This window comes from Rhinolophus ferrumequinum, chromosome 20 (genome assembly GCF_004115265.2).
Source record: "Rhinolophus ferrumequinum isolate MPI-CBG mRhiFer1 chromosome 20, mRhiFer1_v1.p, whole genome shotgun sequence".
In the NCBI taxonomy this organism is placed as follows: Eukaryota; Metazoa; Chordata; class Mammalia; order Chiroptera; family Rhinolophidae; genus Rhinolophus; species Rhinolophus ferrumequinum.
This window is the reverse complement of record NC_046303.1, coordinates 53,305,397-53,430,000: the sequence shown is the minus strand read 5'-3', so window position 1 is coordinate 53,430,000 and position 124,604 is coordinate 53,305,397. Positions and strand designations below refer to the sequence as shown.

Below are 124,604 nucleotides of genomic sequence, written 5' to 3'. Positions count from 1 at the left end.
GAGACTGGTTAGCAGGGGAGGGGCCTCCTGAACATAATTTCGAAGGGAGATAATCCAGATTTGCCAGGGGTGCAGCGCGCCCGAAGGACGGCTAGCGGCAGGAGGTCCACCCATCCTAGGGAGGTCTCCTGGTGGAGTTTAGCCAATGTCTCCTTGAGTGTACGGTTCATGCATTCAACTTTCCCTGAGCTTTGTGGTCGGTATGCTGCATGGAGTCTCCAGTTGATGCCCGTGGCCCTGGTTACCGTCTGGAGGAGTTCTGCTATGAAAGCTGGCCCGTTGTCACTGTGGATAGAAAGTGGAAGCCCATAGCAGGGGATAATCTCCCTAAGGAGGACCTTGGCTACTTCGCGGCTCTTTTCAGTCCAAGTGGGGAAGGCTTCGACCCACCCAGAGTAGGTACAGACCAGGACCAGCATATACTTAGTACCGCGGCAGTTTGTCATGTCAGTGAAGTTGACTTCGAGGTCCTCAAAAGGTGTGGTACCGCTTCTCTGAATCCCGGCGATGGGGCTAGGGCTGGACTTTGGATTGCTCTTTGCACAAGTGAGGCAGTGTTCTCCGATGGACTTGCAAAGACCTGACAGCCGGCTAATGTAGAAGTTTTTGGCTAGGAGGCCTTCAAGAGCAGTTTTCCTAAGTGGGTTAACTTGTGGTATTCAGTGGTTACTTGAGGACCCAGCAGGGCCGGGATGAAGAGTCTTCCGTTGAGCAGTTGCCATCACCCTTGTGGCAACCTGGTGGCCCCTTCTGACCTTGCCCATCTGAGTTTTTTTTCTGTGTACCTTGGGAGGGATGTGGTGGTAGTGTCAGTGACCAAGAGTAGCTCACTAAGGCTTCTCATCGCCGCTAATTTGGCTGTGGTGTCGGCGAGCCTGTCCCCGACTGCTGAGGGCTCGTTGCCCCTCTGGTGGCCCCGACAATGGATAACTGCAACCTGCTGGGGAAGCCAAATAGCTTGCAGGAGCTTAAGGACTTTTTGTTTATTTTTAATAGTTTTTTTCCTCCGCGGTAGATGGCTTCTTTCTTTGTATATAGCCCCATGGGTATACTGAGAGTTGGTGTAGATGTTGACTTTTCGGCCCTCGGATAGAGTGAGGGCTCTTATTAGTGCCCATAGTTCTGCCCGTTGGGACGACCATTCCAATGGAAGTGCCCCTGCCTCGAGTACCTCATCTGTGGTAGTTACCGCATACCCCGCGTGACGTTTTCTGTCCGTCAGGAAGCTGCTGCCGTCAGTATACAGAGTAAGGTCCAGGTTAGGGTGTGGGCTGTCCCGGAGGTCAGGTCTGGTGGCGTAGACCTCGTTGATAACTTCTATACAGTCATGTTCTGGATCCCCTTCCTCAGTTGGCAAGAAAGTGGCTGGGTTCAGGGCACGCACAGTTTTTAACTAGATCCGATGGTTTTCCAGGAGTAGCCCCTGATACTGAATCAGCCGTGCATTTGACAGCCATCGGGGTCCTTGACTGTTCATTAAGGTGGTGACCGAGTGGGGTACTTTAACTATGAGTCTCTGGCCTAAGGTGAGCTTATCTGCCTCTTTGATGAGAATCACAGTGGCTGCTAGGGCCTGCAGGCATGGTGGCCAACCCGCTGCTACCGGGTGTAGTTTCTTTGAGAGGTAGGCGACGGCACGGAGCCACAGTCCAACTGTTTGGGCCAGCAGTCCTAAGGTTACTTTGTCTCTTTCATGGGCGAATAAGTGGAATGGCCTCTCAGCATCAGGTAACCCGAGGGCTGGGGCCTGTCCAAGTGAGCTCTTGAGCTGCTGGAAGACATGTTCTTGATCTTCTGTCCATATAATGGGGGCCTTTTCTTGACCAGCTAGAGCCTCATATAAGGGCCGGGCTATTGCCGAAAAGCCAGGAATCCATATCCGGCAGAAGCCGGCGGCCCCAAGGAACTCACAGAGCGCCCTCCGGTTTGTGGGCCAAGGGAGAGAGGTGATGATTTTCTTCCGCTCGGTGCTGAGGGCTCGCTGTCCTTTGGAGATGACAAAGCCCAAGTATTGTACCTGTTTTCTGCAGAGCTGGGCATTCTTCCAGGAGACTCTATACCCCATCTCAGCTAAGTGGGACAGGAGTGCCTGCGTCGCAGTTTGGCACTCGGTTTCAGTGGCACAGGCTAAGAGCAGATCATCTGCATATTGCAATAGCGTGCAGCGGTATTCTTCTTGAGGGAAGGTGGCTAAATCTGAGGCTAGTGCTTCCCAAAGAGGGCTGGGGAGTTTCTGAAGCCCTGTGGGAGCTGAGTCCATGTCAGCTGGAGCTGCCAGCCGGTATCAGATTCAGTCCATTCAAAGGCAAACAGTGATTGGCTCTGGGGCACCAACCGAATGCAGAAGAATGCATCTTGCAGGTCCAGGCAGGTGAACCATCAGCCTCCGGGGACAGCTGACTGAGGAGAGTATACGGATTTGGGACTACGGGGTATAGAGAAACTGTAGCTTGGTTCACTGCTCTTAAATCTTGTATTGGCCGGTATTCCCCATTAGGCTTCCTTACCGGCAGGAGGGGCGTATTCCATGGTGACTGGCACTCTACGAGTATCCCTACTACTATGAGATGGGCGAGGTGTTTTTGAATTCCTGAGCGAGCTTCCCTGGAGATGGGGTATTGGCGTAGCCGTTGGGGTTGAGCTTCAGGTCTCAGTTCCACCAAAACTGGGGACTTATGTTTTGCTAGCCCAGGCGGGTTATCTTCAGCCCAAACCTCCGGGAAATTGGCCCTGTATGCTTCCGGGTTTTGTTCTACACTGCCAGTTCCATAAAGCCTCCATTCTTTCCTCAGGGTGGTGATAGACAGAATAAGTCCCTCTGACGGGGGCTGCAGTGACATGGTGGCCTGAACTGATGGTTCGAAGGAGATCTGCACCCCTAACTTGGTAAGGAGTTCGCGTCCCAGGAGCGGGATTGGGCAGTCTGGTAAGTAGAGGAACTCATGCGACACGGTGTGTCCTCCCAATTTACAAGTCCGAGCCTGGCAGAACTGTCGGCTCTTAGCTTGATCCCCACTGGCTCCCATTATGGTGACTCTGCGGTCCCCGAGCGGTGCCACCGGCATGGTGACTACCGAGTGTTCTGCTCCAGTATCTACCATAAAAGTCACTGTTTGGCCCCCTACATCTAAGTCAACCATGGGCTGTGGGGGCTGAGTTCAAACGAGCTCGGTCCTCTTTAGTCTGACTAAATTCCTGCCAATCCTATGAAGTCAGGCTCTGGGCTGATTGGGTTGGGACCAGGGGGAGGCTGAGGCTGGAAGCAGAGTGTCTGGAAGCGGCAGGGCCGCGCCAGCCGTTGGCCGTGTTGCGTAGGGACGTGATGGCGGCTCTTCATCGGGGTCCCCCTGGTAAATGGCCTTAGCCATGTCTTTCTGGGTACAGCCTCGTGGGTTCCGTGCAATGTAGATCCTGGACTGTCCCTTACTATTGGAGCAGAACCGTACCCAAGGAGGAAGGGTTCGGGCTATTTCCAACCACGAGTCAACTTAAGGAACTGGTCTGGATGTCCTGGGGTCCCGGTGACAACTACGTAGAGTTGGTGAATCGTGGGGAGGTCAAGAGTGCCTTCTGGGGGCCATCCCACGTCAAAACCTGGCCACTCCAGCTCACATAAAGCGTGGAGACGTCCGGGGGTCATTTTGACCCCGTAGTCACCTCTGAAACCTTTCCTGAAATTCTTTAACTTGCAATTTAGAACCATGGGCTTCCCGTGTTTCCCTCCCATGATGTTCAGTGTCGCACGGACAAGGGAAGGATTTCAATCAGGCGCCCACCTGGCTGTTTCCCTCGCGGGAACTCAGGGTGCGTCTTGGCTAAGGTGTGCCCATATAAACCCCGGGCCAGGTCGCACCCCGAGAGTGCAAATCACCATTATGCCTTACGATGCGACCACGGAAACGCAGGTTGAGGCTCACTCGGGTTCCGTAGCTGACAGGCCGTGGATCCACACAGAATCCTGTTCGGGACCAAGCACACACATATTCATTCAGGGAGGAGACATGCCCTCCCCTGGAATGGCCCTAACTGGAGTCCGAAGTGGGACTCAGCGGGAGGTGATCAGGCTCCCCTTCTGCCCTTAGGCAGGCCTAACTGGGTCTGGGCCCCGGGGTCTGACAGTGTCCGATGTCCTGGTTGGCTCTCCGTCCTTTCTCCCTACTGGAGTCTGGCAGGGAGCCATGGACCGGAGCCGGTGGGAGGTCGCCGGTCCTGGGCCTGCTGAAATCAGCAGGGTGCGCCTAGCCCTGTCTCGGCTCTCCCGCCACCCTGCGACCCGCGTCTGCCCAAACTGGTGGCTCAAGGAACCAGCGCGGTTGGGTTCCTGGTCAGGGAACCAAATGTTGCAGAATCCAAGACCAGAAAGAACCCAAGCGGCACTCAGAAAGTTAGGAGAGTCAGCTTTATTACGCCGGCGGGCTCAGCAGGATCCTTCCCAAAAGACTGAGCCCCTAGCAAGGTTTTGAGCAGGTTTTTATGGGTTGGGGACTTCCTTGAGTTTGGGAAGGGGTAGGTGTCCTCTGGTGATTAGCTCAAGGTATGGCTTGGAGGGGGCTATGCGGAAGTGGGCTGGGGCTTAGGCTGGGGACCTCTCTCTCTGCTCGGGCCACCATTTTAGCTCAGTTCCACGTGGCAGGGAACCATTTTAAGGTCAGTTTCCCCATCAATTCTACCTATATGACATTCTGGGAAAGGCAAAACTATTGAGACAAGTAAAAAGTCAGTTGTTGCCAGGGGTTGGAGGAGGGTGGGATGAATAGGTAAAGCCCAGAGCATTTTTAGGGCAGTGAAACTGCTCTGCATGATACTATAATGATGGATACATGTCATCATAAATTTGTCCAGACCCACAGAATGTACAACACCAATTGTGAGCCCTAATGTGAACTATGGACTGAGGTGCATATAAAGCCTTGATGTCTATCAATGTAAACAAACCAAAACCTAAGTCAGAGTCAATGCACTCAAATCTCATAAAACAAAATGTAAGAACAGACAGCCAACTAGGCTTTCCCAAGTAAGGAAATGCTCAAGCTATATATAGCCATTCATATAATTGCTTTGCTTCTGCATGGTCTTCATAAAAATCTTTCTCCTTGCTCCTGTAGATGGAGGGCTCTTAACTATTTGGGTTTGGTACTAGGTACTACCTGATTTAAATTGATGTTTGCTCAAATAAACTCTTCAAAATTTTAATGTGCCTTGGTTGATCTTTTAATCATCGCCTTTTGCTGGGTGTGCACATTACAGTTGGGAAAAACTCTAATACATCCGTCCTCCAGCTTCAGGACAGCATGATGCAGTGACCAGACAATTCAACAGGAGGCTCCGAACAAGTCTCAGGGTGTTGGGTAAGTATGCTGAATCCACAAGCATGTTCCCTGCCAGCTACAGAGATGTGGCTCTTCTTTTTTTGTTGTTGTTTTTTGTTTTTTGCACTTTGGTTTCTTTCACTTTACGATTTACTTTAGAGGTATTTCCATATCAGCACATTCCTAATGACTGCATTACACTCTTAGAGCAGTCCAATTAGTTTTGCTACGAGAAAACACAAATTTGTTTCAGTGCTATTGATACATGAGGGAACTATCTGAGCATAATGGGAATTTCACACTTGCATATGCATGATTTCTTCTGCAAGAAATGCTGGGTGAACACAGAAAGATGCACCCTGCTGAACTAAGCCACAGAAAGAATCCATGAGCTGGATACAGGTCCACACCTCAAACATCCTCCAGGGACCGCAGACAACTGCTGTGTTATGAGACACACCCCTCCAGATGTGCACATTCAAAGAAATGATTCCACTCTCGGGAGAAGAGACGCACCCAATCTGCAGTTCACTTATGAAAACTAAATGCTTGAATGTCTGTTTCTGGATAGCTCATTCCAAAACACTGGAACAGTAAAATTGCAAATAATTGAGATATTTAAAGAGACTTTAAACTTCTCAAATGCAAGAGACTCACAATTCCTTCTGACTTTAAAAAGGTTCTGAACACTTACGTAGGAGGCTCTGATTAACACAATCGGAGAAAAGGGGTGACAAAACTGAGTTGCCAGGAGGTGGCACCTGGTACGCAGCTGGGAACCTGGCAACCCAGAAACAGCCTTCTGGAAAAGTGAAGCTGGTGGGACGTGGCCTTAGGGGGACAGAGGGTCCCCCAGTGATGTTGGCAGCAAGGAGGCTGCGGGTGAGGTGGGAGGGGGAAGGTCTTAGTGGCCCAACCGCACACCAGAAACCTGGAGAATGACTTGTTCCCATCTCCCACTCAGTCCTCAACATAAGTTAGTGGCTCTCAGACTCTTTGGGGTGCCCAAGAATCACCCACGATGTGTTGAAAACATAAAGGTAATGATGGACCCCAACCTAAGGTTCAGATCTCCAAAGCCTGCATTATAAGGAGCATCCCAGGGGATCCTGATGTAGTTGTGGTTTTTAGGTCAAAGCCACACTTATTTCAGGAGCAGCAAGCACGTTTCATAGCTCTAGGTTTGAGTACCACAATAACTGACATTGAATCTTACCTCAGTTTACAAAGGGCTTTCACATCTAAGGTCTTATTTGAGACTCAGATTTATCCGTTTATTTGAGACTCAGCATTAACCTGAGGAGTCAAGCCAGTGCATGCCCAGGGCCTTCTGTTGGCAAGTCCCATGCCCACTCCTCAGCCCCAGGCAGCCTCTCCAGGGTCGAAGTCAAAACAAGGTTACTTTAGTGGTTCTCAAAACAGGAGAATCACATCACTGGGAACTTGCTAAAAGTGCGATTCGGGGTACTCAGAGATTCTGGAGTGGGGCCATAATCTGTGTTTTAACAGCCCTCCCTCCCCAGTTGATGCTGAAGGTTGAGAACCACTGGGTTACCTCAAGAAGATCCTGAAACCTACCAGCGTTTGGATCACAGTACTGAGCACAGCCTGTGGTTGGAGAAATCAGGGAGAAATCGGGGAGGGTGGAGGGGATTGCAGGGGTGAGCTAGACCTGTTTCTAAACCTTTCCCTCTAGTCATGTGTCAGCCAGCGCCTTGGAGCCTGCTTGCTTTTTCTGCTTCTCTGCATGGCCACACTCTGTCCATATTTCCACCCCTCTCCCCAGAAAGTTTATCTGACATCAGATAAACGTCATCAGAGCCTGCCTGATTGTCAGACCCACCCTTCCCTCCTGCAGGCCACCTGGAGGCCACTGACCTTCAGAACCAGCCTCAGTTCAGGTCATGTCGCAAGCTGTTCCTAAAAGAAGAGTCTCGAAGGAACACAAGCCCCACCCTCCAGGACTATATCATCCTTTTCTTTATCTGCCCGCCTGGGTCCTGCCGCTGGCTCATACACACTTCCAACTGTGGCTCTTTGGCTCTTGAAAACAGAATTCCCTGCTTCCCACATGGAGATATCCCATACCTCCTCTTTCCTGCAGAGCCAGGCTCCAACAGCGCTTTTCCAGGAAGAGTGAGCCAGTTCTTCCTCTGGGCTCTTGGGGCACTCAGAGCTCACCTCACAGCACTTACTTCACTGTTTTATAAGTAGTTACTCTTTGAAGTCCTTTTTGGATTCCCAGGATCTATGTCTGTTCCTGGCCCTAAGGAGAGCACCAGTAAATGCTCATTAGATGGAATGAATGTTTGATTTCTCCTGATCACAGGCAATGGTCTGTGTACCGTGCTTCATGCATCTGGATTCCTAGTGCGTGGAGCAGCAGTGCAGATGCTCAACAAACCCGGTGCCCGGTGCCCCTGACGTGGAGGTGAGCCAGAGCACGTACAAGTATCTTGGCCTCCTGGGTCTGTCCTGCATTGGGCTGAACAATTTCAACACTCCTCCACGCCTACCCCCTCGCCCCCCGCGGCCCCCCGTCCCCCGCCTCGCACTCTCCATTCCGTTTACCTTGTGGGAACCAGCGCAGTGTCCGTGGACGCTAGTCCTCCAATCTGAGGCTGCGAAGTCTTGCCGTTTAGGTAAGAGACTGCAGTCCGGTTCTCAATAAGGAGAACATATAATTCATCACCTATCTTTGGGAGTGAAAGGGGCAGTATTAGTAATGACACCAGGACAACAGGCATCAAAGGGGAGTGGCACAGGCAACCTGGAAGGACACGAGGTCACCCATGTCTGAGATACAGGGCCACTTGGGCCACTCCCATTCTGGAGCTGGGTTTGGCCAGGCTGGGCCCAGGTAGGAGCTGGACGGGGCCAGCGAAAGAGGTTTCATGCCTGAGGCAGACGGCATTTTCCCATGGATACTACAGATGTCCTACACTTATAATGGTTCGACTTACTATTTTTTACTTCATTATGGTGCGAAAGTGATACGCATTTGTAGAAACTGTACGTGGATTTCTGCATTGTGATCTTTTCCCGGGCTAGTGATATTAGGTCCACTGCTGTCCTCTGTGCTGGGCAGTGGCAGCCGCCGTTCCCAGTCAGCCACACGGTCACAAGGGTAGACAACACATATCCATCAGTGTGTTCATGATGTTAGGTGGTTTTGCCCAACTGTAGGCTGATGTAAGTGTTCTGAGCACGTTTAAGGCGCTCAGCTCTGATTTTTGGTGGTGTGAGGGAGGAACGGACTTTCCTTTACCCTCAAGGGTCCTTTGGCTGGTCTAATAATCAAATAGACATGAGACAGATTAGCAAGAGAAAATAACCAAATTTAATACATACATATGTATGGGAACCGCACATACATGAGAGAGTCAGAGACAGAAAGGGGGATTGAGGAATATAAGACCTGCTGAGCTAGGGATGAGGCACGGTGCCTTGGGGGCTTCAAAGGGTCATTGCAGGATGATAAGAACAGACATTTAGTAAATGGAAGCTTGCTGTGCCCTATAGCTCAAAAGAAGGTATCTCTGATAACCTCTTACGGGCAAGGCCCCTGATTCAAGTTCTTCTTGGTAGTTAAAGGGAGGAGAAGTTTCTCTGGAGCCTGAAGCTAAAATTGCCTTTAGCTCAAAGTAATCTCTATACCACTGAGGCATATCTTGGGGGGCCTGTTCTGAACCCCCACAGTAGATTATGTGTATTAAATATATTTTTTATTTACAGTATTTTCAACTTAGAATGGGTTTATCAGGACACAATCCCACTGTAAGCTTAGGAGCATCTATAGTATCAAATTTTGAACTGTTGGCAGGCCAGTTTAGGAAAAAAAAAATCAAATTTCAAAGGTCTGATCTGCCCTCCAGCTGCCTCAGTTACCTCCTCATTTTTGGCACTTCCTCTACATTCTCAAGGGGCTACCCCTTAGCACCTCTTGTCTCCTGTTTCCCCAGATGTACAGGGACCCCAGGAAGTCACCCAACCTAATTATAACCCCCAGCCTGTCTAGTGCTTGGGTTAAAAAGCATTTTCACATGCATTTCTCTTTGGGGCCACACAATGGCTTTTCGGGAGGGGAGTGCTTGGAATGACTGGGTGTCTGTCACAGAAACACAGCACACAGAAGAGTGTGAAGAGAAGGACTCTGTGTGTATAAATGTAGCCTCTACCGCACTGGGCAGTCTTTGGCATGATTAAACAGAATGCTTACCATTTCTTGTCTTACTGTGTCAAATTAGAGGGTGAAATTATTGCTGCAACAAAAAGATTTCCCATATTACAAAAAGGTCCCTCTAAGAAGCAGTTTCTCATGTGTGTACTTACAGATCAGATCCTTAAATCTTAACAGAGGCAGAAACCAAAAGTTGAAGTGTTCCGAGTTGGTGCTTATTAAATGTCATTAAAAATGAAAATAAAGTTAATCTGAAATTATAATGCTAAAGAAATTATTTTTCCTATATTTATCTTTAAGTGGTCATTTCACCAGTAATGTTTTTTACTTTCCTAGGCAGGAAGCTAAAATGACAGATGTCCAGCTCAATATTAGAGCCAGGGAGAAGTAGGTGACTGGTCCTCATTTACACAGCTAGATAGAGGCAGACCTGGGCCTCTGACTCAGTCTCCCAGGCCCACACGACCTCTCAGCCAGGCCTGCCCACTGCCCACTTCCACCCATTAGCCCAACACACCCATGGCCACTTGCCTGGTCTCCCCTAGTCAGGAGCAATGCTTCCCAAAAGGGTGTTACGATGTTATCTGATCATGACTCTCCAGTGCTCAGTTTACAGGATCCCGAATGTGGCTTCTCCATAGTCAAGTCGGAGCTGGAAGAGCAGCAGGTAATCCTGTCTCAGCAGGTAATCCTGCGTGCACTTCACCTCATCTCAGGACACACCCCTCACTTAGTACATCCTGGCCACACGCATCTTTTCTCAGAATGTGCTAAGCTCCTTCCCACCTCAGGACCTTTCCCCATTTGGTTCCCCTGCCTGGGAACCTTACTGAATTATTGGCTGAACGCCTGTCTGTAGGAGACTGAAAGATCTATACAGTAGTACCTTGGTTTTTGAACGTCTCCATTGACAAACATTTCGGTTTACGGATGCTATAAACCTGGAAGTAAATGCTTAGGTTTTCGAACACGCCTCAGAAGTTGAACATGTCACGCGGCTTCCATTGAGTGCAAGATCCTGAGGCCTGTCAGCTGTTTTTGAACGTTTCAGAACTCGAACGGTCTTCCAGAATGGATTACATTTGAAAGCTGAGGTACCACTGTCTATGCTTTTAAAGATCATCTGTCTGGTTACAATTCTCTCCGGAGCACTTAGCAGTACCTGACACATAATAAGTACCCGTGAACACCTAAAGGGTGTTCCCTGCCAGCCCACATAGAAACGTCTGCAGCAATGCCAGAACTGGGAAAGCTTCCAACACCACCATACCATGTCAGATTTCTCCAGAATTCTAGGTTATCTTTGTTCCACCATGACATTGAAAGCCAAGGGGACATGCTACTAAGTAACTGTGAACATTCTAAATAATTGCTTAGAAACAAAAAAGACAAATAAAATTTCTATAAGATACTGAATTTCTAAACCATATTTATTTGTTTGTTTGTTTGTTTATTGTACAGCCTCATTTAAAGCCCTTCCTGGAAGAAGATCCTATTCACAAAAGCAACCAAAGATATAAACCACTGAGGAATAAACAAAAATAAATGTATAAAAATTGTAAAAATGATATAAAAAAGCTATAAAACTTTGCTAAGAGACATAGGATTTTACTAAACACTGAATGAGAATTCTCTAAGTTAAGATATTAAATTAACCTATGTGTTTTGCAGTATCCAAATCAAAATGCCAACAATAAGCTTCCTGAGATTTTTACCAAATGATACTAAAGTCCATCTATATACAAAGATAGCTCAAAAATTTTGAAAAAGAAAATAATGGGGGGGACTTGCCCCCCTTCAAACACTCAAAGACATGCACAAGAATGTATAAAGTAGCATTATTAATAGTAGCCCAAAATTAGATAAAACCCAAACGCCCATCAACAGAAGAATGTATAAATAAGTTGTTTTATATTCAAAGAATGATGCAGCAACAAGGAATGAACTCCTACTGCACCCAACCGTGTGGGTGAATCTGCTACAACAATGAATGAAGCCAGTCATCAAAGAGTACATTAATATACTATTAATATATAAGCTATTAGTTTGGTGCAATAGTTATTGTGGTTTTTGCAATTATTTTTAACTTTTTACACCACAATTACTTTTGCACCAACCAAATATTTATATATAAAGTTTAAAAATCAAGCGTGATAGAAACTGGAAGAGGAGTTACCTTTCGGGGAAGTAATGACAAGTAGAGGTATAAAAAATGATATAAACCGAGCCACTTCAAAATGGAGTCAGAGCTGCTATCCCAAAGGAACTGCCTTGCCCCTATTACTCCTCAAACCTTTGGAATGTTAAAACTGGGCAAAATAACCTTTGTACTGGGCCTAAAGCAGCACTGTATCCCAAATAACCGTTTGTTATGACTAGGACTGAAAATTAAAGACTTTGGAGTTAGCATCACTATGTTACCTTAATTGCACCTATAGAAATTCCTTCCTTAGCTTATTAATACCCATAGAAATTCCTTCCATCTATTCATGTAATTATTCCCCTTCCCTTTCTCATAAACCCCCTTGCCTTTATCTCCTATTTGAAATGCTAGTTATGTTTCTGCCTGAATCAATGCTTCCCGAGTAGCTATTCTTTTGGATCTCAAGTTCAATGCTTATTGCCTCTCATTTTGGCCTTTGATTTTTCTGTTAGGAGGGGGTATAAGAGAGGATTCTGGAGTGATGGTTACACTTGAATATTCACTTTTTAAAAGCTCAGTATTAGAATTTACGAGAAGGGTGGCCAGATGGCTCAGTTGGTTAGAGTGTGAGCTCAACAACAAGGTAGCCGGTTCGATTCCCACATGGGCCAGTGAACTGCACGCTCCACAACTAGATTGAAGCTTAGAGCAGAGCCGCCGGTGGACGGCTGGTTGGCTCAGTGGTTGGAGCACAGTGCTCATAACACCAAGGTCACCTGTTCGAGTCCCACATGGGCCAATGAGCAGCACCCTCCATAACTGGATTGAAAAAAACAACCACTTGACGTCCTAGAAAAACACACTGTTCTCCAGTATTCCCCAACAATAATAATAATACAATTTACCAGAAAATACAGCAAAGAAAATAAATGAGCTACCGCTATGCTCAACGAAAAGAATTAAGTTCACAAAGATAATATTGAGTGAAAGCAATCAGACACAAATGAGTACACACTGTATGATTCCATTTATATAAAGCTAAATGACAGTCAAAATCAACCGATGATGTTAAACATCAAAAGAGTGTTATGTCTGGAAAGGTGAGAGCAGTAAAAGTTGGGAGGAGGCATGAGAGAGGTTGGGTGTTCATATTTTTCTATTTCTTGATCCCGGTGGTATTCCACAGGTGTGTTCCCTTTGTGATAACTGATCAAACTGTCCACTTTCTATATACATGGTACATTTGAATCTAAAAATTTGTTTTTTAAAAAAGTATGTGCATTCCATTTGTCTTTGCAGTTTCACTTTTAGGATTTTTTTCCTAAAGAAACAATAATAAAAGCATCCAAAGACGTACAAACATATGTACTGAAGTACTGTTTATAATAAATAAAAATTAAAAACAACCTAAATGTCTAATGATAGGGAAACCAGATGAATAATTTAAAAGACATGCGTACACTGAGATGCTATCCAGCCAACTGTCAAGGATATAGATCTACATTTACTGACCTAGAAAAAGGCTCACTAAAAAGGCTCAGAGAATAATGCTGGGGAAACTGACCTTAAAATGGTTCCCTGCCACGTAGAACCGACCTAAAACGGTGGCCCGAGTGGAGAGAGAGGTCCCCAGCCTAAGCCCCAGCCCACTTCAGCATAACCCCCTCCAAGCCACACCTTGAGCCAATCACCAGATGACACCTACCCCTTCCCCGACTCAAGAAAGCCCCCAACCCATAAAAACCTGCTCAGCACCTTGCTAGGGGCTCAGGATCCCACTGAGCCCACCAGCGTGAGAAAGCTGACTCTCCTAACTCTCTGAGTGCTGCTTGGGTTCTTTCCGGTCTTGGATTCTGCAACAATAAAAGCAGGTAAATGTATTGATGTTTTCAAATATAACACCAAAATGTTTTCTGCAGTAACTCTGGATGGGGGATTATATATGATACTTTTCCATTTACTTGTATCTATTTTCTAACTTTTCTGCAAAACCTATATTTTTAAAGACACTTAGTCATTTTATTCACATTAAGACAGTCCAGCTATTGGTAAACAGATGAGTTGCCTCCCTGAAGAATTTAGACTCTGGGAACAGATCCAGAATTGTGTTCCAGCCCGAACCAGGCTACTTTGAAGGTGTTGCTTCAATTTAAGAGCTTCCTTTTCCAGACCAATAAAAATGAAGATAGTTGTTAAGAGTAGTTTAAACTTACATAAAGCATTTATCATTAGCTGACACACAAAAGACCCCAATCAATGTCACTGTCCTGCTTTTGATAGGTTCAAGGAGCTTAAGTCCGAATTTGGATTTCAGATACAACAAATCATTTCTAAAGATGCCCAGTTTTCCAGGGGATCAGATAATATTCTCTCTTGTTTAATCCTGTCTGTCACCAGGTGGAGTTACTGCACTTGTGCTCAAGTTTGATAACTGAAGGGCCAACACCCCAAAGGCCCAGGTGGCTCTCTGGTGACACAACTGATCTGACCCAGCAGAAGTCTGGAGAACAGCAGGTGCTCCAATACTACATCTCTATTCGGGGTGGATAACCCAGTGACTTCGTACAGTCAAGGTATGACACACCCAACTGTCCCTGGCCCTAGAGTTTCAGTCTCGTAAGCATCTCTTTTTCTACTCAGCTAAACCAGGAGGTCAGGCCACAGGTATATGCACAGCATTTGGTTAGTAGAGAGACCTGGGTTCCCTCCCAAATGTACTGTATGGCGCACCATCTTAAGAGATACCTTCCCCAACATGACAAGTCCTGGTATCAACCCCAAAGCCTTGCTGATGTTCCAAAGGAAGAAAATACAACGAAGCTTGCCAGAACATGAAGCATGTTAATACATGAAAATGACATGACTTATGAAACAGAAGTTCATTTACATTGAGACTGTATAAACACCGCAATTGTTTTCATTAGGATAGGAACCGAAAACAAAGTAAACTGTGAACACCTTCATGTAAAGAAACCACACTGGCAGGGAAGAGGTGTGTGTGAAGCCTTCCTATTTTATACACCGAGACAGCTGCCTGGCTCCTCACCTCTCCGAGCAATGACAATGATAGCTAAGACTTACATACCACTTAGTAGCGCTCCATATACGTTGACTCATATTCCCTGTAACTACTTATGAGGCATGTAGTATCTTTATCTCCCACTTACAGATGAGGAAACTGAGGTTGCCATCGGTCAGCCCTAGGCAGCACCATCCTTGCTGCTCCACTGTCATCATCAGCTCGTTCAGCAGCTTTTGTGTTCTGGCTAGAGACCAGTCTCCAGTCCAGGCCTCTTGGTGATGAGATCAGAGCTTCCAGACCTCGATCCACCCCAGAGATGGCTTCCTGCCATCGGTCCAGATTGGTGATGTTGTGTTGTCTGCAGTTGTCTAGAGCTGCCATTGCCAAGATTGCTGGCATCGCTGTCAGTCAGATTGCCAGTCCCACTGATGTGCCACCAAGTAGAGACTCATTCCTTTGTCCCACCGATGCTGCCTGCCAGGAAGAACACTGATGCTGCTCCACTTCAGATGTAACGGTGATTCTCAACATTGGAATCACTCGGAGAACTTTACAAATCTGTTGTCCAGGCCACGCCCTGGACCAATTAGATCAGAATCTTGGGGAGGGGTGGGGCCCAAGTATCAGTATTTTTTTTAACTCCCAGGTAAGCTAATGTTAAAAACCACTCTTAGCTGTCTGTCATTGGAAAAGGGGAGGTTTCAACGTGACCTGTTTAGCAAACCCAACACAGGGCTATGACCTAGTCTTCCTTCTTTTCAATTTGTTTATTAAAATATAAAACTTCTAAATGGGCTGTGTTCCATTTTCCTGTTACACAGAACAGAAAGATAAGCATTTTGTAAGAAACATATGACATACATTATTCCTTCAAACTGGGAGGGCCTAAATAAAAAATAATGCTGTCTGCTAGATTGTCATTACGAGAAAGAAGAGTCACAGACTGACCGTTTTTTTAAATTTAACAAATACGTATTGAGCATCTACTTTATGCCAGGTATTGTGCTTGATATGGGGAAAGGCAGACAGACAGACAGATAGGCAATTACAGTTCAGCATGGTATCTATGATGGACAGGAATTCTGTGGAAACCATAGAAGGGACTCATGTCAAGGACAAAATTCAAAAAAGTAAGTAGACTGATTTTATTCTGTCTGTTGTATTCAGGAGAGCTCCTAGATCCGAAGATCAGAGTGTCTAGGCAGGGTGGTTTTACTGTAGACATTTGTAGGGAGGAGTAGACAGGACACAGGTATGGGGATTTACAGTCGGGATTGTTTTGCAGTCAGGGAAAGTCTCAGTCAGCTAAACAGGAAATGTTATTCTCTGTGTCTAGCTGGTTTCAAGGAGACAAACGGTTCTAATTTTAGCTAATCACCAAAAAGACAAAGAACAGGACATTGGCCAGAGGCAAAAGTGGAAGTGTCTGGGTCTGGCCTTGTCGCTCCTACCCAAGATTTTGTGTATGTGTATGTATGCTTTGCCTCTTTTTTTAAAAGAGTGGTAAAATTTCAAATATATACAAAGGTAGAATAGTATAATGAATCTTCTTATAATGATCTTCTAATTTCAATAAGTATCAAATTTGGCCACCCTTGATAATTATTCCTCTCTCTTTCTCACTCTCTCTACCTCCCTCCTTCCCTCCCTTTTTTTTTAAAAAATAAGTGTCTTTTTAAAGCCGTGGTATTTTGGAGTAAGTGTATTTTTTTTAAAACTTTCATTTATTTAAGTATGGCTTTCCAGGACCCATCAGCTCTAAGTCAAGTGGTTGTTTCAATCTAGTTGTGGAGGGCGCAGCTCACAGTGGCCCATGAGGAGATTGAACTGGCAACACCGGTGTTACAAGCATTGCGCTCTAACCAACTGAGCTAACCAGCTGCCTCCCTTCCTTCCTTTTAAAACTAATCCTAGACATTGTGTCACTTCATTCCTACATCCTTTGATATGCATCTGTAAATAAAATTTAATGAATTTTTGAGGTTCAGGAAGGCTTCCTAGAGGAAGTGACACCTACACTGAGATCAGAAGGATAGGTAGCAAATAGCCTGGTGAAAATGTAGCTGGTAGGGCTGGAAAAAGGAGCAGGTTATGTTCTAGACAGAGGAAGACCCTGTGCAAAAACTTCGAGGTACATTTTGAGGAGAAAGGAAACCATGAGAGATGATTGTGAAGAGGTAAGCTGTGGCCCTTTCATAAAAAGTTTCGTGAGCCTCGGGTTCCAGAAGGCCTAAAGTAACTAGAGGACTGAGAAAGGAGAAAGCAGCGTATCACAAGATTTCTCTAGCCCACCCACATGGACTCCTCTTGGGCAAAGGCCTCACTGCTCTGGGGTCCACTTTCAATTCCTCCCTGAAGTGGGAAATATAGTCTAGTGGTTCTCAAAGCTTCATCAGAACAAGTAAAATGTGTATTTTAGGGGGCTCGGTTCTCTCACACAGCATCTCCCATTCCTGCTGAAAGAGGTAGGCAGGCTCCTGCTGAGTCCACCCAGGCAGATACATTAGAAGTGGGGCTTGTCTTTCACTGGCTTATGCCTTCTGAGACCCACTCAGAGAAGAGGAGAGACCCATTTTCTTGCACAAAAGAATGAGGGCGTTATACAATTCAGTTGAGTCCACAGGTCAGGAGAGATTTGAGTTGGCAACAGAAATTTGGGAACGATCTGCAGAGATGGCACTTGAGGTGAGAAGTGAGCTTAGGCCAGTACCCAGAAGGATGCCAATATCTAAGAGCCTGGCAGAGGAGTCACATTAGATCTTGGTATCATTTCCTTAAGCTTCATAATTGTCCCTGGTTCTTTATTTTTCTTGCACTCAACTGTCTTCCTGTAGTAAAAATGATAAAAAATGATAAAAATTATGGCAAAGTTCTGTGGCCTTGTCTTTGGGGATAGTGAGGACAGGAGGAACATAGGAGATATGGTCCCATTCTACGGCAGGTTTGGGTACAGACCTCAAGGCTGGGATAGTGAAGCAACCAGGATGAGAAAGAAGAAAGCTGAGTCCCTGGGAATTACAGAAGTGGAGGAGGGGAGGAAAAGGGGAAGGGCAAGGGAAGCCAGACTAGCTAGAGGGGGAAACAGTTAATAGAATAAGCATGGGACCCAACACAAAATCCCCATTTAATAAGATTCAGTTTATTTATTAAAAATTAATTAGACATTAGAACGACCATTTATTAAAGACAGTGTGCTTAGCACCTGTCTATGTGATTTCACATATTCTAGGGGCACTCCACTGAAGAGGGGTCCTCAGGCCTCAGTCTGCAAATAAGGAAACTGAGGCTCTGAAGGATTACTCAGTGTCTTGCTGATTAGACTCGCTGGAAATGACCTAAGTTCTGGCCCAGCACCTACCTGACTGGGGAACCTGGAACAAGTCCTTTCATCTTGAACCCCTCAAGGGTTGGAACCACAGACCTAGAGGCGCTCTAATGCCCCTGCACTCCCGCTCCTCCGTTCCAAGTCTCATCACTGTTTAGCAGATGAAACAGGCCAGAGGCAATGCCAGGGCTAGAATCCAGGCTTCTGGTTAATTAAGAACCTCACATTTTGAAGCAGAAGCTACTTGCCGATCATTGCGGACAGTAGCTTCTCTCTGGCGCTACACAAGAAAAACATGCCCAGAAAAGGACTTAGTCCTAGGTCATGATGCGAACACAAGGTCGCATCACAAGGTCATCGGATTCCTGATGGCGGATCCGGGCCAGCCTCCCTTCGGAGCTGGTGCTGCCGGGCAAGGCTTGAGCAGGGAGGATCCGGTTTCAGGTTTCCAGGCACGACGGAAGTAGCCCCCTCTGCGCTGGGGATCCCAGTCTCCTAGACAGGGCGGGGAAGGCCCACGTGGGCCCCTCGAATCATCCAGCTTGTAGTCGCCACGGAAACCGCCTCCCGGGTCTCTCACTCCTCCCCACGCAAGTGAGGAAATATCGACCAATGAGAGCGCGGGAGTTCCGTGACGTCAACAGTAGCTGGGTGGGTGTGAGCCGAATGCTATGCCAGACGCCGGAGCCTCTGACCCGGGGTTGAGAAAAATGGTGCCTGATGGATCAGAAAGACACGGCTTCCTCTCCTGGGGGTCTCACAGACATCTCTCGTGTCCTCTCCCCTACACCACTCCTCCTCTTGAATTCAGTTTCAGTGCTGGCACAGTGGTCAACTCCAGGAGTGATAGCCATGGGCGCGGGGATTGGGGGTGTACAAGGAGTATTAGCAGAGAAGGCCTCGCTGAGGAATACGGTCGCTGACTTTTGATTCTGCCTAGGAAGTCCGAGTGGGGTTCAGGCAGCAATGGAGGTAAGGGTGGGGAGGGCTTCTTCTGACTGGAGAGAAATGCCACCCTGGAAAACAGAGTAGTCTACTCAACTAACCTGGGGAAGGGGAGGATTGGCTAGAGAAGTTGTAGAGAGCCTGAATGCCAGCCCGGCTCCCCTTCGTCCTGCTGGAGATGGCCAGCAGACAGTGACAACTGCGGGTTTGTAGCCACAGGAGCCAGGCTGGACGTTCCTATATGGCAGACATCTACACACTGGGGGAGAGAGGGCAGCGGGGCGTGGGGGGGGGGGCGGGCAGAGTGTGTTTATCAAGGATTCTTGGGGCCCAGAAGGCCTAGATGCTATTCCTCTGATGGCTATATAGCCCGGTTCAGCCCAGCTTGGGGAAGGGCCTTCCCTTCTTTTCTCAGTGTGTATTAAGGGCCACCTATGAGCCAGGCCTTGTTCCAAGGACTGGGAATACAGTACTGAAGGAGACCACAAGGTTCCAGCCCTCAAGGAGACTGCATTCTGGGATGCATTAGAACCTGAACTCCAGAGTATACTGCAGCCTCTGCTCTGAAAAGGATCATCTGTACTGAATGCAGTGAACAAATCAGGCCAGATGTGGCCCTAAAAGAAGGCATCTTTTATTTTTAAATTTTAGCTTTACTGAGGTATAATTGACATATAAAATTGTAAGATAAAGTGTGTATCATGGTGATTTGACATAGGTATGCATTGTGAAAGGATGCCCCCCAAATTAAAACATTTATCACCTCACATATTTGTGTTTTTTCTAACTCACGTAGCAAATTTCAATTGTATAATACAGTGTTTTCAACTATAGTCACCATGTTTTGCTTCACGTTGTGTGGCCGCAACATCAGAGTCCAAGTTCTGGGCAGCAGGATGGAGGAAGAGACAGAGAGAGATCAAGGGGAGTTCACATTATTCACCTGATAGCTGAAGTTTATACCCTTTTACCAAACTCTCCCTAGATACCCCACCCTCCAGCTCTTGGTACCCATGCTGCTACTCTGTTTCTATGAGGTTGACTTGTTTTATCTTACTTTTTTTTTTTTAAGATTCCACATATAAGTGATACCATACAGTATTTGTCTTTCTCTTTCTGGCTTATTTCACTAAGAGGGTATTCTTTCTTGGTGGCACCCTGACCATTTCCCAAAAGCTGCCCCTCCCCAGTGCCAGGAGCCAAGGGCTTAGGGCTGCCTTCTGGTATCCATTCCAACCTCCCTTCTCAGCATGTTCCTTCCCCTTCTGCTGTCTCCGATGGATCAAAAGATTCCCCCAGGAGAACAGGTCTGGGTTTGAAGAGGCTGCTCAGCTCTGTCCTGAGCTGTAGCCCCAGGAAGGAGTAAATGGGGCATGGACAGGGACATGGTGCGAGGTCAAGGGATTTGGGACCTGGTCAAGGCAAAAGATATGACCATGAGAGGCAGTAACACACAAGCTTTCACAAGGTTGTGCTTAAACAAGGGTGCGTGGGAGTGGAAGTTCCTCTAGCATGGCCATTAGAGCACTGGCCACCATGCAGAAGGGGAGATTCCCAGGGGATATGGGACTTGGAGAGGGCTTACATGTCTGGGAGGTGTTGCTCAGCAGCACAGAGGGGGGTGTCTGGATTAAAAGGGAGCTTGACGTCTTATAACTACAAATCTCTATCTTATTTATGGCTGCAGACATGACGTAAGCCACTCTTCGCAGAGTACATGCAAGGCCAGAAGGCTCTAATGGCTAAAAATCTGTTTGAGGGCTATTTTAAAAGTAACTGGATGTGTAAAAATTTGAGTTTCAACCTGGCGGGCTATTGAGCTAATGGGTCTCAGCCCACAGTGAAGAAATAACCTAGGGAAGCCATCTTTGACTCATTTATATAATAGAAGGACTGAAGAGGGATAGAAAGGTCTGCTGATGGCCTTCCCTTTAGCATTGACCTTGACTCAGGATCCTCTCAAATAGCAAATGAGGGCATCTCATTACAGGCAACTTTCACCCTCAGAGGACTCCTAAGACTGCCATTTAAAGTCCTTCACGATCTGGTTCCTGCTGGCCCCTATACTGCTGCTAGATGTTGTCATGGCATCCTGGGTCTTTTCAGAGTACAACTTTCCTAATGTCATTATCCCACTTGAAAACCTGAATGGCTCCGTACTGTCTACTTTGTCCCACAAACTGGGTGGCTTAAAACAACAGAAATGTATTGTCTTACAGTTGTGGAGGCTAGAAGTCTGAAATCAAACCAAGGTGTCGCAGGACCATTCTCTCTCTGAAGGCGCTCGGGGAGGAATCCTTTCTTGCTCTTCTAGCTTCTGAAGTTTGCTAACGATCCTTGAGTTCCTTGGCTTGTAAAGTTATCACTCCAATCTCTGCCTCTCTTGTCACATGGCTGTCCTCTTCTGTGTGTCTCTCAATGTCTGTGCCTCTTCTTCTCTTCTTACAAGGATACCAGTCATATTGAATTAGGTGCCATCCTAATGACCTCATCTTAACCTGATTACATCTTCAAAGATCTTATTTCCAAATGAGGTCACCTTCACAGGTACAGGGGTTAGGACTTCAACATATCTTTTTGAGGGACACAATACCAGGTGACTTGACTAACTTTTGGTTAAATGAATATGATAGAAATATGCAGGAGCTTCCATAGACATTTCTTAGGAATCAGCTGGTGCACTCCCCTTGATCTCTCTCTGTCTCTTCCTCCATCCTGCTGCCCAGAACTTGGACTCTGATGTTGAGGCCATGCTAGGTGAAGCAACAATGTGGAGGAGCCTGGGTTTGACGCAGTGTGGAATGTATTTCCAGCTCTGGACGACCAACCTGGACTTTTACTTTAGAGAGAAATAAATTTCCAAGTGTATAATTCCCTTGTTGTGGGGTCTCTTTCCCTTGTAGCAGAACCAATTTCTATCCTGGCGCTGTCCTGGATTTGGGGCTTCTCTGTAAGTTTTGGTTTCTCCTTGGAGTTATCAAGAGGAAGTTAACACGGGTCCTTTTGCTTTTAGATCTTCAAGCTAACTTGAGGATTCTATCATGCACACCCTTTCTCAGGGATGGTCACCAGTGCCTAATCTCTCTCTTCACTTCTGACTTTTCTCTCCCTTTCTTCAATTCAGAGGGTCTTAATCCCTCCTAGGCCAGGAAAATAATTTTTCTCTTCCATTAAAGAGAAAATAATTTTTCTCTTTATCCAAATCTATTATTTCTGCCATAAACCGCCTGCCTGGAGTCCACTGGGGCTTTGACTTTTGAGATTAAAAATGTTTATTTCTTATCTCAAAGATGTAGTTTGAAAGTCACAAGTCCAAAAAGGATATTTTTGTGTTGCTGTAACCCCTTTCTCTGAGGCTGTGAGCTCAGACTGCTGTAGCTGATACACAAATAGGGCAAAGGTTACAAGGGACCAGAAATGACCAGGAATGAAGACACACTGGCAAATTTTTCAGATATGACCCTGCCACATGAGCATTCATGCAAAGTACTGACAGAAAATGCCAATACTACAAAAAGTCTTTAAGAATTTTCCCCAGAAGAAGAGTTCTGTGTTCAAATAAGTTTGAGAAACACTCAGAACATTTAATATGCTGATATGCACTGTGAGATACATAGACTGCAATATATCCTAAATTTATCTTCCTCCCCAGAACCATTTACCAACACATCAAAGCACGGAAGAGTTCTGTATTCCAAAATCCATCTCTACATACATACATATGTATGTGTTGTTGCAGAGACTCAGTGTGTCCAGCAGGAAACATAAGCTGGTACAAATGGTGGCCTCTGGGGAGCCAGGGTGGGAATTAGATATTTTTTTCACTGTACAGCTTTTGGTGTTTTGGACTTATGTTTACTATGTACATGTATTAAAATAGATATAATAAATTTATGAAAGCTTCAATGAGCCCAAAGCTGGATATCCAGTTGACATGTTTAATTGAATCCTCCTTAAGAATGATAGCTGATGCCCTCCTCTGAGGTCATAATCAGAAAGAGCCTAGCGATCTGATCAAGGTGGCTGAGTAGGTAAACACTGTGCTCACCTCCTCTCATGACCACAGCAAAAGTACAACTAAACTACAGAACAACCATTATTGAAAATCGCATGAAGTCTAGCTGAACCGAAGCCCTACAATTACAAACATACAGAAGAAGCCACCTTGAGACTGGTAGGAGGGGTGGAAACAGAACAGGCTGGTCCCACACCCATGTGTGACCATTAAAAATTGGGAAAGAGGGGTGGCTGGTTAGTTCAGTTGGTTAGAGCATGGGTGCTAATAACAACAAGGCTGCTGGTTTGATCCCCGCATAGGCTATTCTGAGCTGCACCTTTCTTAAAAAAAAAAAAAATTCAGGAAGGATATCTTGGCTGTGGAGGACCCCCCATCCCCGGGGAAATGAGGGGTCCCCTGCCCACAGTAGGCTCCCCAACCCAGGGTTTCAGTGCTGGGGAGAGAAGTCCCCATAACTTCTGGCTGTGAAAACCAGCAGAGATTGTGGCTGAGTGAGACAGAGGGCAACTGAAGTCCCAGGTGCTCCTCTTAAAGGGCCTGCACACGGACTTACTTGCTGATGGACTATCTCTGAGCTCCGCACTGAGGCAGCAGCTCGAAGGGCACCAGGAACATACAGGGAGGAACTGAATTGTCTGGCTTTAGAGCGAGGGCTGGAGGAGCAGCTTTCTCCCAGACAGAGGAGCTGGTGGAAGCCATTGTTTCTTTGTTGAGCCCTCCCTATTTCTGGCATGCAGACACAGGAGGCCGCCATGTCTGAATCTCTGTCTACCTGGCTAACACTGTTCATTTGCCCTTATTCCCTGAGATCCTGCCCCATCCAACTTCCAGGCCCACCGAAGCAGCTTCCAGTGGCTTTTCTGTACAAATGGCCTGCCTTAGTTCATGCTGCAGACTTTTCTAAAATCCCTGAAAGGTTCACAAAACCCAAACAAGAAGTATCTGGCTTTGGCCTGTCTTGTACCTCTGGCTGAGCAGCCCCAACCCTGGCACCAGTGACAGAGGGCCTGGTTCACAGCTTGGCCTCTTGAGGCACCTCCAAGCCCAGTGTGGGTGGTGGCCACCTGCAGATTGCTTTGTGGCTCATGCCAGGTGGGCCCAAGCAAGGTCCATCCTGCAGCTGAACTTGGCCTGCAGTGGGGCCCCTCTCAGAAGGCCCTGAGACTAGTGCAGCTAGTAGCCAGCTTCAGACCCAGCCAAAGCATCAACCAGCTTCTTCCAGGGATGACATACCCAAAGGGCACGCTCGGCAGGCACCACAGCCCTGCTAAAGTGAATCCTGCTCTGTAGGGTCAGCCTCTGCACAGTAGCTCCTCCACTGTAGTCAGGGCCAGTCCTCACAAACAGTCAGCCTGAGGCTCAGTCTTTCCCACTGACATGCAAACAGCAACCAAGGCTCAACAACAAGAGAGGGGCACACACAGCCTACACAAGGGACAGACCTGGAGCATTCAGATAAGGTGACCAGGGAGATTGCACCACTGGACCCCACAGGACACCAACTACATGAGGCCACTCTACTAGGACCGGGAGACATAGCAGCCCTACCTAATACATAGAAACAAACACAGGGAGGCAGCCAAAGTGGGGAGACAAAGAAATATTTCTCAAATAAAAGAACAGAACAATGCTCCAGAAAAAGAATTAAACAAAATGAAGACAAGCAACCTACCAGACACAGAGTTCCAAACACTGGTTATGAAGACGCTCAATAAGATCCTGTCAAGAGGGTGGAGTAGGTAAATGCTATGCTTACTTTCTCTCATGACCACATCAGAATTATAACTAAGCTACAAAATAACCATCGTTGAGAATCTCCTGAAATCTTGATGAACTGAAGCCCTACTACTAACGATATACAGAAGAAGCCACCTTGAGACTGGTATGAGGGGCACAGACACAGAGTGGGGTGGTCCCTGTGTGTGATCATTAAAAATTGGGAGGGATATCTTGGCTGCATAGTTTCCCCTATCCCTAATGGAGCAAGGAGTCCCAGCCTCTCCGCAGCCCAGGATTCTGATGTCAGGGAGAGAAGTCTCTGTAACTTCTGGTTGTGAAAACCAGTGGATAGTATGGCTGAGTGAGACAAAGGGTGGCTGCATTCCCAGATGCTTCTCTTAAAGCACATGTGCATGGACTTACTCACTGACAGAATCACTGGCTCTGAACTCCAGCTCTGGGGCAGCAGCTGGAAAGGCGGCAGGGACATATGGTGGAAAACTGAGTTGCCTGGCTTCAGGCCAGGGGTTGGAGGGGCAGCTTTCTCCCGGATGGAAGAGCTGACAGAAGCCATTGTTTCTTTGTTGAGCCCTCCCCCTTCCTGGCATGCACGCAGGCTGCCACCATATCTGTCTCCAGCTAGTTGGCTAACCTACTCATTCACCATGCCCTGGTGTCCTACCCAACTTTTGGATGCACTCAAGCTGCTTCCAGTGGCTTTTTTGTACAAACCGCCTGCCTTAGCTCATGCTGAAGACTTTCCTAGGGTCTCTCAAAGGTTTGTGGAACCCAGACAAGCAGCATCTGGCTTGAGCATGTCCCGTACCTCTGGCTGAGCATCCCTAAGCCTGGCACTAGTGGCAGTCGGCATTGGTTTGCAGCTTGGTCTCTCAAGGCATTTCTAAGCACAGCATAGGCACCGGCCATTTGGAGATTGCTTTGTGGCTCCTGCCAGTGGCCCTGGATGGGGTATGGGCTGTGGCTGAACTTGACTTGCAATGGGTCCCCTCCCAGGTAGCCCTGGGGAATGGCACACCCAGTGGGCAGCTTCAAAACGAGCTGGAGCATCACCTAGCTGACTCCAAGGACAACACACCCAAAGGGTGGATTGGCAAACACCAACTAAGAGCCCTTCTGAGGCAGATCCTTCTCTGTAGGGTCAGCCCCTGCACAATTCCTCCACTGTAGTCAAGGCCAGTCCTACCAATAAGCCTAAAGTTCAATCCCTCCTATTGATGTGCAAATAGTAACCAAAGCTCAACTATAAGAAGAAGGCACACACAACCCTCACAAGGGATACACCTGGACTGCACGGCTCAGGTGACTAGGAAGAATACGCCACTGAGCCCCAAGCACATCTACTACAATAGGCCACCCTACCAAAACTGGGAGACATAGCAGCCCTACCTAATACATAGAAACAAACACAGGGAGGCAGTCAAAGTGGGGAGACAAAGAAACATGTCCCAAATAAAAGAACAGATCAAAGCTCCAGAAAAAGAATTAAACAAAATGGAGACAAACAGGGCCAGCCTGGTGGCACAGGTGGTTGGAGTGCTGTGCCCCTAACACCAAGGTCTCCAGTTTGATTCCCACATGGGCCAGTGAGCTGTGCCCTTTGTAAACAACAGATCTCCCTGGAGCTGGGCTGCCGTCAGCAACCGGAGGTCAGCATGAGCTGCCGTGAGCTGCTAAGTGCTGCCGTGGTTAGCTGTGTGCTGCCATGAGCAGCCGGTGGCCAGTGCGAGTGGCCAGCAGCCAGCATGAGTGGCCGTGGGCTGCCGTGAGCGGCCAACCAACGATTGGCGACTGACTGCCTCAGCTGGTGGGGAGCGCAAGGCTCATAATACCAGCATGTGCCAGGGAGCTGTGTCCTACACAACTAGACTGAGAAACAACGGCTTGAAGCAGAGTGGGGGGTTCGGGAGGAGGCGGAAGAAGGCAAAAAAGAAAAAAAAGCCCAAAAAATGAAGACAATCTACCAGATGCAGAGTTCCAGCACTGCTTATGAGGATGCTCAATGACCTAAGGGAGAACTTCAACAAAGAGATAGGAAACATAAAAATGGAGGAAACATAAAAAAGAACCACTCAGAAATAAAATGTACAGTAATTGAAATGAAAACTACATTACAGGGAATCAACAGATTAGATGAAGCAGAGGCTCAAATCAGCAATTTAGAAGATAAGGTAGCAGAGAACACCCAATCAGAACAGCAAAAAGAAAAAATAATCCAAAAAAATGAGCAAAGTTTAAGGGGATTCTGACACAACATCAAGCATTCCAACATTTGCATCATAGGGGTACCAGAAGGAGAAGAGAGAGTAAGGAATTGAAATCCTATTTGAAGAAATAATGATGGAAAACTTCCCTAACCTGGCAAAGAAAATATATATACAAGTCTAGGAAGCACAGAGTCCCAAACAAGATGAACCCAAAGAGGTCCAAACCCAGACACATCATAATTAAAATGCTAAAGGTTAAAATCAAAGAGTGAATCTTAAAAGCAGCAAGAGAAAAGCACTTAGTTACCTACAAGACTCTCAGCTGATTTCTCAACAGAAACTTCGCAGGCCAGAAGGGATTGGTATGAAATAGTCAAAGTGATGAAAAGCAAAGACCTACAAACAAGATTACGCTACCCAATAAAGCTATCATTTAGAATGGAGGGACAGATAAAAAGCTTTCCCAGAAAAGAAAAAGCTAAAGGAGTTTATCACCACCAAGCCAGTATTACAAGGAATCTTAGAGGGACTTCTTTAAGAAAAATAGGAAAGCTCAAAAGTATGAATAATAAAATGGCAATAACTGCATACCTATCAACAATTCCTTGCAATGTAAATGGATTAAATGCTCCAATCAAAAGATGAAGGGGGCTGAATGGATAAGAAAACAAGACCCTGACATAGGCTGCCTACAAGAGACTCACTTCAGTTCTAAAGTCACACACAGACGGAAAGTAAAGGGGTAGAAAAATATATTTCAGGAAAATGGAAACAAAAAAGGCTGGGCTAGCAATACTTATACCAGACAAAATAGACTTCAAAACAAAAATTATAACAAGACAAAGGACCCAGTAATCCCACTTTTGAGTATTAATTCAAAGAAAACAAAAAGTGTACTTGAAGAGGACATGTGCATCCATATGTTCATAGAGACAATGTTTGCAATGGTGAGGAGTGGAGACAGCCTGGGTGTTCCTGAATAAATGATGGGGAGGAGGGGCACATATATACAATGGAATATTGCTTGGCCATAAAAAAGGATGAAATTTTGCCACCTGTGACAACATGGATGGATCTGGAGGGTGTTGTGCTGAGTGTAGTAAGTTAGACAGTGAAAGACAAATGTCATATGATTTCACTTATTAGTAGAATCTAAAGAAAATAAACAAATGAGACAGAAACAAACTCACAGATACAGCAGGGAACATTTTGATAGATGGGAGGGGGTTTAGGGGTACGTGAAAAAAAGGAAGGGATTAAGAAGTACAAATTGGTGGTTACACAGAAGTCATAGGGATGTAGGGTATAGCATAAGGAACATAGTCAATATTTTAATAACTATATATGGTGTTAGATGGGGACTAGATTTATCCAGGTGATGTATAAGAGGGAGGATGGTGGAATGGATAAAAAACATGAAGGCTTAAGAAGTAAAGCTGGTAGTTACAAAATAGTCATGGGGATGTGAAGTAAAGCATAGGGAATATAGTCAATAATATGGTAATAACCACGTATAGTACCAGGTGGGTACTGGACTAGTAGGGGGGTGTGTGGGGAGTTACTTCTTAAATTATATAAATGCCTAACCACTATGCGGTACACCTAAAATTAATATAAAATAATATTGAGGTGGCCGGTTAGCTCAGTTGGTTAGAGCACGATGTATGTAACACCAGGGTTGCTGGTTCGATCACTGCATGGGCCAGTGTGAGCTGCATCCTCCACAACTATATTGAAACAACTATGTGACTTGGAGCTGATGGGTCCTGGAAAAACACACTTAAAATAAATAAAAGTTTAAAAAAATAATAATGTTAAATGTCACCTATAATTGAAAAATTTAAAAAGGGGGGGGGACAGTGAGGAGGAAGAAGAGGTTCAAGTTTCCAGGTATAAAACATAGACGTCAACTGCACAGAAGAAAGCAGAGGTACTACACTTATGGACCTTGGGTTCAAAGAGGATTTTATGAATTTGACCTCAAAGGCAAGGGAAGTAAAAGCAAAAATAAATGAATGGTTCTATATCAAACTAAAAAAGCTTCTGCACAGTGAAAGAATCTATCAATGAAACAAAGAGGCAACCAACCAAATGGGAGAAGATATATGCAAACAATGCCTCCGATAAGGGGCTAATATCCAAAATATATAAGGAACTCATACAACTCAACAACAAAAAGACAATCCAATTAAAAAATGGGCAGAGGACACGAACAGACTTCTCCCAAGAAGACATACAAATAGATATATGAAAAAGTGTTCAACTTCACTAGCTATTAGGGAGAAGCAAATCAAAACCACAATGAGACATCATACCTGCTAGAATGCATATCATCAACAAGACAAATAATATCAAGCGTTGGAAAGGATGCAGAGAAAAAGGAACCCTCATAAACTGTTGGTGGAAATGTAGTACAGCCACTATAGAAAACAGTATGGAGTTTCCTCAAAAAAATTAAGAATAGAATTACCATATGACCCAGCAATCCCTCTTCTGGGTGTCTACATAAAACATCTGAAAACATTTATCCGTAAAGATATATGTGCTCCGATGTTCAATTGCAGCATTATTTACAGTGGCCAAGACATGGAAACAAACAAAATGTGCTTCAAAAGGTGATTGGATAAAGAAGATGTGGTATGTACACACAATGGAATACTGCTCTGCCATAAGAAAAGAGGAAATACTGCCATTCACGACAACATGGATGGATCTTGAGATCATTATGCTAAGTGAAATAAGTCAGACAGAAAAAGCTGAGAACCATGTGATCACTCTTGTGGGATATAAAACTGAAGACAGCGAAGGAACAAGACAAGAAAATAAAGAAACAAAAACTCAGACACAGACAACAGTTTAGTGGTTACCAGAGGGTAAGGGTGTGGGGCGATGGTAGAAGAGGGTAAAGGGGGTCAAATATATGGTGATGGAAGAACTGACTCCGGATAGTGAGCACGTAATGCAATATATAGATGATGTATTACAGAATTGTACACTTGAAACCTATGTAGTTTTGTTGACTATTGTCACCCCAATACATTTTAGTTAAAAAAACCCACAAATCAGTTTGAGGATGTAATGTACAGTATGGGGAATATAGTCAATTGTGACAGCATGGTACGGTGTCAGGTGGTTGCTGGATTTATCATGGTGATCACTTCTTTAGGTATATAAATGTTGAACAACTATTGCCTACATCTGAAACTAATATAATATGCATGTTAGCTATATTTTAATAAAAATCTTAAAAAGAAAATCCCTCAGAAACTCATCATTGAGACTGATGTAAGAAGGACATTGAGGAAGCTATAAAAAAGAAAACAAAATATGCCAAAGAAACAAAAACAAAAAGATGATTTATCTACTCTGGTGTGGAACTATGTCTACCAAAGCTTTTTTTTTTCATTTTTTTAAATTAGCTTCAGGTGCACAAAACAATGTAATAGACATTTATCATTTATACCTCTCACAGTGACAACCCCCTCTCCCCATCCACTACCCCTCTGACATCCCACACAGCCATTACATTTCCACTGTCTCTATTCTTAATGCTGTACTCCGCTTCTTGTAAATATATATATTATATATATATAATTATAGTTGACATTCATTATTGTTCAGTTTCAGCTTTAGGTGTACAGTGCAGTGATCAGGCATCTACATCATCCCTGAAGTGGTCTCCCTAATGAGACAAGTGTCCATTGGATACCCTACCAAATCTTTACAACATTATTGATTACATTCCCCAAATTGACTTTCGTGGCAATCTTGTGGTTGCCGACTGTCATGCAGGGTGTCATGAGTGGTCTCTGGTCCCGCTCCCCACATAAGAACGTAGGATATGGTGAGGCCAGAAAGGAACACCCACGGAGCCATAGGTAGGGGAGTGAGTCATCACTATAGTCTTGCTGGCAGCTGGGTTGGAGACACAGGAAGCAGGAGGCACACGATCCGCAACCCGCCATCCACTTCTCTCTGCCAACCAACCTCACTTGCTAGCTGCAATCCGCCCTGCTAACTGCAGTCCGCGCTTGCTAGCTCAGCCACCATCCTCTTGCTAGCCCCCATTCGCTGCTAGCGCCACGGCAGTTATATTAGTGGCCAATGGCTCACTGGTTACAGCTGACAGCCAACTAGCCACAGCTGATGGCCATCCAATCACAGTTGATGGCCATTTACTACCTGAGTGAGCACCTTTCCACATGAGGGTGAGAGCCTGGAAAGTGCACTCCTGGCTCTGTCCCCACACTGACTGTGCTTTCTAATCCCCTCACCTTCCCCCTTATCCCTACTCCCCCCATCTAGCAACCCTCAGGTTTTCCTCTATGTCTCTGAGACTATTTCTGATTAGTTCGTTCATTTATTCTTTTCTTTAGATTCCACATATAAGTGAGATCATATGGTACTTGTCTTTCTCTGCCTGACTTATTTCACTTAACATAATATTCTCTAGGTCCATCCATATTGTTGCAAATGGTAATATTTCCTTCTTCTTTATGTCTGCATAATACTCCATTGTATAAATGTACCACAGTTTCTTCTTAATCCAGTCGTCTACCGATGGGCATTTCGGTTGTTTCCATGTCTTGGCTATTGTGTATAGTGCTGCAATAAACATAGGGGTGCATAAAGTTTTTTGAATTAGAGTTTTGGATTTCTCCAGATAGATACCTAGGAGTGGAATTGCTGGGACATAAGGTAGTTCCATTTTCAGATTTTTGAGATACGTCCGTACTGATTTCCATAGTGGCTGCACCAATCTGCAATCCCACCAACAGTGCACAAGTGTTCCCTTTTCTCCAAATCCTCGCCAGCACTTGTTTGTTGATTTATTTGATAGCCATTTTGACTGGGGTGAGGTGGTATCTCATTGTGGTTTTTATTTGCATTTCTCTAATGATTAGTGAGGTTGAGCATTTTTTTCATATGTTTGTTTGCCATCTGTATGTCCTCTTTAGAGAAATGTCTCTTCATGTCCTCTGCCCATTTTTTAATTGGGTTGTTTGTTTTTTTGGAGTTGAGTTGAGTGAGTTTTTTATAAATTTGGGATATTAACCCCTTATCGGATATATCATTGGCAAATATCTTCTTTCATTCAGTAGGATCCCTTTTTGTTTTATTGATGGTTTCCTTTGCTGTGAAAAAACTTTTTAGTTTGATGTAATCCCACATGTTTATTTTTTCTCTTACTTCCCTGTGCGAGGGGATATATCAGTAAAAATCTTACTCCGGGTAATGTCTGTAAAGTTTCTTCCTATATTTTCTTCTAGGAATTTTATGGTTTCAGGTCTTACATTTAAGTCTTTAATCCATTTTGAATTTATTCTTGTATATGGTGTAAGGAGGTGGTTCAGCTTCATTTTTTTGCATGTGTCTGTCCAGGTTTCCCAGCACCATTTATTGAATAGACTGTCTTTACCCCACCGTAAATTCTTGCTTCCATTGTCGTAGATTAAATATTTAAAAGCTCTAAAGTGCAGCCAGAGTCAAGACTCACTAGGATTAAGAGCGGTCTTTAAGAAGTCCTCACCCACTAGCCATTTCCCTTGTGTTGGGTAAGGCACTATGCGCAGGAAATTCAAAAGTGAGTAAGACTCAGTCTCTATCTTCAAATGGCTCCAGGAGCTGGAAGTTGCTGTGTTTTCTAACAAAGACTTGTCAGAAAAGAGGCCCACCTCCACCCCCAGCTTTATTGTTTAAACGAGGGCTGGCTGGGGCTGGGTTTGCCTAGAGAGAGCTGAACTGAGTTTAACAAGCCAGGCTTTGAAAATAAAGAACTTTAGGTCACTGGGAGGCCTGAGGACAGCCTGTCCCTTCCAGGTACATCTGTGAGACTCCACATTCTAGATCATACTCCCAGGCCCAGGAACTGGAGGAGGGGTCTGCTGGCTGATTTATAATCTGGACTTGCAATTGGCACCTTGATTTGGCGGAGGAACATCCAATCTGTAGCCAGTTGGTCAGAAGCACAGGTAACAACCTGGATTTGTGATTGGCCTCTAAAGCGGAGGGCAGTCTTGTGAGTATGAGCCCTTAACTTGAGGAATCTAATGCTGTCTCCTGGTAGATGGTGTCAGAATTGAGGTGAATTATAGGATAACTGGCTGGTATCACAGAGCATTGCCTGGTGGTGTGTGTGTGTGTGTACTGGGGAACCTTCCCCCTACACACACACACACATACACACTCACACACACAGTGGAATTGGGGTGCAGAATCCAAATAACTAGATCCCTAAAAGTGGAATTGCTGGATTATAGGATAACTCTGTTTAACCCTTTCAGGAACTTCCAAACTATTTTCCAAAGCAGATGTACTCTTTTACACATTCACCAGCAGTGTATGAGGAGTCTAATTTCTCCACATCCTCACCAACACTTGTTATTATCTTTTTTATTGTAGTCTTCCTAATGTGTGTAAAGTAGGATCTCTTGGTTTTGCTTTGCATTTCTGTAATGGCTAAAGATGGTGAGCACCTTTTCATGTGCTTATTGGCCATTTGTATATCTTCTTTGGAAAAATGTCTATTTGGATTCTTTGCCCATTTTAAAATTGTCTTTTTATTGCGAGTTATAAGAGTTTTTTCATATACTCTAGATATAACTTTCTTATCAGGTGTGTGATTTGCAAATATTTTTTCCCATTCTGTGGGTTGTCTTTAAGTTTTCTTGAGGGTATTTTGAAACACAAATGTTTTTAATTTTGTTGAAGTCCAACTTATCTACTTTTTCTTTTTGTATATTTTGGTGTTGTAGTTTAGAAGGCTTTGCCTTATCTATGCTTACAATATTTACTTCTATGTTTTCTTTTAAGAGTTTTGTAGTTTTAGCTCTTACATTTAATTCAATGATTCGAGTTAATTTTTGTGTATGGTATAAAGAAGGAGTCAAATTGAATTCTTCTGTATGTGGATATCCAGTTGTTCCAGCACCATTTTGTTGAAAAATGATTCCTTCTCATTGAATTGTTGTGGCACCCTTGTCCAAAATCAATTAACTATAAGTGTAAGAGTTTGTTTCTGGACTCTCAATTCTATTCCACTGATCTATTTGTTCTCATGCCAGTCTTGTTTAGTTTAGCTTTATAGTAAGTTTTGAAATCATGACTTTGTTCTTTTTCTAGATTGTTTTGGCTATTCTGAACCCCTTGAATTTCCATATGCATTTTAGAATACGTTAGTAAATTTCTGGAAAAAAAATCTTCAGGAATTTTGATAAGGATGACATTGAATATGTTGACCATTTGAGGGGGTACATATTGCCATCTTAACAATACTAAATCTTCCAACCCATAAACACAGGATGTCTTTCCATTTATTTAGGTCATTCTTAATTTCTTTCAACAATTTTTTAAAAAGTTTTCAGACTATACGTTTTGTACTTCTTTTGTTAAATTTATTCCTAAGTTTTTTATTCTTTTGACACTATTGCAAATGGAATTATTTTTCTTAATTTCATGTACAGATTGTTCATTGCTGCTAGTGTATAGAAATAGAACTGATTTTTGTATATTGATATTGTACCCTGCAACCTTGCGCTGAACTTTTTATTTGTTCTAATAGTTTTCAGTGGATTCCTTAGGATTTTCTACATACAATCTCATGTCATCGGCAAATAGAGCTGTTTTTCCCCACATTAAAAAAAAATAGACTATTTTTTAGATTGGTTTTAGGTTCATTGCAAAATTGAGAGGAAAGTACAGAGATTTCCCATCTACCCTCTGCCCCCCACATGCACAGCCTCCCCCACTCTGAACACCCACCATCATAGGGTAGGTACATTTATTACAATTGATGAACTTACATGGGCACATCATCATCACGTGGAGACCATAATTTACACTAGGATTCACTTGGTGGTGTTATATAGTCTATGGGTTTGGACAAATCTGTGATATTTGTCCACTATTATAGTATCATACAGAGCAGTTTCACTGCTCCATAAATCCTCTGCGCTCTGCCTGTTCATTCCTCCCTTCTCTCCAACCCCTGGCACCACTGATCTTTTTATTGTCTCCATAGCTTTGCTTCGTCCAAAATGTCTAATAGTTGGAATTACACAATATTTAGCCTTTCCAGATCGGTTCTTTTACTTAGTAGTATACATTTAAGTTTCTTTCATGTCCTTTCATGGCTTGCTAGCTCATTTCGTTTTAGTGGCAAATAATATTCCCTTTTCTGGATGGACCACAGTTCATTGATCCACTCACCTACTAAAAGACATCTTAGTTGTTTCCAAATTTTGGCAATTATGAATAAAGTTGCTATATACATCCATATATACGTTTTTCTATAAACATAAGTTTTCAACTTGTTTGGACAAATACAAGGAGCACCAATGCTGGATCATATGGTAAGAACATAATTTAATTTTGTGAGAAACCGCCAAACTCTCTTTCAAAGTGGCCGCACCATTTTGCATTTTCACCAGCAATGAATGAGAGCTCCTGCTGCTCCACATTCTCACCAGCATTTGGTGTTGTCAGTCTCAGGATTTTGGCCATTCTAGCAGGTGTGTAGCAGTATCTCCTTATTGTTTTAATTTGCATTTCCCTGATGATATATGATGTGGAGCATTTTTTCATGTGCTTATTTGCCATCTTCTTCCGTGAGGTGTCTCTTAAGTCTTTGGCCCATTTTTTAATTGAGTTGTTTGCTTTCTTATTGTTGAGTTTTAAGAGTTCTTTGCATATTTTGTATAATAGTTGTTCATCAGATATATCTTTTGAAAACATTTTCTCTCAGTCTGTGGCTTTTCATTCTCTTGACAGTGTCATAGAGCTGAATTTTTTTAATGTTAATGAAGTTCAGTTTATCAATTCCGTCTCTTATAAATTGTAGCTTTGGTGTCATATCTAAAATGTCATTGTCAAACCAAGGTCATCTAGATATTCTCCTTTGTTATCTTCTAAGAGTTTTAGTTTTTCATTTAGATTTATGATCCATTTTGAGTTAATTATCGTAAAGGGTGCAAGTTCTGTGTCTAGATGCATTTTGTTTGTTTGCATGTGGATGTCCAGTTGTTCAAAGGACTGGACATATTTGTTCAAAGGACTGTTTTTCTCCATCATATTGCCTTTGCTCCTTTGTCAAAAATCAGTTGGCTTTATGTATGTGGGTCTGTTTGGGGCTCTATATCCTGTTTCATTGACCTATTTATTCTTTTGCCAACACCACATTGTCTTGATTACTATAACTTTATATAAGTCTTGAGTTCTGATAGTGTCAGTCCTCCAACTTTGTTCTTCTTCAATATTGTGTTGGATATCCTGGGTCTCTTACCTCTCCATGTAGACCTTAGAATCAGTTTGTTTACACCCACAAAATACCTTGCTGGGATTTTGTTTGGGATTACATTGACTCTATAGATCAAGTTGGGAAGAACTGACCTCTTGAAAATATTGAGTCTTCTTATTCATGAACATGGAATCTTTCTCCATTCAGTTCTTCAATATCTTTCATTAGTGTTTTGTAGTTTTTCTCGTATAGATTTTGTACATATTTTGTTACATTTATACCCAAGTATAAATACAAGGAGTGCTAATTTAATTTTGGGAGTGCTAATATAAATGGTATTGCGTTTTTAATTTCAAATTCCACTTGTTCTTTGCTGATATATGGGGAAGCAATTGACTTGTATATCTTAATCTTGTATTCTTCAACCTCGCTATAGTTACCATATCAGTTTCAGAAGGGCTTTTTGGTGATTCTTTTAGATTTTCTACATAGATGATTATATCCATATAGTTTTATTTCTTTCTTTCCTATCTGGATACCTTTTATTTCACTTTCTTGCCTAATTATCTGGCTGGAATCTTCAGTACAATGTTGAATAGAAGTGGTGAGAGTGACATCCCTTTCTTGTGAGTATGTAACCTTTTTAGAGTGACTTGAGGTCTGTGGTGGACAGAATAGTGGTTTCCCAAAGATGTTTACATCCTAATCCGGAACCACTGAAATACATTAGGTTATATAGCAAAGGGAATTAAGTACTAATCAGCTGACTTTAAAATAGTGAGATTATCCTGAAATTTCCTGGTGAGCCCCGTGTGATTATAAGGGTCTTTAAAAGTAGAAGGGTGATGGGAAGAGAAAACCAGAGAGACGGCATTGTGAGAAGGTCTTGGCCTAGTGTTGTTGGCTGTGAAGGTGGAAGAAGGTGACCGTGAGTTGAAGAATGCAGGCAGCGTCAGGAAGCTGGAAAGGGCAAGGAAATGAATTCTCCCCTAGAACTTCCACAACAAACACTGACACCTAGACTTTAACCCAGTAAGGTCCATTTTGGACTTCATGCCTCATACCAGATTCTTCACACCAGAATTATAAGATGATAAATTTGTGTTCCTATTAAGTCTGTGGCAATTTATCACAGCAGTCATAGAAAACTAATACCAGGTCTAATGTTCCTTTTTTTAAAAATTAAATATGTTGGGATAAAATTGGTTAGTAACATATAAATTTGGTGTTGATTTCTTTATAATATGACATCATATATTCTATTGTGTTCTCACTATCAGAATTCTAGTCCCTTTCTGTTGCCGTATATTTGACCCTTTTACTTTCTTAGTCCTCTCCCATCCCCGTCCCCGTTAACCACCATTCTGCTGTATTCTGTTGTCTGTACCTATGAGTTTGTTTTTATGTCTTGTTTGTTTATTGCTTTTTGTTTCATATGCCACATAAGAGTGAAATCATACAGTTCTTGTCTTTGTCTGTCTGACTTATTTCTCCTAGCATAATACTTTCAAGATCCATGTTGTTGCAAATGGCAATATTTCACCTTTTTTTACAGCCGAGTATTTCATTATATTACATATATGTACCACATCTTTACCCAATCATTCATCAAAGGACACTTACCTTGTCTTGGGTTTCCATGCCTTGTAAATAATGCTGTATATGAACACAAGTTGTTCCTCTTTATTGCTGAGTAGTACTCTATTTTATGGATGTCCCATATTTGCTCCACTATTCACCTATTGAAGAACATTTGGGTCCATTCTAGTATTTTGTTATTATGTATAAAACTGCTTTGAGCATTTGTGTACAGGCTTTGTGTGAATATAACATCATTTCTCTAGGATAAATATCTAAGAGTGTGATTGCTGAATAATGCATGGTTTTGTTAATAAAGTGCCAAAATGACTCCAGAGTGGCTGCACCATTTTTCATTCTTACCAGCGATGTAGGAGAAACCAGTTTCTCTGCATCCTTGCTAACATTTGGTATTATCACTGTTTTAAATTTTAGCTGTTGTAATAAGTGCATAGTAATATCTCATGGCTGTAATTTGCATTTCCCAAATGGTTAATGATGCTGAACATCTTTTCATGTTTTTGCCATTTAATGAAATATCTGTTTATGTCTTTTGTCCATTTTCTAATTTTTTTCATTTACCGTTGAGTTTCCACACACACATATATATATCTCCAAAAAAATGTGTATATATATATATATATATCCAAAAATGTATATACATATAGCCAAAAAAGTGTGTGTGTGTGTGTATATACAGCCAAAATGTGTGTGTATATATATATATATATATATATAGCAAAAAAATATATATACACATTTTAAGAAAGGAAAACTATTAAAATCGTAATAATATATACTGATCACAAAAGATGAATACAAGTCACATTTGACTTCTGCAATTACAAGAGGTGCTCAAAGTGGTTGCCATCAGCGTCCAGACACTTCTGATGATGGCAAACTACTGCTTGAACAACATTGACCCAAGTGTCCACTTGTATACATTTTGTTGGCACCCCCGTATATAAATATATATTCTAAATATAAGGGCTTTGTTAGATATGTGTAATCATATACTTTAAAAATTGACTTCAATTATGTAAGTAGTACATGAATGTATTCTTCATTTAAATATTCTAAAACAAGATAAAGTTTAAACCCTCAGATTCATCCTTTTCCACCCGTTTGGGGTAACCATTGTTATGTATTTGAAGTATATCCATCTAAATATTTAAAAAATACTTTTTTAAAGATAAATTCATAGAACGAATGTATATGGTGTTGTTTTGTAAATGTGTTTTACAAAAATGTTATAATGTTTATATCACAGTGCAAGATGCATTTTGACTTAAGCATATTTTAGATTGCTCTGTGTGCTGATTAACATGTCTAGTCTGTTCCTGTGAACTGCCTTATAGTACGTACTGCTCTGATGACTAGGGCACGTTTTGTGTGGCCGTTCCTCTTTTCCTACATGTCTTGGTGTTCCCAGTGCTCCTTAGTAAACAGTGCTCCAGGGAACCACCTTGCATATGACTCTGGAAACATGTGCAGTGGTTTCTTTCTTTCTTTTTTTCAGCAGCTTGAAACACCACCAATTTACTATCTTACAATTCTGTACATTCTAAGCCTGACATGGTCTCAGTGGCTGCCATCTAGGCTGAGTTCCCTCCAGAGGCTCCAGGGACAGTCTGTTTCCTTGCCTCTTCCACCTTCTAGAGGTCGTCCACATTCCTTAGTTCACGGCTCCAGCTTCAAGGCCATCAACAGCAAGTTAAGTCCTCACACTGCGTCACTCAGACCCAATTGTTTCTTTAGAGAGATACAGAAAAAGGGAATTTTGTGATTAAGGTATGTGCTTTTTATATTTTAATAGATCCTGCCAGATTGCCCTCCAAGATGTGTGTTTCCCCACACCCTGGCCAACCACCAGGTATCTTTTGAATATAAGGCCCACTATTTTGTATCCCCTTTGTCTCACAACTGCAAAGAGGAGAAATGTCTGAGGAGTGCGCTGGTTGCTAACATTAGGAGTCGCTGGGAGAAAGACATACGGGAACTCTGCACAATCTTTGCAACTTTTCTGTAAATCTAAAATTATTCTAAAAATCTTATAAAAGACTTGAACATGAAATAAAATACAAGGTGTAGACCCTATTTGAATCCCGACTCTAACAAACCAACTACAGAAATTTGAATATAGCCTGGGTATTAGACATTAAAATTATTTTGTTAGGTATGATACATTTATGAACCAAAATCATCTTGACCTATTGAAGGTGCATGCTGAAGTATTTACAGGTGAAATGAGATGATAGCTGGTATTTTGTTTTAAAGTATTCGGAAAGAAACAAAAGTATTTATAGGTAAAGTGATAAAATTTCTTGAGGTTACTTTAAAATACTCTAGAAAAAATGTAGTTGGGGAAAAAGACGAAAATGATTGGCAAAATGTTGGTAACTTATTGAAACTGGATGAAAGGTGTGTGGGGGCGGATCTATTCTACTTTCATGAATCATTTTTCATAATAAAAAGTTAAGTAGATAACACTGCTCCGTGGGTGTGACTCCCCACTCCTTATTCATGGACTTTTTCACACCTGATAGCACTTTCTGTGTTGTTTTACACTGTTCACAGAACCTCTCTCCTTTCTGCTCTGAAGGCTCCTCATGGCTATTTTCTCTCTGCACCAACTCCATTCACTCCAACAAATACTTTCTAAGCAAATATGTGTATGGGGCCCTGTGAAGCCCACGAGACATGATGGGTAAAAGCAGACATAGCTGCTAACACATTGAACTTCCAGTCCGGGGGGCCCACAGACATTACATACTGTGCCAATAAATGTAACTGCTACTAAGGGTGTTCAGTGGGAGAGAGCCGGTATCCTTTAACGATTAATCCATAAACAAGCAAGCAGACAAGAATTGCCATGTGATGTTGCAGCTCCCAGGGCTGCAGCCAGCTAGCTATTCCTGGTCCTCCCTCCCCTTGAGTTCCCTTTCAGCAGCGGCCGAGAAGTTAGCTCTCACACCTGCTCCTTTCCCTTCCAATTCAACAAGCCACGACTCCTATTTTATTTTTGGCTGTTTGAAACACTCTGCCCTTGGGAGCGTTTTCTAACTTTTAGATGCTTGCAAGCACCTAACCCTTCAGCTGTTTGTTTTCCTTGGGCTTTTGATAAAAGCAACCTCGTCCTTGTATTAGCCAAGAAAATTATCACAGGTCTATCTTTTAACCAGATGTTAGATGCTCCCCGCCCTCCCTACCCCCAGAATGAGTTTCCATGAGGACTGAGAATACAGAGGGCCAAACCTCTCTCCCTGCCCACTTGCCATGCATCTTCAGGCAGCTGTCCACGTGGCTGCATTCCTGGCTGCTGGAGCAAGGAATGGGAATGAAATCATTTTGCAGTGAAAAAATATAGGAAAGCTTCTGACCCGCCAAAGGAATGCTGCCTGTGTAGTGACGTCACAGAGCCGGCACAGGAGGCCGACTCTACAGCTCAACTCTGCACAAGGTGCTCCCTCGGGCACTTATCTCTTAGCAACCAGGCTGCAAGCAGAGGCTTCTTTTCTGTTCACAGCAACCTCTTCCAACTTTCTGGAGACAATCATTGAGTACGTGGCCACAGCCTTGGGGACATTTTGGGCATTCCCCACCTTAGCACAGGCTACTGAGTAACTCTAGCCTCCACTCTGCTTCTCCTTTACTGTGCAGTACAAAAGAGCACGGACTTGGGAGCCAGGCTTTGCTTCCAATTTCAGTTAATAATTACTAGCTTTGTGGTCCTGGGCAAGTTATTCAATTGCTCTATGCTTGTCTTCATCTTCAAATCAGGGGATAATGACAGCAACCTACTTCACTGGGTTAATATTAAATTTAAATATATATAAATACAGTATCTTGATATAGGATGCATTGTTTGCTGCCATTACTATTGGAATTGAAAATCATTAACAGGGGCGTAGCCCAGAGTAAGGAGCCTCAGACTTCATCTCATCTTTAACTTCGTTTCTGTCCTATGCGTGGGGCACACAGACGTCCTTGTGGCAGTGTCTGTACTTGCCCCTCACTCGTTTGTCCTTGGCCTGTTGCGTTCCCAGCAGTGTCTCCAGTAGCAGTCCATAAAAAGCTATTGCAACTAAAGGCATGAATGAAGACCTCTATTGATCTGCCACTCCAGACTTCCAAAGGAGTTTGCCAAAGGAGACTCCCAACACTTGGTTGAATAACAAGAATTACTTTGAAAACTTTGTAGAACTTTTGGTAAGTGCTTCGATAGTTCTACTTTTAAGGTAGTAATATAAGGTTGCTAAATTTGTTTTATATCCTTGTCACAAAACTTTGAGAAATGACACTTTGATTCAGTTTAAGACTAGAACTTAATCTAACCTGTGTGGTAGACATTTAACATCACACTTGTTACTGTTCAATATGGGTCCACACAGTGAGGTTAAAATTATGCTAATTGTAACTTAAATGGGCTCATTCTGCCATTGCTATGAGTCAAGGAAGAAGTCACAGTGAATGGATCTGAAAGGCTGTGCTCACAACTGGGCCAGATCATTGTTAACCACAGGCTACGGAATAGTTTGCAGGCTGCTATTTCTCACCAGACCCCGAATGAGAAAGAGAACAGCCTGAAGCTTGGTGAAATGGTAAGAGGGTGGTTACTTCTGCCACAATTTGGGATTAAAGTCTCTGGGGATCCTTCTGATTAGAAAATGAATATAAAGCTGTCACCTATTCTGCAGAGTTTAGTAATATTCTAAAAGTAATGCACACATTTGTGACTTTCATGACAGCTAAGGGTATCTTCTGTGTAACTGGACATGGGATTCTTCCACTTCTGACCCGATTAAACCTGAGCAATGATACTGCTGCTGTTTAGGAAATCTGCTGTTACACAAAACAAGTCCCTAAACTGACAGCTCAAAAGATTTTCTTTTGAAGTCTCTGGTAAAGACACCCCGGTTGACAACCCTGAATTTGACCTGTCATACCGTAAACATCAAGTAACACCACAAACATTTTTACAAAAGGAAGTTTATTGGTCTTTAAATGGCTCAAATTGCAAATAAACCAGTCGGGTAGTGGCATCAGCCTAAGACATGTGATGCATCTTTGTCAGTTGGCTTCATAGCACCTCAGTACCCAGGAGAGGAAAGGTCTCAAAGCAAAGTGACAATGTTAGTGGTTAGGACCCCTGGTTACATAGGACTGCAATGAGTACACAGGGAGATCGCTGGGCCCGCGGGCGGGCCAGGGTTACATTGGTACTTTATTTCTGCACATGGCATAGTCTATGAAAAGGACGAAATGAAAAATGTACATCTCAAACCCTTTATGGACAAATATTTAACATGACAAGCTGGATGTAATATCTAAAGAGTTGAGTTTCTAAAAAGCCTATTTTTGTTAACTTTACATACACGTCTGTTACCTGGAATGCCTGAACACATCTTTGATTTACTGAAATGAGGACTGAATAAAAAGAAGGAAAAGCTCTGTGAATCAACTGTTTTAGCTCCGTTCCAAAGAAAAGAAAAATCTGACAGTGGTGGATTTCCCAAATAATGTGGTAGCATCCTTCCAGCCGGCGCACACACAACAGTGACACAGTTCTGAGTATGGTCTGTGCGCGCCGGATGTGTTTTCTGCACTGGACTCACGTTTGACTGCTTGATGTTAACTTCAGGAAACTGTAGCTACAACAGCGTTCTTCCTTACGAACACAGACAGACTACAAACACTAATAACTCCTGTAGAGCCAACTGTAACCTCATGAGTACACATTTAAATATTAACAGGTGGCAAGCATGAGTATTTTCCCAAAGTGTTCTCGTGCGAAATGCATTAGCACTATTGCTGCTTTTCCTGGGCCTGCTCCCAAGAGATCAAAAACTGAACACATGATTAACACTGGCAGAAAGGGATTTCCAGGGACCAGCATCAAAAAGAAAGAGTGGGCTCACTGAAACAAGTGGTGCTGAATCCTCGGTCTAAAACGATCTCACAAGTAGACACTGCCCTGCCTATTAAACCACCACATAGTTAATCAGAAGCAATCAGGAGCTCTGGAAACTTCTTTCAAGAACCAGAGTATGGCACACATTTTAAATTTGGACAGACTCCTAGCAGTTATTTCTCAAGAATCTTCTACACAAAAGCTGTACTCTATACGAGGCATATACTCTCTCACCAGGACACACGGGGCAACGGGCCCATGGCGCCAGTGAGGCCTCACCCAGTATGATGTAACTGGGTATTTTTCAGTTTCTAAATTAAGGCATATTCAAAAACTTCCATGTACAAGTTTTACACCACTTTTCTAAGTTAATTGCCAGGTAATTAATACAGGCTCACAGACGAATTACTTTCAATTTAACTATATGCAACAATCATGCCAAAAAGTTTTCTTCTCTATTTTGCGTAACAGTGGTTTAAAAAAAGTGGTACAGTTTAACTATCATGTTCACAATCGTTATTTTCAAGGCAGTAGAAGACCAAGACATTTTAAAATGATATAAAATTTGAGCTTTATAATAAACCAGAGGAAGCAGCCTTTCCTCCCATTCTCGACCCCCATTCACCTCTAACAGAGTAAGACTGCCCTCAAAACACAAGCTCAGATGTTACATTCAGGACTGGGGTAACTGTAGGCAAATATGAAATAAGCTGAACTTTGCTTCTTGGTGAAGCCATGTTAATTTCTTTTTTTTAAAATGAATTTGACTTTCAGTGCAGTTCCAATTCATGCTTTTAGTGATACATAACAATTTCCAAAATATTAAAGTAATTTCAGTCAATTGAGCCTTCAATGGCAATGCTTATAAATTATATTTATTAGTATGGTCAAGATAAGAAAGGAGTTTGGGCTTTGATTATAAAATGCAGCATCTTTCTCTGATTCTCTTAGCTAAACTTTTCCTCTTCTTTTTTCCATTCTTTTCTTTGCTGTCTTCCATCTTTCTGGCTCGAATTTCCCTCATTAAATCAAAAAATACCTAGAAAGAAGAAAACAGGGTAAGTAAAGCAAACATAATAGGGGCTTGGTAGTTCTCAGAATCACAGCAGTAAACTTTGCGAGTAAGAATAAATAACCGGGGTGTCAAAAAAATGTCTAAACATTTTAAGATATGTTATCTATATATTACTTTACGAAGTTGAATTGAATTACAGTTGGCTCTCCAGATAGCAATGTGTAGTATGACGTTCGCTCAAATGATGGCGTTAATCAAATGACTGCTAGCGTCACCATCAACAGGCAGGACAGTCAAAGAAAATGGCAGAAGCACAGTTGTTGTTCAAAGAGCGCAAGACCATTTTGAAGTGGTGTTTGAAATTCGAGAACGTTGTGGAAGTACAAGGACATTGGAGGTGTGAATGTGCAGCAGAACCTCCAGTGCGCCTGACAAGTGCACGCATTTGTTTGTGGTAAGTCTGAGACGCACGGTGCTGTGTGTGACATGCCCACGGGAAGATCCGGAGGCCTTGCACAGCAACAAGTCCTGCTGCTTCTGCTGTGGTGTTGGAACCGTTTACACGCTCGCCACAGAAGTCTACCAAACAATGTTCGCCGTCATCAGAAGTGTCTGGACACTGATGGTAACCACTTTGAGCACCTCTTGTAATTGCAGAAGTCAAACGTGACTTGTATTCATCTTTTGTTATTGGTATATATTGAGTATTACAATTTTAATAGTTTTCTTTTCTTAATACGTATTTTTGGTACCTGCTGTATTTAAGAATTCTTGTTAGGGGAGTATAGGGAGAAGAAAGCATAAAACTAAAGTCTACTTCTTTAAGTATATTAGAAAAATTGGGAAATTTCCTGAATTATAACTTTTTGGTAAAAATGTTCACATAGTATATATAACCTGATCTTTCCATCCCATTTTTTAAGATAAAAATTAAAAAAGCACTACAAATGATAATAGCTCCAAAGATAAAACTCAATGGATTATGTCTAAATTATGAAAAAGCCTAACTATGGAAAACATCGCAGATTTTAAAAAGAATGTGGTTTATCTATATGTAATGACATGGAAAGAACTACAAGACCTATTTGTTGTGTAATTCAAAAAGCAAACCACTGAAATTATCTATCTACGTACACAGAAATCCTACATAATAGATATATGCTATATATTTATACACTATAAAATCCTATTTATACAGGGGGAAACAAGCAAACACAAACTTTCCCTTAGCTTCTGTATGCCCACCTCTAAAATGCAGGCAAACATTTGGAAAGACACACGTGTTAGCAGTGGTTACCACAGGCAGGCGAGGGGAGTAGAATTTGGGCAAAGACTGACTCACTTTTTCCTCCTTATGCTTTTCTTTCCATATCATGAATTTTTCTTTACACAATAAGCATGTGTTCATGTACTACTTTAACAATGAAAAAAACAAAAATACTATTAAAGAGCCAGAACATTTAGCTAGAAAGGTACTAATAGGTCATCAGATGAAGCTGGCACCCAGTGTGTACACGAGCGGCTTTGTTGGGTGGTCCTCTAAGTTTTGGGGGACTCCTCTGTGACAGGCACCGCCTGCGAGACAGGCTAGGCCCCAGCCGACAACTCTGATGACAATGACATTACAAAGCTTTTTCACAGGGAGGGTTTACAATCTGCCTCTTTGAAGCATCTCCCCTGTGGTCGGTCTATTTGGGGTTCAGATGAGGATAAGGCATCCTGCAGGGAGCTAGTGTTTGTTTTCTGTGACAAAACACGATCCTTTCCCATTAAATGGAAGGAGACAATAGAACACTGCTACCCCGGAACACGTGCAGCGGGCGTCCGTAGTGGACGACACACACTATGGGGGACACCAACCACTTTGCGTGAACACTGAGGCGAGAACTTGGGTGCATGGGGCCATTCCCAGGGCCTGCAGATGCCACTACAACCCTGTGACTTTGAACCAGGCACGGAATCTCACTGCACTTCAGTTTCCTCAGTTAAAAAGAGAGCACGAGAAGAGTATTAATGCTTAAAAAATGCCAGCCTTAAAGATGAAATGATTAGTGCTTGCCACGGTGCCTGGCACCTGTAAGCTTTAAAAAACACTAGCTATTTTAACCATTATATTATTTCCTCAGCAAAAACAAACAAAAGCATGAATATAACCTAATTCTAGAAACTGAATAGTAGCTGCAAGTTACTTTTCTGTAGCCCCTGAGGTACTTTACGTGGTAGCCACTCTTCAGACAGTAGCAGTACCAGAAATTAGTTTCAGCATGAACTTGTACCTCAGTTTACATGCAGCCTCATATAATGTAATTCTGCTCTGGAGATATAACCAATGACTGTAGACAGTATTTCCCACAATTGGCCCTGGCAGTACTTCGTATGAGCTTTTCCAGAATCATCCCTCTCCAGCAAAGGTGGAGTCTACTCCCCTTCCTCCTGAACTTGGGTGGGATTCTGACTACCTTGACCAGTAGAATGAGGTGGAAATAATGCTGCATAACTTTGGAGGCTAGGTTTTCATAAAAGGTGGTGTTTTCTGCCTGGTTTGTATTCACCTGTCACACTTGCTCTTGGAACATGTAACTGCCACCCTGCTGTAGGGAAAGCCTAAACCAGCAATCGTGGAAAAGGTCACATGGGCAGGGACGGAGGTGTCCCTGGACAACGGCCAGCAGCGACTGGCTGAACCAGATGTGGTGAACAAGCCATTAAACCAGTTAGTTTGGATGCTTCCAGTCCCCAGACTTGAAGCTTCTCAGACTTGAAGCAGCAGACCTGAGGGGCACAGACAAGCCCCTTCCACTGCGTAACGTCCAAATTTTTGGCCCCCCGAGTCCGTGAGCATTAACAAATGGCTATTTCACCATTAAGTTTTGGGGCGTATTTTTTTACTCAGCCATAGTAACTAAAATAGCTTTATACCTTTAACTTTCCTCTTTTGAAAAGTAATACATGCAAACGGCAAAAAAATTCAAACACAGAAGTCCAAAGGGGTATTTACAGTGAAAAAAGCATTTCCCGGTGACAGTTCTCTGGCGACCACAGGTACTGAATTCTACATATCCCTCGGATGTATGCATGCGCCTGTGCGCGGGAGAGAATTTAAAACACAGATGCAGCAGATTCAGACGCTGTTCTGCACTTCGCTGGTTTCCTCCCTTTATGCTGAGGCCATTTCCTACCAGCACACTCAGACCTTCTGCTGTCTTTGAAATGGCTGCACAGTCCTCCGTTATACAGACACACCACAATTTTAACTGGTCCATCACTGGCACGTGAACATTTGGTCTTTTGCTTCTTCTACAAATAATGCTTCAATTACTACCACTGAACATACATTTCCACACAGATGTATGATTTTATCTGTATATAAATTTTTAGAACTTAAATTGTTGAGGTCATAATTTTGATAGATGATAGTCAGATTGACCTCCACAAACACATGCGAGTTACTGTTTTGCTATACTCTGGTCAACAGTACATTATCAACCTGTTGCTTTATTTTCCAATGTGACAGGTAAAAAAAGTCATATTTTTAAATTGCACTTCCTTTTTTATAAGAGAGACTCAGCCTCTTCAAGTTGAAGAGTGACTTGCATTTCTTTTCTGTGCATGCCTGTGTATGTTTTGAACCATTTGATATTGGTTTTTTCTTACTGTCCTGTGAGAGCTCTGATAATGCACACCACCATACTTTCCAAGGGCCTCTGATGCCTGCCAGCAGATGACACTACAAGGACTGTTAGGAAGACAGTGTCACAGCTTGGACAGTTACTGTCCCCTTGCCTCCCTATAGCCCTTCGTTCCAGTAGGTTTTGGACTGTGTTCTACAACTTGCTCAAGACATCAGCTAGGAGGGAACAAAGTAGATATGTATACTGTGATGTTCAATGTTACCTTTCAAAATCCCAAACACACTGAACTTTAAAACACATTTTCATTAATACTTTCAAAAACATTTGCGTAACTTTAGAAAAAACTGGCATACTGAATAGAAATCTTGTAGCATTCACTTTGTACAGATTTCTTGGACCTATAGAAATCTGACCACGTGACGAAAAAATTAATCAGCTTACGACAATAATGACACTGTCGTTGAGATCTACAGTAAATGAACAGAAAGAATCGCTAATATTTTTAACCTAAGAGTTTTCGGATCAGGGTTATGAATCTGCAGGTATAAGCACTAAAACCTGAGGACACCTCGAGCCTAGGAATCTGTGTTTATCAAGCTGTGTAGCCATTTTTCAATTAGAATTTGAGAGGGAGCTGATGGGCCTAGATGGTTGGGGGAAAAAAGGCCCCACCTGGAGGGCTCTCAGCACCTGTGTGGCCTCAGCCCGACGGGCAGGCTTCGAAAGACTGAAGATGGCCTCAGGCAGCAGAAGGAAATGCACCTGGGAAGGCTCCTAGAGGCGAAGTAAGGGTGTCCCTCAGTAAGGGTATCCCTCGTGTTCTCCAGGAAGGGCCAATCTGAACAGAATGGGAAGATAAAGAGGGCGGAGGGTTTCCCTTTCCACTCAGGGAATAACAGAAGTTGAGGGTGGGGAGTGTAGCTGTACTAACAGAGATCTGAAAATCCTCTAATCTAGGGCTCCTTCATCTGGGGAGGTTCCTTGACATCTGAAAACTTAAATGGGGCCAGGCAGTTGTCAGATCTGAGGAATCACACAATTCCTTCTAAATTATCCAGCTCATCAAGGGGTGGAAAAAAAAAAAGCAGGGATTCAGATCAGGAACTTTGTCAGTACTAAAAAAAAGTATATTTAGCTGCTGTGTCTCATGTTTTAATGCCTCCCAGAAACCAACGGACAAGGTGAAGTCACATGCCTACAGTGCTGTACTTGAGCATTCGGGGCTGATAAAGATCAACATGTGTTAAATGGCTATTTGGAAGTCTCACACCCTCCAGACAGCCTAGTTACAGCAAACAAGCCTACTGTAACACCAGCAGTAAGGAGAGTGGCCTTTACCTTGTCAACATTAGCACGAGTCTTAGCCGATGTTTCCACATAGTTAACATTCCACTGGTCGGCTCTGGTTTTCGCCTCTTCTACAGAAACCTGCCTTTTATCTTCTAAATCTGATTTGTTACCAACCAGCAGAAATGGAACATTCTCATCTTCTTTTACTCTTAAAATCTGCTCCCTGGATAATAGAAAATGAGAGAGAAACATTAACATCACCTCTGTATGTTAAAGTAACAAAATATATTCCATCTGCAATGAGCATTTATTTATGTTTGTGTAGAACAATCAGCTCATTTATTACACGGCAGGAAATGAGCAGCACTTCTTGTTCTACCACCAGTCATTCACTTCACTGACAAGGAGAAATACACCAAGAAAGACAGTATAAATATGGCAGATCAGGTACGAAATGAAAGTGTCAAATGCAACTTCCGCTAAATGCTTTCTAGGATCCCATCCAGGATACGAGACATTCAGTCATCACATCTCCTCAGATTCCACTTGGCTCTGACACTTCTCGGACATTCCTTGTTTCTGATGACCTTGACTGTTTTCAGGAATGCTGGTCAGGTAATTTGTAGAAAAATGTCTCAACTGGTATTTGTCTGATGTTTTTCTCATGATTAAACTGGGGTGATGGGATTTGCGGAGGAGGACACATAGCGAGAGGGTGCCTTTCTTATTATATCCTAACACATCAAAGGTCCAACTAAACGTTTTCAAAGCCCCACACATGTCAGGGATATCTGGAAGTCAGCTCTTGAGTATAGATTTTGTATTCAGAGATAAGTTACATGCTGTGAAAGTGTCTCCAATTTTAAAGGTATCATGACCCTGCCCTTCCTAGTCACGTGACTCTGAGCAAAGTCCTTCTTTGCCTCAGTTTCCTCATTTGTAAAATGGAATAATACCTTCCTGATCTGAAGTACTAATGGACTTCCCACTCAGCCTCACTAACCACCAGGAATGTGACACTGACTCAGGTATTTGTGACTCTAGCACTTCTGGTCATATTATACATAGTCATTGATTTATTTCTTAATAAATCCGTACTAAGCTACGAGTCACGTGCTTCAGGAAACCCATACTGAAATTACAGTGTTGAATAATGCTACCAGAAACATGGCCCTGGAAAGCTTGGACCTACAGGTTCAGAGGCGAGAAGACAATGTTCCTCAGAGTTAGTAAGTTGGGTTTTTTATCAGCTACTTCCCTGGATGTCAGAGAAAGAAAACGCTATGTCTATAACCTTCAAACGCATTCTCTTAACATGATGCTCCCTTTAAACAGAGTGTGAGAGGCTATTACAGAATTTTAGAATAGGAAAGTACCTTTATACACTGATCCAGCTTCTTCATTTTTGGCATAAGGAAAGTGAGGACCAAAAACGGTAAGCGAGTTTTCTAACATTTCTTCCAAATGTTTACTAAGCATTATATGTCATATGCTAGCAACTGTGCCAAATATGGGTACTAGGAACACAGATATGGGTAAGAAACGGGTTCTGCTCTCGAGAATGTCTATCCTGTCAGGAAAAACACATACAAATCAAGCTCAGCAGAACAGTGTGGTAAGTATGCTGGGCAAGTGCACCACACAGACATGGGGAACAACAGACTCTGCTGGGTGGTCGGAGGACCAGGAAGGCCACAGAGAGGAGCAGACACTTGTGCTGTACTTCGCAGGTTAAACCTCGTGGACAGCTGACTGTCTCAATAATCCCTTCCCTATCGCTGGTCAGTCACTAAGACATTGTTATTTATGGGAAGGGCAACACATGGGCGATCCAACAGAAGTGACGAATGACTCACTGCAGCAGTAACAGCCAAGATTTGTTCTCTTGGCATACAAATAACTTCTTCCCTTGAGATAGCACTTCGGATTTCATGACTACTGTGATAAAGTTTATTCCATTACCTACAAGAGGACCTGCTAGACATAATAAGCACTCAAATATTTGTTGAATGGATGAATAAGCACTAACATTTATGTAACTTTCAACTTGTCTTCCAGGATTACAAGTTCTCAGAATCCGCCACCCTTTGCACTTCATCACATATGAGTACAAAATTCCTTCCTTACAGAAACCAACAAACTTAATTTTACAAATAAATCTGTATTTTAAAACGTTCTCAGTGACATGCTTTTTTGCAGAGAATATTCCCTTAGAATCCTTTAAGTTCCTGAGGCTTTCAAGTATACATAAAAAGGAATACTTTGCATATGTCCAGGTTCAGTTTTTTGCTCAACAACCTGAAAACACTTCTTTCCTCGTCCACAGAAATCCTTCTTATCCTTCAGGCTCATCTACTTCACGAAGGCCTCCCGGCTTCTCTCCTTTCCTGGGTCCCTTGGAATGATCACTGTCCACGTCTCCTACTCTGTCACTAATTTACTCTTAGTTTCATGCCTTACACAACTAGGTTGTGTGAATCTTGAAAACAGGATACATTACATGCTTCTTTTGTGTTCCCCATACCCAAACAGACACTTAACACAAATAAAAATATACAATTAAAGGATACAATTAAAGGATCCCCCCACCAATGGATGACAGATTTTGATTAAGGAAACAGTCAATAAGAGATAAAAGATATTGCACAACACAACCTAGTATGTCAAGCTATGGTATTATTATTTCTATTAAAAAATTCAGCTGTCAGGGCATTTATATTGTGAGAAGGATGGTGTGTGCCTGCTGAGCATTACACTAAGCCTTAGTTACCGGGCTGAGAGTAACCAGTAACTAATGTGGAAAGATTTAAAATCTGGGTCAGAGCTCCATTATGTGATCCAAATGTCAGCTATTATGGCAGCAGCAGTATTGTACTCCAACGAGCAATACTTCCGTAATGCCTAAAGACACTTTGGGTACTGAGACTGTCACAAACTCAAGCTCCAACACAGCTGGCACTGGGCAGCATGTCAGTATAAGTACACAGCAGACAGCCACATACTGATATCAAAAAAGGGAATAAAAACAATTAGACACAGAGTGAAAGATGGCCAAGTTAAGAACCTCTAGCTTCTTCTAAGAAGAAGAAACAGGCAGGAAGTCAGAGCTATAACATTACTCGCCAACATACCTGAAATCAGCTGTGGCTGCAAAGGATTCCATTTCTGTAATGGAGAAGACACAGAGGAAACCCTCCCCGCTCCGGAAGTAGTTGTCTCTAATCGCAGCATAGTCCTCCTGTCCAGCTGTATCCAGGATATCAATCTGTACTTCCTCCCCATCCAGCACCACCTTCTTCCGATAGCTGTCTGCTTTGGTAGGCTCATAGTCCTCCACAAACTAGAAAAGACCAAAAGCATATCCATTTTTAAATTATCTTTACTTTTCAAAACTTATTTTGAAATATAGATTCACATGAAGCTGCCAAAATAGTACAGAGGTCCTGGATGTACCCTTTATTCAGTTTTTTCTCATGGTAAAAACTATGTTAATTAAATGTTCTTTTTAAAAATTTTTTCCATTTTTTAATTAGTTTCAGGTGTGTATAAAACAATGTATTAATTAGACATTTATACCCCTCACAAAGTGATAATACCCCTCCCCCAATCTACTGACCCCCTGACATAGTATATAACTGTTACAATTCCAATGACTATATTCCCTATGCTATACTCCACATCGCATGTATATATATATATACATATATATATTAATTATAGTTGACGTTCAATATTATTCAGCTTCAGCTTCAGGTGTACAGCTTACATTTTCATTTTAGACAATTTGGTGACTTCCTCATTTGCAAAAAAAAATGGGGGTTGAACTATCAGCTCTAGGCTGTTTACAGTTTGAAATCTGTCCCTTTTTTCTTCCTTATTGCCGGTTCGGTTCCAGACCACCACAATAAAGCGAGTAACGCAATAAGCGAGTCGTAATCTTTTTGCAGATGGAGGATTTTACCCTCAATTTGTAAAAAATGCAACACTGGTGCTGCGTGGTAAAGCGAGGTCTGCCTGTACTTTATCAAGTGTGGAAGAATCCCTTTGTATGTGACTAAATATAAATTTTCATGCCAGAATTGTGGAAATATCTTGAAAGTAAGTACATATTTAGGTATGCATTAAAAATATCATTAAATCCTTTCTTTCTCCAAAAAGAACGAAGTCAATAAAGTTGCTTATACTACTCTGCAGAAGGTCAAATCTTGAACTTTGAGATTTCTGCTCAAACTTCTGATTTTTAAATTAGTATAATTAAACAACTTTACTTTCCCACTTCTGTTTTCAGCCTCATAAATCTCACCTTGATATGTTGATCAGTGTATTATTATTAGCATGTGTGTATGTATATACACACTTTTGTGGGGTTTTTATTAGTTTCTTATAAATATCTTAATTTTCTAATATTTTCTTATTGATTTGCTCAATGTCTATATCTTCCTGTTAGAATTGAACCCCTGGAAGCAGGGACCCTGACTACTGAACTCATCACTGTATCTCCAAAGCCTACAATAGTGCTTGGTACATGGTAGACACTCAATAAATAGTTATTTTAAAAAAAAAAGGAAAACAGTGTATTTGTAACTGTAAAAGCTATAGACCATTCTACCATATTTACATGCTAATAGTTTACAAATATTAAATACTTATGAACCTGTATGAATATTTTAATGAATAGAAATATTCAGGTATATCAGATATTATGACTATTAAATGAATATTAAATATTTATGAATAATAAATGAAGGCTTACGCATTTAGCAAATGTCAGGCATGTGAATATTCTTACTTTTGACCTCCTTAGTGTCAAGAAGGAGACTAATTTAAGGATTAGTTTGAAAAAAGAATAGCTAGTTCTGGTCAAGATGGCAGAGGAGGTAAACTCTGTGCTTGCCTCCTCCCACAACCACACCAAAATTACAACTAAATTACAGAACAACCATCACTGAGAATTACCTGAAGACTAGCTGAACACAATTACTATAACTAGGGATATAAAGAAGAAACCACATCGAAACTGGTAGGATGGGCGGAGATGCAAAATGGGCTGGTCCCACAACCATGTGTTAAGATTAAGAATCTGGAGGGTTATTTCGGCTGTGAAGGGTTCCCTGAGGAGCAAGGGGTTCCAGCCCACACCAAGCTCCCCAGCCTGGGGCACCAGTGCCAAGAGGAGTCCCCAAACATCTGGCTGTGAAATCCAGTGGGGATTGTGTTTGAGGACAGGGGGCTGCTGGAGACTGAGGCAAAACTCTTAAGGGGCTTGCACACAGACTCATTCACAAACTCACTTGCTCTAAGCTCCAGTGCAGAGGCAGTGGCTCGAAGAGCACCAAGGACATACAGAGAGAAACTAAATTGACTAACTTTAGGACAAGGGCTGGAGGGGTAGGGGTTGGGGCAATTCTCTCTGGGGACAGAAGTGCTAGCAGGCGCCATTGTTCCTTTGTTGAACTCCCCTTCCACCGAGCTGGCCAGGTGCAGGTGGGAGTCAAATCTGTGCTCTCCATTAACTTGGCTAATACTGCTCACCTCACCCTGGTGTTTCCCTGAGAACCCACCCACCCAACTCACCTGACTGGCCCAAGCCCCTTCCAGAAGCTCCTCCACACAAGCAGCCTGCCTTGGTTCATGCTGCAGACTTTCCCCAAATCTCTCAAAGACCCACAAACCCCAAACAAGCAGCGGCTGACCTCGGTGTACCTTGTAGCTTTTGCTAAGTGGCCCCAAGTCCAGCAAAAACAGCAGGCAGTCTTGGCCTGGAACACAGCTTCAATGAACCAGCCACACACCCGGCAAAAGTGGCGGCTGGCCTCGGTGCACACTGTGGTGCCAACCAGAGGGTCGCAAGCCTGGTACAAGTTGCAGCTGGCCTTGGTTCACAGAGTAGCCTCTCCCAGGCACCTTGAAGCCCAGCACAAGTGGCAACCATCTGCAGATCACTTTGTAGCTCTCAGCAAGAGGCTCCGAGTATGGCACAAGCAGTGCCTTGGACTGCACTGAAGTACGTCCCAAGAGGCTCCAGAACCAACACACCTGGGGACTGGCTTCAGATCACACCAGAACACCACCCAACTCACTAGCTTCACAAATGACATACACAAAGGGCAGACTCAGCTGGCACCAGAGCCCCACTGAAGCAAATCCCGTTTGGTGAGGACAGCTCCCACACTACAGCTCATCCGCTGCAGTCAGACAGCCCTCACAGCCGGTCAGCCTTAGCGTTAACCCAACCCACTGATGTGCCAACAGTAATCGATGCTGAACTACAACAGGAGAGGACACGGGTTGGGTCACCTCTCTGAGGGTTTGTTTTCTCATCTGTAAAATGGGGATAGCATCACCTATCATGCAGGACTGTTATGAGGATTAGGTAAGAAAGAGTAACCACATCGCTTCTGTTGGGAGGACGAACTGAGATAAATGCTTAAATTAGATTACCAACTCTTAAATCAGTTAGACCTGGTAACAGTCCTCTAGGGAGAGAATCTGGGTCAATAAGGTCTGATATAAATACATGCACACAAATATGTTAACTTCTCTAATCATTTTATTTTAGGGATATAGCCGTTACCTGTTTAATGGTGAATGTAATGCCATGCCAAATACACAGTAAGATTTTCACTGAAGTTATTAAGGATACCTTATGTATGTTAACCTCAAGTATCAATCAGGTATTATATCCACCAGTTCTACTAATTCAAGGTGAGAATTGCCATTAAAACACTAAAAATAAAAAAGCCAGAGTTAGATTTCTCAAAAATAGGTACTGTTTTCAGTTTTGTTTTGCATTTTAAAGCATGAGATTTTTATGAACCTTGAGTTCTTGACTTGTTAAATCAAGTTGTGTATAAATGTTGGCTCTAAATTTAAAAATGGGGGAAAAATGATTAATAGCTTTCAAGGATTCAAGGAATCCAACTCCAAACAGCACCAAAACTAACCTAGAGAAAAACTCTCTGGAAGCCCAAGCTGTGATGTCAATGACATAAAACCAGCACTTACCTCGTCGTACATGAACTGCAGGGTCAGAGCTGACTTGCCCACACCACCACTGCCCACCATGATGACTTTGTGTAAGGCCAGGGAATTCTGACCCTTGGGCTTATTCGTGGCCATCTTGTGACAAGAGTTTTCACCAAAGGATTAAGAAGAATCTAAAAAAGAATGAGAGGAAAAGTAATGGTCAGTACATTCTTCTTCAGAATTTCAATGTAGGAAAGAGATATGATGTCCTCAGTCTTCAAGATACTACTTTTCATTCTGCAGTGATTTTAAACAGATGGCAAATGAAGTACGCTCACTTAGGGTAAGGACTGCTTACCACAGAACACCACGGCAATAAAACAAGTCTAGGACTCAAGGGCATTTCTCTTCTAACAGTTTCCAGTAATGAGCTGTGACCAAAAGTGAAAATTTCGCACTGCAACCATATGCTGACGATAATGGAGTATAGTTTCATGAGAATATAATCACACATTATGAAAACAGTACAACAATCACTTTGTTTTCCTATTAACCCCTCCTGCCACTAGCAATAATCAGAGATGTTTCTTCTAATTTCAGTAAGAAACTGACCAAAAACGAAACAAAACAAAAACACCACCAATTGAAAGGCTTACTTACTGCCAATTTATAAAAGGAGAAACGGCATCCCAACAACTGGGTGGTAAGATTACCAACAGAGGCCAACACCACCTGCCAATTCCCAAGCGTCTTACACGAGCATCTGAGTGCGCTGGGGTGGATGGCCCGAGGTCCTGGGTCTCAGGTGGCGCCCCTTCTCTGGACTGCGTGTCATGTTTACTACATTTCTATGCTCAGTGTGGGAAGACCAGCTTCCTCCAGAAGCTGCCGCGGTGAGGGACACTAAAGGCACCCAGTTACCTTTTGCCATGGTACCAGGCATAATAAAAGGAGGCCAAGGGATCACAAAAAATACTGAGTCTGCGTGAGGCCCAACAAGGAAACTGTTACTGGAGGACGCAGGGCGCTGCCCCTCTCTGACTTGCTTTGGTCACGGATCACACCCCATCCTGCCAGCCTCCCTCCTAATCCTGTGCCAACCTCTCCCAGCATGGCCGTATCGGATCCATCCTGGGCTCCTTCAGTTCTCATACGCTCTTCTCCCCATCCTGGCCTTGGCCACGCAGCTTCCCCCACTTGGCATATTCTTGTTCCAGCTGTGTAACTCCTCTCCGTTTTTGGGTCTCAGCCTTACCTCAAACTCTCGGCCTAGATTAGACTCTCTCCTGCCCTGTACTCTGTCATTATATCATCTGATACTTTTCCTTTATAGCCATTTTCAAGTTGAAATTACTTGAGTGTGTCAGTTGTATAATACGGGTCTTCTTCCCTAACATACCAGAAATACCTGGAGTACAAGGGCCATGTCTATTTGGTTTACTTTACGCTTAATGTACTAACATGACTTGGCAAAATCAGCCATTCCATTCCGATGTGCTGAATGAACAAATGTTTGAATCTGACTTAACCTCGTGCTTTAGACTAGACTGGTGTAAAGCAGCTGTTGTTACTAGAGACTCAACCACAAGCTGGGCAAGGGCACGTCTGCAGTCGGTCCCACACACTGCACTGGCCCTGAGAGCTGGGCACTGCTTCAGGCTGCACTCAGAAACCACGCCCGTGTGCCTACTTCCCAACCCAGGAAAACATTAGGAAACAGACTCCACAATCTGCTATCCATTTAACAACATGAACATATTAAGATACTTCTTTTGAGACTGCTTTTAATCCACATGGAGCATAATTGAGATCACATTGTATATGCATTTTTTTTTTTTTAAAGATTTTATTGGGGAAGGGGAACAGGACTTTATTGGGGAACAGTGTGCACTTCCAGGACTTTTTTTCCAAGTCAAGTTGTTGTCCTTTCGATCTTAGTTGTGGAGGGCGCAGCTCAGCTCCAGGTCCAGTTGCCATTGCTAGTTGCAGGAGGCGCAGCCAACCATCCCCTGCAGGAGTTGAACCGGCAACCTTGTGGTTGAGAGGACACGTTCCAACCAACTGAACCAGTTTTGAACCATCCAGGAGCTCAGCAACAGCTCAGCTCAACATGCCGTTTTCCATCTTAGTTGCAGGGGGCAGAGCCCACCATCCCTTGTGGGACCCGAGGAATTGAACTGGCAACCTTGGGGTTGAGAGCCCACTAGCCCATGTGGGAATTGAACCGGCAACAGTGTGCACTTCCAGGACTTTTTTTCCAAGTCAAGTTGTTGTCCTTTCAATCTTAGTTGTGGAGGGCGCAGCTCAGCTCCAGGTCCAGTTGCCATTGCTAGTTGCAGGGGGCGCAGCCAACCATCCCCTGCAGGAGTTGAACTGGCAACCTTGTGGTTGAGAGGACACGTTCCAACCAACTGAACCATCCAGGAGCTCAGCAACAGCTCAGCTCAACATGCCGTTTTCCATCTTAGTTGCAGGGGGCAGAGCCCACCATTCCTTGCGGGACTCGAGGAATTGAACTGGCAACCTCGTGGTTGAGAGCCCACTGGCCCATGTGGGAATCGAACCGGCAGCCTTCGGAGTTAGGAGCATGGAGCCTTAACCGCCTGAGCCACCGGGCCGACCCCCTGTATATGCAATTTTTGATCCTGTTCTTCTATCATAAACATTTAACAGAAGCAGCTTGAACTGTAAAACGTATGGTAAAGAATCCACACTTGGAGGCTAGAAGTTCAATTCAATTCAACTTAACCCAACAGACAAGGCCTGGGTGCCTCTTTCCTGGGTACCAAGGATGTGATCATTAGATTCCGAATGACTAGCAACTGCTCAGGAACAGTGAAAACAGTGTACGTCAGATAGTAAGTAAAAGTCTGAAATATACCAAGTCTAAGCAGGTTTATCAAGTATGCTGTTGCTGGTGTGTCGAAATAAATCAGGAAATAACTTCTTTGTCACTAATTATGATCCTTACTGGGCAGTTGTAATCATTTCACTGCTTCGTAACTACTGTTTTATTTTTGAAATAGTAAGTGCCACATGAGCTCAGGGTGTTGCCATATCAATTAATACTCTAAGAAGTGCGCGCGTGTGTGTGTGTGTGTATGTGTGTGTGCGCGTGCATGTGTGATGAGCAAAACATTTAGCCGTTACGCCAACTGGGTTAGAACATCTTTCCTTCCAGAACAATTTACTAGTAAACTATAGTCTGTGACTTAGAAAAGGCAGAAGTCCCAAAAACATTTTTCCAAAATGCAGTTATTCCCTAATAACTATGAGCTGTACATCCCATACTTTCAAGAGGCTATCCAGGAAAAGCAGTTCCCACCAAGCACGTACTCCTCTCCCCCCATTTCAAAACCGTGGCATTCCACAGGTGAACTCCCCACCACTAGTCTAGATGCCATTTTGATGGTAACAAGCCAAATCTCCTGCCTCCTGGAACTTCAGAAAAACACACATATAAATAAGAAACTTCCATTTGTCATGCTAAGTGCAACAAAAAAAATAAAGGGGCACTGGGATAAAAAGTGGGGCTGGGTCAAGGATGAGTCCTTTGAAGAGGGAGCCCCTGAGTTTCACGAAGGACCCAGCCAGCTCTGAGAAGGCAGTCTAGACCCAGGGAATAACAAGTGCAGAGACCTCCGATGGGAGAGGGTCTGACATGTTATGGGACCAGAGGCCGAGTGGATGGAGCTTTGGGAGTGAACAGTGTTGAGACTGAGAGGTAGGAGAGGTCAAATCACAAAAAGCCTTGAAGGCTGTGGAAAGGTGTTTGGGTTTTATTATAATAGTATTGGGAAGCCTCTGGAGAATTTTAAAGCAGGACAGTGACATAACTTCATTTATATTTTTAAGAAGATTGCCCTGGCTGGTATATGAATGGATGCTAGCACAGGCTATCCCACAGTCCCTGCAAGAGAGGATGGAGACGTGGGTGGTGGCGGTGACGGCGGAAGCAGCAGCAGAAGTGGCACTAGTGCTGGTATAACCACCACTACCTTCTATGCCAGGACAGCGACAAAAAGCCATTACGAGTCCTCACTGCTCTGAGAACCTCATGCGTATTAACTTAGTAGGGCACCACATTTCCTGTGTGAACAGTCCTATGAAGTGTGTACTATTTTAACTTTATTTAAAAGATGAGGAATCTCATCAGAGAAGGTGACTTGCTCAAGTCTGAGCCAGGATTCAAACTGAGGCAGCCGGGCTCTCCTCGCCACTCTGCTGTTTGGGATACTTTTGGAGAAACAGTCAACAGGACTTGATTGACTGTTGGGGATAGGGACCACTGAAGATGGGGAAAAACAAGAGTAACTTCTAAAACTATCTGAATGTGTGGTGGTACCACTACCTAAGACAGAGAAAGACATGCAAGGAACGGGCCCGAGAAAGTTCTGCCTTAGATATTCAACTGGAGTTGTTGAATAGGAAACTGGATCTTCTAGTTGGGAATTCAGGGGTGAGGGTAGAGATGGAGGCAAAAATGTGAATGTCAGCTTACATACGGTATTTAAAGCCACAAAATGGAATGAGCTCCTTGGGGATAAGATGAAGATGGATAACAGAAGGCAGCAGAAGACAGATACCTGAGACAACTCAACAGTCTGGTTCAAAAAAGGAGGAATTCTAGTGATCATACAGTCATAAAAGTTGGGTAACTGTCAAATCCTGCTGAGAGAATAGATGAGCAATGAGGAGGTAAGAGATGAACAGAGAACTGACTACTAGGTTTGGCCAGATGGAGATTGCTAGCGCCTTTGAGAAAAGTCCTTTCGCCAGTGAGGTAGAACCACAGCCTGCAGGGGGTGGGCTGAGGAGAAAACAGGAGGGGCAGAAATGGACTTCTACTCTGAAGATGAATGGAGATGGGGCCTTCGACAGACAAGGGCTTTTGTTTGGCTGCTTTTTAATTATTAATAAGAGATGTTTATGTGATAATCACCTAAAAGAGGCAGAAATTGATGATGAAGGAGAGGCTACCTCTAGCAGCAAAGTGCCTCTAGGAGCGGACCCAGGAGTAGAGACCAGGGCACAGAGGGATCGGGACATCTCTTTGTAACAGGAGGTGACCTCAAACTAAGAACACGGCATAGGTGCTGGCTGCAGACAGATTTGGTTATTTCTTTATTAACTGTACTACAGCTCCTCAAAGAAACATGATCACACAGCTAATTTAGTGAGAGAGTTGGAACTCCAAAGCAAGCTTATCTAGATAGACAAATAGAACACAGAGAAACTGATCCAAATATATACTATAATATATTTTATAATTCATTTCAAAAGCAAGAGATAATATCCCTATACAAAAAATTACTATAAGACCAGCAACTATAGGAAAATGGGCAAAAAATATAAATAGTCACAGAAAAACAAATACAAATGGCTCTCAATATGCTCAGGCTTGCTGGTAAGAGAAATACGAATAAAATTATATTGGGACACTACTGTTTCACCCAACAGATTGATAATGTGTTTGCAAGGCTCAGCAATATAGTCCCTTGGCCTGCTTTTTGTGTGGCCTGTGAGCTAAGAATGTTTTTATGCTTTTGAAAGTGTGCAAACCAAACCAAACCAAACCAAACCAAACCAGGAGAGTGTGTAAGGCCCACAATGAGTTGCTTACAGAAAGTCTGCTGACCCCTTACTCATCGACTGCCGTGTTAGTATAAATTGGATACATGTCAGGATGCTCTTGACCCATTTATTTGGAGGCAGCTCAAACATACTATTGAAAGTGAAAAAACCAAGATATTGAACAATGTACCTTGTATGCTATGAACTACATAAAAAGGTGAGTAAGAGGATTATTTAGGAATTTACTTGTTTATATATCTGAAAATATATTAAAAACGGTAATACAGGATTGCCTGTGAGGATGGAAAATAAGTCACCAGGGAACAGAAGTGGGGTAGTGGCTTTTTGCTGTGTACCATTTTGATTTTTGTATCATGTGAACATATATTTGTTTTAAAAATTAAAATAAAAATTAGTTATAAAGTAAACCAATACTGTAAGCCTGTTTATTTCGTGCACTCACTTGGCAAAAGTCCAATTAACTACCCTCCTGGCACTTTATACAAACTAGGAATTGGAGGACTGAACCTTAATTTTTAATTAAAAGATGACTTCTCCATGTGTACGTGTGTGTTTGTTTTCCCCTTTAAGTAATAAAATAGGGATCCTTGAATTCCAAACAGTTTGGTTTATTTGGTTCCTCAATTAGTTTCTACCTTTTACTGTTCAATTGTTTAAAAGTTATGTCCTAGAATAATACTACAGAATCTATTTGGCTATGGGTAGGCTTCAAGTTTTCAAACTTACTGTTTTTCTCTGCTCCATCCAGAAACTAGACCCTACCGTGTTTCCCCGAAAATAAGACCTAGCCGGACCATTCACTCTAATGCGTCTCTTGGAGCAAACATTAATGTAAGACCCAGTCTTATATTAAATAAGACCCGGTCTTATATTATAGTAAAATAAGACCGGGTCTTACATTAATGTTTGCTCCAAGAGACGCATTAGAGCTGATGGTCCGGCTAGGCCTTATTTTCGGGGAAACGCGATACACCATGTTTACAAAGTTCATTTAAATTACGAATTACCTGATTTTTTCCTTCCCTCCTTCCTTCTTTCTGCCATCAACAAATATACTGAGTAGGACAAGGGTAAGAGATTTGTACAGCACTGCTCGAGGTTAGGGAGAAGGAGTTGAATTCTATAGGCCTAGGTCCCTGCCCTCGTATGTGCAGTCAGCGGGTACCCACACTGTGTTAGTTTCCTGTTGCTGCTGTAAAAAATTACCAATGACTTATAGTGGCTTAAAACAACACAAACTTACACATATTGTCTTCCGATTCCAGGGGCCAGAAGTCCAAAATGAGTCTTAAAGGGCTAAACTCAAGGTGTCAGCAGGGCAGGCTCTTTCTGGAGGCTCCGGGAGACTCTGCTCCTCACCTTTCCCACCTCTGAGACTGGCTTTCTCTAGTTCCCAGCAGCACAGCTACAATCTCTTTCTGTGGTCATACAACCTTCTCTACTGTGGCCAAGCCTCCCTCTACCTCCTTCTTTTAAGGACACTCGTGATTACGTCTAAGGCCCACACGGATAATCGGAAATCATCATCCCATCTCAAGAGCCTTAACTGAACCACATCTGCAGGGTCTCTTCCACCACAGAAGGAAATCTGCACAGGTTCTGGGGATTCAGACGTGGTGTCCTGTCGGGCCACTGTGCAGCTTCCCCCACCCAGGAGGTGGGCCACGGACTCCAGACCACACGCCTCCAATGCAAACTCGAAGCTCTCTATTTTAAACATTAAGAAATTGTCTAACCAACAATCAATCTAGTTCTCTAATACTTGATAAGGAATACTCTACCAAAGTATTTCATACAAAAAATTCACACATGATACACTCTATCTGTATTAAGAATCTCTGCTAAATTTAAAAAAAAAGGAATTTAGTATAAAATAAACAATTTTAGAAGAGTTAGAATATACCTGACCAAGAAAACAATGTACACAATTCTATTTTGAAAGGGATTTAAGACTATTTAGGTTTATTACCAGGCACAGATAATATCACTGGTGTATTTTTCCAAACATTCAAAGAACAGGTATTATCAATACTATTTAATGTTCCAGAGCACAGAGAAAACTTCCAAATTCTTTTCAGAGAGTTACCTTCATACTGATGCAAAGTTCTAACCCAGCAAGACTGAAGGAAAAGTAAACTGACTGACCTGTCATGTGAATGTGGAGCAAGAACTTAAAATGCTGCCAGATGGATAGATCCAAGCTCCCAGGAGCTGTTCAATCAGGTATGCAAGAATGTATTTTAAGGAAGTCAATATAATTCTTTGTATTAATAGAAAAAACATATGATTATCTCTACAGGATATGGAATGACACTTGATAAAATTCAAAGTCCACTGCTTATTAAAACCCTTAAATAAAGAAGAAATGTATTGGTGTTCACTTAATACATCCAGAAACTGGCTAGCTTAAAACCCAAACGATAACAATACCATAAGCTTAATGATAAAATAAAACCATTCCCACCACTGTCAGAATAAGATAAGACTGACCACTCTCATCACCCTTATTTAGCATTGTGCTGGAAGTAATATCTGAGGACGCTAGAAAGGGAAAGGAGGGCAAATGAGCATTATAAACTGACAACGTGATTTCACACTTAGGCCAAAGAAATCAACTGAAAAATTGCTATAAATAAGAGATTTAAAGGGTAATCAATATAACCCATTATAATCAATGTTATATGTAAAATACGTTATATAATCCGCATATTATATAAAAATAAATATAATACAAAGAGTCCATAACAGAATAAAATTAACGCAAACTATGTAAGATACATGTGAAGACAATAATGACATAAAGCGTGACTTGAATAAATATAGACCCCGTTCTTGGGACAAGGTTGTATACTGGCAAAGGCGCAAAACCCTGAAAATAAAAGACTATTAATTACTAACATATAAAAATTTCTTCATGATTAAAAAATAAGTTAAAAGACTTTGGGGTCATCTGATCTATCTCCTAGAGTTTTCTTTACCCTTAATCTATGAAGAGAATTTGTGATGTTGAAAACTGGCTTTAACTTTTTTTTTTAAGGCAGGTTGATTTACGTACAATAAAATCACCCTTTTAATGAGTTTTGATAAATGTAGTTATGTAACCACCACCATAATCTAGATATAGAACAATTTCCAACATTTTAAAGTATGCAATCAAGCTCTACAGGAGCAACATTCAAAGTCAAAAAGTCCCTGAGGCAATATTTTACTTTTGAAATGTAACCGTATTTTCTAACTACCCAAACTGCAATGAATAAGGAGAACACAAAATTATAACAAAGACTGAACTAAGGAAGGTACTATTCTGTTTTAAGGGTACAGTAATTGAAAACTGTTCAATGAGGGCTTAACCTTTTGCCTTGTCTGCACAGTCAAATTTATTTAAATGCCTTGCCAGGCATGCTGTCAGGCATCAAAGCACAGACTCAACATCACAGAAGCTCAAAGTACTTTATCTCCTTGGGTCTCAGCCTGATGTTAAGATGAATAAAACAGCATATGTAACATGTTCAAGTACACATAGCAAGGATGGGTAATGTAAACATTCAGGCATGTTTACAGAAGACCCTCCCTTTATATGCAATATATTCAGCCCCCAGTCAGTGCAAAATTCTTACCAATAACACAAAGGTAAAGCCCTCACCACAATTAAAACTAACAAAAAATTCCTAGAATGCATGAGGAAGTGATGGCTAAACTGAGACCTGGAAGACTGCATCAGCGGACCAGGTGAACCTGCAAAATAAAGCTCTAACAAGGGTCAGAAACAGAACTTTACATGCCAGGAATTTAGATGTTTATCCTCCGAGTAATGGAAAAACCACCAATTTTTAAGAGAGAGACCACGACCCAGAAGGCAGGGAGAACAGCTGGGAGGCTACAGGGCAACTATGACCTGAGTTTGGACTAAGGAGAAGATGTGGGTGGATTCAAGAGATATTAAGGGGAAAGAGTCAACCAATCTGGGGACAGATCAGATGTGAGCGGTGAAGGAAAGGGAAAATTCAAGTGAAATTACCCAACTTTCTGGCTTGAGTGGCTATGGGTAAGGAAAAGAGGAACAAGCAGCTTTTTTAGAAGGTGGTGAGAAGAGTTGGTGAGAGGAAATGATGGAAATCAATACTGATCTTTTAACAGATCAAAATATTTTAAAAGAATCTAAGTACAGCATAGCACAAGGAGAGGTGGTTTAGGTAAAACCACCACATTATGACTTAATTTCAGCAATTATGAGAAATAAGAGGGTGGAACTTGAAAGGTGGACGAGTACAAGACCAACAAACCACTATTTACAGCAATTTTAACATTTGTCTTTGAACCCCTAAATCTGCTTTTAAAATAACATTATGTAATTTAGGAAAACATTTAATAATTATTAATCATAAAGAATATACATTTTGCTTCTGTATTCCTGTAACCCTGGAAGGATACATAACAGTAATCTTTTGAATTTTAAGCCATGTGAACGTACTACCTATCTACAAATTAAGGACATCAAAAGTAATTGAATTTACAGGCTAAAAAAATTGGATGAAGAAATAATATTCAAAGCCTGGATGTTTAACAGATCTAATAAAAAAAGTGTCATTATATCTGCTATAGGTTCTACTATGTATGAGCTATAAATTAAGTGTATACATACTGTTAAGACTTTCTCTTGCTGTTATCTTTATGAACTTGATATTGTCTATGAAAGCTCTGCTAATTTAAAAAATGCAACCAGAAAAAATAATTGAATTAACCATGTCTGAATGATACACTTTTAAAATTATTCAACTGAATAAAACTTGTATTTTTATTTTTTTAATAGCTTCAAGTGTACAAAACTTAATGATTAGACATTTACACCCCTCACAAAGTGATAAGCGCCCCCCGCAAGTCTACTACCTATCTGACATCGTATACAGCTGTTACAATACCGTTGCCTATATTCCTTATGCCTGTACTACACATCCAGTGTGACTAAGACTTATATTAATTCACACACATGAAGAAATACCGACAAAAAGTTTAACAGTAAATAGTCATTAGCAAATGAAATACTTTTAAAAAATCTAATACATGAAAGGGCGGTCGGGTGGCTCAGTTGGTTAGAGCGCGAGCTCTGAGCAACGGGGCTGCCAGTTCGGTTCCCACATGGGCCAGTGAGCTGCGCCCTCCACAACTAGACTGAAGACAACGAGCTGCCGCTGAGCTTCCAGATGGCTCAGTTGGTTGGAGCGAGAGCTCTTAACCACTAAGGTTGCCGAATTCGACTCCTCCACTCCCGCAAGGGATGGTGGGCTGCGCCCCCTGCAACTAACAACAGTTTTTTGCCCCCTGCAAGAAACTGGACCTGGAGCTGAGCTGCATCCTCCAGAACTAAGACTGAAAGGACAACAATTTGACTTGGAAACGTCCCGTAAGTATACACTGTTCCCCAATAAAGTCCTGTTCCCCTCCCCCACCCCACCCCCAAAATCTAATACATGAAGACATCTGTTAAATCCCACTTTTTAATGCAGGTATCATTGGTAAGTTAGCTCTCTCTTTGTATAGTGGCTTCTTGATCTTTCGGTTTGCTTTTGGGTTTCCTTTCTGTTTCTTTTTCCTATGCCCATTTTCTGAATCGACATGCATTTACTGAGAGTCAGACAGTGTGCTAGGCACTGGGAGGGGGTGTGAGTGGGTCAAGGACGAGCCAGTCAGGGTCACTGGCTTCAGGAACCTTACAATCAAGTACAGAGATGTGGGGAGGGGTTAAGTAGTCAGGCACGAGTCTGCCTTTTGCACCCCTTTCCGTTTAAGTCACACTTGCTTTTCTATGGTGTTCTGTTGACTTCTTAGCTGCAGGTTTTAATGGCTGTCTGTTATGTCACCCTGTAGATGTACAGCAGTTTACTTACGAAACCCTGTCATGTAATCAGAGCTGTTCAGAATTATTCAATATTATCACAGACGACCTTCTATTTCTACATTTAAAATGCTTTCCATGAGGTAGATTCTAAGACATAAAAATGAATGAATGGGTTGTTTAAGGTTATTAGGCAGCCCTGTGCAATTGCTCTTCTGAAGTGCCATGCAATTGTTCACAACATCCTACTATTAGCAATGGGCATTCTTTTCTTTTAAAAAACGATGTTTGATTTCATTACACGAAAAGGGTGAACATTTTCCCTACGTATTTATCTACTTTGTGACTTGTTCATTCAAAGCCTTTACTAATCTGGCAGCAGTATCTTGTATTGCATTTTGTGTCATTCCTTGTCAGCGCGGGCCAGGCTCGCTCTCCTCTGCTCTCCCGTCCACTGTAGCAGTGTCCCCTGCTGCTGGGTAGATCTGCTTCCTACACCAGATCAGAAGAGGTAACGAGCTCTGTGTTCACTGACATTTTCATGGACATGCTTCACTTCAGGGTTCACGGATAAGGAATAGGTTGATACTAGGTTGGATCCTTCTCCAAATACCAAACCAAGGGGAGTATACCATGGGCCACTAACTCTTTCATTAGAACTCCTATTCCTCCTCACCCTGAGAGTTTCAAATAATTTTCTGAAAGCAGATTTCCAAAATTAGCATGGAACCAGTGTTGCTGCAATCTATGTCTAGGCCGGGTGTGTGGGTAGGAGATCCAGTTAGCTCTTAGTAGATCCTCTTTGAATCAATCCCATGTCTTATCATCTCTTCAGCTCTCTGTCCCTACTGACGTGAGCTTAAATCCTCCTCAGGACCTGTGGGAAGAACAGATCCCACTCACAGCCTTCCCTCAGTCTGCTAGACGGGCTTCCTCCACTTGGTTCACCCGTCTCCTGGAGCCTGGAACTCCTGTGATTTGCTGATGGTCACTCCATCTGTCCCATTCTCAGTGCTGTTCTGGATTTACAAATTTCTGTCTGTAAAATTTTTCCCCTCTGTCATTTCAGGGAGTTGGGGATACATGAGTTAGATACATGAATTTAGACTATTGGCTTTCATCGTAAATGAGTTAAAATCCTAAGTTGACTTGATTTGGAATCCAAAAATATTTCAAATTTAGAAACTATGAAAATCTCAAGTAGAGACACCTAATTAAAATTAACCTGAGTTTTAAATAATACAATTATTCAGTACCAGTTTTAAGGATAAATCTGTTTCCTGACATGGGTGACCAAAGAATCATAAATAAAGAAAAAGGTTAAGATTAGGCAGTATCTGGCATAAAAAGGAGTGGGAATGAGGCACAAGTGGGAGAGAAGAAAAAGGACAGCCAGTAGTCTTCATTGCTACCAAGGGCTGAAATGATTTCTTAGAAATGTTTTCTTTACCATATTGGGACAGGTTAGCTAAAACTGAAAATGTGTATGGGGACATATTGATCAGTCGTGGCCCTGCAAATGATGTACTGAAACTATTTTTACTTAAATAGCATTGATTACTCTTCTCACTTTCACTTCCCTTACATGATGCATGCATGCATGGGACTTCTGCTCCTCCTTCTCCCAACAATTTGTCATGATTATAAAAGTAACAGGTGCTCATCATATGTAACTTGGAGAGTAGAGAGAAGAGGGGGGAAAGTCACTTATGTGGTCCTATCACCTAGTGGTAATGTTTTTGAATTTTTATCTTCTATAGGACTATCTTACACAAGGCATTCAATCAATCATATGGTTCGAAGATCCACAGCAATCAGACAAGAAAAAGAAACACAAGGTATCCAAATTGGAAGAGAGACATGATACTATATAGAGAGAACCCCAAAGACTCAACCAAAAAGCTGTTAGAACTGATAAATGAATTTAGTAAAGCAGCAAGATACAGAATTAATATTTAGAAATCAGCTGCATTTGTACACACCAATAATAAACTATCAGAAGGAGAAATCAAGAAATCAATCCCATTTACAACTGCTTCAAACACAATAAAATACCTGGGAATAAATATAACCAAAGAACTAAAAGACCTGTACTCAGAAAATTATAAGACACTGAAGAGAGAAATAAAAGATACAAATAAATGGAAACACATACCACACTCATGGATAGGAAGAATTAACATAGTTAAAATGTCAATACTACCTAAGGCAATATACAGAGTCAACGCAATTCCTATCAAATTACCAATGACATTTTTCTCAGAAATACAGCATATAATCCTAAAATTTATATGGAACCATAAAAGACCCCGAATAGGCATGGCAATCTTGAGAAATAAGAAAAAAGTGGGAGGTATCACGCTACTGGACATCAAATTATACTACAAAGCTATAGTAATTAAAACAGCATGATACTAGCATAAAAACAGACACATAGATCAATGGAACTGAATAGAGAGCCCAGAAATAAATCCATTCATATATTGTCATTTACTCTATGACAATGGAAGCAAGAATTTACATTGGGATAAAGACAGTCTGTTTAATAAATGGTGCTGGAGAAACTGGACTGGCACATGCAAAAAAAATGAAAGTGGACCACCTCCTTACACCATATACGAAAACAAATTCAAATTGTATTAAAGACTTAAATGTTAAGACCCGAAACCATAAAACTCTGGAAGAAAATATAGGGAGTAAATTTGTAGACATTACCCTGAGTAATATTTTTACTGATATATGCCCTCGGGCAAGGCGAGTAAAAGAAAAAATAAACATATGGAATTACATCAAACTTAAAGTCTTTTCACAGCAAAGGAAGCCATCAATAAAACAAAAAGACAAACTACTGAAAGGGAGAAGATATTTGTCAATGAAACATCTGATAAGGGGTTAATATCCAAAATTTATAAAACATTCATTCAACTCAACACAATCCAATTAAAAAATGGGCAGAGGACATCAAGAGACATTTCTCTAAAGAGGACATACAAGTGGCCAACAGACATATGAAAAAATGTTCAACCTCACTAATCATTAGAGAAATGCAAATGAAAGCCACCTCACTCCAGCCAGAATGGCTATCATCAATAAATCAACAACAAGTGCTGGCGAGGATGTGGAGAAAAGGGAACCCTGGTGCACTGTTGGTGGGATTGCAGATTGGTGCAGCCACTATGGAAATCAGTATGGAGGTATCTCAAGAAATTGGAAATGGAACTACCTTATGACCCAGCCATTCCACTCTTAGGTATCTATCCAGAGAAATCCAAGACGCTAATTCGATAAAATATACGCACCAGTATGTTTATTGCAGCACTATTTACAATAGCCAAGACTTGGAAACAACCGAAATGCCCATCAGTAGACGACTAGATTAAGAAACTGTAGAATATTTATATGATGGAGTATTACTCGACCATAAAGATGAAATCTTACCATTTGCAATGATATGGATGGACCTAGAGAACATTATGCTAAGTGAAATAAGTCAGTTGGGGAAAGACAAATACCATATAACCTCACTTGTATGTGGAATCTAAAGAACTGAATAAATGAGCAAAGTAAAGAGAAACAGTCTCAGAGATATAGAGAAAAAAACTGATGGTTGCTGGATGGAAGTGGGTGGGGATGGGAGAAGGGGAGGGGATTAGAAAGTACAAATTGGCAATTACAATATTGCCACAGGGATATGAAAGACAGTTTGGGGAATATAATCAATAATGTTGTAAAGATTTTGTAGAGTGTCAGATGGGCACATGTCCTATTAGGGAGAGCACTTCAGGGATGGTGCAGTTGCCTGATCACTGTGCTGCTGTACACCTGAAGCTGAAGCTGAATAATACTGTATGTCAACTATAATTTAACATATATGTAGTCACAAGGTATGGAGTACAGCATAGGGAATAGAGTCAATGGAATTGTAACAGCTATATATGATGTCAGAGGGGCAATAGATTGGGGGAGGGGGTTACACTTTGTGAGGGGTGAAATGTTATACACCTGAAACTAATTAAAAAAAATCACAATGCCTGGAGACAGGCCAATAACACTGGAGAAAAATAGTATTTTCATTTATTGAGTGTTTGCCCTACATCAGATACTTTTTCAACTACTTCATTATCTCACAAGACTCTCAAAAGACTTTATAACTATTATCCACATTTTACAGGTGAGAAAATTGAGCCATATAGAAATTTTTAAAAATGCCCCAAATTGCATTGTTGGTGTGAAACCAGGAGTTTTAAAAATCCAGATCCTAAGTGTTTAGCATCTAAACTTTACAACCACTATAGAAGAAATTGGTAGGAATGACCTTTTTACAAAGCTGAGGGCCAGACAGTTTTTAGAGGAAATTTCTTTTAAATATAAAAAGGTCATTCTCAGGGGTAGCACAGAAAAGCTACCTAAATCATTTTATTTGGGTAATAAAAGTCAGTGGTACCAAAATAGCAGTAATCGTACCCCTGAAAAAGCAGTATGACAATTTCATTCATGAACATAAACATTTCATAAAATACAAACACCTGAATTTTACTTCTCAGTAAAAAAAAAAAAAAAAAAAAAAAAAAATCCATTAGTCATGTTTTATCCCAGAAATAATAGCTTAGGAATGCCATAATATAATCACATGAATAGGCCCAACGAGAAAAGCCACGTAATCAACACAAAAAGGCATTAGATATAATTCAATATTCCTTCCTGGTAAACTTTTTTTCTGAGTTAAAACACCAGAGGCTGCCAGTTGTTTATACACACACACGGCGCCAAAAAAATGTTTGCTTATTTTTAAGAAAGTAAAAAACTATTAAAATCGTAATACACAATATATACTGATAACAAAAGATGAACACAAGTCACGTTTCACTTCTACAATTACAAGAGGTGCTCAAAGTGGTTACCATCAGTGTCCAGACACTTCTGATTACAGCAAACTACTGCTTGAGATCAACGTTAACCAAAGTGTCCACTTGTATGCATTTTTGGCACCCCTGGAATGATTACATATATATGAAATCTTTCCAGGGGTGCCAAATATATACATATATATAAAATGAAATGCTTCACAAAACTGAAAGTCAATTTTGTACAGGAGCCACACTAAACTTCTCTGTATTTGAAAAACGTATATATACCCAGGGACAGCCAGATGGCTCAGTCGGTTAGAGCACGAGCTCTGAACAACAAGGTTGCGGGTTCAATTCCCATGTGGGATGGTGGGCTGCACCCCCTGCAACTAAAGACTGAAAATCGGCAACTGGACTTGGAGCTGAGCTGCGCCCTCCACAACTAGATTGAAGGACAATGACTTGGAGCTGATGGGCCCTGGAGAAACACACTGTTCCCCAATAAAATTTATAAAATAAAAAAAATAAAAAAATAAAAATAAATAAAAATAAAAAAGTATATATGCCGATTTTTAAGGAATGCAAATTAGAGTGAACATGAGAATGGGAGGTAGAAGAAAAGCTCAGAATTCTCTTTCCTGAGTTTTAATATTCTTGTCTACAGTTACCAATGAACTAACAGAAAACTTTTGCCCACAATTTTGGGCTTATCTAGAGCCCACTTACCTAGAGATTTCAAATCTGGTTAATAATAAGAGCACAATACATAAATTACCATCAATGAAGGGAGACAGCTACTGTTCAAAGAAATTTGCCCCGTTTTCTCTTGGCTATATTACAATTACAAATCACGCAAATAAGCTGCACTGTCAGCCACCTAAGTCAAGGCAAGTAATCCTGAACTGTGGCCTGCTTACTACTATTGATTCCGTTTTATGAAAAGGCAAAAGAGTATATGAAAAGTGCCAAATGCTAAATTTAACTCATATGAGAAATAATGTGAAGTTACAAACTAAAAGAAAAATGACTCAGAAATTCTCTGGAAATCATGGAAACACAGCAGTCCAGATTTTTCCTTCCCAAGACTCAATACTGATAAATCTTGAGATTTGATCATATCTTAAAGTTAAAAATGACAGTAATTTGTGGAGTCATGAAACTAAAGTTTCAGTTTGTGACCTGACCACTGACTATATAAAAAACGTACTTATCTGTATAAAAGAACTTTTACAGTAAAAGAAAACCTAAAGAGAAAATTCTCTTACCGGTGTTTTTAAGCAGGGGTATGAATCAGAATCCCTGCGGAGCTTTTATAAAATTTACCCCGGACCCATGCATGAAGATTCTGACTCACTGGGCTAAGATGGACACAGAGTATATGTGTTTTGTAAAAAGCTGTCTAGATAATTTTAGTTTGCATTCTGGTTAAGAACCATCACTCAGTATATCTATAAAATTGAACCACATGAAACTGACAACCTGAGGTTTTTGTTTTTTTTTTACACATAAAAACAGCAATTTCATATGGTCCATCTAATAGAAAGTGGCCATGGATCAAAAACAACTAGCATTCACTTTGTACCCTGCACTAAGTTCTTTATACCTGTTGTTGACAGTTTGGTAACACTAGGCAAGAGGTGGGCAAAAATAAGCCTGGGGTTTGTATGAGGAGGTCAGGGGGACAGAGAGAGGAAGCTGAGAACGAGGAGGAGCTGAGTCAGGGATGACCCCACGGGCAGAATAGTGCTATGTTCAGGATAAAGACACTGGGTTTCAGAAGGACTGACAGAGGCAGGAGAAGAGACCGGAGAACATTAATTTAAAACAAGTCCCACATTAAACAATTTTCCATGGTCTTAAGGAAGGGACAGCCCTCCTCAGTCATTTCCAACGTGTTTAACAGCAAGAATATGGACTAGAGTGCTTGTCCTTTACTCGCAGACAGAGAGAGGGGAGGAGATGGGGGGTGGAGAGCAAGCAAGAGCGTGCCCTCTCTTTGAGGAGCTTATTGGGTACAGTCAGGACTCATCAGGAGTGGTTGGCAATCAGACTGGGCAGCAGGCCCATGCACAAGCCAACCTCCAATCTTTTCAAACTGTATTACTAAAAGCCAATTACACATTTTAAATGAGAACATTAAACATATGCACCTGGATTCAAACTAGTGGTCAGAAGCAAAGCTGTAGCATCTCACTATCACATGAGGCCCACAGGCTTCAACCAGTAATATAGAGGATACTTTGATTGATGATCAAAGAGAATATTTGGAAGGTCTGGGTCCCATAGAAAGTGAGATTTTCCTGGGAAACCTCATCCAACAATAGCCTTAAGTATATTAACCTATTTCTTCCAATTTTACATGTGATACGATTTCAACAAGTTACTTTCACGTTTACCTAGAAGTTTCACCGCAAGATATTTTTTAAGTCAAATAAATATGATGCAACTAAAGAACCACAGGGGTGGATGGGCGGCTCAGTTGGTTAGAGCCCGAGCTCTGGGCAGCGGGGCTGCTGGTTCGATTCCCACATGGGCCAGCGAGCTGCGCCCTCCGCAACTAGAATGAAGTCAATGAGCTGCCGCTCAGCTCCTGGGTGGCCAGATGGCTCAGTTGGTTGGAGTGCGGGCTCTCAACCACAAGGCTGCCGGTTCGACTCCTCCACTCCCGCAAGGGATGGTTGGCTGCGTCCCCTGCAACTAACAACGGCAACTGAACCTGGAGCTGAGCTGCACCCTCCACAACTAAGATTTAAAGGGCAACAACTTGCCTTGGAAAAGTCCTGGAAGTGCACACTGTTCCCCAATAAAGTCCTATTCTCCTTCCCCAATAAAAATCTTAAAAAATAAATAAATAAAGAAGCACAGAAGGCAGTCTTAAGATATCCAATTCTCTCATTTTTCATATGAGGAAATGAGGGCTTAAGAAGAGTTATGTCACTTGCAAGAAATTCCACAGGAAGTTGTGGTAGAGTTAAAACTGAAACTGACTCAGGATGGCATGATCCAGAAGATTCTATGTACCTGTGCTAGTGTGGTTAGATTAGCTGTGAAATCACCGTGTACTTGCATATGACTTCTGAAGCTGACAGAATACCCCTTACCCTCATTCTTTCACTCTACCCTAAATCTGAGGTTCGATTCAAGGGGTGGGGTGAGCATGTTTGTTGTACTTACAACTGGTACCCACTTACAGGCTTCCACATTCACCAATCCATCGTCGGTAAATGCTGAGTTTAGACAGTCGAATCTGAGTTTAACTACCTTCCTGAGGAACTTGGCCTCAGTGTGATCCAGTAGTGTCATGGCAAGTTTTCAAAAACACGGTCTTGGTTACACAGTGATAGGTGCTGTGTGAAGACAGAGACTTGTTACAACAGACTCTTTAACAACAAAGTATTCTGGTTGCCAGATAATTGGCTGTTTCTTGTAAGTCACCTTTCCTCCCTTCTGGGTTCCTGCTGTCATCAAGACTCAGCAGTGGCTCCACAGAGAATTATAACCAATCCTAAATTAGTGAACCTTGATTCTAAAGGTTTGAAGGGAAGAAAAATAAAATATTAAAGCTCTTACATGCTATTTTACAAGATTTCATATTGAGAAACAGCAAGCATGAATAGATGAGGTCTATATTTTTTAATTCCAGTGCACTAAATTCTTAGGCCTAAAAATAGCAGTCATTCTCATAAACCCAAGAAAGAGTCAGAAGCAAGAAAATTCAGGTGGCTCCGAACTTTGAATTGCTAGTTATGTTTCAGTTGACCAAAACAGGATGCAAATATAATGTACAAAGAACATGGGAACAAACTGAAGGTATCAGGAGTACTGGCCCTGCCACCCCCCAAGATTACATACTAACTAAAATACCAAAGGACTCATACAAACCCCCCACCCCATTATTAACACTACCTGTCGTTCATGTAAGTGCAACTTAGCACAATAAAAAGTGAAATTACCTGACACGGCTTACTTAAAATTCTTCAAAGTATTGCTCTTAGGTACAAATCTAAATTCCTTACTACTGTCTGCCGATATTATCTGCCCCTGCTCGTTTCCTCTGTCATTCTTCTCCCCCTTAAACCTTGTATACCATAATCATGATGCATTTTTCAATTCCTACTAATGAAATATTTGTGGACAATTTAGGGAAGTTTGGCTTAAATGGTAATCAGTAAAGTTACCATTTGTAGGTAGTTGAACAATGGTACCAAGAAAGGTTAACAGACCTATATGTCGGGACTGGCATGCCAGAATGGGAGAAAATTTTTAGAATTTAAAACTAAGATTACTGAGGAAAAAAGGCATATTTTGGCTCACTGGCAGAATCTTTCTGATGACTTACTACAGTCAAATATGGAATGAACTGTCTTTAAGTTCCCATAAAAGAATTCACACAGAGAAAGGCAGGTGGTGCAGACTGGGCTGATTACACTTAAACTTCAGACTCTATAAATACTCATTGTAGCTATTTATTTCTAAAATGACCGATTTCATGCACATTGATTTCATACTAAATCAATGGTGAAAGTTGCTGATCTATATGACTCAATCAAAACACTTGCAATTAAAAGGTTTTTGGTGATGTTGAATGTACATAAAGGTAAAGAAAGCTATTAAAGAGAAGCTCTTCCGTGAAGCATTTCCAGCCTCCTGAATGCTCTCCAGGCCTGAGTGGTGAATTCCTTGGTGGTTCCAGAGCATTATGGACAAAACTTCTATCCGTGCTTCTCACCATGTTAATTATGGGAGCTTTTCAACAGCAAATAACTCTTCAGTTCTGTAACCCCAGCACGTAGCACAGTATCTAGCAGATAACTAGTACAGACATACACATTTGAAAAGGAAATCAAACCCTAGAAAATGACTTTGGAGAACAGGTAATCAGTCTGGGTAAAATTCCGAGGCATCCCCCCAGGAACAACAGGAACCCCAGCTAAGAACAGCTGATTGAGGACATGGGCAGGGAAAGGAGAACCAGCAAAGGAGACAGACTGCTCCCACATCTGATAATACTGTTGTATTACCTGGAATTACCATGTATTATGCATTATAGACAAATTGAAAACTGGTCTCAGAAGCTAAGTTTGGTTTTACGAGACTAATGTTCAAAAAAAGCCCCTGAAAAAAATAAAATAGAATTGCCAGAGAGAATTCTGCTACGTTGAGCTGATAGTTGATGCTAACTTTCTTAATAAATTAATACAACCATGTCAATGTTACATGACATTTGACTAGAAAGAAATTCAATAAGGTCATTTAGTAAAATCACTACAGCAAGTAGCAAATCTCTGCAAAATGTTTTTTGCTTCTTACCTATATACATATTAGGAGGCTTAGGCGTTTGAGGGACATTAGATGTGCTGTGTTCTCATATCCAACCCAACGGGTTTATGGGAGACATGTTTATAGTGACTGAACTCCATCTGCCAATTAACTGAGGAGATGAAGAACCCGATAAAGTCTATGTACCCTCAACACAGAGCCCCACCAGGGTCCTAGTTGAAAACTAATATAAATGTTACAAAGCTCATACTTAAGTCATTGCTTTTGCTAAACCTGTATGTGAACTATTAGTAAGATCTGATATTTGTTTTTTTAAAAAGGCTGTCATAATTATGGTTGTGCACACAGAATTAACAGCAAGGCTATTTCTTGTAACGTGAAATGTTACAATTTGTAAGATTTTGTTACAAGTTGTAACATAAAATGAAGGATTACATATGGATAGCCATACAATGGAATTACAAAAAAAACTATTAAAAAATGACACCAAGCACTGAAAGACACTGAAAAATGTTCTCAAAATATGTGAAAGCAGCTTACAAACAGTATTTATGTATGAACTTCTTAAACAGATAAGCACTATAGCAACAGGAAAAACATCAGATCGTAAAATAAAATTTCAGTAGGAAATTGCTCAGAGGAACGCGAACAATGTTTAATTTCCAGGGCTTTTTGCTTATCTGTATTGAGTTTTCTACCATGAATATCACTTTTGTAATCAGGAAAAAAAAAAAGCTTAGTAAAAAAGAAAAAAAATTTTAAAGTGTTTGTGTTTGGGCTTTAATATAACCAAACCGCCACAAATAGCTGCTGTGGACCAATTATGAAAACACTGGTCACGTGGCAAAGCTGGCCGCACACAAGGTAACTAATTCACAAATTCTGCAGCCTTTCAAGCCAGCCTCCAAGATGGCTCCCAACCATCCCAATCCTCCTGGTATTCACGCCCTTCTATCGTACCAGCTGATGTGATGCTGCAGCAGGTTGTAAGTCAGGCTTCTGTCCTGCACACTCTCTCTCATTCCTCTCTGCCGGGAAACCATGCTGTGAGCAGACCTGGGAGACAAGTGAAGCCTATTGCCAACAACCATGTGAGTGACATGGGAAGTCGAGCTGCAGACCCAGCCGAGCCCCAGGTGACGGCAGTCCTGGCTGACACTAATGCAGCCTCAGGAGAGACTGAGTCCAAACCATACAGCTAAGTAAGCTGCTTCCAATTCTTGACCCACAGAAACTATAACATAGTAAATGTTGTTTTAAGCCACTAAGATTGGGGTAATCTGTAACACAGCAAAGCTGACTAGACAGTGAGTTTACACCTTTGGAGAATAGAGCCCTTCCCAAAACCTGGCACCTAAGCTGTGTAACTAACTCTTTTTGCTCTAAATTCCAGGTCCTCATACCCTATTTCGTCTGACCCAAACCACAAATTGTATTTGAATACCTTTTCAAAATGTCCAGTTCCCTAGATCTGCCTTCTACTTCATCCCCTCTCCTACTCATATTTCAGCCCATCTTCTCTTTTAGTTACTGCAAATCTAGGACTAGCAAACTCTTATAAAGAGCCGGATAGTAAATGTTTTAGGCTTCTCTGTAGCAACTATGCAACTCTGACTCTGTATTTTGAAAGCAGCCATGGACAGTATCTAAATAAACAGGCATGGCTGTGTTCCAATAAAACTTTATTTCAAAAACAGGCGGTAGGCTGAATTTGGATCTGGAACTGTAGTTCCATGCTAGAAATGGAACTAGTGAGACCAGTGCTTCCACTCACGCAGTGAATCCCACTACCTCCAGCTGCCTCAACAGACACTGCTCGGAAATGCCCGCACCACCACGCACCAAGCTGTCCTTCTCTACTGGATGCAAACTTATTTCTCCTATCTTAAAAAACAAAACAAAAACTCTAACTGTGCTTCCATTTCTGGAACTTACTGTGTCTGATTTTGCTCCTCTTTTGTTAAGGCCCTCAGTGATCTTCACATTGGAAATCCAATGATCAATTCTCAATCTTCATCGTACTTCACTTAGCAGCAGCTGACTGAGGTGATCACTGCCTTTTTCTTAAAATACTCTGATTTCCAGGGTACTACAATCACTTGGTTTTCCTCCAATCTCTATGGCTGTACCTTTGCCATCCCTCTCACATTCTAAATGCTGGTGTCTCTCAGGGTTCAGCCTGGACCTCTTTTTTCTGTCTCTATGCATTCCCTTCATCTCTCGCTCAGTATACTTCCATATGGGATGACACCGTAATTCATACCTCTAGATTTCATCTCTCCCCTGAACACCAGACTCATATTCAACTGCCTACTCAACATCTTCAACTGATTGTGTACGCCAAACTTAACTGTCTAAACTCCATGCTGTCCACAACGATCTCCTAATTTCACCACCTTCACGTGCTTTCCCCTTTATCAGTAAATGGCAACCCCATTCTTCGAGTTGCTAGGGCCAAAACCCTGGAGTCATCCTTGACTCCTCTTTCACAGGCAACATCTCATCTGGCAAATCTGTAAGCTCTACCCTCAAAATATATCAACTCTTGAGAAGACTTCCCATGTTACTAGGAATAAAAAGCCTTACAACGGTCTACAAGGTCCTAAATTATCTTGCCATTCCTTCTACTAGATGATTCACACAAAGCTCACTCCCTCACATCCTTTAGGACTCCCTGCTGAAGAATGGAAGATTCATGAGAGCAGAATTTTTTTGTTTTTGTTTACTGAGATATCTCTGTTATCTTAGATAATGCCTGACTCATAGTAAGTCCTTAAGAAATATTTGTTGACTGAGTTAACATGAAAAGAGACGAAAAGTACTTTCTAACTTGATGGAAAACTTATTGGCAAAACAAATTGTGTACATTCACTTTTTTCATTTCCCATTTTCATAGTGCTTTTTACATAAAGCCCCTAACATAGCAGAAAGACTACTACAATGTGAATCAACGGACATAGATTCTGCCACATGCTAGCCTGTACAGACTAGTTTTTTTTGCCTTACTAAACTCTAATGACCATGGTTTTCAGAGCTGTAAAATAAGAATTGTACCAAGAAACTTGGACTCCTTTAAAACCTATAAATTTCCACAAGTTTGCATATGACTTCAGAGGCTTATGCGATGACAGATGCTCCCTAAACCCCCAAGGATCTGACCACAGGCTCTGTAAAGGTGTGTTGATAGGGAAGCAGGAGCCTGACTTTCTGGAAAAAATGTCATGCTGTGTAGAAGTGTCACACCAGCTGATAAGCTGATGACACAGAAGTGAAACAAACAGTTATTTAAGTACTTAAAATGTCCAAGGCTTTATGTTAGATACTGAAAGAGTTATCTTCCAGTCTTCAACAATAACACTGGAAGGTAGGTAGGAGTTTTCATTCTTTGTTTAGTTTTGTAATAGACCATGTAAATGAGGACCCAAAAGTTACGTAACATGTTCCAGATCACACAGCTAATAAATGGCTGATCTAGAATTCAAACACAGGCCTCTGAAACTCCAATCCTACATCATTTCCAATGTACCATATATCAAAAGTTTTCGTTACAAGGACGTAACATATCTGGGATAGTCACAGATACCAAAGGAATCTTCTGACATACAGACAACTGGCTGGACTTTACCTCTAGTATGTTTACAAAAACCAACTTCATAGCTGAGTAGATTTCCAACTAGAAAGAATCTGCTCATAAGCTCAGTTATATTTCTTCATACAAATAACAGATATTCCTGATTATTTTTAAAGGAAAGGAAGCTAAAATTTGTGGATGAACGCCTACTGTGTTCTTATATTTCATAGTATTTATCAAAATGGCCCTACAAGGCAGGCCTCAGACAAGAGAAAAAACAAGACTCCTAAGATTGCACAAGGGATAATGCATCTTCGATATTAACAATCAGCTGAGAGATGTGAACAGAGTCCATCTGTTACCAACTGTGACTGTTCATATCTTGGATATGCACAGATAACTCAAACTTAAAATGACTAAAACCACCTGTTCTTTCTCCTAAACCCCCCACTTCAACGAAGGGCTTGCATCACCAGCCTGAGGCTCAGGGACCCGCAACGTCGTCGTCGGTTACTCTTGATGCCTCGTCCCTGACTCTGCGTGTGTAATTCATCACTAATGTCCTATGTATCCCACCTCCTTAGGATTTCAACTCCAGCTGCTTTTCTCAACCCCATCTCCGACTCAATTTAGGACATCATACGTATTTCAGCTGACACATGTCAGAAATATTTGTACTTTCGTCTACCAGTATAAAAATGTTGTTCTTGTCACCTAAAACCTGTGTTTTCCAGCAGTATTTGTTGATAGTGGGATATATTTTAAGTTGCCTTTTGTTTTCTCCATGTTATTTTAGCCACTTTTATGGCAGGAAGAACAAGTGTTGAAGGTGTGGAATGTGAATTTCATTATTAAGAGGCCATAATGGATGCTTCTGAGCACTTACTGAGTTCAGAGAAATTATATGAAGTGTTTACTCAGCATTGCATTACTTTGAAGGTTAGTAAATACGTGGAGGTTTTCTTGTTCTGGATATTTAGTTTTAAGCACTGTATTAGCTTTGTTTCACACTACAGTTCCATAATACTTTATCTAAAACTTCCTGGGCTTGATTTGTTTTAGGATTCAGAATTCTTAGAATTTAATAAAGATAATTTCATGCATACACTAAATATTACATAATTTGGTGCAGTGCCCTTTAATCAAAATCGTATTTCTGTGGTAAAATGCATCACTATCCACACTAATACAAATAGTCTTTTGTCTGTTCAGGTCAGGTTTTGCCTCAAATCAATTTGCACCAAAATTACTTGGAAAAAACTTCAATTTTCAGACCTTTCTGTGTGTTGATATTGTAGTTAACTATTGGGTAATACCCTAAGAAACAAGGTTTATCATTTACAATATACATCAGAGATCGTTGGTCTCAGTGTTCCTCTTCTTTTGTAAAAGAACTTCCCAGAACTTTGCAGGGCATGCACCTGCCCAGAATAATGACTACAGTTAACTGTGGCTAGGTGACTAAATTGTGACCAGTGAGATAAAAAAGAAATGATGTGTGAAACTTCCAGGAAGAAGGGCTCTAAAAGTAGGGGAGGGTCGCTTGCCTTAAACGTATTTGGAATGACTGGAAATCCATGTTGTACCATGAGGACAACCAATCGCTCAAAACCCAGAAGCATGCTGGTTGCTAGGTAATGCAGGGGCCACAACATCAGCTCTGGATTGCCTTATGATATACTTATATCATCACAGAAATAAATTTCTATTTTTAACTCTTATTTTGGGTTTTTTGTTATTAGCAGCCAGACTTAAACCTAAGACACAATTAGTTGGTAAATCCATATTACATTCTCCCATTTTAGTCTGGCCTACTTCGCAGATCTGATTACTTTGTCATTGTTTTCTTCCATGCGGCTGATAAAGAACGCACACTAGGACTGAAAATAAGTTAGAGCTCCACCATTGTCTTGTTGCCGACCTGCACTTGCATGAATCTCTTCATGATTTCGGTTCAGAAATCTTATTAAATTATCTATTTCGTAAGGGTGTTTTAGGTAAAACTTAATTACTTACAAATCTACCTGCCTAAGTAAGGTAAATTAAAAATACAGTAATATCCTGAAAGTAAGCGAACAGCTAGTGAGAGCACTCCTCTCCTCCTCTCTCGGGATGCCCACTCTCTTCCCTAGGACCTCCTGAACCCCACCTGTGCTGTGTGCACCTGACAGACACCCAGTGAGTATGTCAGGGTCCCTCAGAATGCCAGCTATCAGTAAAGCTTCATTTCTCAGTTTTAAGTTAAAAACGTGTAAATACAAGTGCTAATATTTTCCCATATTCCAGTGGCTTATTTTGTATTCATCCTGGGGTGTACGTAAGCCTGCTCTCAAGATCACTATTCTAGAGAATGCACTAGAAGCGGTAAGGCTATCGGGCTGGGATAACATGACTCTTGGAACAATTCAGGTTGACTCGTAATTCACAGCTATCACAAAAAAACTGAAACTGGAAATGCACAAAATGTTATGTCATTATAATAAGGTTCAATCTATAAAAATAAGACCTTTAAAATATGAAAGAGAAGAGAGACCATATCCTCATTCATTTGTGACACCAAGATAATATTGGTATGAAAACCTGAAAAGGGCAAGGAAGAAAATTATAGGCCAACTTCTCATGAACATAGATGTAAACACATTAAAATATTAGCAGATTGAACCAAATTATATATATAAAAAGTTAATACACCATGATCCAACTGGATTTATTCAAGAATATAAGGCTGGTTTATACATTTCACAAATCAGTGTTAATTCACAAAAAGGGAGAAATCATCTCAACAAATGCAAAAAAATGCATCTGATAAAATTCAATATTGACTCATCCATAGCAAACTAGAAATGGAAGGAAACCTCTTTAAACTGATAAATAGTACTTACAAAAACTTTACAGGTGAAACAGTAAGTGGTTTCCCCAGGAGATAGGTCAAGACAAGTGTGTTCCTGATCATCGCTTCCAGTCAATAACGTCCTAGAGATTCTAATCAGTGCAATAAGCAAGAGTGAGAAATAAGAGGCAAAAGACTGGGTAGGAAAAAGCAAAACTGAGATTATTCATAGGCAATATTCCAAAAGAATCAACTTATCAATATTCACAAATGAACTTAGTGAAATTACTGGAAATAAGGTCCTAACTTATAACACATTTCAATATATAAAAAGTAATTACTGGATCAAGGACCTAAATGTTAAGACCTAAAACAATAAAACTCTCAGAAGAAAACACAGGACAAAAGTTTCATGACATTGGATTTGGCAATTTCTCGGCTCTGACACCAAAGGCACATGTAACAAAAGAAAAAAATGGACAAATTGTACTTCATAAAAATTAGAACATTCTGTGCATCAAAAGACACTATCAATAGAATAAAAAGGAAACCCACAGAATGGGATAAAATATCTACAAATAATAAATCTCATAAGGGATTAATATTCAGAATATATAGAGAACTCCTAATTAAGACTCAACAACAAAAAAAAACCAATCTGGTTTAAAAATGGGCAAAGGACTTGAACAGACATTTCTCCAAAGAACAGAATGAATGGCCAAAAGGCATATGAAAAGATGCTCAACATCACTAATTAGGGAAATGCAAATCAAAACTACAAGATACTACCTCACATCTATTAGGACGGCCACCACAAAAAAATCAAAAACAAACAAACAAAAAAACAGGAAACAAGTGTTGGGGAGGATGTGGAGATTAGAACCCTTGTGCACTGTTGGTGGGAATGTAAAATGGTGCAGCCCCTGTGGGAAAGAAATAGCACGGTGGCTTCTCAAAAAATTAAAAATAGAATAAACATATGATCTAGCAATTCCACTTCTAGGTATACGCCTACAATAACTAAAGCAGGGCCTCGAAGAGATATTTGTACGCCCATGTTCCTAGCAGCATTATTCACAATAGCTAAATCATGGAAGCAACCAAAATGTTGGTGGACAGATGAACAGACAAGCAAAATGTGGTGTATATATGTACAATGGAATATTACTCATCCTTAAAAAGGAAGGAAATTCTGAACTGTACTACAACATGGATGAACCTTGAGGACATTATGCTAAGTGAAATAAGCCAGTCACAGAAGGACAAATACTGTCTGATTCCACTTATATGAGGTACTTAAGAGTAGTCAAAATCATAAAGACAAAGTATAATGGTAATTAGCAGGGGCGAGGAAGAGCGCAGAAAGAGGCGTTATTGTTTAATAAAAAGAGAGTGTCAGTTTTACAAGATGAAGTTATGGGAATGAACAGTGGTCATGGTTACACAACAATGTGAAGGTAGTAGTATTAAATATACTACTAAACTGTACACTTAAAAAGTTAAGGTAGTAAATAGTACATGTATTTTACCACAAAAAGGTATAAACAAACAATAATGTAAGTACATACAATTAGAAAATAAAAATTTTTAAATAAAATATGTACAGGAGTACATTCGTTATCTACTGCTGCTTAACAAATTACCCTAAAACTTAGTTGCTTAAAATAACATTTATTATTTTAGTTTGAGCAGCTTCGCTGAGTTCTAGTTCAAGGGCTCTCGTGAGGCTGCAGTAGGATGTCGGCTCAGGCAGTCATCTGCAGGCTGAAACCGAGTTGGAGCATCTGCTTCCAAGACGGCTCAGTAACATGGCTGCAGGAAGCCTCCGAGTGCTCACCATCTGGGTCTCTCCACTAGGCTACTTGAATGTGCGCACTACTTGACAGCTGGCTTTCTCCAGATGAGTAATCCAAGAGTACAAGGCAGAAGCTGCAGTGTCTTTTATGACGTAGTCTTGGAAATCAGACGTCATTTGGTCGACTCTATTCAATGTGTGAGGGAACTATACACAGGGAGTGAAGGTTAGCAAGAGGAAAAGAACTTTTGGTGGACATTTTGGAGGATGGCAACTTTACATAGAAAACTATGAAACATTGCTGAGAAAACTTAAAGACGACCTAAATGACGCTGTAGGTTGTGTTTCTGGGTTGAACACTCATTATTATAAAAATGTTAATCCTCCCCAAATGCATCTATAGATTCAATGCAATCACAATAAAAATCCCATCAGGGTTTTCTGTGGAAATCGATAAACTAATTTTTAAATATATACAAGAAATGTGAATGCCAAGAACATCCAAGACAATTTTGAAGAAAAGCATCGAAGCATGCAGGAGTTGGCAAAGTAGGCTGCTTGGGGTGGTTTTCTCCTGTAATGTTTCTTTTATTTAGTTTTAATCATACATATTTTCTTAAATGTTGAAACAATCTCAAATTTACAGAAAAATTGCAAGTTCATACAAAAGGTTTTTCCCCAAGCCATTTGCGCTTAAGTTACTGACATGATGCACCATCTCACCTGAACACCTGTGCTTATTCCCAGCAAACACAGATAACCTACTACAAACCATAACACAGCCATCATCCCTAGAAATAAACATGAGCACATTCCGACCACAGAATCCTCAGGCCCTACCCCATATTCTGCACAGGCTCAGAATCACGTGTTTGTTGTGTTTAGTTGCTGCATCTGTTTGGTATCCTTCAGTCTGGAACAATTCCTCATTCTTTCTTTGATTTTCAAAAACTTGACAATTTTGAAAGATTACTGGCCAATTATTTTGTAGAATGTCCCTTGATTAGTTCTGCCTGATTAGATTCAGATTGTGCATATTTGGCAGGAACAATACAAACTTTATGCTGTTTCTTCTGTCTGCATTTCTGTTTAATAGACTATTTTTTTTAAAACAACTTTAGGTTCATAGCAAAATGCTTCTTTTTGTATGTAATGTTTTACTAGGACACAGCCACTCCCATTTGTTTATGTATTGTCTGGCTGCTTTCTATTTACAACAGCTGAGGTGAACACATAGTTGTAACAGAGACCACATGGCTTGCAAAGCCTACAACACTTAATATTTGGCCCTTTAAGAAAATGTTTGCTGGCTCCTACTCTATTGACTATCAAGACTTACTACAAAGCTACAGTAATTCAGACAGTGTGGTGTTAGTGAATGGGTGGATAGATCAGGAGTTGGTACATGTGTAAAACGTGCCCACTTTAAAAGGTAATCTTGCCTGAACACCAACTTGAAAATTAATTTCTAACCTGTTTAAGTCTACAGTGTCACTAGACTTTGAAAACATTTATTAAAAACACACACATGAAAGGGAACACATTTTGATGAGTTTTCAAGAAATGATTGATATCAGGGAACATGGAATTAGCAAGACAAATTTCATTTAAAAATCTGTTAATTACCCATTCTGATATTATATATGTTTATGAGGCATCTATTTCAATTATGACAGCCATTAAAACAAATATAAAACAGACTGAACCTAAAGCCAGGCCTTTGAATCATCATATTACATTCTCATGTTACATACAACATTCTAGTGTTAACCTCCACTAGAATGAATGCTCCACATGAGCAGGATGTTTGTGTATCTTATGGTCTATTATAGCCTTAGCACCCGGAAAAGGGCCTAGAAAACTTATTTTAATTTTTTAACATTTCCAGCCTATTTGAGATATAATTGACAAATATAAATCCGCCTGCAGTCCTCCCAGCCCTCTCTTCTCAGGCTCTTTTCACTTCACCCTTCTTATCCCTCAGGAATACATCACACTCACTCTATAGCCACTGCATGAATTTTATTCCCTGGTCCTGAACACTCAACATCCGACTCAACCTGAACCATCTCTTTCACCAAACTCCTACTCATCCTTCTTGCGGTCACTTCTGGAAGGCTCTCCCTGTTCCTTAAGCCTAGGTTAGGTGCCTGTTGCTGGGATGTATCTAGCACAATGCCTGGCATACAACACGTGCTATTCATCCAACAAATGTTCTATTAAACAAGACCTATGCTCACCTCACCACAGCATGCGGTCCCCCCAAAATGTCCTATACTGCTCTTCAAAGCTTTATACTCTGCTAACGATAAAAGATATCTATCAGCTTCAAATAGAAAAGAAAAAGCAAACAAAACAAACTATAATTTCTAAAGATTATAAAAAAAACCTCAATTACTATCATTCTGCCCTTTCTCATTTTATTTGTGAGACTATTATTGCCAATAAGTCCCAGTTTGGGAATGAAGCAAACAAGTATTAGTAACACTGTGATCTCAAAATTACTTTCACATGACTGCCTTAAAATGGAAAGCTGCTTTCTGAACCCTTCTGCCCTACCTCTGCTCCACAATGTGATACAGATTTTAAAGAGGTTTACCGATTAATGCAAAAATAAGCTGCAACAAGGAAATGTCCTGCTGTTTGTCCTTGGCCCTACCTAGTATTTTAATGTTTATGGTAACACTTTACACGGACATTAATTTGAAAAATGAGTCCCGAGTCCCAACCGCAAATGATGTTACAATCTCAATATTTTAACCAAAGAGCACTTCACATTTTTAAGGTTTAGGAAAGTTTTCAAAACTTCTAGCTGAATCGTATTTCTTAATCTATCAATGTAAGGAAACAGCAAAAAGTAATTTATAAGCAGAAACTGGATTTTCCACATTTTGCACAAATCTGTCAGGTGATGACATACATTGCATACTGCACAACGAAACTTCTTAATATGAAGTTACTAAAATGTCACTAAAAGCACCGACAAGCTTACTAGTTTACAGTCCTCAATGGTATTAATGCTCTGAAAAGGATTACTGCTAGGTTTTAAACAACCAAAAAAAGAGCCCATAAATATTCTAGCACTATACATTTTAACAAATCTTCTTTAATTGAAGAAATTGTTAATATTTGTATCAAAGACTTAAAGATGTAATAAAATTACATAGTTTAAATTCATAAGGGCAGTAGCTATTTGGCTACTTACAGCAAGACAGCCACCAAATGAATAGCTGGGGTTTGGAAGAAAAGATGAAGGATGAAACCTAAAGTATTTCTGGAGTAACACAATCTTATTCCTTTACTTCCCAATCTAAAAGAAAGCAACGCTAACTAGATAACTTAAAAAGTACTCACATATATTTTTATATGAAAATTTAAACTATGTTTCGCTTAGCCTAATAATCTCTAAATACTGAAAAACTGATAGCAGGGGAAGTGGGCCAGAATACTCTAAAACACAAAGGGAAGTCAAGCTGTGATAAACCTTAACACATCCAAGACGGGAAAACCCTGCTAATTCAGTCAAGGTGGTAAGAAATGATAAATTCTCACTGCATAGATTACCTCCCCAAATCAATCATCAGTGCGTAAAAATACCTACAATTTAACAAGTACCTTATTATACTTAATACTTAACATAGACACGTTAAAAAATAATCATGGAAATATCCCCGAAAAACAATAATCAATGAGAAACATGCAATTTAGCCATCAGAAACAGCATTTGGGTAAGACAGTATTTTAATTTTTGAATTGTATTTGACAAAAATTTTGAGTTCAAAATTTTATCTGTCTCTCAAATTCCTCAACTTTACTGAATGATTTTTTTTAAAAAGACTGACAGCCCAGAATCATGACAGTCAATAGTTATCCTGTTCTCAGAGGCTATTAGGGATTCAGGGCAGTTTTCCTGGATTCAACAGCCCTGGCACGCGGAACTCTGAGTTTTCCTCTCGTCATTTTGCAGCCTTTCGGCCTCTCCCCTCCTTTCATATTTGTCAGTCAATGATCACTACTGCTAGGTGCTGCTTCCACAGCATCCCTTCACCCCTTAGAACTGTTTGGAAGCAAACTACCAGGCACATTGTAATCAGGTATTAAGTAAGAGGCAGCAGGCTCTGCGTGATGGCCTAATCACTCTCCTGAAAATCGATGCGTAACAGTCTTTAGCGCTAGGACCTTGCATTTCTACTTTGGATGCTCAAAAGTATGTTGTTTTTTCTTATTTGTTTTTAAACCTTCCTACCTAACAAATGCTCAAATATGTTTGTGTACAAAGTGCTTCCCCAGAGAGCAAATCAGGAACAAAAAGAAGTCACAGAACAACAGACTTCGGTTTGAAACAAGGATGGATTTTTAAATCAAAATCTAAAAATGATGGAGATTTATACAATACCATGACAAGTGGTAGGGGCTGGGTAGTTTTGAGATTTTTGCAAAGGGTGGAAGAATATACTAGCGACCTTTTAAGCCCATTCTAACTCTATGAGAGATGATACATAGAAAATCCAAAACTAGAAGTTCTCATTTTCACATTTAATTTTCACACTGAAAATAAATCCTGAAGAGCATGGAAGCAATGCAACAGCCACACCGTATGCGAAGTTACTTATTCAATGTCATGACAGTATTAATATACCAGTTACATCAGTCTATTAAGAGTGTAGATAAGAGACAGTCAAGTGATGAAATTTATTTCTGTTCCATAACAAAGCTACTAGCACTTACCAAAACAACAAGGTTTCCATTTTTGAGCAGGAAAATCAGCATCGTCACCATCTGTACACACATCATACACCCAACGTCACAGAAAGAAACTGCGAACTATCCTTACTTTTTTAAAAAAAATCATTTCAAAGATGAATCACATAACATATGGATACTGACAGAGCTTGAGAGTCCAAGTAAATGAAAGAGAAGGAAACTAATTATAAAAATTGATTTCAGCAATCTGAAGGAATGTAGGAACTCCAAGACAGTTGGTATAACCCCCACTCAGAGAACTAAAGAAAACTACATAAAGGAACACTCAAGAGAAGTGCAGAAAAACCAGCCACAATTATCAAATAATTATCACTGTCAATGTGGGCTGTCATCCCCCCGCCTCTAAGGGAGGCGAAAAGAGGTCTGTGGAATATTTTAGCTTAAACCAAAGATCACACGAGTTTGTTAAGAAAAAGTGCTACCAGTGAAGGCTAACTTAGAGTTAATCAGATAACAAACATGATTTCTTCCAAATACTCCACATATTAACCTTCTATTTATTACTTTTGGTTTAATTTCATAAAAGGGGGCCAAAAGTGGCATGATGTTCCTAAAGCATCAGACATGTGACGATCTGTCTGGCCAGCACCCTTCATCCCTCTCCTTACTGCATTCTAACAGGACTGCAGACCAGGCTGCTCTAACTCCCTGAAAAGCAGGGCAAGAGACCCAGGCTGGCCAGAGCACTCCATTCCTTGGGCTTTTCTGGAAGGGCTAGTGAGGAAGACTGCCTCTTTCTGCTACTCAGGGAAGAACTGCACTGGGATGAAGGTGGCCGCCGTATAAAGAGAGTCGGCCCCAGTGGGATGAAGAAGGAAGCGGCGCTGAGGGCGGGAGAGAAAAATAGTAAAATCCTGTTTTGCTTCAAGTAGCCTAATCTGGATTTCTGGCTCTTGCAACTGAAAGAGCCCTAATACCTATAGTGTCTCTATTTGCTTCTCATGGTTAAGAAGGGACCTTGCTTACTAACTCTGCTTTCTAATCCCCTCACTTTCCCTCTTCTCCTCCACCCCCCTCTCATTTAGCAACCCTCAGCTTTTCCTCTATGTCTCTGAGATTGTTTCTGATTAGTTCATTCATTTATTATTTTCTTTAGATTTCACATATAAGTGAGATCACATGGTATTTGCCTTTCTCTGACTTATTTCACTTAACATAATGTTCTCTAGGTCCATCCATGTTGTTGCAAATGGTAAGATTTCTTTCTTCTGTATGGCTGCGTAATACTCCATTGTATAAATGTACCACAATTTCTTAATTCAGTCATCTACCGATGGGCATTTCGGTTGTTTCCATGTCTTGGCTATTGTGTATAGTGCTGCAATAAACATAGGGGTGCATAAATATTTTTGAATTAGAGTTTTGGATGTCTCCGAATAGATGCACGTGAAACTAATAAAAAAAGAAAAAGAAAAAAAGGCTAGGAAATTGAAAGGCAAGGGAATAATAAACACAAAATTTAGTGTTTCATCACTTCTGTTAAAGAAAGCAGGAAGGTGGACTAGGAAAAAAGCACACAGTTGATGCAATGTTTCGTATGCAAAATGTTTTAATTATTAAATTCTTTGGCATGTTTGTATTTTAAAAAAATTAAAATGAAAAAGAAGGAACCTTGCTCACCACTTAATTGCAGAATGAAGGTGAAAGTAACTGTCACTGCCATTACTGATTTCTTTAGTACTAGGCACATGGAAGGATTAAGAATAGAAGATTTAACTTTTATTCCAACCTTTCAAAAAAGCCCCATGGCAAATTAGAAAAACACATCAGGGTGTATGGTTAACAACATCACACAAAAAACAGCACTCTCTGGGAGAAAAATCTTTGCAAATCGCCTTATCTGTTGAAGAACTTGTATCCACAACACACAAAGAACTACTTCGACTCAATAATGAGAAGACAACCCACTTCTAAAAAACAGGGAGATCTTGGGGGTGGTCGGATGGCGCACCTGGTTAGAGGGCGAGCTCTCAACAACAAGGTTGCCGGTTCAATTCCCGCATGGGATGGTGGGCTGCGCTCCCTGCAACTAGATTGAAAGCGGCAACTGGACTTGGAGCTGAGCTGCGTCCTCCACAACTAGACTGAAGGACAATGACTTGAAGCTGATGGGCCCTGGAGAAACATACTGTCCCCCAATATTCCCCAATAAAATTTGTTAAAAAAAAAAAACAAACCAGCCTTCCACTTCCCCAAAATGAGCAAAGGACGTAAAAAAGCAATTCACAAAATAAAATATATAAATGACCAAGAATGTACAAAAAGTTCAAACAGCTTAACCAAATAAATATAAACTTCAAAACAAAATAAAACCTAAGTCAGGAATGTGTTTTATGATCTAAACCAAAGCAAAGGATAAGAAGAGATAAACAGAGCAAATGATCAAGTTTTATTTTATTCTGAAGGACCAAGAAAACTACTAAAAACAACAAGCAGCAAATAAGATTAAGTGAAGTAACAGACATAGAGAATTCTCTTAGTTGTAGTATTTAGACACATGACGGAGGGAAACCTTGGTGACTAACAGGGTAATGGGAAAATCACCCGTAATCTAAGCATTAAGAGACCAGGGTTGGTGTCCTAGAATCCTGAATTGTCAGGGGATGGGGATTTCCTGTCAGACAAAATGTGCTAGGCAGCAAGATGAGGGGAGACAGACTGTCCTCAGACTAAAATGGTGGGGTTTGGGAAGTAAGGGGGAAAAAGAGGGAACACAAAAGATCACCCTCCTAAAAACCAAGCCCTGCCATTGGAGTGGCAGCATGTACCTACCAGAGGATGAGACCTAAGGGTCTTCAAGGTAGGGAAGCCCCCTACCCCTCAAGGCTGAATGGCATGTCAGTTAGGAAGCTACACCCAGAGAGTAAGAGGTAACATGGGTGCCAGGAAAAGTGGGGATGGACAACTGGCCATGCACCAAGAGTCCTCTCCTGGTGAGTGAGAGCTCCTCAGCCTAGGGACAGAAAGAGATTATTAAATACCCCACCTACCAGCACTCTTGGGACAGTGAAGATGGACAACAGGCCATGAACCGAGAATTCTAGAAACTTCTAGAGAGGAGCTCCTCAGCATAAGGGACAAGAAATTAATAAATATCCTACCACCCAGCACTCCTGGAAAGGAAATACTTAGACTGGCAGAGATAGACAATGAGATGTGGGTTAGGAGTTCACATGCGGACCCAGATAAATTTGAAAAACAATGTACAGCGAGTACGCTACTTGAACTTTCTGGATGAATTAGATGGCAGTGTAATGAAAATCCTCTCCAGAAGCTGGGAGACTGAACACTGAACACCGCCCATAACTGCATGAGGACGGAATGTATGCAGGATGTTGGGCCAGCACGTGATTCCACACCAACACATCACTGTCAGCCAGAGAACTGGGTCTTCATAAATGAATTGTGGAGAAAACACCGCCTCGAAGTCAGATGATCCAGGTCCTACAAACTTGTCTAGAACCCCCCACAGCTGTGTACTCTAGACCACCCCAATGGATAAGATAAACTCATCTATAAACCTGCCTTGCCATACGACCTATAGACCCAAGGAGCAAAGTCATAACCACATCAACAAAAGGTGAGCCTAACTCATCTGCAAAACACAGAAACCACTTAAGACTGTGAAAGCCTAGAAGGGAACCCTTAGATTTGCACCCTTAGATTTGCACCTACGGCAGTTTCAGCCTAAAGGTCACCCTATGGCATCCATGGCTGGTTGAGCACAAGACTACAGTGATCTACGGCAGAACTGTGTGGAGAGCAGGAACAAAACTCAGGGCTGGTGTACGAACCGGGACACCACGGAGCAGTCTTACATTGCTTATCATTGTACTTTGCTGCTGCCCACCAAGAAAGTCAACCTATCTTGACTCGTAACATATCAATCTCCATTAAGCATCTCTTACATAGACAGTGAAGGATTGCAGTCTTTGAAACACATACCCATAGCTAAATTAATATACAAATGTACATCTTTGTATATCCACAGAACACAATAAAGCAATCAGCATATCTACTAAAGACACTGTAGCACAGCTATTTAACATTGTTCTGGAGATACTAATCAATGCAGTTAGATAAGGTAAACAATGAGAAGCATAAACACTGGAAAGAAACGGGTAAAATTTCTATCTCCTGGTGATATAACAGTATATCTGAGTCTAAGAGCAGCAATGATAAATGAACTCAAACAAGAATTCAGCAAGGTAGCAGGAAAACTCCAGAAGTCCGCAATATTCATATACATGAATAATAACCAGTTAGAAGATAGAATGAATACAAAAATTCTATTTATAATAGCAACAAAAAAGATTAACTACTTATGAATAAATTTAACAAGAAATGTTCAAAACTTACATGAAGAAAACTGTAAACCATTCCGCAAAAGTAGATTTAAAAAAATGAAGACATCGCTTGGTCTAGGTCAAGATGTCTCAGTATCATCAAAATGTCAGTTTTCTGTAAGTTAAATCATAAGTTTGATGGGATCCCGATGAAAATAACAATGAGCTTTTTAATGGACTTAGACAAACTGATGCTGAAGTTCATATGGAAAAATAAAACATGCAAGAATAGCAAGGAAAATACTGAAGAGGAGTAGCTGTAATGGCCTACTAGTCCTACCAGATATTAAATCACACTGCAAAGCCTCTATGGTTAAAACAGTGTGGCACTTGTGCGTGGACAGGAAACCCAACAGGATAACATACACCCAACTACATAAAAAATCTTTTGTATGATGAAGGGGGAAATTATTTTTAAAAATGGCACTGGACAACTGGATAATACTGTGGAGAAAGATAAAGTTAGATGCATTCCTTACACCATATACCGAAATATATTCCAAATGGATCAGAGACTAACTGAAAAATGAAACTCTATTAGTTACTACAAGAAAGCATGGGTGAATTCCTCTATAACCTGGGAGTAGGAAAAGGCTTTCTAACTATGACTAAAAATTCAAATGTGATAAATTTAAGATTAACATATTTGACTACTCAAAAACAAACTTTTGCTGGCAAAAACAAACCAACAAAAGCAATGCCAACAGATGAGTGGGGGCAAAATACTTGCAATGTGTCAAAGTTAAAAGGCTAAGTAAGATTCTTAAATATAAACAACTTATAAAAACTGAAGAAATAAAGACCAAACATTATTTAGAAAGTAGACAACATGAACAGACACTCAATTTAAAATTGTAAAAAATGGTCCTTAGGGGTGGCTGGTTGGCTCAGTGGTTGGAGCGCGGCGCTCATAACACCACCATCGCCAGTTCAATTCCGACATGGGACAGTGAGCTGCACCCTCCACAACTACAATGAAAACAACGACTGGACTTGGAGCTGATGGGTCCTGGAAAAACACATTGTTCCCCAATATTCCCCAATTAATAAATAAATGAAAAATGGTCCTTAAACACACAAAAGATGTTCAACTCACTTGCAGTACAAGGAAAACAAATTAAAACTACATCAGGAAACCATTTCTCATCGATCTGAAGCTTGGTGACATACTCTGTTGGTGAGATTGTGGCACTCATACACTATTTGTGGGAATTCAAAATACTACAACTGCACAGGGAGAGGAATTTGGCAAGAGCTAACAAATCTATACATACATTTATCTCGAAGCCACACCTCCAACAATACAAATATACACACATGCAAAGTTTTTCATTATAACATCATTTGTAATTAAAAATATTGGAAATTACTTAACCGTCCGAGTACAGGAGATTGGTTGAATAAGCCATGGTACATACAATGGAATACTACGCAGTTAAGAATGTAAGTTATTTAATTAATGTGTTTTTTTTTCCAAATAGCTTCTGAATTGCTAGGACATAAATACTTATTAAGTTGCTTGGACCTAACTATCTAAGACATTAAACTGTTACATGTTTCTTTGGGATGCTATGAAAATATTACTGACGTAATAAGGCTGCTGTGAACTGAGAAAGTTTGGGAACTTTTGATGAAGACCTGTGAAGCGTGCATGTGTGTGTGTCGTTATGAGGTTACTGTGGAGAGTAGTCAATGAAATTTACAACAGGCTAATGAGGCACTGTGCACAGTATAGTAAACGCTGTGATAGATTTTATGGCAACACATAAGAGCAGCCCAGTCTTGGTTGTTTTTTGTTTTCAGGGTTATTTGAGGGATGGGGTTGAGAGAAAGAATCCAATCTAGATACAATTTTTGGAGAGGTATAACCTAAGCTGAGTTCTGAAGGACCAGTAGGAGCATACTAGACTGGGCAAAGGAGTGGCTAAAAGTCCAGGAAGACGAAACGGGGGACTGAGGAAATGCTAGCATTCCAGAAGCTTGGTATTGCTGGAATGGAATATACTGGAAGAAAAGACATGAGGCTACTGGGTTAAGGAAGGAGAAGATCTTGAAGATTCTGTCTATGAGATTAAGAGTAAAAGGAATTTGGTTGTTATTAATGAGCAAGAAGGAGCTGCAAAAGGGTTTTAAGTAGGGGGGGATCACGCCTGCTCTAACCAAGTGTGGAGAAAGATGGGAGGAGGAGAGCCAACCAGAGGTTAACCAGCTGCTGCAGCAATCCAGAGCAGACCTAGACAGTGCAGCTGAACTGAAGCACTTGCGACCACTCAGTGGTGTAGCAACCTCCAATTTCAATGGGTTAGGTTACTCTGCTAGCTACTCAACTGCTTGAGGAAGCAGAAGAGATCCTGTGGCTGAGACGACCAGAATTATGATTTTTGTGAAAACCAGGGATCTGTGCCCCAACCAATGCATCTGGGAGTAGAAGTCATTTCACAATCCTGCTGTTTTATTCTTCAAGACGACACTGTCAAACCCTGATATTTAGTTTCCATAAGTGAATTCAGCAATGAAATTGGATCGTACACTTCAAAGAGATTACTGTATCAAGCATTATGTCTACTGCATCTCATCCAGGACTAGCTGTTTAAGAATAGCATCATAATAATTTACGGAAGCTTGTTTTGGCTTGTACAGACTACCTTCTTAACATTGAGGAATGAAGTCTTCACGTTCAGGCGTAATTTTCTAAAATTTGTTCACAAATCTTTTACAAACTCAGAGCTTTACCTTAATTTCTTCTATATTATAACCAAATCCTTACGAGTAAAATAATAAGAAAGGTGTCTTAGAACTAAAGAGAAAAACAAAGAATAACTGTTACTAATGAAGGCTAGATAATGAGCTGCGTTTTTTTAAAGCTATGTTTTTTACGTAGCTATATACTTTTTTAAAACTAAGAGATGAACACATCCTTCAAATTAAGCCCATTTAAAAATGCATTAAAGGGCCGGCCCGGTGGCTCAGGCGGTTAGAGCTCCGTGCTCCTAACTCGGAAGGCTGCCGGTTCGATTCCCACATGGGCCAGTGGGCTCTCAACCACAAGGTCGCCAGTTCGACTCCTCAACTCCTGCAAGGGATGGTGGGCAGCGCCCCCTGCAACTAAGATTGAACACAGCACCTTGAGCTGAGCTGCCGCTGAGCTCCCAGATGGCTCAGTTGGTTGGAGCGCCTCCTCTCAACCACAAAGTTGCTGCTTCAACTCCCGCAAGGGATGGTGGGCTGTGCCCCCTGCAACTAGCAACGGCAACTGGACCTGGAGCTGGGCTGCACCCTCCACAACTAAGACTGAAAGGACAACAACTTGACTTGGGAAAAAAGGCCTGGAAGTATACACTGTTCCCCAATAAAGTCCTGTTCCCCTACCCCAATTAAAAAAAAATGCATTAAAAAAAACAAAACAAAACAAAACTGCACAGACTTGAATAGTGCAGAGAATTCTTCTAGCACTGAATAGCAATTAGACCCTTACAAGAGTTCTGCCCTCTTTAAGACTCCATATTAAATTCAAAGAGAAAATGATACATGGTCTGAAATAGTAAAAACAAACCCAGTACATCTTTGCTTCTTTTACCATGCTTCCACTTCCCTACAACCTCTCCCTCCACTGCCTCCTTTAGTGAAAGAAAGGAAAAACAACATGGTTTCAGGAACAACTAGGTTTCCAATAGTTCTCTCAAATCTCAAATACGTCAGAGGCAAAAAGCAGTCATCAAATACCAGAGATGAGTTCCTAATACTCTGCTTTTCCAGGACACTTACAGGAACAATGCACAACCTTTTTTTTTTTTTTTTTTTTTTTAATCACAGCAGCCATAGAAGGTGATAACGCTGTATTTGTAGGCACACTGGAGATAAACAGAAGACTGGCTACTGCCTGAGGCCACCTGGCCAGGGTCACTAGTAACCTCAGGCCCCACTTGATAATCAACAGTGCTGAGATCAGTATCTTCACTTTCCTCAAGCTCAGATCAATCAAAATCTCGTTTTCCTCAGCCTTTTAGGATTAAATGCAATACCAATGCCCTCAGAAGTCGTTAACTGTTACTATCAGGAGGGTTGATGGTAATGTCAATGAGATAAATTGCAGGCTTCCCTCTCCTTAGTGTCTAAGAATGAAAACATTTTATAAAACAATGGAAACCATGCACTGTCTCCCTACTTCTTCTAAATGATAATCTTTTTCCTCATTAGCAGCCTCTTATTAAAGTATTTTTAAAGTGACTGTCTTTGCCACCCATCTACGTAAAGGTTCCAAGTATATATACACTAACACACACATATACAAGAAGTGATACTGGTACACTTATTTACGCTTTGTAGAAGCTGAGCTTGCAAAACCAGTGCAGGACCACCACCTGACATTTGGAAAGGAAAGAAGATATAAGCGCTGCACTTTTTTATTTGGACCTCCATTAAGTGAAAATAACCCAACCATCTACAGTCAAAAACCATCTCCCACACAATAGCAGACAAGATCATTCCGTATAATGAGCCCTTTTTCCCCTGAAAGCCCTGCGAAGACAGTGTTGTATGAAGAACTGCTTCAAAATAGATGATACAGATGACTGCATACTCAGCAGACACACCAGAGAACAGCACCTGAATCTCTGAAAAGAAATGTGAAAGTGCTGTTGGTGGGTAAATCATGCCAAGGGCGTATCAGGACGTCAGAGGATTTCATGTATCCAGGGGGAGAATGAGCCCCATAAGCAATTCTGTGATGCACCACATTTCCCAAACAGCGGTAACTCCCAATTTCCTCTTTTTGATTAAGATAGGGTATGGTTATCAACTCCAAACTTAAATCTACTATCACCAGAAAATCTCCTGATAACCTTGGACAAACATGCTCAAGTGGTAAACATTGAACAATGGAATACAAGTTATTATGATCCCCAATCACAGTACCCTACAGATAATTTTAATCTTTCAGGTGAGGACAGTATTTTGAGAGAACAGCAAAGGATTCTTCTCGAATTGTTCTTTGGCCGTGCTAAAGAACACAAAGTCTGTATGTATCAACAAACTGGAACAAAAACAAACAAACAAAACACCTAACCCAAAATAAATGACTCCAGGAAGGCAACTGTGAGATCACCTACACATTCATTCATTCAGTGAAGAAAGAATGAATAACTTCTGTGTTCTAAGCCAGGTATCATGGAAACACAGAGATGAATAAGACATGGCTTCTGCCCTGAAGAAATTCAACGTCTAAAAATAATGTTTTTAGAGCCACAGTCATTATATAATAATAATGGATTAATACACAGAAAAACATAAACCAATATACATTTAAATGTATTAGTAAACATAAGCTAAAAGAAATGCCTTCTACAGTGAGTTTACTAATGAAATTTGTTATCCAATTTTTTTGGGAACGTGATTAAAGTTGCAATTTACTTTCAAGACCAGAATTAACTTACGCCCTGTTTTATAAAGGTTTCCCCTACCACCACCACCATCAAACACAATTTGTAAATTAGGTGCTTTTCAGCTTGACACACCAGTAGGGCGTGGCACTGGAGTTCTCACACAACCTCAATGACACTTGGATGAGCTCACACAAGTCTGGACATTCTGGTTTCCGGGCAAAGGCCAGTTAACTCCTTACTTCTCTCTAAACCTTGAAACAACACTGCGTGGTCACCCCCGCCCACTTACCACATATACCCAGGCTAACGCGTACAAACCACGTCTTCCACGGGAACACCTTCAGGAAGGAACCACGGAGGAAACACCCCCTCACTCCAAACATCTATATTTTCCCCGTTTTAAAGGCTGGGTTACGCGAATATGGGCCAAACCCGTGCAAGAGCCCAGGACCAGCCATTCGGTTCAGTGCGAAAAATCTAATGACTTCATTCTGAAAAAACCATTCCTTCAAAACTGGCACAAAACCTTGGCAGGGATGCTTAAAAAGCGACTGCTCTAGTACAGGCAAGAAGTGGAAAGAAAGGGACGAGGGGAGAGGGGCGGAGTGAAGCACGGTGGCGGCGGGTCCCCCAGGTCGCGGGCACCGCCCAGACCCGGACCTACGTGCTAGGGCCAGAGGTGCGGCGTGACCTTCCAACCAGGCCAACTCGGAGCAGGTACCCGGCGCGGGGACCTCGCCGCAGCCTCCCGTCCTCCGGGGTGCACTCGCCCGCACAGCGGCGAACACGGCGCCCGGAATTCCAGCTCGTCCTGCAGCTCGTTTCGGGCAGAATACGGGATGTGCAATCTCGGCGGCCGGCCCTAAGCAAGGGCCTCCGCCCGCCGCCGCCAGGACACACCCCCGCCGCCGCCCCTTCGGTGGCCCCCGCCGCTCCCGCAGCGGCCCGCGCGGGCATCGCTCACCTGCACCGCAAACCAGTCCACCGCCTCCAGGGCTCCGGAAGCCGCGGCTGAGCTGACCTCGGCCGGAGAGTGCTCGGCCGTTTTCCGGGAGGCTCCGCGCCGGGAGCGGCAGAAGGAGGAGTCCGACGGGCGGCGGCGCGGAGCCTGGGCGGCAGGAGGAGGAGGAAGAAGAGGAGGAGGAGGAGGAGGAGGAGGAGGAGGACTTCGGGCGCCCGGCTCGAGGGAGTTCCACCCTCCTCCCCAAGGCTCTGCAGCAGCCGCCGCAGATCACTTCCGGGACGCTGGGGAGAGGGGCGGAGCCCCAGGGGGAGGGACTTCCTGTCCTCGGGCAGAGAGTAGGGTATGGGGGGCTCGGGCTGGAGAACAATGGCTGGAAGGGCGTGGGCTACCCAGTGTCCACCCTCTGCGTGTTGAGGGCGGGTTGCGTTGCCTTTCGGGCGGCCTGAACCACAGCTGCCTCCGCCCGACAAAGTGAAGTCACCTCCTAAGGGGCCCGGGAGTGGCCGCCGCCTCGTGGAGGTCCCCGGATCTCGGCGTCGGTGCCGCGACGTCCTTGTCTCTCTTCTAGGAGATTAAAGGGAGTTCTTGGGGGAAGAAAGGGGAGACCGAAGGCCGCCATCTTGCTTCTAGGGGACAGCCCCTTCTCCCGCGGCGTCCTAGTATGGAGGCCGCTCCGTCTTGAGGCCGGGATTTCCTGGAGTGGAGCCAGCGATGTGGCTGGTCACCGGATTGGTCAGTCGCCTGCCCTGGCTGGAGGGTCTCGGTGGCTGCCCCTGGCCTCCCGTCTAACTGCTGGTTCCTGGAGACCTCGCCTCCGCGGGTTGTCGAGCCTTTTCTGAGGGTCTCAATCCCCCTAGGGCACTGCGGCTCTGGGGTGGCGTTGAGCTTATTCTGGTGTCCCACCCTGTGATTTGGTAGCTTAACTTGGAAGTAGTTCCACAAAATCGGTTGCTTTATTTAAATTCTTTCACAGATTTGAAATAGGTGGTTTGCCTAACATTCGTTAGCAGCTACAGACCCTTATGTCTTGACATTCTCTCATCTCCCTCCACCCCCAAATTTGGTACCAACTCCCGTGCTTTGCACAACCCATTCAAGGAATGTCCAGTCTAGTGGGTAGACAGACGTGGAAACATATAATTATGATTGCGAATATGGTATATAACGTATACAGAGGAAAGAATTGATGATACTAACTGCGTTCGATTTTAAAGATAAATAGGGGTTTCCCAGCACAAAAAATAGGGGATGGGATGGCAAATCCATATCCTGACAGGCCATGCAGCACAGGGACAAATAATGTGTGTTGAGAAATCTGAGTGGTGATTACAGAACTTAAAAGTTCAAACCTGAGTTGCTGAAAAAGATGAGGCTGGAGAAGCAGTCAGGAGCCAGATCATGAGAACCATCTTTCCAACCGTGGCGATGCAATGACTAAAGTGGAGTAATGTCCCAGGATAGTTGTACAATTTAAACTGTAGGTGGAGGGCAGGTTAGCTGGGAGGAGCACGGCAAGCAGAGAGCTTATAGACAAGCAATTGCAGAAATGAAAAAGGATAAAAGGACCATTATGTGAGTGGCAGCCAGCATCCAAAGATGGATTCCTAAAATAGTCAGGAGGCCAAATCAACTGATTTTGATAATTGACGGCCGGGGTCAGGTGCTGGATAAGAGAAGGGGAGTGGCAATGATGCCATGTTTTGGTTTTTGAGGAGGATTACGATAGATTTTACCAAACAAGATAAGGAAAGATTGGAATGGGATGGGTGAGGGGGTGCAGAAAATGAGTGCCATTTTGGACCTGGTGAATTTGAAGTACCAATGGTTCTATCTAATGGCAGTTGTTATATGGATCCAGAGTTCTGGAGAGGATCTAGGCTGAATTTAGAAACACTCCAGGTTTGTATTACCACATCCAGGCAGACTGCAGTCTCACTTCACTGAGCAGTTTCAAAACCACTTCTCCTTTCTCCCTACCTTTTCTTAGGAAAATTGCTTAAATATTACATTAAAAACACCCACATGTTGTGATATATGCCCCTCCATCGGCTAATATTCAAATGCTAATGGTCTAAGGATCATAAAGGTTAGGCTTACAGAGAATTGAATATGACAGTGGTAAATAGTATAGCATCATAAATTCATAAAATGAAATGTAATTCTAATAAAAAGGTTTTTAAAATTTAATCATTGACAGTGGACATGCTGGCCACAGATGGATTGAGAAGGAGTGAGTAGGTCCTGCAAATACCTGCTGAATGGAGAACTGGAAGGAGGATGACTTCAAAAATAAGCAATGGGAACACAATGCAAGACAACTTTAAATTCATTTATCAGCTGCGTCTTGGTTGTTCACAGCCATGCGAATCTGTCTTAAAGCATTCAGAAATAGAATGGATATTTTGAGCAGACACTTCAGAAAACCACAAATAGCAAAAGCCCTATAAATAATAGCTACAGTGTCAAAGACTTAGTTTTTATTCTGTAGCATTTTGAACACGAAAAATGAGGAACTCAACATATCTTTAGTTTTCAGATTATTCAAATACATTATTTTCAATTTTCCCAAAATAGAAATACATTTAGGTATATTAACCATATAATGGATAATATACTGAACTAATATACTGAACAGGACATGAGAACAATGATCTTGAGTCCCTTTTTTGTTCGTTGTTCATTGTATGACAATAGCAAAGTCACTTACCCTCTCTAATACCTAGTTTCTTTGACTCAGATAGAGATAATAACTTTGTACCAGCCTGCCTCTCAGAGATACTATAATAAGAAATTAATGCTTTATAAGCTCTTCGAAGTACTTGGATGGAAGGGCATAATTGTAAATGCATGTTAATAATTAGCACTAATATCAGTAGAACTCATGAGCATTCCTAGATTTGCTGCCTGGGCAACTCAAAGGTGTTGAAACAGAAACATGAAAGAGTCTGTGTTAAGATTTCTTTTTGATTTGTAAGTTTAATTTTTATCTATGATCAAACCTGTATTTTAAAAGATAGATTGAGTAAAATGTAAAAGGAGAGAAGTTTTAATAACTACTACAATTCTTAAGTTCACTGCTACTTATAGATAATAAATACTTTTGGGAGAAGTATATGGTAGGTATGCTTTTGTTAGAATCATGTTTCAGGTTTAACAATTTGCTGCTGTTATTGAACTGAAAATTTCTGTTAAAAGTGTTACTCATGTCCCTACAGAATAATAAGAATTTATATGCAGTTAACATGTTTGTCTGAATCATCATGAAGGTGAACATTCCTGTGAAGCTCCTGTCATTTCCATCATTGTTGAACCAGAAATACAAAAACATAGTCCCGTGAGGTTTTGTCCAATGTCATGTTGATGTAAGAAATGTCCGAAACTGTAGAAAGATTTTATAAAATTTTATTTGAGCCAAATTGACAATTATTGGGAAGCAAGATCTCAAATGCTCCAGAGATTTGACAACTTTGCAGTTTCTTTTATGCATTTGAAATTGAGGGAATGTAAGGAAGATTGCACGAAAGTGGGAGAGAGCAGGTGGGACTGGATTACAGGAGAATTAAGGTTATGTTCTCTCTTGAGGTGGTTACATTTATTTCAAAGGTGCATTAACCTAGGTGGACGAAAATAATGGACAGCATCTGCTTAGAGCAAAGATAAAGAAGTTATATGCCTGGGTGTGACTAGCCACCATGACCTGCACAGTTAGGGATTTGATCAGATTGCCTGGGGAAGTTACTTTCAGTAGGACCCTTTTTGTCCACTGTCTGTCCCTAAAATAGATGAAATTTTACCCATTAGATTGGTGGCTTCTGAATTTCTCTTGAAAAGTGTATGCATATATGAACACATTTAAATATATTTGTAGTTATATAATATGTATATATATGTGTACTTATCATATATCAATTTATAAAAATATTATGAATGTATATTAACTATACATGTAGTAACAACAACAAAACTTCTGAGGTGTGTTAGAGGCCAGACAAGAAAGTAGTTGGTTAATAGCAATTTGTCACTATTGAGGAAAAACAACTCAAAATACGTTTTATTATTAGAATTATGAGCATTGTTTATAACACCTTAATATTTGTATTATTACATTTTGTTTTCACTACTTTGTGAGATAAGCATTGTTCAAAAAAAAAAAATAGAGACAGAGCTTAAAGACTTGCTACAAATTGTCAAGTAGTGTCGAGCGTCCAGCTGCAACATGGGCAGTGAGAGAATGAGAAGGTGTGGCAAAGGGTTAAAAAAGAAACAAAAATCAAGAAAGTTTTGAAATGGGCCAAAGATCTCACAGCCTCAAAGGACTGAGAGCCCCAAACCGGCCACCTTGTGGCTTTTATTGATGTACATACAAGGAAGTAGCATTGTTTTTTCTAGGGTCTGCGAGTCTCATACATCATACCAGAAAACTGGTTCAAACCAATCACCCTTGCCTGCCGAAAGTCCCATGATGTATAAATAATTATTGTTTGTACCTCCCCAGGGGACAAAACCTTTATGTTGAAAACCTACTGAGATGGAGAACTGATGTTATCACATCTAGAATCACTTCTCAAGCAGGTTGTGGGAAGGAATACCCTGGGAAGCCACAGAGGCAGAAGCTCTCCTTAGATGGGGGAAGGTAGGTGGGGGTCTATACCCACCTCTATCAACCCCATGAATTCTCCTGGTGGTCCCCACACGACTGTGCCTATCTTAGGTTGTTCCTTTCTTGAGGAATCTTACCCGTCATTGGCTAGCCAGCCATCCTTTGGGGCCAAACAAGGAGATGGCATAAAGGTGAAGCAATGTCCCTGAGAGGAATAGTCTCACAGACTCTTCTTTTTTTTTAGGGGTAGGCACGAGGGGACAGACAGCCAGGCAGCTGCATGACAACGAAGTAGCAGAGTCAAACTCAAATTCTTATCATGAGACTCAAATGCACTGTTCCTTCTAGTAGTTTATACCAGGGTTACCAGCTTGATATGACAGTTATGCGAGAGTATGTATAGTATGGTTTATAATATGCATATGATTAATTGCCTGCAGAATCTCTAAAATTCAGCCAAACTTAAAATTTTTAAACTTCTTATGTTTATGACTGTATCTTCACTGCCTTGAAAACAGGCACTTAGTCTTATTCATCTTTGTATCCTTCATGGTATCAGGCATAAGTATCTAAAATACTTTAGGGCTGAAAATAAATATATTGTAATGATTAAATAATTTAAGGGAAAAAAACCCATATAATCACCTCTAAAACTTTTAAGTGTGTGTGCGTCTTTTCTGCGCATCCAGGTAAAGAGCATTTGTTTTTGTGTGTTTTGTAACAAATTAGTGAGGCCATTGCCTCAGTTTCCTGCTTCATTTTCATTGGCATCAGGCCTTGGAGGGATAGGCTTAAGTAGGTGCCATAGATGACACTCACCAGTATACCATTCTTAATGTTTCTTTTGGATGCAGATATTCTAGATGAACCTTTTGTCATCCCACTCTAATGAGAATCTAGAAAGAGTGGAGGTGTGACAATTTAGGTCTTTATAATGCTTGCCTTCATATCCACCCTTGTGGACCACATATTTCCATATTTTTTTCTATCAGGATTAGAGGATGAGACTACTAGAATAATAGTTCCCAAGCATCGCTGATGATCAGAATCACCTGTATAGCTTCAAAGGCAATTCAGATTCTCAAGTCCCACTCTAAACATAGTCCATCAGAAAGTCTTGGGTAAAGCCCAAGGTACCTGTAACACCCTCCTGTGAATTCTGATCACCAGTCAGGTTTGAGAAGTTTTGGTTTCAGTAACTTACCCAAAGTCACGCAAAACCTTAAATAAAGCTGGAAACTAACTCGAATTTTATGAGCCAAAGTAAGTTATCGTCACTGGACTTTTGCTGTTGTTTTACTGACTGCATGTGATGGGGTGGAAAGGTGGAGAGGAAGACAGCAATTTTATTTATTTTATTTTTAACATTCTACTACATGGTTTTCAGAGTAAATGAGTTAATAATATCTGTAAAGTGCTTAGAACAATGCCTGGCACATGGCAAGTACAGGTAAGTGTTAACAAATAAATCTCCATTGTCTAATTCCAGCATTCACTTTGTCCAGGGTTAAATTAGGTAGAATGTATTAGATGTAAACATTTTCTATGTAGAAACAAAATGTATGTAAATAATGGTGGAATCCTCAGCCTTTTTTATCCACGGAAACTATGAATTTGTATAGCTGAAAAAATGTCTATATTGTTTCTTTTAATATTTTTGATGTATTAAGAGAAATTTTAATATACTAAGTAAAAATTTGTATTTGCAGCTGTGTAGTATTTTTATATCCTTTTATTTAAGATATAGTTAAGGTACATGGGATAATGTATTTTACCTTGTCTTATTACTGAATTAGCTCCAAAATTGATTCTTATTGTTATGTAATCAAGTATTTTTAGAAGCCATTGTCTATTTGGACTTATTTTCAAAATGAAATATTTCCCTTGAATGAGGTAATAGATATCCTTGATTCTATTTAATTTCTCTATTTCTCTATAGGTTTCTTCATAGTCTTTCAACCTTGCACTAGTTTTTGTACTTGTTAACTATTAATAAAAGTATGCATTTTCATCACTGGTAAATGAAGAAATCAGTTCAGTATTTTTAATGGCTCTTTGATACATGTTGACAAGGTCTGTAAAAGGATGTGTTTGGTCAACATCTGTCGCTATGAAAATTGATACCCATTTTCGTTTTGGGGTTGTTTGTTTTTTCCAGTTTTATAGGTTGCAACACTTTCCCACATACCCACATCAATTTCTAGTGGCTCCTGTATTCTTGTGTATGTATGTGCATACACACAGAATACCTTCATATCTTCATGCTGAATACTAATTTAGTCTTTAATATACTTCAGTAAAATGAATTATTCTGTCATACATGACTTGATTTGCCCTGGGAAGGGGTAGAGGTAGGAATAGACCAGACAGAAGGTATTTATAAAGTCAGGAGGGATCTAGTATTTAGGATGGATTAGACCAGAAGGTACAGATCTGAGAAGCCAGAAGGAAGAATCAGATAAAATCATCAGTGAAGCAACTATTTAAGTCCAGAGACAGCTAAGAAAAGGGAATTAAATTAGCATTTATTGAATATTTACTATTAGACATTTTGCAAAGCACCTTATAAAAGAAGGAATGACTGGCGAGATCCCATAAATCTAGGTGGTTTAACCTAGGGAGTCAGAGAAAATTGTTTTAATAAGCAGGACACTTGAACAAATTCTATTACTCTCTGCCTTTTAAAGTACTTACACTAAAAAAAGAGGAAAAAAACAAAAATAAAAAATACTTATACTATATAGTTTATTGTAAGAATTAAAAATTACATGAGATAGTACATGTTGATCATTTTAATCAAACTTACAACTTTTGAACCATACCTATCCCTTTTTCATTCTTTTCACAAGAGAAGGCCATTATCATTCAGTTAGTATTTGGGATCTGAACTCCTCTGCTACTTGAGGGCCTTGCTCCATCAATTATTCGCTTTGTGTTGTGTCTTCAACCTCTCACAGTCCTGGTTCCTTGCCATTAGCATGCCCATTTGTTTAAGTGTCACTGTCTTACATATTTTTCTTCCCTCTAGCTTCTACCCAAATTCTCCTTCCTTTCAGTGAAGACATTGAAACTTTCGAGAGAATTTTCTGTGCTTTCCATCTCTACTTTTTCATTTCCAAGTGACTCCTCAGTTATTTGTAGTCAATCTTTCCATTCCCAACACTGCTGTGAAACTATTTCCAAAAAGTCACCAATATCATCCCTATAATATGATATCTCTTAATTTTTAATGTTTCAACAACATTTGAACTGTTGACCATTCCTTCCTTTTTGAAACAATCTTAGCTTCTGTAACACCACAATTCACTGTTCCTTTCTGGCCACTCATCCTTGTCTTTTGGACACTTCTGTTTTTGCTGAAATATGGCCATTCCAAGGAATTCTAAGGCTCATCACTCTAGTCTACACATTCTTCTTGGATGATCTTATCTATACCCATGTTTTTATTTTCTCTACATTGCTGACTTCTAGCCACAAGCTCACTCCTAAGCTTTAAAACCAAATATCCAATTCCCTGCTTAATGTCTCCTGGGTGTTTTATAGGCACCCACCTCAAACACAGCATGCACAAATGAACTGATGCCATCACACACCAAGTGCCTAAAGCCAGAAATCTAAATGTTCACTTTGAATTTCTGTCTTTCTCTCAATATCCACTCAATCACCCGGCTCTGTGAAACTTTCCCCCTTAGTATATCTCAGAATCATCCATTCCACTCCATTTCTACAGCCACTTCCCTAATTCAAGCTATTATTACCTGCTTACTGTTACTGCAGTATAGATCAAATAGGTTGTCTTTTCCTCCTCTAACTCCATTATTCACACTCCCACCATCATGATCTTTCTAGAAAGCAGATAGGATCACAGCAGTCCTATGCCTAAACTCCTCCAATACTTCCGTTAATGTCCTGATAGTCTGAATTCTTTCATGTGTCTTATACAATCTAATTTCTGTTTATCTCTATAGTCTCACCTCTGGTCACTTACCTCATTTACTGTTTCCCTTACTACAGACACACACACAAACACACACACACACACACACACACACACACACACACATCTAGCTCCAAGAATATAAGCGCCTGTTTTTGTACATACTGCAGTCCAAAAACCATGTATGAAAGTTAAGTGAGCAAAAGTTAACTAAGACATATTATACCAGGTTTTAAAGATTATAATATAAATATTATAAGATTCCCAATTGTTATATAAAAGTTTTAGTTTTTAATGCTGCCATATTTATACATATATATTTAAAACATAGATTAAACACTAAATATAAATTAATTCACATTTTCATCCTCTCATTTGTGGTCACGTTTAGTAGACAAAATTTATTTTCATGTTGAAAAGAAGTTGATGTAGATTTTGCAAAGTATTGATGCCATTTTATAAGACATTTTGTTAATGTCTTATAACTTTGAAAAATTACTGAGAGAAATTTGAATTCCAGCTTTCCCTTGATAACAGATTTTTTAGTAAGTTGCATCCCTATTTCCATTTATACTATGTTCTTTCTGTGTTTGAATCATTGGAACACTTATGGATAGTAATTATCAATCCATAATTTTAATAACATTTTCATTTCTTTTTTTCACTGTGTTTTATGTTTTAGACATAATTGTCAAGGATAAATTTTCATTATTTCCCAAATGTGCTTTAATATATTAGTTCTTTTCCTCCATATTTGAATTCATAGACAATCAACTTCAAGTCCATTAAGCATCTGATTTAGGCTATAAAGATTCACAACTTCAGGCAAATCTAATGATTTCTTTTTGGCCTTTGTCTCAATTATATTGTTAGCAGCACTTTCAGTTTTTTCATTAAGTTTTATAAAATATTAAGTTCAAATGCAGTAAATTATTTAAGCAATTGTATAAACACTGCTGTACAAAGATGGCATTACTCTGAAGTTAAGCTATTAATTGGTAATTAACACCACTATGTAATAAGAGCTTCACATTTTTATCAGTGGATATGTTCCCAGTTCAGCCTAGAAAAAGTAGAAGGTGGGGTGGGAGGGCGTTAATGGGTGAAGTCCAAGACCACCTGTCACGTGGGGCGGCCTGCGGAGTCTCTGGGCCCGCTCCCCGCATAAGAACACAGGATACGGTGAGGCCAAAAAGGAACACCCATGGAGCCATAGATAGGGGAGTCATACTACCATATTCTCACTGGTGGCTGGGTTAGAAACACAGGAAGCAGGAGCCATACGATCTGCAACCTGCCGTCCACTTCTCTGCCAACCCACCTCACTTGCTAGCTGCAATCCACTCTTGCTAGCTCAGCCACCATCTTGCTTGCTAGCCCCCATTTGCTGCTAGCGTAGCCACAGCAGTTATATTAGTGGCCAGTGGCTCACTGGTTACAGCTGACGGCCAACTAGCCACAGCTGATGGCCATCTAATCACAGTTGATGGCCATTTACTACCTGAGCCAGCACCTTTCCACGTGAGGCTGAGAGCCTGGAAACTGCACTCCTGGCTCTGTCCCCACACCACCTCTTTGTGTTCTTATCCCTGCTGTTTCTTCTGCCTGGAGAAAATCTCTCTACTCTTTCCCCACCAACCTCTTACTTCCCCTTTGCTCATCTTTCACATCACAGCCTAGATGCCACTTCATCCAGGAAGCCTCTCCATACTTTCCTTGATTACCGTAGGTGGTAGGTGACGGAGGCATGTGGTGCTTTGTGCCTTTTACTTTTCTTGGCACATGTCACACTTTATTGGAATTGCTTGTTTGTCTTTTTTAGGAAGGACAGGAATTTTTTCTATTTTGTGTGCTGTTATATGCCTATATTAAATCAATATTATTTTTTGAATGAATCATGGGGAAAATTATGAAGGTAAGTGTCCTCTGTGTAAGATAAGATTATACTGCAGTAACAGAACACAGAAAATCTCAGTGGCTTAACATCACAAAAGTTTATTGCTTGCTCATGCTACATGTACACTGCCAGTTTGCTGGGATTCTCTGCTTCTCCCTGTCACTTAGGAACTCAGCTGTTGGAGGAACCAAGTGACGTGTGTCCATAATCACTACAGGCACTGAGAACCTGCAAATCTTGCACTGGTTCTTAAAGTGACATACTTCTGCTCGTAGTTCATTGACAAAGCAAGTCACGTAGTCATTCCTATTCAAAGTGGGTAACCCCACCATGTGTCCAGAAGAAGAGGGAAACATGAACATTTGTATACAACCCAACGATATCATACTCTCTATCTTAGTCAAGACTTTTAGCTGCATGTGACATAAAGCCAGCTCAATCTAGCTTAGGAACAAAACAAATGATAAGCTTACAGAGGTGAAAGAAATTAAACCACTCAAAATGCAGGAGCCTCTGGGCCTCACTGATAATTGGAACCAAAGACTCTTCCAAATCTTGCCTCTATTTCTTTCTGTAGGTTGGCTTCAGTCTCTCCCAGTACAGAACGACTGACTGTTCATATGGCCACTGATATCTTCCAATCTTTACGTCTCATGGCTGCCACCACACCAGAAGGCCAAATGTTTCCAGTTTCCTTAGTAAATCCTGGGTAAGGCCTCCGATAAGGTCTTGTGGGTAAAGTTTTGTAGGAGTGATGTTCCACTCTTGAACCAGCCATCTGTGAGCAGAAGTCATAGAGCACAAACATGGTGCCTGCTATTCACCCCTCAAGAATTGGGCCTGTAATAGTTAATTTTATGTATTGACTTGGCTACACTGTGGTATTCAGTTATTTAATTAAACTCTAGGTGTTGCTGTGAAGGCATTTTGTAGAGGTGGTTAACATCTATAATCAGTTGATTTTAAGTAAAAGAGATTATTCCTGATCATGTGGGTGGGCTTCATCCAATCAGTTGGAGGCCTTAAGAACAAAAACAGAGGTTTTTCTGGGAAAGAGGAAGTTCTATTTCAAGTCTGCAATGGCAGCTCCTTGCTGGTTTCCAGCCTGCCCAAGTGATGTATGGATTTTAGACTTGCCAGCTCCCACAGTAACGTGAGCCAATTCATTAAAATAAATCTCTCTCTATATAATTGCTTTTGTTTCTCTGGAGAATCCTGACTTATACAGGGACCATTCCAGGATATGATAGAATCACTGGGCTGGGAGCCAGACAGTTATCTCAACAGTGTATCAGTGACAGGAAGAAAGAAGATACACAGAGGAGTGGGAAAGAAAAAAAGGGAGGATGGATAATGAAAAATATATATGGTAAAGACTATTACAATATGGCAAAGCATTGACTCACATATGACTAGCCTTATGTTACCTAACCTTGTCCTCATGCATAATAAGTAACTGTATCATCATTGAAGTATACTAAAATTATCCATTTCTGATTCAGATTAATTTATTCCTTCATTTTGAACTACCTTGTCAGTAGATAGTAAGTTTTCTATAATTAATGTCTTGGCATGTTTTATTTTTTGTTATATAACATTTTTACACTTTATTTTCTAAATAAATGTGTTAGTTTCCTCTTGCTGCTATAACAAATTACCACCAATTTAGTGACTTAAAGCAGAGCAAGATATGATGTTACAGTTTTGGAGGTCGGATGTCTGATGTGGTGGCAGGGCCGTGTTCCTGCTGGAGGCCATAGGGAGAAACCCTATGCCCCTCTTTGGCCAACACGCAGAGGTCAGTCACATTCCCGAGCTCATGGTCCTCTTCAGTCTTCCAAGTCTGCAGTCACAGCACTCCAGTCTCTGATTTGTCATCATATCTCCTCTTTCACTCTGCCCGTCCTGCCTCCCTCTTATAAGGATTCTTGTGACTGCATTGGGATTACCAGAAAATCCAGGATAATTTCCTGATCTCAAGATCCTTAACTTACTCAGGTCTACCAAATTTCTTTTGCCGTGTGAAGTAACATATTTATAGGTTCCAAGCACTTAGGACGTAAACATCTTTGGGTGGGGGCAGTATTCAGCCTACCACAATTAATTTTATACTGTAAATAAAAAATCAAATAATGTTGAAAGCCCCCTTTCAATAATATTGAAAGGCAAGTATTTCTAGCTTTTATATCTGCTTCTTCCAATATTTATCTTCATCTTTCTCAATAATGGGCTTACACTGTCATTTCTTGTTTTATCAACTGTAAACATTATCTGTTGACTTACAATTTGATAGATAATTTGGCTGTGTTATAAACAACCTCCTAAACTTTCTCCATCTCCCCAAGGGCTCCGTCACATGTATCATCCCAATTTTAACTTATTTGGAGTGCTGTACTGAATATTTTGTAGTCATTCAAGAAATTATTGGCTATTGAAAGATTTTAGACTATAGGTAAATAGTATTTCACTTTTATCCTTGCTTCTAAGTCAATTTTTAAAAGTTGCATACCTTTATAACAATAGGCATCTTTGTTGACTTCAAGATTATTCAGTAGTTTCATTAACTAAATTAATTTTGCTGACAGAAATAAAGAAGTAAAGGGAGATTGAACAGATACTGTGGTTTTTGGATTTGGCCTGAAGGTTATCAAGGATTTGAATGGAAATGGGATCAGCACAAGATGTGACAAGTGATTATAAATGTAATGGCTTAACACACATTTATTATCTCAAGGTTCCGCAGATGAGAAGTCCTACACAGATCTCTCTGGGATAAGATCAAAGTGTCTGCATAGTGCATTCTAGAGGCTTCCTGATTTCCTTGTCTCATAGCCTCTTTCCTGCACCTTCAAAGCCAGCAACATCATTTGTCATCTCTTTGGTCCTCATTTCCATTTTCCTCTTCCAATTCTCAGGACTCTTGTGATTACATTGAGCCCATCTGGGTAAGCTGGATGGCTTCCCTATCTTAAAAATCAGCTGATCACCTAATTAATTCCATCCGCAGCCTTAATTCCCGTTGGCTATGTAACCTATCATATTCACAGTTTTCATGGATTAGGACACTGATACCTTTGAAGGGGAGGAGTATTACTCTATCTACCATAATGAAAAAACAAAAGAAAGGATCCAGGCAGCCCTAAAAAAGGGGGAAATTATGGCATTAAGTAAACACCATAATTTGGAGGACTTTTTGGTAACAAAGATTACTGAGGACCAGATAGTCCATGATGTTGGGAATATTTAATATTCTTACAGACTGGAAAGAACTTTGAAAGTGGGTCTGTCTCACTGTAATTTCAGCCATTCGTCCTACTTCTAACCTGTGGAACTATTCAGAATCAGTCTATATTCTACATACTAGATTTTCAAATAAATTAGACTTTTGTTGTATTCTCCCAAGGTTTTTTTTCCTAGTGAAATATTCCCAGCTTATTTTTCTAATCCTCATAATATGATTTTTTTTGATGCACTCTAGTTTTGTCAGTTGTCATAGAATGTAATGCCTTTGTGGGGACAGAGCCAGGAGTGCAGTTTCCAGGCTCTCGCCCTCACATGGAAAGGTGCTGGCTCAGGTAGTAAATGGCCATCAACTGTGTGATTGGATGGCCATCATCTGTGACAAGTTGGCCATCAGCTGTAACCAGTGAACCATTGGCCACTAATATAACTGCCGTGGCTACACTAGCAGCAAATGGGGGCTAGCAAGAAGATGGTGGCTGGCAAGCACGGATTACAGTTAGGACGGCAGGTTGCGGACAGTGTGACTCCTGCTTCCTGTGTCTCCAACCCAGCCACCAGTGAGAGTATAGTGGTATGGCTCCCCTACCTATGGCGCCGTGGGTGTTCCTTTTTGGCCTCACCATATCCTGCGTTCTTATGCGGGGAGGGGGAACAGAGACCCCGCGTGACTCCCTGCGTGACAGCCTTAAATTAAACACATTATTTTAAATGTGTTCTAACTCTTTTATACTAAAAAAAAAAAAAAAAAAATCAACTTTGAGTGTGTTTTTATATTCTTACATAAAGGAAATTTTTGTTGAGTCACTGAATTAATTATTTATGATGATATATTAATAATCAAACTAGCCTTAATATATTGCAAGCTGTCCAAATACTTTACATGAATGATCCCCCAAACTCTCTATATATTTGTTCCTTCAGATTCAAATGTCAGTGGATACCTAGCAACGCTGATTTTCTTAGGTATCTATCATCCTTGTGACAGCCTTGTGACTCAGAAGGTGAGTCATCCTTAGCGCAGGAGTAAATACTGATTGGTCTAAGCCAACTAAGGTGTTTCCAGATGGGAGCAATCCCCCTCGCCAGGAGACTGATTTAATGGCAGGCATGTGACACAGTTCTGGTCAACTAGACATGTAGGAAAGTCTGCTAGAGTTGCTTCTTGGAAATATTTCCTTATTCATAAAAAGGAGATTCCAAGAAATGGCATTTCTTCCTGCCTCTGGATGTATTGCCAGAAACTGCTATAGTTTTGCTATCAGCTAGTAATGTCAGAGTAAAGATATTAAAAGAACCCGAGTCCTTCATGTCAACGAACTCCTCCTCCATATTTCTGGCCCTTTCTCTACACTTCCTATTATATGAGATAATGAACTCATTTCCTGTTTAAGTCAAGTTAAACTCTTCACTTGTAATATAGTAATAGTTACTGAGAAAGTTGTTTAGGAACTCTTTATTCATTTATTTAGATATTATTCGTTCTTTAAAAGAAATTAGAGTATGGTATATAAATTATATCTTAATAAAGCTATTTAAAAAAAGACATTTACAGTGTACTCCACTGGGTCCCACCCCCACCTCCTCCACCTCCAGAGATCAGCATAGTTTGGCACGTAAAGATTTCTTAGGTTGACGGTGTTGTGTCCTGGTTGTGTCCCTCTGCAGTGTTCTCCTTTCCTCTGGCAGATGTCCCAGGGTGGTAATTCTTTTCCCTTCTGTGATTGTGCCATTGGATGTGAACTCAGATCCCCTTTATTCAGAAATTTACTGTGAAACCATCCAGAAAAACTCTGTATAAATATCCTCGTCACTAAAGAGAGAATAATTGAATGGAATGCTTGGAAATGTTCCTAGGCACTTCCTCAACCTTGGAAAAAAATCCCAGTCTATAGTATTTCTACTCACTAATCCACAGGAATAGAATTGGAAGAGTAAGTCAGGACAAATGAAAGCCCTGTTAGTGGGAGGTTCTGGAAAAAAAGCAGTCTGATTTTTCAGCAGAGCAATGAGATAGGAACACCAGAACATGAGGGATGTGGTTCTCTTTCCAAAAGACTTATCTCTAAAAGGTAAAAAATTCAAAGCATGTTTTAATGGGGTGCAACAGGGTTGGTATAAATAGAATACAGACGCCTACATATGGAGCAGATTTTTTTTTAAATTGGGGAATATTGGTGGACAGTGTGTTTTTTTCCAGGACCCATTAGCTCCATGTCAAGTCATTGTTTTTTCAATCTAGTTGTGGGGGGGCGCAGCTCAGCTCCAGGTCAAGTTGTTTTCAATCTAGTTGTGGAGGGTGCAGCTCACAGGCCCATTGGAAATCTAACCGATGACCCTGGTATTATGAGCACTGCGCTTCAACCACTGAGCAAACCAGCTGCCCTGCAGATTTTTCTTGGATAAAGGAAAAGTGATGTTCCACTTCCATCAATGGTTGAGTAGTTTATATCAGACCAACCATTCCACAAGTAACACTTGTAAATGCTGGACAAAATATAAGAAAACAACTAGATGAAGGCATTAAAAAGTGACCAAGACAGGCAGAAAATGGAGAGGAGTCAACACTTGTAAGAAAGGAAAGAAATCGAGTGAATTTTCCATTTGTTATGACTCTTTACCTCAGGGCAGAATCCAGTCAACATTATACAGAGTAGTTAAGGCTCAGAAACTGTTCATACATGCATAGCCATGGAAGAGCCCCAAAACTGAAAATCTACCTCTGTAGGTGCAGGGCAGGGAAAGACTGAAGAAAGAGGCTGACCACTCCAGTCTGGTAATTAATAGAGTTTATTAATGGAAACTTACAAGGCATGTCTTGGGCAGCTGCAAAACGGAACGGATCCCCGTGCCACTTGGCAGGTGCCACAGAATTATATAGGGTAAAGGGGGATAGTCACTGTACTAGTACATGAATGACACCAGTTAGGGAAATTACATGCTTGACGAGGTCGGGATAACAACATGTTCCAGGAACCAGCACATAGCAGGAGGCAAGGGAAGGGTGCTGATTTATGTCAGAATGAACATCAATTGTGATCAGATAGTCTCTAAAAGGGGTTTGCAGAAAGCGACGTCTGTTCTGTCCAGGGTCCAATTCTCTGGACAGACAGTGGTTACATCATGGAACAGTTTCTCTTCCACAAAAATTTTTAATTTTACAGATTAAGTATTCACAGTCAATGATTAGAACAACCATGGCTGAAATGTGAAGACTTCCAGAAAAGAAAGTCATAAAGAGGGCCCCCAGTTTATGAGTATAAATTCTGCCTGAACATCTGGTTGACCCCTGCACTATGTGTGTGCAGGGCAGAATCCAAGTAGCCTCTTAAGGCTAGAACAGAACAGAATTTTTAGCTGCTGCCCAACATGAAGGAAACAGAGTTTGAGGTTTGAGTTCTGCCTTGTTAATTTTCTACTGAAAACAAATCAATATTCTTTAGAAGAAAATAACAGAGATCAGAGTCTCTACAATGTATCATTCACCATGTCCAAGATACAATCCAAAATTTCTAGACAATAGAAGAAACAGGAAAATGTGACCAATACTCAAAGGAATCAATGGAGACCAACCACAGGATGTCTCATACTGATTTAAAGGTGGTTATAACTATACCCAAGGATGTAAAGAAAATATAACTTTAACAAATGAACATTCAGGAAATCTCAGGAGAGAAACAGAAACTAAAATGAAGTAACCAAATTGAAATTCTAGAGCTAGATATTAAAATATCTGATATAAAAAATTGACAGGATAGGCTTAACTGCAGATTGGAGATAATAGAAGAAAGAATTAGTATCCTTAAAGATAGGTCAATAGAAATTATTTAATCTGAAAAAACAGATCTGAAAGAAAGCCTTGGAAAAAATGAACAGAACCAGAGTGACTTGTTAAACAATATCAAGAAGTCTAACATTATGCGTAATTGAAGTCCCATAAGGAGAGAGAAAGAGAGAGATCGAGAGCCCAAAATTTAAAGAATCAATGGCCAAAGTGTTTCCAAATATAGTGAAATATCCAAGATGCTTGGCAAACCCCAAGCAGGATAGGTACAAACAGAACCGCACCCAGGCACATAATAATCAAACCACTGAAATCCAAAATTAAAGAGAAATTCTTTAAAGCAGCCGGAAAAAAAAAAAAAAGCACATTGTGAACAGGGCAACAGTGTTACATAATGACAGCTGACTTTTTACCAGAAGCTAGAATGCAATTAAATGGCATATTTAAAGTGCTGAGAGAGAGATGTCATCAAAATGGTGGCGTGAGGTGAGCCTCTGTAAAGCTCCCCTGGAATTTACAACTAATCGAACAACAATAACTCCACAAAGGACTCCCTGCACAGCAGACAGGCAAGACGAAGAGACGCACTACAGAATTCACCTAAAGGTGGGTGGATCGTGTAGGGGTGGGGAGGAGGGAAGGGAGAAGTGCGGAGACGGAGCCATGGGCGCAGGACGCAGACCTAGCTCAGTGCTCCAAGCTCACTGCATCCTGGAAATACCATAGCTGGGGGAGAGGGAAGAACTCAGACTGCTAGGGCTCTGCTTATGGCCCACAGGGCTGAGGGGACAGCATATAACACGGCTGAACCCAACGCTCACGGCAGAGACCTTGGAGCAAAGACTGAGGGAAGAAGGCTGAAAACGGTGGTTTAAGACCTCACTTCTGAGCAGAGAACGGAAGCCTTAGGCACTGAGAATAGCCGCCCCTCCCTACCCTCCCAGAGCTCGCCCCAACCCCACCTGTCTGGTGCTAGAAGTGGAACAGTAGCAGTGTCAGATCAAAAGAACAGAATATTTGCTGTTCTGAGAACTGTGGCCCGCAGACACAGATTCACAGCCCAACTAGTTCCGGCAAAGGGGAGGGAGCTGTGGAAGCAGGACCGGCTGTGGTGGTGGTCTCTGCCATTGCCCTGGGCCACCTCTCACAACTCACCCTGTCCCTGGCCCCACCTATCTGGGCAGATCCCTGAAGAAGTAAACAAAACTGCTGAAACACATGGGCTCTGAACCTGCTGCAGGAAGAGCTTTGGAACTTCAAAAGCTCTCCGCATACCCACACGGACACTATGCCCTGTGACCCACGTGAACTATTAACAGAGGAGAAGCCCGTCTCCCGGGGAATCTCCCCATTGTATGAGAAGCTGGAATAGTGCAGAGAAAACATAGCACTACCACGTGAGAGAGAAAAAAAGGCTGCAGTCGGAGAGAAAATAAAACATTCTACCAACAAGTACTGGAAAACAAAAGAAAGACTTCTTCCTATCAACCTGTTGCAGAAGCCACTCCTGTAGATGTCTAGGAAGAGAAATGATAAATCAGTACTTGCCATGAATAACCAAGACAACAAGACAGCTCAGATAGAATGTGAAGTCTCCAGAAAAGGAACTTAAAGATAATGGAAATATGTGACTTAAATGACAGAGAATTCAAGATTGCAGTTCTGTAAAAAACTCAACGAGATGCAAGAAAACACAGAAAGGCAGTTTAATGAACTCAGAAACATAATCAAAGAACAACATGAGCATTTTATGAAAGAGATTGAAATTTTAAAAAGAACCAAATAGAATTTCTGGAGGTTAAGAACTCAATAGAAGAAATTAAGAATGGAATAGCCAGCTTAGGTAGTAGAGTTGACCAGATGGAAGAAAGAGTCAGTGTCATCGAAGATAGAAACTTGGAAATTACACGGATGTAAGAAGAAAGAGACTTAAGACTTAAAAGAAATGAAAGAACTCTACAAGAATTTTCTGACTCCATCAGAAAGAGCAATATAAGAATAATGGGCATACCACAAGGAGAAGAAAGAGAGAAGGGAACAGAGAATATATTCAAACAAATTGTTGATGAGAACTTCCCAAACTTGTGGACAGAACTGGATCCTCGAATCCAAGAAGCAAATAGAACACCTAATTACCTCAATCCCAACAGGCCTTCTCCAAGGCACATTGTATTGAAGCTGTCTAAAATCAACGACAAAGAAAGAATCCAAGGCAGCCAGGGAAAACAAAATGGTTACCTATAAAGGAAAGCCCATTAGATTATCATCAGATTTTTCAGCAGAAACTCTACAAGCCAGGAGGGAGTGGAACCAAATATTCAAACTATTGAAAGAGAGAAATTATGAGCCAAGAATAATATATCCAGCAAAGATATCCTTTAGATATGAAGGAGGACTAAAGACCTTTCTAGACATACAGAAGCTGAGGGAATTTTCTAATACACGACCTGCACTACAAGAAACACTAAAGGAGGCTATTCAATCGCTATCAACAGGGACAATTTGTGGCAACCAAAACATAAAAAGGGGGAGAGTAAAAGCCTGAACCGGAATATGGGAATGGAGAAAGTAAGTGTGCTAAAGAAAATGGAATACTCTAAATATCAAACTTTCTTTTACATAAACTTAAGGGTAACCACTCAAAAAAAAATCCAGAACTGAAATATATACTGTAATAAAAGAAGAAACAGAGGGAAACATCATAGAATACCACCACACAGAAATAACAGACAACAACAAAAAGGCAAAGAAACAATGGAGACACAGTCTTACCAGAAAACTAAAGATAAAATGACAGGAAATCCTCACATATCAATAATGACCCTAAATGTAGGTGGACTGAACTCACCAATAAAAAGGCACAAAGTAGCAGATTGGATCAAAAAACTAAACCCAACCATATGCTGTCTCCAAGAGACACATCTCAGCTACAAGGACAAGCATAGACTCAAAGTGAAAGGGTGGAAATTGACACTCCAAGCAAATGGTATCCAGAGAAAATCAGCTGTAGCCATACTGATATCAGATGAAACAGACTTCAGGGTGAAAAAGGTAACAAGAGACAAAGATGGACATTTCATAATAGTAAAGGGGACTATACAACAAGAAGACATAGCAGTCATCAATATTTATGCCCCCAATCAGGGAGCACTGAAATATACCAAGCAACTACTAACAGAACTAAAAGGAGAAATTGACCAAAACACAATTATACTAGGGGACTTAAATACATCATTGACAGCTATGGATAGATCATCCAAACAGACAATAAATAACAAAATAGCAGCCCTAAGTGACACATTAGATGAAATGGACATAATTGACATTTACAGAGCACTTCATCCTAAACATCAGACTATACATTTTTTTCTAGTGTACATGGAACATTCTCAAGGATAGACCATATATTGGGACATAAAATCAGCCTCAGCAAATTTAAGAAGATTGAAATCATACCAAGCATATTCTCTGATCACAAGGCTTTGAAATTGGATATCAACTGCAAAAAGAAAGCAGGAAAAAACATGAATAACATGGAGATTAAACAACATACTTTTAAAGAACGACTGGGTCAAAGAAGAAATTAGAGGAGAGATCAAAAGATACATAGAAACAAATGACAATGAAAATACATCCTACCAAAATTTTTGGGATGCAGCGAAAGATTTTTTAAGAGGGAAATTTGGGGCTGGCCCAGTGGCTCAGGCGGTTAGAGCTCCTTGCTCCTAACTCCAAAGGCTGCCAGTTCGATTCCCACATGGGCCAGTGGGCTCTCAGCCACAAGGTTGCCAGTTCAATTCCTCGAGTCCCACAAGGGATGGTGGGCCCCTCCCGCTGCAACTAAGATTGAACACGGCACCTTGAGCTGAGCTGCCGCTGAGCTCCCGGATGGCTCAGTTGGTTGGAGTGCGTCCTCTTAACCACAACGTTGCTGGTTTGACTCCCGCAAGGGATGGTGGGTTGCGCCCCCTGCAACTAGAAACGGCAACTGGACCTGGAGCTGAGCTGTGCCATCCACAACTAAGACTGAAAGGACGACAACTAGACTTGGAAAAAGTCCTGGAAGTACACACTGTTCCCCCAATAAAGTCCTGTTCCCCTTCCCCAATAAAATCTTTTCTTTTTTAAAAAAAGAGGGAAATTTATATTATTACAGGCCTATCTCAAGAAACAAGAAAAATCCCAAATAAATAACCTCACGTTATACCCTAAAGAACTAGAAAAGGAAGAACAAATGAAACCCAAGGTCAGCAGAAGAAAGGAAATAACAAAAATCAGAGCAGAACTAAATGAAATAGAGAACACAAAGACAATAGAAAAAATTAATGTGACAAAGAGCTGGTTCTTTGAAAAGATTAACAAAATTGACAAACCCTTGGCTAGACTCACTAAGATAAAAAGAGAGAAGACACTCATTAAGAAAATCAGAAATGAAAAAGGGGACGTTATCACGGAAACCACAGAAATACAAAGGATCATCCAAGAATACTATGAAGGACTATATGCCACCAAATTCAATAACCTAGAAGAAATGGACAAGTTCTTAGAAACATATAGCCTTCCTAGGCTGAACCATGAAGAACTGGAAAATCTAAACAGACTGATCACCAGTAACGAAATTGAATCAGTCATCCAAAAGCTTCCCAAAAGCAAAGTCCTGGACCAGATGGCTTCACTAGTGAATTCTACCAAACCTTCAAAGAGGATCTAATACCAATCCTGTTCAAACTCTTCCAAAAAATTGAAGAAGAGACAGTACTCCCTAACTCATTTTATGAGGCCAACATTACCTTGATACCAAAACCTGGTAAGGACAACACAAAAAAGGAAAACTACAGACCAATATCTCTGATGAATACAGATGCAAAATTTCTAAACAAAATTCTAGCAAATCGAATACAACAATGCATTAAAACGATTATTCATCACGACCAAGTGGGGTTCATTCCCAGGGCACAAGGATGGTTCAACATCCGCAAATCCATCAATGTGATACATCACATAAACAAAATAAAGGACAAAAATCATATGGTTAGATCAATTAATGCAGGAAATCATTTGACAAGATACAACATCCATTTATGATTAAAACACTTAATAAAATAGGTATAGAAGAAAAATATCTTAGCATAATGAAGGCCATATATGACAAACCCTCAGCTAATCTCATAATTAATGGTGAAAAACTGAAGCCCTTTGCTCTACGTTCAGGAACACGAAAGGGCTGTCCCCTATCATCTCTGCTTTTCAACATAGTGCTGGAAGTCCTTGCCAGAGCAATCAGGCAAGAGAAAGAAATAAAAGGCATCCAAATTGGGAATGAAGAATTTTAATTGTCACTCTTTGCAGATGACATGATGCTATATATAGAAAACCCTAAAGACTCCACCAAAAAGCTATTAGAAACAATCAACGAATAAAGTAAAG

General features: G+C 41.2%; 1 protein-coding gene across 2 annotated transcripts; it reads right to left on the bottom strand.

Annotated features, from left to right (window-relative positions):
* Positions 1-42,678: 42,678 nt before the first annotated feature.
* Positions 42,679-101,990, bottom strand: RALA (RAS like proto-oncogene A). 2 transcript variants are annotated; one of them, XM_033088675.1, is made up of 5 exons: positions 101,420-101,593; positions 56,553-56,704; positions 52,679-52,887; positions 49,596-49,770; positions 42,679-44,649 (listed from the first exon to the last, which is right to left on the bottom strand). In XM_033088675.1, the coding sequence occupies exons 2-5, from the start codon at positions 56,664-56,666 to the stop codon at positions 44,527-44,529; spliced, it is 621 nt and encodes a 206-aa protein (XP_032944566.1). In that variant the 5' UTR covers positions 56,667-56,704; positions 101,420-101,593; the 3' UTR covers positions 42,679-44,526. The 2 variants fall into 2 exon arrangements, with proteins under 2 accessions (XP_032944566.1, XP_032944565.1); XM_033088674.1 differs by lacking the exon at positions 101,420-101,593 and adding an exon at positions 101,720-101,990 and having other exon boundaries at positions 42,680-44,649.
* Between the last annotated feature and the right edge of the window lie 22,614 nt (positions 101,991-124,604).

What these genes read in the sequence shown, in the direction of transcription:
- RALA (XM_033088674.1), bottom strand. Translation starts at nt 56,666, where the DNA reads ATGGCCACGAATAAGCCCAAGGGTCAGAATTCCCTGGCCTTACACAAA. An exon ending in TGCAGTTCATGTACGACGAG is followed by an intron (nt 52,888 to 56,552) that starts GTAAGTGCTGGT and finishes GGTCTTTTCTAG; the next exon opens with TTTGTGGAGGACTATGAGCC. An exon ending in CTCGTGCTAATGTTGACAAG is followed by an intron (nt 44,650 to 49,595) that starts GTAAAGGCCACT and finishes TCTTCTTTCTAG; the next exon opens with GTATTTTTTGATTTAATGAG.